General features: G+C 44.8%; 1 protein-coding gene across 1 annotated transcript; it reads left to right on the top strand.

The window, feature by feature from the left end:
• The first annotated feature begins 43,890 nt into the window (after nt 1-43,890).
• Nucleotides 43,891-111,951, top strand: CCDC92B (coiled-coil domain containing 92B). Its single transcript, XM_083172236.1, has 4 exons — nt 43,891-44,544; nt 53,334-53,481; nt 97,905-97,952; nt 110,621-111,951. The coding sequence occupies exons 2-4, from the start codon at nt 53,352-53,354 to the stop codon at nt 111,358-111,360; spliced, it is 918 nt and encodes a 305-aa protein (XP_083028362.1). The 5' UTR covers nt 43,891-44,544; nt 53,334-53,351; the 3' UTR covers nt 111,361-111,951.
• The last annotated feature ends 32,228 nt before the right edge of the window (nt 111,952-144,179 follow it).

The raw sequence follows: 144,179 nt of genomic DNA, 5'->3' as shown, positions 1-144,179 counted from the left end.
TTACGCTCGCCAAAAGGAGAGACTTCCGTGACCTCACAACAGCCCTCCGTGACAAAGGTATCCGCTACCGATGGGGTTTCCCCTTTAAACTCATCGTGGACCTTAACGGTAAGACTGTTCTAATTAGAGACATGCGTGAATGTAAGGACCTGCTCTCTCATCTGGAAGAGTCCAATCCCCCCTCAGACGGAGCTCTACCCCCTCGTTAAACTTAACTCCCCCTTATAAACCCACTCAGGACTCTACTTCTGGGACTCAGCTATTTTTTGCTTAAACAGTTGCACACCCTACATATATCTGACTTGGTTTAATATGTATTCCCATTCAGCCCAGAAATTTTTTCTCTTTCTTTTTTTCTTCTTTTTTGCTTTTCTTTTTCCCTGAGTTCCTCAGTTATGCTGTTAATTTTTACAATTATTCTTGTTCTCTTAACTTCTCTAGGAGACAGACCCGAGGCGTGGCGCGGTCTGGGGCGGTACCGCGGAGTCATTGATAGCTGGACCCAACAAAGCTTACTCACCAAACCATATAGCCTACTTAGGCCTCATCGGGCTCCGCGGACCGCCTCTACCCCTCGCCCCCCGCTCGGGACCTCCACCAGCATATATTGTTTATTCTCAACATTTAATGTTTTCTCTGTTAACTGCTGTATCTGTTTGATGTTTTTATAACGTTTATTACTCCTTGCACCCAGGGGCTGTGAGCCCCTTTCCACACGCCCTCCTAATCTCTCCCCCATATCCTATTCCACCCACCTCTCCCTGAGGTGACTCCACTCACAAGGCTCTCACCTCCTCGGACTTCCCAGTCCTAACCACTGAGTACATCCTCCCATCGTTGAGGTTTCGTACCCAACCCCAACTCCCCCCCCCCCTGATCGCTACCCACTTCATTCCTCATTTTTCCGCAGTCATCTTTCCACCCCCAGCTAACATATATATCTCCTCCCTCTGACACTCTCAGCATCCTCCCCCCCATCTCTACCACCCCCCTACAAACACTGTGCACTACAGGTTCCCTCCTACATTCTCCCTGCTCCCCCCCCTCCCACCACCTCCCCTAAACAACCATGCCACTTACAATAACCTCCATGAACGTAAAAGGCCTAAACACTCCCCAAAAACGATCCCTCCTATTCCGCAACATCAAGTCCCTGAAGGCCGATGTTATCCTAGTCCAGGAAACACACTTCAGAGACCCTGGTCACCCTACCCTACGATCCAGACACTTCTCCACTGTGTTATACTCATCCAGTGCAACCAAACATAACGGTGTAGCCATTCTATTCCACAATAAACTTCCCTTCTCACTAAACTCTGTGTTTAAAGACACAGACGGCAGATACATTATCGCGACTGGTCGGCTGGGCCCCACGGAAGTCACCTTCGCCAACGTATACGCCCCCAACACTGGTCAACAGCATTTTTTTAAAAAATTCTTTAACGTTTTACACAAAAAAAAGGTGGGCCAATTATTCCTAGGTGGGGACTTCAACTGTGTCCTAAACCCAAGCCTTGACAAAACTCGTACCCAACCCCCCCCTAGGCCGGACCCACTAGCTCGTGCCCTGACAAAACATATTACAGAGACAAACCTCGTCGACACCTGGCGCGCTGTGAACCCCTCTGCCAGGGACTTCACTTTCTTCTCTCCTCCCCATCTTACACACTCACGTATTGATTTTATCTTCTGCTGCCCCTCAGCTTCTACCCAACTAATAGACTCCTCTATCATCCCCAACTCCTGGTCAGATCATTCCTTTCTCTCCTCTTCCTTTAATATCCTGGACTCCCCGACATCCAAGCCCTCCTGGCGGTTAAACGAAACCCTTCTAAAGATCCCGCTATTCCAATCCAAGATAAAAGAAGCCATGCTAGATTATTTCTCCCTCAATAATACCGATCTGGGTTGTACCCCATTAATCTGGGAAGCACACAAGTCGGTAATTCGGGGCCACATTATCAGCTATGCCTCCCGCAGAAACAAAGACCAAAAACAAAAATTCCAATCACTCTTGGATCAAGTCGCCCTCCTTGACTCCCAACACAAGCGCTCCCCGACCAATGATAACTTTAGGCGCCTAACCGAGGCAAAATCTACCCTCAACGCAATTCTATCAGAGAAAATAGACAAAACACTCCGCTGGACAAACCAGCGCTTCTATGAGAAAAGTAATAAGGCTGACGCTTTACTATCCAATCAACTGAAAAACCGTAAGGCCCGATCGGCTATCCCAGCCCTTAAAAACTCGCTGGGCAATACGTGTTACCACCCCTCCGAAATCAATGATGTATTTAAGGAATTCTACAAACAACTATACAATTCCCCTACACACCCCCCACCCTCCCCCACGTCTACAGCACCCCCTGAATACCTGGCCTCATGCCCTCTCCCCGAAATAGACCCTAACACCTCTGCTAAACTTTGCCGCCCCATCTCCTCAGAAGAAATCGCAACAGCCCTCAAGTCCCAAAAACCCTCTAAAGCCCCAGGCCCAGACGGATTCCCCTTTTCTTACTACAAAACTTTCCAACAAACCCTCACCCCTCACCTCACCACTACCTTTAACCGCATTCTAAACGGAGAATTCTTCCACCCGGACACCACTAGAGCCGTGATCACCGTCATACCGAAACCAGGTAAAGATCCCCAGTTGGCCTCGAATTACCGCCCTATCTCCTTACTAAACACGGACCTGAAACTCTTCGCCAAAATACTCGCTAATAGACTCAACCCCCTCCTCCCATCCCTCATACACCCTGACCAAGTGGGTTTCGTCCCAACACGGCAAGCACTGGACAACACCAGAAGAACCATAAACCTAATACACCATGTCAACATTTTAAAACTTCCATCCATACTACTGGCCCTAGATGCAGAAAAGGCCTTTGACCGGGTCTCCTGGTCTTTTCTAACCCACACACTCCAACGGTTCGGGTTTCAGGGACAATTCTTACAAGCCATCCAAGCTCTATACCATAACCCCTCCACATCAGTTTCTGCGGGAGGCATAACCTCCGACTCTTTCAGCGTCTCTAACGGGACAAGACAAGGATGCCCACTCTCCCCACTCATCTTTGCTTTAATCATAGAACCCCTAGCCAGCAGAATTAGATCCAATCCCGACATCTCGGGAATTACAATTGGGAACTCCTCTTACAAAATCTCCCTCTTCGCCGATGACGTCCTCCTAACCCTAACCAACCCCTCTATATCTCTCCCCAACCTCTTCCGAGAACTCTCCCTTTACGGCCACTTCTCAGGGTATAAAATTAACCATGATAAATCTGAGGCTCTCCCCCTCCACATCCCTAAACCCGCTCTCGATCTTCTTAAAGCCAACTTCGCCTTCTCCTGGCGCAGAGACTCTATAAAATATTTGGGTATCCACCTATCAAAAACCTACGCCAGTTTATACAAGCTCAATTATCCCCCCCTCCTCAGAACCATTTCACAAGACCTCTCTCGGTGGGGAAAACTCTTCATATCATGGTCAGGTCGCATAAATGCTATTAAGATGTCCGTGCTCCCAAAGCTCCTCTACCTCTTTCAGACTCTCCCCATTGCTGTCCCCAGGAGAACCCTCGCCACCCTTCAGACATCCCTCTGTAAATTTATTTGGAACCACAAAAAACCCCGTATTCGCCGTAGCATTCTCTCCAAGCCCCCAACATCAGGTGGCCTAGGCCTCCCCCTCCTCTCCAAATACTACCACGCTTCTAAACTCAGTCAACTTGTCGCTTGGCACTCTCCCCGGGACGTAAAAAGATGGGTCGACTTAGAAACTGACCTTGCAAAATTGCTCTCCGTTTCCTCTCTCCCCTGGATCCCGCGCCACCTGAGACCCACCACAGCCCTGGCCATACCCACAATTTCCCTCACTCTCTCAGTATGGGACTCCCTATCCACCAAGCTCTCACTCACCTCATATCCCTCCCCGCAGACGCCTCTATGGCAACACTCAGCATTCCCCCCCGGCCAATCCCTCCACATGGCCTCTACATGGTCTTCAGCTGGAATAACACGCTTCAGTCACCTACACGACGGGAACACTCTGCTCTCCTTCGCCAATCTACAGGACAAACACCACCTCCCTCACTCTCTCTTCTATCAGTACCTCCAAATCCGGAGCTTCATCTCGTCCTCACTATCCAAGACAGGCCCCCTTAGAAACCTCACTCCCATGGACCTATGGATAAAGGCATCATCTCCCACCTTTACCACTCTGTCCTCACACCAGACAGCCCCTCACTAGAACCGCACGAAAAAGCCTGGGATTTAGACCTGGAAACCCCTCTGGGGGAGGACACCTGGAAAACGATCAGACTAAACATCTCTAAATGCTCCATTAGTGTAGCTATTAGAGAAACCTCATACAAAATCTACACCAGGTGGTATCTGGTCCCAACACGCCTACACACTATTTACCCTTCCGTATCCAACTCATGTTGGCGCCAATGCGGTTGTGAAGGCACTTTCTTCCACATATGGTGGACCTGCCCACGCATTATGCCCTTTTGGTCTATGGTCCAGTCCGTCATAAACTCAACCCTGCCAGCATGCCCTCCTCTTTCCCCTGCCACGATGCTTCTGTGTGTCCCGGCCGACCAGCTGCCCACCCTCGCAAACAAATTGATTCTTCACATCACCTGTGCAGCCAAGCTACAAATTGCTAAGGCCTGGAAAAACCCTACTCCCCCAACGTACCAAGAACTACTAAACCGAATCTGGTACGTCGCCAAAATGGAATACATAACCAGCCTCCAAAATAACACAGTGGAGAAGTTCCACAAAGTTTGGGACCCATGGTACACTACCAGGGGCATCCCTCTCCCGGGCCTTACTTAAAACCACTCACTCTCGCCCTGCCCTCCCCTCAAACACTACCTCCCTCCGGGTCTCCCCGACCTTAAAGTGCCTTAACCTACATCAGCCTGCTCTTGCCCTCAGCTTTTCTATCACTTTCCCCACTCACTCCACCCCCTACTCCCCTCCTGTATATTTCCCCCCCCCCACCCTACCACCAATCGTACATGAAGCCTACTCTATGCCTAACTCCCCCCCCCACTCCTCTCATCCCCCCCTCCCTTCCAGTCCCTCCCCCCCCTTTCATCAACGCACCTTCCCCCCTACTTAGTTCTCAGTTGTATTTCTATTTGCAATAATCTATCTCAATGGACCCATTCGCAAATTGACCTGTTACGCCGCCTCTTACTAAGCATCCGGTCCTACGCTAAATCAGCTCCCAACGCTGACTGTTCTTGTAACTGCATCTGTTATTGTTTACATTACTTCAATAAAAATTATTTGAATATAAAAAAAAAAAAAAAAAAAAGAGCAGCACACCTTACTTAGCAACACCCCATTAATTATACAGCACTCACCCCTGGACTACAGAGCAATTAACAGCCCTTGCAGTAAAAAAAAAAAAAACACCTTAATTTTATTTTCATTAAAAAAAAAAGGGCAGCTCCCCTGGTCTGATATGGGACACATGGGGCACCCCTGGAATTATACGGCACACATGCGGGCACCCCAGGACTGATACAGGACACATGGGGGCACCCATGGAATTATATGGCACACATGCGGGCACCCCTGGACTGATACAGCACACATGTGGGCACCCCTGGACAAATACAGCACACATGTGGGCACCCCTGGATGGATACAGCACACATGCGGGCACCCCTGGACTGATACGGGACACTGGGCAGAGCAGCTGGACTGATATGGCACACTTAACACCCCTTGCAGATTAAAAAAAAAAAACACCTTTTTTTATTTTAATTAAAAAATGGGGGCAGCTCCCCTGGACTGATACGGGACACTGGGCAGCACAGCTGGACTAATTCGGGGCAGCCCTGTAGTAAAAAAAAAAAAAAAAATCAGAGATCCCTTTAGATGTCCCCCACAGTGGTCCCATATAACACAGCCCCCTTTAGTAGTAGCCTTAGTAATGCCCCCTTAGTAGCTGTTACCTGAATATGTTTCCCCCTCAGTAGTTCCCCCTCAGTAGTTCCCCCTTAGTAGATGTACAACAGTTCCTGCACATGTAGTTCCCCCTTAGTAAATGTATATTTTGTTAAGCAGCCCCCATAAATGTATAGCTTCTATTAGTTCCCCCCTTAAAATGTCCTCCACAATGTTATTATTGTCCCCTTTCCCTGTGCGCACAGACAGCACGGACACATCCGTGCTGTCTGACTTCTACATGCCGAATGAAGATGGCGCCGGAGCCGGATCTTATATAGAGATCCGAATCCGGCGCAGGGTGAGGACGTTTCACCCTCGTTTTGGACCCGGGAAGATGGCGGCGACCACGAACTCCCTGGATCCGGCCTCGGATCAGGTAAGTCCGTGGGGGTTCGGATCTCTAGGATCTGAACCCGCTCATCTCTAGTAAATACTGGTTTAGATGTAGCCCACAGATGTACTGTAAGAGCTTTATTTTTACACTGCAATTTAGATTTCAGGTAGAACACACATTGGGCTGAATGAAGGGGCCCTGATACATAACTTCCAGGGTGGTAGAGTATGTTTAATACGCAGAGGAGGGGTGTATAGTGGAGTGGGCTTATTATTCATAATTTTCTGGTGGGAGGACAGCTTGCTTGATATCTCCAGTTCCCATAAATAGATTTCTTAGATTTTAATGGAATTAAAAACTAGAGAATCCCACCTACCAAATGGTATTGGGGACTAGGGGATCAGAGTTCAGGAGGCAGAGCAATCTGCCAATGAGTATACAAAACCACATACCAGTAATGTGTAGCTGCAGTAGTAACTAGCTGCTAGAAGGCTAATATCTCTGGTTCTGGGAACAGTAGAGACAAGCTGCTAGTGTCCATATAAGGGGGAGAGTCCCAGCTTTTGGAATATACCCTCAGAAAAACTCCAAGTCAGACAGATCCTGAAATATCTGACTGGGAAGAGCAATTAACAGGCTTGGATGGGGACCCCTGCTTTGAAGTCAGATATCTCTGGTTTCCAGGGGCCGATTTTTAAAATTCTTGTACCCATGGAAAGAGGGGACCCTCAGCTTTCAGCCTACAGTCCTTAGACTCCTGGGGAGTTTCTGGGTACTCAGAACCCCCCCTGCGTGCGCTACTGAGAATGACTATACAATGACAAATGTAGATGAGCCCCAAAGCATTAATACCCCTTTCACACCGCACTTGTAAAACGGTATATTGCCATTTTTTTTTTCACATTTGAACACAATTAAGGCTGCAGTGGGAAAGTGCCAGAGTTGATTTACCGGTTAAAGATAACCGGTATTTCAAAACATTTAAAAAGCAGAGTCCTACACATTTCAGAGCCGTTTTTATGCAATGAGAATGGCTCTGAAACGGTATTTAGCAAAAAACAACAGATTACAGACCTGTGATAGGCTGTTCCCTGCATTCTGCCGTGTTGAGGGGATTAAAACGGGTTGACTGACGTGAATGGTATTTAAATGGTATTTAAAACGGTAATCTACTGCATTGTCAAGGCTCAGACCCGTTTTAAATACCGGTTTAAAATACCTTTTTTTTAAACGTTTAGGCAGTGTGAAAGTGGTATAAGATCTACTGTAATTGTTGATGAAAAGACACTTATATATGACAGTGTTGTTCATGTATTGTGTACACATTTTTTGACCAAAACGACAGGTCCGGAGCTTATAAAAATGTTGATATGGATGTGATTTTTTTTCTGACTGCAGTTTCAAAACCATGCACCAGAATCCACTTCTTTCAACTCAGTAATACATTTTGGATGGGTACCTAGAGTTTAAAGCAGAAAAACAGGAACTTTTAGAATTATCATTTTTTGACCAAAACGACAGGTCCGGAGCTTATAAAAATGTTGATATAGATGTAATTTTTTTTCTGACTGCGGTTTCAAAACCATGCACCAGAATCCACTTCTTTCAACTCAGTAATACATTTTGGATGTGTACCTAGCGTTTAAAGCAGAAAAACAGGAACTTTTAGAATTTTCATTTTTTGACCAAAACGACAGGTCCGGAGCTTATAAAAATGTTGATATGGATGTAATTTTTTTTCTGACTGCGGTTTCAAATTCATGCACCAGAATCCACTTCTTTTAACTCAGTAATACATTTGGATGTGTACCTAGAGCTTAAAGCAGAAAAACAGGAACTTTTAGAATTTTCATTTTTTGATCAAAACTACAGGTCCGGAGCTTATAAAAATGTTGATATGGATGTGATTTTTTTTCTGACTGCGGTTTCAAAACCATGCACCAGAATCCACTTCTTTCAACTCAGTAATACATTTTGGATGTGTACCTAGAGTTTAAAGCTGAAAAACAGGAACTTTTAGAATTTTCATTTTTTGACCAAAACGACAGGTCCGGGGCATATAAAAATGTTGCTATGGATGTGATTTTTTTTTCTGACTGCGGTTTCAAAACCATGCACCAGAATCCACTTCTTTCAACTCAGTAATACATTTTGGATGTGTACCTAGAGTTTAAAGCAGAAAAACAGGAACTTTTAGAATTTTCATTTTTTGACCAAAACAAGACAAGTGGTTCCATATCAGTGACCATGAGAAACTTGATTTAAAATGCATATAGCCATACGGATCATTGTGCTTTATAACTAGAGATGTGCACCGGACACTTTTCAGTTTTTGTGTTTTAGTTTTGGATCTGGATCTCCTTTTTTGTTTTGTATCAGATTGTTTTTTTCAAATTCACCCTTTCGGGTTTTGGATCTGTATTTAATAAAAATATAAAAACAGCTAAAATCTCAGAATGGTACTTATGTAGTATCTGGGCTGCCGATTTTTTGATTGTATGCCTTAAGTTAAGGCATACAATCAGATGCGATGCGATGCGATATCGCATCGCATCGCATCGCATCGCATCCGATATCGGATGCGATGACCCGATTTTTCCATAGGAATCAATGTTAAAATGATTCCTATGGAAAAATGGGTCCTTTTCATACCCCTACTATCCAAGTGGGCATGGAGTTGGATATAAACCTGTGGCGAGCGTAGCGAGCCACCGAGCCCGAAGCGTGGCGAGCGAAGCGAGCCCCGCGAGGGGACGGTATTCGTCCCCTCGCGGGGCTCGCTTCGCTCGCCACGCTTCGGGCTCGGTGGCTCGCTACGCTCGCCACAGGTTTATATCCAACTCCATGCCCACTTGGATAGTAGGGGTATGAAAAGGACCCATTTTTCCCATTGAATTCCATGTTAAAATGGACTCAGTCCATTTTAACATTGATTCCTATGGAAAAATCGGGTCATCGCATCGCATCGCATCGCATCGAATCGCATGGTCGCATGCGATGCGATGCGATCTCCCGATCCGACCCGATTTTGAAATCGGCAGCCCAGATACTACATAAGTACCCTCAGAATTTTTGTTTTGCCCCTACAGTATTATTAACCTCAATAACATAAATGTTGTTAGGCCAGAAGGTTGCACCCAGGTAGCTGGATGACTAAGCTAAGTGACAGAAATGTGCAGCACAAACACTGGACTGATACTGCACACTCATACCCCTTTCACACTCGTAATTTTATCCCGGGTTTTTGCACATGAACGCATCAACCCGGGATTTAGACAACAGTAGATGGGGGGATATGTCAATATTCCAGCGCTTCTGAGGTTTAGGACTTACACTATATTGTAAAGGAAGTCCTCAGAATGAAATTTCTCTTATTGAAGGGAAAAAAATTCAATTTTTCGGACCGCCCAATAGGAAATTCAATAAAAGCAGAGACCTTGATATCCACACACTTCCTGACCCAGATTTTCAAGTAGTCTAGGAAGAGATAAAAGATTGCGCAACACCCTTTTTCAAAGGGGGGAACAATTTATTGGTACACTCACATTTTCCAGAATAAAACAAGCATATAGTCACCAGCCGGTGACAAATGATGGGGAGGTTACACCCAGATCTGTTCTTCCACCAATGGAAAAAAGGTTCCGGATTCCTTTTGTCGAAGTGGAGAAACAGCGGATGGTATCAGGATTCAACAGACCTCCAGTTTAGCATATAAGGGTAATTCATCCAGCCACGGGAACACCAGCTTAATGCATTTCAGACCTTTGGGTCCTTCATCAGAAGCATGGTGTTTCCCGTGGCTGGCGTGGTTTAAATAGCAGAAAACGGCGCCAAAAGGAGCAATTACGCTCCGTTACGCCTATACTGGAAGCGGAAGTAGCCGGCATTGATTAGCAATGGAACGCACGCTGTTTGCGTTCCATTCTATCTCTATGTGACGGATGTCCGGAACGTCACTTCCGGCATCCGTCTGCGCGGCGTCAGGACTGGACACGCATTTCCTGCGTTCCACCTGATCTCTGTGTGCGCTCCATTTGCCGGAGTAACACTTCCTGTTCGGGTATAAATATATTGCACAGCGCCCATTACTACAGAAATATAAAACAGAGAAAAACTGTGTACAGAATTCTTCTTTTCTTGACGGATTCCTGGTATACTTTTGCCAATATCAACGTCCATTCATTTTGACAGAGTTTTTCAAAGAGTGAATGTTCCGTGTTTTAACGTCCATATATGAAAAAAACACAGAGCAAGAGACAAACTGTCAGAAGGGTACTTATGTGCAAACATCATGATATAAAAATAATTAAAAGTTATAAGAAGAGTGTATAATGAATAAAATTACATTTAAAAGCAGATATTAAAAAAGGGCAATTATAAAAACCATTTGAGTTCAAAATCACTGTTAAGACCATTGGGCACCAGAGTATTGAGATTAAAAATCCATTTCATCTCGGACTGGGCTAGGCGAGTTTCAATATTCTTATTTCGCCAAGTGGGAACAATTACTTCGAGGCCACCGAAAGATTTGATGCAACATTCTTTTGACTTATGCACTTTTTTGAAATGTGCTGGAACCGTATGGGTCTCCAAGCCTTTTCTTATATTATATACGTGCTCAGCTAAACGTGTTTTTAAATTTCTGGTGGTTTTGCCCACATAAAATAAGCCACAGTCACATTGCAAGAAATAGATTACATTCTTTGAATTGCATGTAATAAAATCATTAACTCTAAAACTGGTACCATTAAAAATGAACTCTTTGGTTTTGCTTATACCCTTAGTGGTTCTACACATCAGGCACATTCCACAACGGTGGAAACCTTTTGTGCGATCACTTGTACGTGGTGCCACATCAAGGCAACTTTTCACGAGTTTATCCTTAAGTGATGGTGCCTTTCTGTAAATAAAACCAGGGTAAGGGGGTAAGGAGGGACCAATGACGGGGTCACTTTTTAGCAGATACCAATTCTTTTTAAAAACAGCCTCCACTTTTTTAAAATCAGAATTAAAATCGGAGATAAAAGACCACTCGGTAGTTTTCTTAGGTTTTATGGCTTTTTCTCCTAGGAGGGTTTCTCTGTTTACAGTATCAGCTTTTTGTTTAGCAGCAATAAGTTCCTTTTCGTCATATCCTTTTGCTCGGAAGCGGTTTGACATGGCAGATACTTGACTCTCATATAGGTCATTTTCAGTACAGTTACGTTTGACCCTCAGGAACTGGCCATAGGGGATACCCTCCAGCCAGTTCCTGTGGTGCTGACTGTTCCTCTCTATGTAACTGTTTGAGTCAGTCGCCTTAATGTGATTGGATGTGCAAATAGCGTTATTCTTAATATAAATATTAAGATCTAAAAACACAATTTTTTCCGTACTCCATACAAAGGTTAAATTCAAGTTAAAATCATTTTGATTCAAACTATTAAAAAAAGTTAAAAGGGTTGATTCATCCCCCTTCCATACCATAAAAACATCATCTATGTACCGTTGCCAGGAGACCAGACTTGCCCCCAGCTCTGGGACCGACCAGATGACAAGCTCCTCCCAGTACGCCATATATAAATTAGCGTAGCTGGGGGCAAATCCGGTCCCCATAGCGGTACCGACCATCTGAAGATAAAAGCTACCGTTAAAATAGAAAAAATTAAGTTAAGTTGACACGTCACCACTCACTAAAAAATAACCGGATTCCCAGTTAATATTATTAATTTTTTGTAATACATCCTTTGTATCTTTTAAATAAGCCTTGGTTTCTTTAACAATAGGTTGTAAGTAATGGTCTACTATTGCTGAAAGATTTGAAGTCAAGCTATTTGTTCCTGACAGTATTGGCCTGCCAGGCGGATTAGTTAGGCTTTTGTGGACCTTCGGTAGGATATACATTGTCGGTACCGAAGGTTCCTTTATTGACACAAAATCATGTTCAGCTTTTGTAAGGACTCCATCAGTTAAGTCTTTATTTATAAAATCATCAAACAGTTTCTTAATTCTTATAGATGGGTCTGACTTTAGTTTTTTATATGTCTCACCACTGTCTAGCTGTTGATTTATTTCTTTGATGTAATCATCTTTGTTTAAAATAACTACCCCACCCCCCTTATCAGCGGGTTTTATTATGATTTCTTTATAATTTTTTAGGGATTGTACTGCCTGAATTTCTTTTGCAGTTAAATTCTGATTCTTTCTTTTGTTACTTTTTTTCTTCTTAGAAATGTTATTCAATTCTTCCGTGACAATCTTATTAAAGCTGTCAATAAAACATCCTTTCGTATGTGAGGGATAAAATGTGGATTTACCCCTGAAGCCTGACCCGGATGGGACTTCGGTCTCAGGTTCGGGTTCCACACTTTTTTCTTTCTCTTTTTCTGCAAAAAACTTTTTTATCGTAATTTTGCGTGTGAATTTTTGAAGATCCACATACAATTTAAATGGGTCTGTTTCATTGGTGGGTGCGAATTTTAAACCTTTTTTCAGAACTTGTTCCTCTACAGGGGTTAAAGTTCTTTTACTAAGGTTAAATATTTTACCTGATTCATTTTCTTCTATAGGTTTCTTATTTTCATTGTTTTTGGATTTTTTCTTTTTGTTTTTATTCTGACCACCTCTTTTGCCTCTTTTAGTTTTTAATTTCGGAATCTCCCTCTCATTTTTCCTCCTCTCTCTAAAAAAGGGGTGTGTACAGGTTCATCCGTATTAAAAAGATCGAACCTATTTCTTGTGTGGTACCGATTGTATGGAGTTCTTTCCTCTACCCTGAGTGGATTTTCTCTATGGGTATCCCTATTAAATTTATAAGGGTTAGCTGCCCTTTTTCTTTTAGGAGGTATTACATATGGGCTTTCCACATGATAATTAGATTTTTGTGAATATTGATTTTTACCTAAATCTATTCTTTCTCTATACGGTTTCTTTTTGGGTTGTTTTCTCCATCTGGGGGTTTCATTTCCATGTTGAATTTTTGGAGGTATACTAATGGTGATTAGTTCTTTTTCAGGTTCTTTTAATAAATTTTCTTTGATTTTTATGTCTCTATGATATTTTTTAATCTTTTTATCTTTTAATTCTTTAGTCTCCTTCGTTATTTTTCTAAGGATTTTTTCTTCACTGTTTTTGTAGTCCTCTAAATTTACAAACGGTTTCACCATTATCTGTAAACTATTTATTTCTTCATTTATTTTCTTTAGAAACAGATGTCTTTCTTTTAATATCAGGTCTACTAGATTAAGTGAACAATGTTCTAAAATTCGCTCCCATTCCTTGCGGAATTCAATATTTTCAGAAGCAAAAGAAGGGGCTTTCTCTATCCTTAAGCCTTTAGGGATTAGGGACTCTTTTTGATATTTTTCGAGGGTGGTAACTTCCCACCACACCCGATTTTCTTTCAGGATTAGAGTTTCCAATTTTAACAAAACAGATGTCAAATCTTCATCACTGCAATTAATCTCATTATTGTCAGTGTCAAATAAATCCTTAAGGAGCTCCCTCCTTGATTCTCTATATGTAAACATTTTGCAGCAAAACAATACACAATGGTGAACAACAAATGGATACAGAATACAATATGGTATTATTTTGCGCTGATGACCAGATGCGGCAGGTTATGACATATAGGAAGGTCCACCAACCTTCCAAAACATAAGACAACAGTAGATGGGGGGATATGTCAATATTCCAGCGCTTCTGGGGTTTAGGACTTACACTATATTGTAAAGGAAGTCCTCAGAATGAAATTTCTCTTATTGAAGGGAAAAAATTCAATTTTTCGGACCGCCCAATAGGAAATTCAATAAAAGCAGAGACCTTGATATCCACACACTTCCTGACCCAGATTTTCAAGTAGTCTAGGAAGAGATAAAAGATTGCGCAACACCCTTTTTCAAAGGGGGGAACAATTTATTGGTACACTCACATTTTCCAGAATAAAACAAGCATATAGTCACCAGCCGGTGACAAATGATGGGGAGGTTACACCCAGATCTGTTCTTCCACCAATGGAAAAAAGGTTCCGGATTCCTTTTGTCGAAGTGGAGAAACAGCGGATGGTATCAGGATTCAACAGACCTCCAGTTTAGCATATAAGGGTAATTCATCCAGCCACGGGAACACCAGCTTAATGCATTTCAGACCTTTGGGTCCTTCATCAGAAGCATGGTGTTTCCCGTGGCTGGCGTGGTTTAAATAGCAGAAAACGGCGCCAAAAGGAGCAATTACGCTCCGTTACGCCTATACCGGAAGCGGAAGTAGCCGGCATTGATTAGCAATGGAACGCACGCTGTTTGCGTTCCATTCTATCTCTATGTGACGGATGTCCGGAACGTCACTTCCGGCATCCGTCTGCGCGGCGTCAGGACTGGACACGCATTTCCTGCGTTCCACCTGATCTCTGTGTGCGCTCCATTTGCCGGAGTAACACTTCCTGTTCGGGTATAAATATATTGCACAGCGCCCATTACTACAGAAATATAAAACAGAGAAAAACTGTGTACAGAATTCTTCTTTTCTTGACGGATTCCTGGTATACTTTTGCCAATATCAACGTCCATTCATTTTGACAGAGTTTTTCAAAGAGTGAATGTTCCGTGTTTTAACGTCCATATATGAAAAAAACAAAAAATGAATGATGAATCAACCCTTTTAACTTTTTTTAATAGTTTGAATCAAAATGATTTTAACTTGAATTTAACCTTTGTATGGAGTACGGAAAAAATTGTGTTTTTAGATCTTAATATTTATATTAAGAATAACGCTATTTGCACATCCAATCACATTAAGGCGACTGACTCAAACAGTTACATAGAGAGGAACAGTCAGCACCACAGGAACTGGCTGGAGGGTATCCCCTATGGCCAGTTCCTGAGGGTCAAACGTAACTGTACTGAAAATGACCTATATGAGAGTCAAGTATCTGCCATGTCAAACCGCTTCCGAGCAAAAGGATATGACGAAAAGGAACTTATTGCTGCTAAACAAAAAGCTGATACTGTAAACAGAGAAACCCTCCTAGGAGAAAAAGCCATAAAACCTAAGAAAACTACCGAGTGGTCTTTTATCTCCGATTTTAATTCTGATTTTAAAAAAGTGGAGGCTGTTTTTAAAAAGAATTGGTATCTGCTAAAAAGTGACCCCGTCATTGGTCCCTCCTTACCCCCTTACCCTGGTTTTATTTACAGAAAGGCACCATCACTTAAGGATAAACTCGTGAAAAGTTGCCTTGATGTGGCACCACGTACAAGTGATCGCACAAAAGGTTTCCACCGTTGTGGAATGTGCCTGATGTGTAAAACCACTAAGGGTATAAGCAAAACCAAAGAGTTCATTTTTAATGGTACCAGTTTTAGAGTTAATGATTTTATTACATGCAATTCAAAGAATGTAATCTATTTCTTGCAATGTGACTGTGGCTTATTTTATGTGGACAAAACCACCAGAAATTTAAAAACACGTTTAGCTGAGCACGTATATAATATAAGAAAAGGCTTGGAGACCCATACGGTTCCAGCACATTTCAAAAAAGTGCATAAGTCAAAAGAATGTTGCATCAAATCTTTCGGTGGCCTCGAAGTAATTGTTCCCACTTGGCGAAATAAGAATATTGAAACTCGCCTAGCCCAGTCCGAGATGAAATGGATTTTTAAACTCAATACTCTGGTGCCCAAGTGTCTTAACAGTGATTTTGAACTCAAATGGTTTTTATAATTGCCCTTTTTTAATATCTGCTTTTAAATGTAATTTTATTCATTATACACTCTTCTTATAACTTTTAATTATTTTTATATCATGATGTTTGCACATAAGTACCCTTCTGACAGTTTGTCTCTTGCTCTGTGTTTTTTTCATATATGGACGTTAAAACACGGAACATTCACTCTTTGAAAAACTCTGTCAAAATGAATGGACGTTGATATTGGCAAAAGTATACCAGGAATCCGTCAAGAAAAGAAGAATTCTGTACACAGTTTTTCTCTGTTTTATATTTCTGTAGTAATGGGCGCTGTGCAATATATTTATACCCGAACAGGAAGTGTTACTCCGGCAAATGGAGCGCACACAGAGATCAGGTGGAACGCAGGAAATGCGTGTCCAGTCCTGACGCCGCGCAGACGGATGCCGGAAGTGACGTTCCGGACATCCGTCACATAGAGATAGAATGGAACGCAAACAGCGTGCGTTCCATTGCTAATCAATGCCGGCTACTTCCGCTTCCGGTATAGGCGTAACGGAGCGTAATTGCTCCTTTTGGCGCCGTTTTCTGCTATTTAAACCACGCCAGCCACGGGAAACACCATGCTTCTGATGAAGGACCCAAAGGTCTGAAATGCATTAAGCTGGTGTTCCCGTGGCTGGATGAATTACCCTTATATGCTAAACTGGAGGTCTGTTGAATCCTGATACCATCCGCTGTTTCTCCACTTCGACAAAAGGAATCCGGAACCTTTTTTCCATTGGTGGAAGAACAGATCTGGGTGTAACCTCCCCATCATTTGTCACCGGCTGGTGACTATATGCTTGTTTTATTCTGGAAAATGTGAGTGTACCAATAAATTGTTCCCCCCTTTGAAAAAGGGTGTTGCGCAATCTTTTATCTCTTCCTAGACTACTTGAAAATCTGGGTCAGGAAGTGTGTGGATATCAAGGTCTCTGCTTTTATTGAATTTCCTATTGGGCGGTCCGAAAAATTGAATTTTTTCCCTTCAATAAGAGAAATTTCATTCTGAGGACTTCCTTTACAATATAGTGTAAGTCCTAAACCTCAGAAGCGCTGGAATATTGACATATCCCCCCATCTACTGTTGTCTTATGTTTTGGAAGGTTGGTGGACCTTCCTATATGTCATAACCTGCCGCATCTGGTCATCAGCGCAAAATAATACCATATTGTATTCTGTAACCCGGGATTTAGCTCAATGTGAAAGAATCCCCGGATGAGCATTCTGGGATTTCTACCCAGGTCCTGAGCTGGGTAGATTCCGGAATCGACACGGGATGCGGTCAGTGTGAATGGTGATTGAGATATATATATATATATATATATATATATATATATATATATTAACAATATATAATAATTATACATGCAGTATATATACAGTATATATATGGGGTGTTCATGGTGGAAGGACCTGCTCTCTATACTACTTGGCTTTGACAAAGGTCTGTGTAAGACCGAAACGTTAGCCCTGTCATGTAAGCATAAATAAATTGTCTTCTCTTCAAATTTCATTCAGCGATTGGTGAGTGCCCTCTTCTTTTGTTCTATATATAGAGAGAGAGAGAAGTACATATAACAGAATACATGTATAATATGCTTTTCACTTTTCCAAACCCACTTTTTAATTAATTATTTAGAAAGCTAAAACAATTAAAAGAAGATCCTTACATTACTGTACATCTATAAGATGGTATGGGTTACGTTGGCTCCTCTATTGCTGACATTATAAATTCCCGGGTGAATCAGTAAGATGTCTGACCAGATGCTCTCTATATCCCAGTAGAACAGCGATTGATTCATATTTAGTTACATCATCACGATGACCATAGTGTGTGACGATGGGTCACAACCCTTTTGCCATTGCTAGGTCTGCCGATGCCTTTCATTTGATACATGTTTCCTTGACACATCAATATTAAAATAATGTAGTAACCGTAGACCATAACTGTGAACTAATTTGAATACATTACATAAATATGAATATATTAAAAAATCCATCACATTGTAATAACTGGACATGACACGATGGATTGGAATCACTGGTGTGTGGCAATGACATAATGACAAAACCTGGTAACAAAGTAATATCAGCAACAATACTGTCTTATCTTACTGTCCTTGAAATTAATGTTACAGTTGGATGCTGTCATAAACATTTGTATTCACCTTTTGTTGGGCACATAATGGGGAAAATTTAGTAAGGTCCTAACATACGACCGATGCCGGATACAATATCATATTTATATTTTTGGGAAAATACGAATTGTAAATAGGGAATTCTCCCGATGGTGTAGCCAGCCATATGCCGCCATATTTCAGCCACTAAATACTAATATGGGTTGGCAGCCTGCACGGATCAGTCAGATCATATTTTTTAAATCAAGCACAAGCACCAGGCTCAAGGACAAGATGAGTAAGGGTCCCCCATATTTGAAAACCAGCACCGGCCCAACCAGCAAGCAGGGTAATGCCACAGCTGGGGGGGGGGCACTTATCATATAAGGTCCCACGGCCAAAGCATTATACCCTCTGACTGATCAGCCTGGGCAGGGACCCCGGGGGAGTGGGAACCCCCCAAAAAGGGGTCGTCCCCACTCCAGGATTAACCATGCCTGGGCTGAAGCTTGGGGCTGTCCCCGGTGCCCCAGTGCGATGGGCATTGGGCCGGTAGCCATTGTTTAAAAATAAAATTTATGAATGATTGGGTTCTGCTGTGGAACTATGAGTCCTACGAAGCTTAGGCCACATACTGGGATTTCAAGAACCACAATCCCAGCATGTGGCCCATAATGGGCACACTGGGACTCTTAGTTCAACCGCAGAACCAATGGACAAATACACACACACACACACACACTAAAAGTATAACTTTATTACACACACACCCCATACATAGTGATACTTACCTACAGTATCTTGACCTGTAGGTATCGGTCCCCTTCTCCAGTAGTGATTCCATAAGGGGTACCTGTAAAAGGAAATTATACTTACAATCTTGGCATGGATCGGTGCGCTTCATTCCCTGTAGCATTCACGTGAAGGAGGGAGGAAGTGTGGATTTCTTGATTTTGTATATCGGCCACTGAGCCCCATAAGTGCTAAAGGATAAAGGAAAGGTTAACACTGAATGTAGTAGAAATAAAAGCTATCGTTTTACAACCAAACCTATTAGTTTTAAAACAATCCCACATACAGTGCACAAAGTCTGCTTTTGTTACACCACATTTAGGACAATGTCCTGTCTCTTCTGGTACCATATACATACAATGATAAGGAGTGATATAGGCCCTGTGTAGTGTGTAACATCCGCAGATAAACCTCCTGCAGATACTGTAAGCAGAATTTAAAGCCTTCAGCGAAGTGGAGTATATTTATATATTTGGTACTTGTGTAATATCTGGGCGCCTGTTTTTTTCATCGCATAGCATCGGATCGCATCGCATGCAATATAGTGGCATACAATTCATGCGATGCAATTTTTCATTGCAAAGACCCAATTTTTAATTGTATAGTCACCCATGGGTGATTTCATACCCCCATTATCCAACTACGCATGGAGTTGATTTTATATAGAGTGGCGAGCGCAGCGAGCCACCGAGCACCGAAGCGTGGCGAGCGCAGCGAGCCCCGCGAGGGGATGCAGAATACATGTGAAGTAATCCGCGTACGCTCGCCACGCTTCGGGCTCGGGGGCTCGCTGCGCTCGCCACACTATATAAAGTCAACTCCATGTGTAGTTGGATATTGGGGGTATGAAATCACCCATGGGTGACTATACAATTAAAAATCTGGTCTTTACAATGAAAAATCGCATTGCATCGCATCGCATCGCATCGCATCGCATGCCTTAAGTAATGGCATGCAATGGTAAAATCGGGCGCCCAGATAATACACAAGTACCATATATTTATTTATTTATTAACAGTTTCTTATATAGTGCATACATATTACGCAGCGCTGTACAGAGAATATTTGAACATTCACATCAGTCCCAGCCCCAGGGGAGCTTACAATCTACCACATGTACACGCACATTCTAGGGTTAATTTTTGTTAGGAGCCAATTAACCTACCAGTATATTTTTGGATTGTGAGTGCAAACCGGAGTACCCGTAGTAAACCCACGCAAGTACGGGGAGAATATACAAACTCTGCACAGGGCCATGGTGGGAATCGAACCCATGACCTCAGCGCTGTGAGGCAGTAATGCTAACCATTACACCATCCGTACTGCACAAGTAATATTCAAGCTGAAAATAGTTGGTATATCTTTTGTCCATTTTTCTATAAATAAGTGCCAGATTGTGTATGATCAACACAGCATTGTTTTGTAAGTAGCATATATAAATATTTCTATACGTTTAAGTTAAAAGAAAGATTAAGAGTCTATAGATGACACCTGTGATAATATGATAGGTTTAGTATACCCTGGACCTGAAGCTTTTATAGAGGTCAGGTAATGTCTTACTTGAAAATATATAAACCTATGTGTTTGAGGTAATGAGAAACATTGAGAGATCTAAAAAAGTAGAAATAGAGTCAAACCCCGTGTTAGAGGAATCTAGGCCGTTGTCTTTCCACAAGTTGAATAAGGGATTAGTGATTGAAGGGGAAAAATAAGGAATTTCCCAAAGGGGGATGAATTGGGAAATATAGGGATTTCTGTTACAGCTTTATTAATGTATATCCAGTTTTTATATGTATCTTTAAATAAAATGTGTGATTTAATCTCCATCGGGATATTGGTATTCTTAGCCTGAATCAAGGCTCCTTGGGGCATAAGGATAGCATACAATGTCTGTATAAATAGATCTGTTTAGGATCCAATCAGTCACCTAAAAAATATGGCCGAGGAGTAAGTTTTCAGATCAGGAGATCAAAAACCTCCTTCTTAGGGGTTCTGAGTTTAATGCTGGCGATTCTGGGATGTTTGTTTTGCCAAATAAATTTAGAAAATAAAGATTCCAGTCGAACAATATCCAATTTTTGTAACGCTATTGGGAGCATTTGCATAAAATACAAAATTTGGGGGAAGATAATGGATTGAATAATTGCAAGTCTTCCTAGCAGGAAAATTGGGAGATCCTTCCAAGATCCTTCCAAGACTCTAATTTGGTTGATATGTGTGTGACCATCGGGGAAAAATTAAGTGAGTACAACTGAGATAAGTTAGCACTGATTTGAATACCGAGGTATTTAAAGTGGGAATTAGTAAAGGTAAATGGAATATTAAGGTGTTTCAAAGAGGTTGGGTCTACATTCCCTAATAATAAAATTTCCGATTTTGTGAAGTTTATTTTATATCAGGAGACCTCTCTGAATGAGCCAATAAGGGTGTGGGAGGGGTAGTGGGATGGGTTTGAGATAAATATTTAAGTGTCATCTGCGAATAATGCTATTTTTAGTTCCTCTGTTCTAATTTTTATTCCTGGTATGAGAGGAGAAGCCCATTTTGCCACTGCTAGAGGCTCTATAGCAATTGCGAATAGCAAAGGCAATAGAGGGCATCCTTGATGGGTGCCCCTACCAAGCTGAAATAAAAGTGAAAGAAGACCATTACAGGCTATAAATTATTTGGGGGAATAGAATAGGGTACATATCATTTTAGTAAATTGGGCAGGAATCCAAATTTCTCCAAGGTTCTAAAAAGGTAAGGCCATAGTACTAAATCAAAAGCTTTGTCTGTGTCCTATGTAAGCACCATATGTGGTGTACACTGAGATGCAGAGTGGGCACTAGAGGGCTGAATTGCTGCCAAGGCACGTATGACATTCACTACAGAGTGTCTCCCCGATATAAAACTTGTTTGGTCTTTATAAATTATTATAGGTAATATAGGTTTCAATATTTTTGTGAATACTTTATAATCAATATTCAGCAGAGAGATCGGCCTGTATGAGCCTGCCAAACTAAATTTTCGACTTGCCTTAGGTAGCACTTTTATAATGGTGTCCGAAAATTGGCCAGAATAAGACCATGGTCATAATGTGGTTAAAAAGCCACTAGTGTTTTTCCAAGCTGTGGTTTCATATTTTTATAAAACTCATTGGAAAAACCATCAGGGCCTGGTGCTTTAGCCTATTTTAGTTGTCCATTGGCCCAGGATATTTCTTCAGTAGTAATTGGTTCTATTAAGGTTTGTTTTACGGGTTCCGGTATGTGGGTTAGAGAAAGAGATTACCAAAAGGAATTGGATGGAGGAGAGGTAGAGGATGGACCCCTCATTGGCTAATTCGGAGGAGCCGGTGGTGGCGAGTATAAATTTTCGTAATAGTTTTTCATAACTTCAGCTATTTGGGTATCAGATTCCTTCATAGTGCCATCTGTTTTAATAAATGGTGAATCACCAAATGTTTTCTAGAGCCCTGTAATAGATTTGTAAGTAGTCGTCCTATTTTGTTCCCAAATTTATAGAATTTAGAACATACATTAAAAAGATATTTCTCTACATAAATTTGGAGATACTCATCAAAATGCAGTTTTGCAGTCCGATAAACAGCCCTCTCTTCCACCGTAGAATGAAGTTTAAATAATTGGAAAGCATCTGACAGTTGAGATTGCAATTCAATATACTGTAATTAGAATTTTGTTGTTTTTTAAGGCTCAAGACATACGTGATGACTTCGTCTCTAATCACAGCTTTGGCTGCTTGCCAGAACATGGCAGGTTTAGAAGATTCGGCACTCGCATTATCAAAGCAACATTGCTTTCAAGTTAGTAAGAGCTTATCGTGTAGGCCTTGAGATTAGGATAGTTGGGAAGGAAATCTCCAAGTGGGTTTTGTAGGTTTAGAGTTACGAAGGTCTAATTCTATGGAATTGGTGGCGTTTTGAGGGCCCAGGAATTTCTCCATGCCCGTGACTGACTGATGGGGGGAGCTGGTTCTGCAGGCGCCTGACAGCATTATTGGTGGGCGAGCCGGGACAGGGGATGTAGCAGTGAGGAGAGGCTGCTTCCTCCTACATGCCAGAACCGGAAGTCATTTTTCTATATCAATTTACGGTTGTTTAAGTTGCCTTTGTTCTACTACAAAAAGACTTTATAAAATCATTGTCTTTCAATTAGGTGGAGCTATAAACAGTACATAGGCATTATTAAACTATAAATTAGGGCTGTGCACCAGCCACTTTTCGTGTTTTGGGTTTTGGGTCTGGATCTCCGTCCGTGTTTTGGATCTGGATGTGTTTTGTAACACCACCCTTCCATGTTTTGGGTTTTGTGTTTTGGATCTGTATTTTTTTGAAAGAAAATATAAAAATGCTAAAATCACAGAATTCTGTGTTTTCTTTGCTCCTCGGTAACACTAATTTCCACTAATTTCTGAACACCTTACAATATTGTTTTTAGGCCAATAGGTTGCACCGAGGTAGATTGATGCACAGCGACACAAACAGTGGACTGATTCAGCACACTTAGCAGCACCTCTGGACTGATATGTCACACTTAGCAGCACCCCTGATCCGACATACTTAGTCGCAGGCCAACAATGTATACATTACCGCCGCCACTGCCCACCAATGTATATTTTGTTATGGTAGTAACGTATACATTAATGGTGCAGGTGAATGGATTTCTCCCTATGTGCACGGCTGCAAATGAAATCATAGCACATGGGAGGGATTTTCAGCCGGGCAGGGCGGCATGGTGTGTTGTTTAGCTAAATGCTGGATTCCAAATATATGCAGCCCAGCAATCAGTTCTGAATCAGGCCCCAAGAACAAAAATGCACTGAATAAAATGGCCCCTGCTCCACCCTTGGAATTCGAACCCCGCCCATTATGTAAATAGCCTTTTATATGAAAGATTTTCATCACAGTCTTTTACCTCCTGAAAATCTCTTGCTCTTTGGGGAAATAACACCAAAAGAAGCTGCGAATCGGGCGCAAAGAAATAATAGTACGTAATACACAGTTGTCTACCAATCAAGACCTAATAAATATTTGTAATATTGTAAATATATAAAAATCAATTGTGCCACTGCATCCACAAGCAGCTCCCAAATAGTTGGTTGGACTATTGGATAGAAACAAATATTCAAAAAGGGAGCGCTTGTGAATATACAATATATATCAATTTATTATCAATGATATAAATAAAAAACAGAAAAAGTAAAAATATCTAATAAAATACAGCATAACACATGGATGCTGTCCTGCCAGAAGTTTTCCCAGGCGGCTCAGGTATCCATTGCGGCTCTGCTCAGCTCCGGCGCCTCACAGGTGCTGACAGACGGGAGTACTGGACATTGAGTGATTCCTCCGGGTGACTAGCCACATACCGGCTGCAGCGTCTGAGTGCTAACGGCACAGCCGAGGTCACCTGGCTACTCTTCCAGAGGAAAACGGAGATGTTCGCGTGAGTAACACTCTAGTCAGAGGACATATGTCTGCTGAATACTGTGATATCTATCGGTGAGCACAAGTAAAAACCTGGATGCCTGTTTGTAAGCATGAGCGATGATAAAGCCGCATTGAGCACTTCTCTTCGTTTCCCAGTACATCGGGACACGAGTGTGCTGAAAGCCCCCCTAAAAACACTAACTTTAAAACTGTCTGCGTGGAGAAAGTACTAACTTTATTATATACGGTTCTATTGCTCCCAATTCGGTGAAAGGACATTTGTAATTAATACTCTAATTAAGATCTTAGGTGGTCTGATCAGTCAACCAAACTGTGAGCGGCGAGCATAATCTGGTCAAGAAGTATTGTTTTTATGCTGTATTTTATTAGATATTTTTACTTTTTCTGTTTTTTATTTGTCATTGACAATAATTTGATAAATATTGTATATTCACAACAGCTCCCTCTTTGAATATTTATTTATTTGGGGAAATAGCTCAGTGTGTACGCACTACTTTGGTGAAAGATATATCTATCAGAGATTTTGGCAAAGTCTTTTGAAATGAAAATCTCCTAGTGTGTATGGGATCAGGTAAGTTCGGGTGTGTTCGGTTCTCTAGGAACCGAACTTGTTCATCGCTAGTTTAAATCTACAATTTTATCACTCTATTTTATCACTTTATTTTCAACATGGACTGGGTGGAAACTGTATTTGCCAAGGAGAGGAGGGCATCTTACTTTTTGGATACATGGGAAAGCCTTATTGCAACCTTGCCAACCTCAACACAATCCCAGATTTGTAAGAGTAGGAGATTGGCCCAATGGTACGTAACTCGCACACTGCATGGAGATCCTCCCATAGTTTTATCCGGCAGGTAAGCGTAAAACAACCCCGCTCCCCCTTCTTAGTTTCTCCTTCAGTGTCTTTTTCTCTTTCTGAACCTGATTGTATCTTATTTATGCTATTACAAAGATATTGTGTATGTATCTGAAATCTAGGTCAATATTCCTATCATAGGCGTGCGCAGCCCGTTTTCTTAGGGGGTGCACCATTGGAGGGGCGTGGCCATCACTACCTACTGGGCGTGTCCATCATCGCCTATTATTACACATAATGCAACACACTAATGCCACGCACAATAATGCCCATCACAAATGCCATACACCGTAATGCCCATTACACATAATGTCAGGGCTTCAAAAAATATTAGTAGGTACTTCTTTACTTTCACGGCGCCAGCATGGCGTGCTACTTCCGGCTTCTACGCTCGCCACAAACTATGTAAAATAAAGGAACTTAACGCCATGCCAACATGGATAGTTCATACCTCCACTATCCATGTTGGCATGGAGTTGATTTTAAATAGCGTGGCGAGCGTAGGGAGCCACCGAGCCCGCAGCGTGGGCGAGCGAAGCGAGCCCCGCAAGGGGACTCAGACGCACGGCGCCATGCTGGCGCCGTGAAAGTAAAGAAGTACCTATTAGTAAAACAGGGACAATAGGGACTGTGCGCATCGAAGGCGCGCGCCAAAAATTTACACCGTAATGCATATTACACATCACATAGCCACCACATTCCATAATGCCCATTACACGTTACGCCTCACACCGTGATGCCCATTACACGTTACGCCTCACACCGTGATGCCCATTACACGTTACACCTCACACCGTGATGCCCATTACAGGTTACCCCTCACACCGTGATGCCAATTACACGTTACGCCTCACACCGTGATGCCCATTACAGGTTACGCCTCACACCGTGATGCCCATTACAGGTTACGCCTCACACCGTGATGCCCATTACAGGTTGCCCCTTACATCGTGATGTGCACACACACACATGCATACAAAGAGCCCCCCAACACATATGCACAGCCCCCCTTTGCGCACCCATATACACACACAGCCTGCACACATACAGATGTAGTATACACATACACAGTCCCCACACACATAGTATACATATATATATATATATAGCCCCCCCCCCTACAGTATGCACACAAAATATATACCATATATACATACATATACATACACACAGCCCCTCAATACACACACACAGTATACATAGGCACAGATATACACAGCCCATACATATATATACACACATAGTATACATACAGGCACAGCATGCACACACACAATGTACTGTAGTATACACAGTGCCCCCTCCCACACACATAGTATACATATACACAGCACCCCTATACACACACACACACAGTATACTTACAAAAAGCTGATAAACACACACCTTTATGACATAAAAGCAGCCAGCATTATTACACCAATAAAAACACAACATTTTATACCATCCCCCCTCTCCCTCTAAATCAAAGTCATAGCCTGCTCATATAACATAACAACCCCCCCCCCCCCCCTATTCTAGCTCACCTGCAGCACATTTCATATACAGTACCAGGAAGTCCAGGCTCAGCCTCACTCTTCACCCGGCCAGCACTATTCAGTAAGGCCTGAGAGGAGCTGTCTGTGCACTTCAGCTCCCCCTACAGGCAGCCGGCTCCAGGAAAAAAAAAATGCTTTTCTGTGCTGTCGGACCTTACTGCAATCGTGCGTGCGGGGGTGCCTGTCATTAGGAGGAGCCTGTGCACCCCCGGCACCCCTTGTGCGCACGCCTATGATTCCTATGTATGTTAGTCGGCATATTGTAAGTGATCTCCATGAAAATGTGCAGGTCTACATCTATTAGATCCCGTTTTCCACCATATGTAGCTTTTGAATTGCCTAAATTAACGTCTGTATTTTATACATTTGCATTCAGTGTTAATCCTTTAATCAAAAATTTATAAAGAACCTATTAGTTTAAATCTAATATACATAATCCATAACTCCCAACATGATTAATTCCAGGAGAGACAAAATCCTTTCTACCCTCTTTACATAGCTACATAGTAGTTAAGGCTGAATAAAGACTTGTGTCCATCCAGTTCCACCTTTGTTATTAAATCGCCTGATCTATTTCCTACGTCCCTTATATAAACTGAAATCTGATTTAATTATATACAGATTATGATTGTTATTTGTACCCCTGGATGTTTTTGCCCAATAGATGATTGTCCAACCTTATTTTGAATGAATTTATCATCTCAGCCGACACCACCGCTCCGGGAAGAGAGTTCCACAATTTTACTGCCCTGACCGTAAAAAAGTTTTTTCTTTTAAGGGTACAAAATCTTTTCTCCTCTAGTCTAAACTCATGCCCACATGTCCTAGAGTCCTTCCTTAAAGCAAAGAGGGTGCCTATCAGTTCATTATATTGGACCTGATATATTTATACATGTTAAGCATGTCTCCCCTTAAATGTCTCTTTTCTAGCGTAAACAATCTCAATTTGTCCAATCTATCTTCTTAATTTAATTTCTCCAACCCTTTTATTAGCTTTCTTGGCCTTCTTTGGACTTTTTCCAGTTCTACGCTATCTTTTTTTGTAGTGCGGGGCCTAGAACTGTACTCCATATTCAAGGTCTGATCTGACCAATGCTTTATAAAGAGGCATAATTACTTTTGCATCCTTAGTCTCCATGCCTCTTCTTATACAGTCTAGTATCCTATTTGCCTTTTTAGTTGCTACGTGACACTAAGCACTACACCCCAGTTTGTTGCCTATTTGAACTCCTAGATCAAGGGTTCCCAACCTTTTTTCTCTCCCGTATTCCTTGATTAGGCTTTTTATTGAAGAGTACCCCCTCTCAATTTGAAATATAGACAGTACTTACAAGTGGAGAGGAAGTGAGGTATGCCTATCCTTATGCATATACTTATATTAAGGAGTAACGGACAGGAATTGTGCCCTTCCGTGTCTGGCCTCTGGTTGTGTATTGTCTCCAGGGTTCCCTCTAACACCAGTAGGATTAATGCCGCTGCTTCCTCCACCTGTGTCAGCACAGGGCAGATAATTGGTGATGTCTGAGGGCAGCGTGGGAAGCTTCCCGTGGATTGCTGGTCAGGTAAAAGCACAATGAGACGCTGATGATGCTGAAGACAGAACCGTAAGTGACAAAACATGGTTCTTCTCCATGGCAATGGGTCTTCTTCTGCCATCTAAATACTTTTTTTCATCTTCCGCCATTACCAATATTATTTTCAAGTACCCCCAACTGGTATGCAGAGTACCCCAGGGGTACTAGTACGCCAGGTTGGGAACCACTGTCCTAGATCCTTTACCATTTCTGATTTACCTAATGCCTACCTAATTAGTTTATAACTAGCACACTGGTTTTGTCTCCCAAGATGGATAGCCTTGCACTTACCCACATTGAACCTCATTTTCCAGTTTTTTGCCCACTCATCTAGTTTAGTTAGATCGCTCTGAAGCATAGATACATACATGTCTGTTTTAATTAACCTGCTCAGTTTTGTGTCATCAGCGAAGATTGAGACATTACTGAGTATGCCCACCCCAATATCATTAATGAATATGTTAAATAAAATAGGCACTAGCACTGAACCCTGTGGCAATCCACTTAGTACTGGTATCATATTGGAAACTGCACCATTTACAACCACTTTCTGTTCTCTATTCCGCAGCCAATTTCCTACCCATCTACAAATTTTTACCCTAAGGCCCAGTTCCTCCAATTTATTTATCAACCTCTTATGTGATACAGTATCAAAAGCCTTAGCAAAATCCAGGAAGACCACATCTACAGCATTTCCAGTGTCTAGATTGTTGCTAACGTCATCATTTTTACAAACCCATGTCGGTTAATACTGATTATACTGTGCAGTTCTAAAACAGTGAGACTCGCGGCTGAATGCAGCAGGCTCCCTGCATTAGCCGCGAGCCTCGCTGTTTGGGGGAATCCTCGCCGTCCCAGTGAGGATTTCCCTGGAACATAGAATAGGGTGAGTGGACAGCGCAGGGGTTAAACAGTGAGGATCGCTTGTTTTCTGTGATCCCCGCCGTTTAACCCCCTTGTCAGCCGCATTGAATACACCCCTAAGATGCAATAGAGAAATGAAAGTTAGAATCTGGTTGATATGGACAAGATCTCCACTTTCAATTTTTAGAAGCTTTAGAAAATCTATCCCCAGATGTCCATTGATTATCTGCTCCATTTGGGATATAGCAAATTATACTGCATCTAAATGTCAAAATATTGCTCAACAAACCTCTCGCTGGCTTTCTAATAAATGTTTTAGGGAGAAGTAAAACTCTAATTACAATATAGAAATTGTTGTATTTGTATAATATGACTCACAGTTTTGTTTTATCATGCCATTATAATGTCTGGCAAATTCATTTTCCTAATTGCATCATATGTTATCTCTCAGCATTGCTAATTAACCTTTTTATAAAGTGCAGAAATGTCGTATACTCTACTGTAAGGATACCAAATTTCTACTGCATGTGTTGCAATACAGCTGAGTTGTAGTAAGCACGTGCCTTGCACAATAAAATTGTTGTACCAGTGGATCGTTAAAGAAATTTTTAAAGGTCTTGGAATTTGCAACAAATGCAGTACCTGAGGCCATTATTTTTACACGTATCATTCATCCTACAATTATGGATAATATATGGTCATTTGCCGTAAAAAGGGTGCTGGCCTCTGTCTGTAACGCTAGGGGCTAATCAATTGCAGCCTTTTTTCCTCACGTGGCAAGATACCTACCAACACATTTTAAACCACATAATCCAGGATAGGTTCCTGTAGCGGTGCATTAGCACATTTGCAGCACGCACGATCAGGGTATTTAACATAGAGTTCTGCTCGAGACTCCCTCAGGCTCAAACAGAAATCTGCATTAAGTGCAGCCCGCTGGCTGAGCGCAGGCTGCCGCAGGCTCTAATTGAATAGTCGTGGTCAATTGAATCCAGCCCACAGTGTTCATTAATCTTTCATGTTGCATATATATATATATATATATATATATATATATATATATACATACAGAGTACCACAACACTCGCCATCCCTGCAAATGGGGTGCAAGCAGCACTCACCATTCCCAGGTTGGGGTGAAGTGGCCTGTGACCACATGCTCTAATAAATACAAATACAGGGACTCAACACTCTCCATAATGAACTAACTCACCTTAGTATACAATTAATCAAATAAATAATGGGGTTTTAGTTCATGAATTGATCAATGCTTTTAAGCTTGCAGCCCATCGCCAAGGGACCCCATTTCACTGCAAATCCTACACTAACAATTGTCTCTCAAGAGCCTGCTGACACATCATAGCTAAAGTGGACATGTGTTTTTCCTGGTTTAAAGCTCACCTGTCAAGTGCCTTATGGCTTTTAAAGATGAGGCAGTCACCTAACACAACACCTGACTTAGAATTAAAGGGGCAGCTGTCACAGGTTACAGATAAATTAGCTCATCTGGGGTGTAAGAGAAAGCTATGATCACAGTAACAAAGGTTAATTAAAACTTGACCCACATATATACATACAGAGTACCACAACACTCGCCATCCCTGCAAATGGGGTGCAAGCAGCACTCACCATTCCCAGGTTGGGGTGAAGTGGCCTGTGACCACATGCTCTGGAGGTGCCGGGTAGAATGTGGGTGCTGGGGATCTGCAGGGACTACTGTTAACACTGCTGGCGTCTGGTAGTTGTCATGGGATTCTCCCCTCAGTTCCTGAGGGGGTGGAATCCTCTGATAGACCCTGGCAGCATTATGGTGGGGGTCACCTACAGCAAGATACAGGGGCGCCAAACTTGTGGCTAGTGGCACAGGATATATAGCTATGCTACTGACCTGTTTTCAAACAAGCAAAGGCTGCATAGCATTACAGCAGGCGGACACAACATAGGGGGCTTCTCTGTTGTAGAATGTTCAGCACATCTTGTGCCAGAAGTATCTGTTCTGGGGTTTCACAGATGTAAGCCCTCAAAAACGCATCTACCAGCACAGACGATGGGCATTAGTGGTGAGGTCGGGCACTTCATTATTTTTATTTATTTAATTTATTTAATTTATTAAACATTGTTTTCATTAGCAAGATTTGGTGGCAAGAGTTCATACTCTCAACATCTACAACTTCTGATAGACATATCTGAAACTGCCTCAATCAGACAACATATGTATGAACACTCCATGACTGCACTTGGTCTAGGCTGTAACATCCCCGAACTTTTCCAATTTCAACTTTCCAGGCATTAGAAGACACATTGCAATAATTAGTAACCATCTTATTAAGTATAACAGTTACATCATAAACATCTACATTAGAATGTAGAAATACATACAAAGTAATTCATTTAGCACTTCATCTATATAAAAAAGAAATGTACTTTGTTGAGGTCTATTTACCCTAATACACTGTGCTCTTGTTTATTTCAGTGGCTCGATTCTTTATTCCAGTAGATTGACTATGTAAGAACTGCTTTTGCCAGCTTCACTACTAACATTTATAAGAATTCCGCGTAAATGTATTTAGTGCATGTCTCTTTAGTGCTGCTAATTGGAAAACATAAGGGGGAGAGTTTCAGCACCATGGACAGATCTGTATACTAGACCCATAGGGCCTTATTCTAGTTCACTCTTTCTGACAAAATCCTTCTTAGATGGACAAAACCATGTGCACTGCAGGTGGGGCAGATGTTACTTGTGCAAAGAGAATTAGATTTGGGTGGGGTTTTACTTCAAAGTAAGATCTATATTGCAGTGTAAAAATAAAGCAGTCAGTATTTTCCCTGCACAGAAACTAAATAACTCACCCAAATCTAATTCTCTCTGCACATTTTACATCTGCCCCCTGCAGTGCACATGGTTTTGTCCATCTAAGAAGGATTTTGTCAGAAAGAGTGAACTAGAATAAGGCCCATAGTGACATGAATGGAATTTATGGTCTGTAAAGCAGAAAATAAAAAAAGGAACTGGGCAAAACCATATACACTGCGGGGGGGGGGGGGGGGGGAGGTGCTCAGATGTACTGTAACATATACAGAGAGATTTAGATTTGGGCGGGGTGTGTTGAAGCTGAAATCTAACTTGCAGTATAAAAATAAAGCATCCTGTATTTACCCTGCACAGAAGCAATATGATTTTGCTCTCCTTGCATAGAAACATGATTTGTTCCAGACACAAAGTACTGGATTATATTCTTTACTTATAAACATCAATCAGGACCTATTATAAGAAATGAATGCACAAGTTGGTACAAGTTAATTAATGTTGCAGTGGCAGTGCTACTTTGAATTTCTCTAAGAAAAACTACAGTATGCAAACGCAGATTCCTTTTGGAACAAAATACAGAAGACGTTTTAATTAGAAGCTGGCTGGGTTCCCCTTGATAGTTTCTAGAGTGCGTTTACTTGTCTCGTCGCATTGCCAAACAGGACATAATGTAAATGCACGCTGTTCAGAATAGATTACTTACTTAAATGTTCTCATTTTTGTTCTCTGTGCGTTTAAATTGAACATCTTCAGCAGTACAGTTAAGACACCGTCTATCCAGGCAAACCCCATAAATACCTCCTTAACATATGTGTGTATAATCTCGTCTGAATTGTGGGTATCTTCTCACAGTTTATTTTCGATAGTGTGGGAGAAATCAACAGAGAAGACCAATAATTATAAAACATCCATGGAAGTGAAGCCCTGTCACGATCCGAGCTGTCAGACAGACTTTCTTACCGGCTAAGTGCCTCCGCAGGTTCAGCTTGCGGTCCAGACGTCATCTCTGCCGGCGTCCTGTCTCCCAGTGACAGTCCCCAGTGCACGGCAATCCACCTGTTCGCCGCCATTGCTCCCAGTATCCAGCATGGTGTGCACAAACACACTTTCCCGCCATAGCAGACATGGGGGCTGCCATGTTCTTTCCAGTCACATGTCTGTGCTGTCCAATCCTGTTGGTTCTGATCTCCCTGTCATACTTCCTCGGCCAATCCTGGCCACCCAGTGGGGATAAGTATGCTGGGAGCTCTCAGAACCATTGCTAGTGCTTCAGTTGTCTCCAGTGTATGGTCAGCTGTCCTTGTCTCCGTGCAAGTGTATTCTGTGCTGGTGTTGTCTTCCATGCTGCAGTGTATTCCAGGTTATTCCATCTCCTGTGAAGTCCAGGTTATTCCATCGCCTGTGATCCTGCCTCTTCAGCCCAGCGACCAAGCCTAGCTCCGGGACTCTGGTCCTTCGATGCTCCAGCATCACCACCAACCATCGATGTTCCCACATCACCTGTAGTCCGATATTCCGGATCTCCAGCTCAAGCTTCCGTCCGTCATTCCGGACCCACAGTCAAGCTTCCAAGCCTTACGTCCGTCATTCCGGACCCACAGTTTCCACATCCGATATCCGGATCCGATGTTCCACCATCGATACCATTTCTCATCATATCTGTAAAGTATTGCAATCTGCATGAACTGTGTCATTATCCCTGCATACTTTACTGCCTGTCATATTACAACCATCTGCTAAATAAACTCGGTTGTATTTTACCTCTGACTACTTATTGGCTCCGGGTGCACTGTCGCGCAGTCCATGCGCAAGGGTCCTCTCCAACCTCCCCGGTTCAGGTACCGGTCCAGGTCCCCACCAGAGGTCTCAGTCTCGTCGACTCAGCCCCCTGGTGTGACAGTAAGCACTAGCCAAATGGATCCAGCCGCAAACCAAGCATCTCCACCCAGCCCTGTACAGCAACTGGCTGTTCGCTTGGATCAGCAAGAGGCTGCGCAGAGCCAAGTGATTCATTGTCTGCAAGATCTGTCTTCCCGGCTGGATAAGCTACAGACCACTCTCAGTGGCCCTGAGCCTGTCAGAGAACTTCCAAGTCCAGTTCATCCTCCTGTAATGGCTGCTGCACCTCGCCTTCATCTGTCTGTCCCCACCAAGTATGATGGGAACCCCAAGACCTGTCGAGGTTTTCTCAATCAGTGTGAGATTCACTTTGAGCTGCAGCCCAGCAACTTCCCTACTGAAAGGGTCAAGATCGCCTACATCATCTCCCTCCTGTGTGGAGCAGCGTTATAATGGGCGTCTCCCTTATGGGAAAGATCTGATGCCATCCTGTCCAACTACAAGGACTTCGTGTCAACATTCCGGCGTATCTTCGATGAGCCTGGGCGATCAGCATCTGCCTCCACTGAACTCCTCCGTCTCAGACAGGGATCCCGCTCCGTCGGGCAATATCTGGTCCAGTTCCAGATTCTGGCGTCTGAACTCTCCTGGTGTGATGGGGCCTTATACGCAGCTTTCTGGCATGGTCTATCCGACCGTATTAAGGATGAACTCGCTACCAGAGACTTACCTTCAGGTCTAAGTGACCTTATATCTTTATGTATCAAAGTAGACCTACGCTTTCGAGAGAGGGCTGTAGAACGTCACAAGAGCGCTCCAGTTAAAGTGCCAACTCCTCCGCCTTCTTTACCCACTGCTCCTGCGGTCCATTCCAAAGAAGAACCAATGGAGATAAACCGTTTCCGTTTGTCTCCAGGAGAACGTCGACGTCGTCAGTTGGCACAGCTCTGCCTGTATTGTGCCGATTCTGCACATCAAATTTCTGCATGCCCAAAGCGTCAGGAAAACTCCTCCTCCTAGCCCATCAAGGAGAGGGTAGGCTAGGAGTAATTAAGTCCTCTCCATCAGCAACCGATTGCATCCTTCCAGTCTCCCTACAAGTTGGTCAGCATTTCAAGACTGTCTCCGCAATTCTTGATTCCGGTGCTGCTGGCAACTTTGTTACTGCAGAACTGGTCCGCAAGTGGGGGTTGCCCACTGAAAGTCTTCCCAAGACTGTCTTCCTTACTGCTGTGGATGGCAGTAGGATTCCTGATGCGACAGTCTCCCGCAGAACTTTGCCACTTACAGTAAAAGTGGGAGTCCTGCACACTGAAATTTTGTCCTTCCTGGTTTTACCCCGAGCCACTCATGCTCTGGTTCTGGGTTTACCCTGGCTCCGTCTTCACAATCCTCGTCTTGATTGGAAGACATCTGAAATCCTTTCCTGGGATCCTTCCTGCTCCGGTACCTGTCTCCAAAAGGTACTCCCAGCTCGTCACTCTTCAGCCGATGCAGCAGACCTTCCGCCTCTTCCCTACCAAGAGTACTCAGATGTATTCAGCAAGTCTGGCGCTGATGTCCTACCTCCTCACAGACCGTGGGATTGCCCTATCGACCTCATCCCAGGCAAAGAACCACCCAGAGGTAGAACCTATACTCTCTCTCTTCCAGAGACTCAAGCCATGACCGATTACATCAAGGAAAATCTGGCAAAGGGATTCATCCGTCCTTCGACTTCTCCTGCTGGCGCAGGATTCTTCTTCGTAAAGAAGAAGGATGGAGGCCTACGTCCCTGCATTGATTATCGCGGCCTCAATGACATCACAGTAAAGAACCGATATCCGTTACCCCTCATTACCGAGCTGTATGACCGTGTCAGCGGTGCAACCATCTTCACGAAACTCGACCTGAGGGGTGCATATAATCTCATCCGCATACGAGAGGGTGACGAGTGGAAGACGGCGTTTAATACCAGAGACGGCCACTATGAGTACCTCGTCATGCACTTCGGGCTCAGCAATGCCCCAGCCGTGTTCCAGCACTATGTCAATGAGATTTTTCGGGACATTCTGTATCGACATGTAGTTGTATATCTCGATGACATTTTAATCTACGCCAATAACATCACAGAACATCGTTATTGGGTCAAAGAGGTTCTGTCCCGGCTGCGAGCAAATCATCTCTACTGTAAACTGGAGAAGTGTGTCTTCGAGGTGAAGTCTATACCCTTCCTAGGGTACATTGTCTCCGGTTCTGGTCTTCAAATGGACCCAGGAAAACTGCAGGCCATTCAAGATTGGCCAATTCCCTCTTCGCTGAAAGGTATTCAACGTTCCCTGGGTTTTGCCAATTATTACAGAAAATTCATTCGTAACTTCTCTTCTATTGTGGCTCCCATCACTGCCTTAACGAAAAAGGGGTCTAATCCAGCGAAGTGGCCGGCGGAAGCCATCGAAGCCTTCCATCTGTTGAAGCAGAGGTTCACTTCAGCTCCTGTTTTAAGACAACCTGATACCACCTTGCCCTTTATTCTCGAGGTTGATGCCTCCTCCGTGGGTGTTGGGGCAGTCCTCTCGCAGAAAGTGCCCGATGGACGTCTTCATCCCTGTGGGTTCTACTCCCGTAAGTTCCTGCCTGCAGAGCGTAATTATGCCATCGGTGACCAAGAGCTTCTCGCCATCAAGTTGGCATTAGAAGAATGGAGATATCTTCTAGAGGGCGCTGTCCATGAGATCACAATTATCACAGACCACAAGAATCTTCTGTATCTCAAGTCTGCTCAATGTTTAAACCCCCGTCAAGCCAGATGGACACTTTTCTTTTCCAGGTTTCGTTTCAAGCTGTCATTCTGTCCAGGGACACAAAACCGAAAAGCTGATGCCCTTTCCCGCTCATGGGAGCAAGATAGTGAGTCTAAGTCCACACATCAACACTTCATTATTGATCCAGTGGCCTTCTCCGCAACGGGAGTTTCTAATCTCACGCCCCCTATAGGGAAAAGATTTGTAAAGCCAGCTCTAAGAAAGAAGTTGCTTTGTTGGGCGCATTCTTCAAAATTCGCTGGCCATGCAGGCATTCAGAAAACTTACGAGTTTATCACCAGGTCCTACTGGTGGCCGTCCCTCAAACAGGATGTACAGGACTTTGTATCCTCTTGTGCTAAATGTGCTCAGCACAAGACCAGTCGTCAGTCTCCTCCTGGGCAATTGATGCCACTGTCAGTGCCACATCGTCCTTGGACGCATATTTCTATGGACTTTGTAACTGATCTTCCAGAGTCTGACAAGTTCACCACCATCTGGGTGATTGTTGACCGGTTCACCAAGATGGCTCACTTCGTTCCCCTCACCGGTCTTCCGTCAGCTTCCAAGCTGTCCCAGCTCTTCATCAAAGAGATATTCAAGCTTCATGGACTGCCTCTTGAAATCATCTCCGATAGAGGAGTCCAATTCGTAGCCAAATTCTGGCGAAGCCTGTGCTCCCTGCTTCAAATCAAGCTAAAGTTTTCCACAGCCTATCACCCTCAAACAAATGGCCAAACGGAGAGGGTGAATCAGGACCTTGAAGCATTTCTCCGCACATATGTCTCTTCTTCCCAAGATGACTGGGCTCAACTCCTTCCATGGGCAGAGTTCTGCCATAATAACCAATATCATTCTTCATCAAATGTCACTCCATTTCTTGCCAACTATGGGTTTCATCCTCGAGTTCCTGACTTCACTCTGCAACCTGTGTCCTCTGTTCCAGCGGTCGACATGACCATCCGGCAATTCGTCAAATCCTGGAAGCTCATTCGTTCTTCACTCCTGAAGGCTTCAAGCAGGTACAAAAAATTTGCCGACAGAAAACGCAGAGCTGTGCCAGCCCTCCGTCCAGGAGATCGTGTCTGGTTGTCAACCAAGAATCTCCGATTGAGAGTGCCATCGATGAAGTTCGCTCCCCGATATATTGGACCTTTTCCAGTTGAGCGAGTCGTCAATCCTGTAGCTTACAAGCTCAAGTTGCCGCCCTATTTGAAAGTGCCAGCTACATTCCACATTTCGCTGCTCAAGCCGCTGGTTCTGAATCGCTTTCATTCCAAGCTCCCTAAGGCTCCTAAGGTTTGCACCCAGCGTGGAACAGAATATGAGGTCAGTAAAATCTTGGACTCTCGCATCCGATATGGTCGTCAGCAGTATCTGATCGATTGGAAGGGCTACGGCCCCGAAGAGCGATCATGGACCAATGCCATCGATGTCCATGCTCCCAGACTCATCCGGGCGTTCCACTCCAAGTTTCCCCGCAAGCCTAAAAGGTGTCCTGGGGCCACCCTTAAAGGGGGGGGGGGGGTGCTGTCACGATCCGAGCTGTCAGACAGACTTTCTTACCGGCTAAGTGCCTCCGCAGGTTCAGCTTGCGGTCCAGACGTCATCTCTGCCGGCGTCCTGTCTCCCAGTGACAGTCCCCAGTGCACGGCAATCCACCTGTTCGCCGCCATTGCTCCCAGTATCCAGCATGGTGTGCACAAACACACTTTCCCGCCATAGCAGACATGGGGGCTGCCATGTTCTTTCCAGTCACATGTCTGTGCTGTCCAATCCTGTTGGTTCTGATCTCCCTGTCATACTTCCTCGGCCAATCCTGGCCACCCAGTGGGGATAAGTATGCTGGGAGCTCTCAGAACCATTGCTAGTGCTTCAGTTGTCTCCAGTGTATGGTCAGCTGTCCTTGTCTCCGTGCAAGTGTATTCTCTGCTGGTGTTGTCTTCCATGCTGCAGTGTATTCCAGGTTATTCCATCTCCTGTGAAGTCCAGGTTATTCCATCGCCTGTGATCCTGCCTCTTCAGCCCAGCGACCAAGCCTAGCTCCGGGACTCTGGTCCTTCGATGCTCCAGCATCACCACCAACCATCGATGTTCCCACATCACCTGTAGTCCGATATTCCGGATCTCCAGCTCAAGCTTCCGTCCGTCATTCCGGACCCACAGTCAAGCTTCCAAGCCTTCCGTCCGTCATTCCGGACCCACAGTTTCCACATCCGATATCCGGATCCGATGTTCCACCATCGATACCATTTCTCATCATATCTGTAAAGTATTGCAATCTGCATGAACTGTGTCATTATCCCTGCATACTTTACTGCCTGTCATATTACAACCATCTGCTAAATAAACTCGGTTGTATTTTACCTCTGACTACTTATTGGCTCCGGGTGCACTGTCGCGCAGTCCATGCGCAAGGGTCCTCTCCAACCTCCCCGGTTCAGGTACCGGTCCAGGTCCCCACCAGAGGTCTTAGTCTCGTCGACTCAGCCCCCTGGTGTGACAAGCCCATAATAATCAAAAAGAACTTGGTTGGAGAAGATAACAACGGGCGTACCCCACTCACGTTATGTATGGTGGGGTATCTGCACGTAGCGTTTTCTTTACTCTCTATTTCGGCTTATTTCCGCTTTAGTTTCCTCCCCCACGAGATGTGTGGACATAAAAATTAAAGAATAAAAGATATGTGTAGATTTGTTTTTACTCTCCCTTGTTTGGTGTCTCTTCTTTTTTGAAGAGGATCTTTCTTTATGTATGCGCACCTTACTCACCCACTAGAAGGTGGAGGTATACATATAAAGGTTTCTTTCAAAACAGCTGTGCATTAAACCACAATATTGCAGGTGACTGTGTTAGAACATTCAAAATAAATGGGCGTACCCCACTCACTGTGTTATAGAAGATATGTAAGCCCATAGCGGGTTCTTTCTCTTGTGTCCTCTTTGTGTTCTGGGTGGTCCAGAGTGATTCTCCGTCCAGATGATTAATATGGAGGTGAAAAATTAATAAAAAACAATGTGTGAAATCGTCTCAAATTATTTATACATACATGTGTGTACATACACACATATACATGTACGTGTGTTCCTGAAAAATGTTTCAATATAGAATGCTGTACAACGAGCGTACCCAGACTGACACTTTGTGGTGTTTTTCAAGGTGCATAAAGGTATCTTTAAAGTGTGAAGACCCCGTGACCAGAAGATGCCTTCACCGTATTAGTGCAAAAGTGCAGTGTACCAGAGGGGTTAATGTTTCTGGACAAATCCGAAATAGATGTGCATACCAGACTTACGGTTGAGTAAGTCTTTGTGTTCACGTAGCGTTTTCTTTGGCCCTATAGTCCCCTGGATGTTTATTTTTCCTTTTTCCACAATGTGGCCAGTAAACATGCAGAGGGGATACAGGGAGTCAGAAAATGGCTAACCTTTTCTTTAGAAAATTCTTATCTCACAAATTACTTAAAAAGTTGTAGTGATTTTATTCCAAAGTATAATTAAAAATCCTCTTTCCCCATGACAGTGGGATCCCAAGTAAAAATCCAAAATTACAGTACATAGACCACACTGGTCTTAACAACATCCAGATAAAAACAGTAATTGAAAAAATACATACATCAAATGTAGGGTTAAAAAGGGTATTGACTGCTCCCACTCCACACTGGCTGTCGACGCGTTTCGGTGTGTCAAACACCTTTGTCAAGATGTCTTGAATATATCCCATCTTATTGTACTCATAAATAGACAACTTGGCATACTTACCGGCCATTAGATCTGCCAGTAGTCTCCCATCTTCTTCTAGCCAGGACAGTCCCATAATATTCAGCTGTCCAGCATATGTCATTGCTTCCGGGTTTCTGACTTGTCAGGCATGTCCAAACTGTGGCCCACCAGCTTTATGAAACTACACATCCCAGCATGCCTTGCCATAGTTTTAGTATTCCCAAAGCTGTGGCAAGGCATGATGGGACTTGTAGTTTAACAACAGCTGGAGGGCCATAGTTTGGACATGCCTGACCTAAGAGATGTAATACGCATACGTATGTGGTCATCAGGCTGCACAAATGCCAGTTGCCACTAGCACAGAGGCCTCTGTTAGATTCCTGTCCAGATGACTTTGCAGAACTGTAGTCAATAAGCTACAATGACTTATGATGGCTTCAGCTATCAGGCTCAAACTCTGAGGAGGGTATGCTTTCTAGAGCTTGATCCTTGTTGCCATATCGCAGTGCCATAGCAACCTAATGGGACTGCTATAACACCAGGCCTCCAATTTATATAGAGTTCCATAGAGGATGCGATGAAAACTCTGACAAATTGCTGTTCTTGGAGGATTTTACACATTCTTTCACTTTCTACATCGTACCATTGGTGAGGTAGACACCTAGCGATAAGATGCTGGTGATTGGTTTCTGGTTTCATGATGTCTGCAAAATTAATAAGAAAGTAAAGCCCTGTAGGAAAGAAAAATAAATCAAATTTAAAGTTGATTAATTCAATACGTAGCTGCAAATGAGATCATTACAAGATTAACGTCTGGCAGATTAAAAATGTAAATGTGATAAGAGAACAAACCTTGTGAAACACAGAAATGCACACGGTAGGATAAGACTTTTTATCAGTCTATTAATAGCACAATTTATCGCATTCTTTTCCTTCTATCCACCAGTTTACCTGAGGAGCTTCATGAATTCTATACAGTATCCAGTGTATAAAAAGACCAGGGTCGTTACTAGATTCTTCTACCGCTCCCCCAGACTCCAGCTCTTGCTTGCATGTTCCGCAAGAGAGAGATTGTGGACTGTATGTGAAAATACTGCTTGTCACTGCAACCAATTGGCTTCTAATTAGCATTTATAAATTGATCATGCAAATCTGATTGGTTTCTATGAGCAACTTCTCCATTTGTCCAGTTCTCCGCACATTAGAAGACTTAATACATCCCCCATCTCTTGTTGGGTCACACAAGGCAACGTGGAGAACTTTAATTTAGCTGTGTAATTATAGGCCATTTCTCTGGGATTATTACTGTATGGTTTACAATATCGTTACTGTGACAGATTTATCTACTGAATAATCCTGGATTAAGTTGAATAATTGATGTGGAATTATTTTAATTGGAAACGCAGCGGGCAAACATGGAAACAGTACACTGCAAACATGCACATACTGTATTATTCTTTGTTCTACACATGACTATGGGCCTTATTCTAGTTCACTCTTTCTGACAAAATCCTTCTTAGATGGACAAAACCATGTGCACTGCAGGGGGGAGATGTAAAATATGCAGAGAGAATTAGATTTGGGTGAGTTATTTTGTTTCTGTGCAGGGTAAATACTGGCTGCTTTTTTTTTACACTGCATTAAGCTCTCACTTTAAAGAAAAACCCCACCCAAATCTAATTCTCTCTGCACAAGTAACATCTGCCCCACCTGCAATGCACATGGTTTTGTCCATCTGAGAAGGAATTTGCCTCTAAGAGTGAACTACAATAAGGCCAGATGTGAGCATATTAATGTGAAACAACTGCACCACTTCCCATCCCTCCTCCATCTATTCAATCTGAGACATTCAAACCATTTGCAGGGTTCGGATGGATAAGTAGCAGGGTTAGCATTTTATGTATCTTCTTATGTAGCTTCTTATTAACTTCTTATTCCTGCTCCAATTATACCCCTTTCATATCACAAAGCTGGGTCAGTCCCGCTTTCACATTTAACCCGGGTCGCCCATTATACAGAGGGCGACCCAGGTTTAACACCTCTTATAACCTGGGTTGAATTGCTGGGATGGTCGAACTTGGTTATAAGCTGTGGTACTTTCTCACCGCATCTTCAACCGGGTCCATGTCACCTACTTGTCAAAAACTCGGGTCCGAGGTGTGATGTGAAAGTGCTATTATTTATTAAGAACATGGTATACAGTATGAAAACAAATAAATCAAGTTGGATCATTAATACCGCTTTCAGACCGCACTCCGAACATGGCTTATTGCCGTATTCGCGGGGCCTAAACACGGGTCACGGTGCGGTCTGAAAAGGGCACCACGGGTTGAGCAACACGGGTGTTCAACCCTGGTATTGACCAGGGTTGAACACGGCTATGACCCGTGTCAAGTGCAGTGTGAATGGGTGCCTGGGTCGAGCGACCCGTGTCCCGTTCACAGTATGGAGGAGGCAGCACTGTCCGCTCCAAGTACTGCCTCCTCCCAAGCCCCCGATGACGCGCCGCCGCCCAGCACCGCCCCATGTGACGTCACCGACACGGCAATATGCCGTGTTGGTGTCGGAACTTTCAGACCGCATTGCCGTGTTGCTCTGGGGATGGGGCCCGTGTCCTAATCCCGTGTGCGACATGGCATTTGCGGTCTGAAAGTAGTATTAGTTACACTTAGGCTTATTAAGTTATCATTGTACTGTATAAACAAAACACCGTTGGGTCGAAGGCAGCAAGGTCGACAGGTGTCTAGGTCGACATGGGACAAGGTCGACATGGGTTAGGTCGACAGGTTGCGAGGTCGACATGGGTTTTTTCACTGTTTTTTTACCTGAATGTTGACACAGTCGACATGGACACAGCTGGAAGTCAACCGCAGCCCATTGCATGGTTTCTCCCACCATGCCATAGTGGATTTCTGTGTTGGCAGCACTGGCTAGGGATGGCCATCGACCATTGATCATTTAAACTCTTCATGGTTTATGGTCGATATCGAATACTTTTGCCAGTGATGGGGAGAACCCGATGTTTGTCCTGGCACAGCAGAAACACGGTTTTTTTTTTAAGGTGCCGGGACACGGAGTATAGCCCCACCTCCCAAAAACCCTGAAGCCCCACTCCCACATTCTGATTGGCCAGTCAGTCAAAGAGAATGGATGACCATTGATAGCTAAAACTATCGAATTTGTCCATTACATAGTTTATTACTATTGATGGCTGGTTGCAAAAACACCATCGATGGCAAGCATCAATAGACTTCACCTCTACATTGCTCCAAAGCAAATTTGAACTTTGTTTATGACAAATTATACTTTTAAACTTCAGTCTCCTGGGCCGGGGGCCCCCTTTGTATTTGAGCCCCTTGTCTGGAGTACCTGCAGTCTCCCACTGATGGTTGCCCTGGCTGAGAATTGAGCCATAGCCTCCCTGCACCCAGCAGAAGCCCAACGCGAAGGAAAAGTGGGCAGCCCCGATCCTCTCCTGCAGGGACAGGCAACAACACAAGCAGCCTACTCCAGCTCTCCAGCATCCTCCTCCTCCTGTGCAGCACCGAGAGCAGCAGCAGCAGCAGCAGCAGCGTGTCCCCTGGGAGGTGCCAGTGATGATTTCATCATGCTGATGAGGCTCCATCCCTCCCCCCCCCCTATCTGTCTCAGTTACTGGGAGGTGATGAGAGCCCCCAGTCTCTGAGCTCACCAGTTCCCGTCACGTTGTTCTGTTTACGCCTCAGCTTCAGCCCAGCCACCAGCCCCAGAGAGGGCGGCCTGCAGTACATCGCACGGGATGCCCGGTCCCTCCGCACGGAGGCTGCAGAGTGAGGAAGGAAGGAATTGCTGGATCACCCCTGACTGCACCGCGGCTTCAACTTCCCGTGCACCCCTTTAATTCGCACCGTATAGCTCTCCACCAGTCACAGCCTATAGATCTCCCCCAACCCAGCCCGAACCTATAGATCTCCGCTAGCCAGAGCCTAGAGATCGCTCTCCACCAGCCCCTGTGGATCTACCCCAGCCAGAGCCTATACAGTAGATCTCCCCAGGCCAGCTCCTATAGATCTCCCCCAGCCAGCCCCATATAGATCTCCCCAGGCCAGCTCCTATAGATCTCCCCCAGCCAGCCCCTATAGATCTCCCCCAGTCCTAATGAGGTGACTGCAGCAGACCCCCTCCTCGCATTCTCCTTTGCAGGTAAGATGGCTGTGCTCCTTGCATGTAAACAATTCATCATGGGAAAGTGCTCACTGTGCTTCTGCATGCCAGCTGGGCAATCACAGGGGGTGGGCACGGTGCCCCCATGTCCTCCCCTCAGCGCCTGTTATGTATATCCCAGTGTCTGCCCTTGGATCTGTCACAGTGCTGGCACTTTCTGAAGTTCCCCTATACGTCATGGGAGGTGTCCATGGCGCTGACTCCAAGGAGACTGCTATTTGCACTGTGCAATATGGGCTGCTGTGGTGACAAGTGAATGTTGTTTGGTACTTTCATTATTAATTACAGTATATATTGAATTGTCAGTACTACTAACCTTGGGTTTGAGGTCATTAGTACAGATGCTGCTAGCACTCCAGGAACCAGAAAGCACTTTCATTACATTGTGTCTATTTGTGTCTCACTTAAAATGTCAATAACCACAGGCCTGAGTGTGCACACACACACACACATACACACACACACACACACATTCATATAAGTAAATATATATACAGTACACACACACACACATATATATATATACATATTTACAGTATACTCATATAAGTAAATATATGTACACAGTAGACACACACAAACACACACACATATGCATGTGATATTATAACATTTCAAAATACGATTGTCAACTTGGATCTAAAAACCTCAAATATATGGTAGAGTATGTTTGGATATATATATATATATATATATATATATATATATTATGTTCTCCTTTAAGAACCCCTGCCAGCAGCATCCATTGCGCACATGGGTGTAATGAATTAAACATGAAAGTGATGCATTATGCTATTCAGAAACACAGTCTGTGGTGAATCATTTTCTCTGGCACTTTCTGGTACTTAAGCAGGTCTGCTTCCCTAGTGCTGTTTGGTACATTTCATAATAGCTTGACGTACAAGAAATGGACCTTCTGTTCTAAAAGTAGACGATGCCCCTTCTGCTCTGCTTGTAGATGAGACACTGGTGTATTGTCTTATCTCTAGATATAGTACAGTATAGTTCATTCCGTGACGCACTTTGTAATCAGGCTCTGAGTAGGAAAGTAACAGGAGCAGGAGCTTAGGATGAAGTTGGAAAAAATGGAGATGTCTCCATTGGGGGCTGTGTCCTAGAACCTTACCTTTTACCTCAAGCAGTTCCTGATTTGAAGAGATGTTTGTATGCATGTATATAATATATGTGTGTGTGCGTGTAAATATACATATATATATATATATATATATATATACACAGTTCTAGACTAGAGTGTGCACATGTAATGCTGCATTAGAAGTTGACGTTGTCCTTTATTCCGCTTGAATAGACAACATTGATTTTCTCTTGAGCTGGAACCACATTTGATGTGTCCTAGACTATTGTTATTAAGTGACTTCCTGCAAGAAGCAAATCTGCTGCATATTCCGAACAAGATCTCTATTCTGTATTAGTCATTTACAATTATGTTTATTCACACAATTACATTAGTACAGTTTATTTACTAACAGTTATTTGTACTTACAGAGAATATTTTCCCATTCACATCAGTCCCTGCCCCAGTGGAGCCTAGGATCTATGGGGAAGATGTATTAAGCAGTGATAAGGGAGGAGTGAGCCAGCTGCTCTGTATAATTTAATATTATGCAAATTATAGATGTTACTTCAGTGCTGATTGGTTGCCATGGGCAACTTCTTCACTGGCTCACTTCTCCTCCCTCACACATCTGCCCGTGTATTCCCTACCACATGGAAATAAACACACATTCATACTAGGGTTGATTTTTTTTAGGAGCAAGTTCACCTACCACTATTTTTCTGATTGCTGGAGGAAACTAGAGTGCCTGGAGTGAACCCACACAAGCACATGGAGAATATACAAACTCCACTCGTATAAATTCATAGTGGGAATCAAATCCATGATCACAGTGCTGTAAGGCAGTAATACTAACCATTAGTCTATACTGCCCAGTTTTGCAGATCATTGTGTTTCCACCCAGGCTGAAATGTTGAGGTCATAATGAGTTGGTTCACTGCTTTGTATGTGATGCAGGTCCCGCATAACACTTAGTGGCCTATGTATTAATATTGGTCAGTATTTCAATGAAAATACCCTCATTATGTACTAAGTGTAATTCAGAGGGACAGTGGTAGCGATAATTGCTGTCCTTGAAAGTTTTGTCAATGGCATAATGGAGGAGTCTTTCACATTGGTTACAGACTGCTATTGGGGAATCTGAAGCTAAGCACGCAGGGATTGGGCCGGAGAATGCAGGAGAGGTTCTGAGAGTGGGAAAGAAGTTGTCACCACTACTGAAATGTTTACTTCCCTTAATAATATTATGTAACCTTTGATCTTTGTTTCTTGGGGTTTTGAGATCTGGTGACAATGGCTAGAGATGTATATGAACTTAAATAAACATCTTTGTTTTACATACAGAAAGTCCAATTCCCCGTTTAGAGATAACAAATGCTATTTAGGATTTTATTGATGGCAAGTGCTATATATACTTGTATACATCAGCTGACAGTGTTTCCCAGTAAGTGTGACACAATTGTGGATGTGTCACATGAATGTATTGGAATAGGAAAACAGTAAAAGAATAAGGGAAGCACAAGTCATAGTTGCCTACCCTCCTGCATTCTGCAGGAGACTCCCTGAAATAGCAACAATCTCCCTCTCTCCCTCATTAGTCTAGCAATCTCCCTCATTACACCTGGCCCACCTTATAATGTTACATTTTTTGAGGAAAAAAGGAATGAGAGACATATACATTTACATTGAATCATCCGCACCATTTCCCATCACTTTACCAAGTATAGTAGCTCTTACTAACTGCTCTGGGGCTCATCCACATTTGGATATAAGTAATTTTAAAAGATTCCTCTCAGATGTAGCAGTACACACCCACGCTTCTAGGTGCCACAATCTCTCCATATTTGGAACTAGACACGCCCTTTTGGTGGAGCATGACATGCCCCCTCAATGGGGTGCTGTGCAAAATTCTACTACCAACTATGATCTCCCTGAAACTAGTTTTCAAAAGTAGGCAAGTATAAGCACAAGTAGAGAGAATTAAAAACAAGATTGTAATTCAAAATTAATGAAAACACTCAGTCCTCAAGATTCCCGAGTCCCTAGCAGTCCAAGTTTTGAGATTGCCCAGTGTTGAGCACAGATAGTTGCGGTAAATAATATTGACTGATGTACTAATTATCTCACCTGTACTCGGGTAGGAATATTCTTAAAACATGGACTGTTAGGTCCTTTAAGAACCGAGTTTGGAAACCTCTGAAATAAACTGTTTTCTTTCTTTTTCAATGTAATATAATTGTGATACTGGTTTTATTCTAATATTTTAACAGTTACAGGGCCAGATTCTCTAAGCTTCAAAAGTGATAAAATGAAGAGTGATAAACAGCTAACCAATCAGCACCTGCCTGACATTTCTCAAACACAGTCTGTGACATGGCAGGTAGGAGCTGATTGGCTGGCTGTTTATCACTCTTCATTTTATCACTTTTGAAGCTTAGAGAATCTGGCCCACAGTATTCTATTGAAAAGGAATCATGACATAATGTCGACACTGAAACAATTTAGTATCTACCTACCCAATGTTTTCCGAATGATGGAATCATATGGTAATCTAATAAACTCCACCAAATCCAACTAAACCCCCCCACCCACCCACCCACAAACCACTGCATCTCCAAAAGAAGTAGCAACAAAAAAAGAAATATTTTATGTTGAAACTTTCCCTAGAATCTTTAAATTCTAGAAATTCAGAGGTAGAGGCTTCCCCAGCATTGAACTCATTTAATTTAATAGAATGGCCTCCTCTCTGTAGTTGTATATTGAAGCTAATCATTTTGTTCTTTCACACATCTCTAATGCGGGGTACACACCAGGACGACCCGCTCACGATGCACATCGTGAGCGGGTCGTCAGTGTCTCGTCCGACCCGCTCACGGTGACGAGGGGGGGCACGACCCGCTCACGATGTGCACCGTGAGCGGGTCCGATCCGATGGCGACCCGCACCCGGCTGTATGGTCGTCATTGAGATCCTACCTGCAGCAGGTAGGATCTCAATAACGACCGACCCGCGGGACCGCGCATCGGATCGGTATCGGTCCACAGCAGGTCAGAAAAGGGCCCAATAAGCACACAATCTACATCCAATTGATCGGAATTGGATCGAGATTGTGGGGATCGGGCCCTAGTCGTCCTGGTGTGTACCCAGCATAAGCTTTGGAGGATTTCTCAAGATTCCAGAACTGGGCTGGCGGGGCTCTCCCTTGGTATTATCTGCCATAATCTGGGATGTGTGCCATACCATACCGTACTTTCTGATTTCACTTACGGCAATGCCCCTGCATACTCTACCCCATGGACAAAGGCTGATCTTTTGGACAGAAGATCATGGTTATCCTTTGATGCTGTGAAACATAAATTCACAGAATTCCACCCCCAAAGTTTTTGAATTTGCAATTTTTCAGAGAGCTCATATTGTATAACACATTTTTAAAGGCTCCTCACCTTTTAAAAAATGAATGATCTCAAGCCTTATGGCGTCATTTTAGAACCCATACTTAAATTACAGACTAGAATCACAGAATTGTCACAACAGGGAAAACGGCAGAGGGACTGGAGGATATTTGTGAGATCATCCGTTTCATGATTGTGTTAAGATCTAGATCTAAAATATAATGCCTACAAGGTATACTTTTGGTGATATTCCACTCCAGACATGCATTCCAAAATATATCTTCCCCAGTTTATTTTCCCCCAGATAATAGTTCCTGCACTGTAAGGACTACTGATCATTTTTATGATGATGTGATTGTTTCAAGCATTTTCACTGCAACACATACTGATTGTTTAGCCTGTAACCTTTTACTGTATATATTAAGTCATTGCAATCTAGTTTTTGCTATATGTTCCTTTCCCAGCAGACAGCCCCCAAGCTCAGTGACTGTATTCAGAGATGAAGCTATGTCTATTTTTATCCGAAAACAACTAGTAAGAAGTAGAACAAGAGAGAGCTGAGCATAAAAGCATTTTATACTGTCATCAACAGAAATTAGGGCACTAACATATATACTGTAGGCCATCTAGGCGCAAGATTAGGGCAATATTACCCAGGAGGGAGATCTGAATTGTTATAGACGGTATTCATTTATTTACTTCTTATTATTTCTAGTTACAGATAATGGGCCTTATTCTAGTTCACTCTTTCTGACAAAATCCTTCTTAGATGGACAAAACCATGTGCACTGCAGGTGGGGCAGATGTAAAATGTGCAGATAGAGTTAGGTTTGGGTGGGGTTTTACTTCAAAGTGAGATCTATATTGCAGTGTAAAAATAAAGCAGCCAGTATTTTCCCTGCACAGAAACAAAACAACTCACCCAAATCTAATTCTCTCTACACATGTTACATCTGCCCCACCTGCAGTGCACATGGTTTTGTCCATCTAAGAAGGATTTTGTCAAAAAGAGTGAACTAGAATAAGGCCCAATGTGTGCAGAGAAGGCTGGTGGGGCGTGAGATTCTGGTTGCACAGATTCACTAATTTAAGGAATATTTGCTATCATCGAGCCCCCGTTTTCTACATTTTACAGCTAATGTAACAGGTGGCGGACATTAGTTTTTTGGGGTATGGGTCATTAGCTTGACCCATATTAGGTAAACATACATTGGGACAACCACTGGAGGTCGATGTGGCTAAGGTTGGAAGGTTGACACAAGCATTAGGTCGACAATGGCAAGGTCACCAGTCAAAAGGTTGACATGAGATTTGCAGGGTTTTTTTTGGCCTAATGTCGACATACCGTGTCCCCTCACATGGCTCGCTGCACTCGTCATGCTTTGTGCACCCAGGACACAGTATTCTATTTTCCCTACACGCCCTAGTGCAGGGCTGGGCAATTGCGGCCCTCCAGATGTTGAGGAACTACACATCCCAGGATGCTTTGCATTAGTTTTGCTATGTGGCCATGCTGAAACTGATGCAAGGCATGCTGGGATGTGTAGTTCCTCAACATCTGGAGGGCCGCAATTGCCCAGCCCTGCCCTAGTGGATGGTAGGGCATGAAATACCACCTGCCGGCACATGTCGGCTCAAAAAAAATCTTTGTGCATGTACTACTATGCAATCCCGGTACAGTGTTAGAAATCCATTGGTAACCGGCATATGTCCTTATTCCTTTTAATGTAAGCAGTGATGAATTGCTGATCAGTTTAATAGAAATACAGAAAATGAAACAGTGTCTGTGTCACGTAGTGTGACATAAATGTGTGGTGACTGAAAGTACAAAGATTGCAATGTCAGAGGCATGGTGCGTCCATAACTATACAGCAGTGATAAGCGATCAGGAGCATGCAGTGAGCTGGTTTTTCCATCAGATTACTGCAGAGAAAATGTGCAGCATTCAGCGCGGTCACACACATGCCTTACGGGAGCAGGGGTTTCCAGCACGGAAGACTCCATATTTGCTTTTGGAGGGGGGGATATAGTACAAGATGTGGCTATTAAATAACAAGACTGTACTTGTAATAAGTAAACCATACTGTGAGAGTTAACAAGGAGTGGGGGAACATTGACCTTGGAATATCTTAAAATGGTTTTGCAATTATCACCCCTCTCCCACAGATAGTTTTCTGTCACACAGCACTCAAAGAAGTTGTGTTTTTCCATGTGACGCAAAAGTAAAGCAATATGTTAACTTTTAAAAAAATGTTGTGAAATTGAATAAAACCCCCTAAAACCTTATCCAGTCATCCTTATAGTTGAAGTAACTCTGTTGCCACCTGCCACCTGACAATGTTCAGATAAGGCTCGGTAGAAGTGCTAAACCACCCGGCAGATGCCCTACAAGCATTATGATACAGGTAGCTATCCATAAGAAGCTGCACAAGTGGTAACTATTGTGAGACTGCTCTGGCTTCACTGTGACTGGTAGTGACTTGCTATTGGAAATCTAACCTGCCAGTCACCAAGGCAGTCCCAGTGGGTGGTGTTCCCTCCCTCCGGGACGCCTCTCTGTGGGCTGCTGAGTGGGAGCCCATAAAATCTGGGGATTTTGCATGCGCAGGACCTACGTTGTTACTGCGCACGCGCCAGTCCCAGTGCCTGTCATCCTTGAGCCTGTTGCTGAAGCAGCCCATAGAAGCTGGCCGCATGCGCAGTACAAAGGTTTGTATTGCGCATGCACCAGCCCTGTCCCTGTGGAGGGGACATGGAGTAGCGGCAGCAGGGGGGGATGTGCCTGCATTGTGGCCAGTGGCAGCTCCCCTCCTGCCATAAGGTATGAGCCACCACTGGTTGTCACACAGCAGAACTGGAGACCTGCCAATTCACTGTGGGTAAGCATGCTCCAAGCATAAGCTTCAACAGCTAGTCTGCTACTTTCTGTGTTTGTGCATGTGTGAGAAAGAGGTGTAGTTTCTCTCTCTGCTAGCAGATGGCAGTGTTTCGGAGACTCACGGACACTAGACATATATATATATATATATAATATATATACCATACCCTCCAACATCTGGAGGGCAGAAATCGGTACACATTTGTGAAGTGGGCGTGGCCGTTTGTAAAGTAGGTGTGGCCACCGTTAAAGTGGGCGTGGCCACATACCAGGGACACGTTTTATCAATAAAATTGCAGCCAGGTACCTCAGCAGCACCTGAATATGAGAAAGCCATGTTGATCTGCATCATGGCTGAATCGGCAGGAGCTGCTGAGTTTGTGCAGCACAGATGGCCAGAGCCTGGTTGCAGGAGACCAGCAAGTACTCTGCCTCTGCAGCCCACAGCACAGCTGAGCTCAGTCAAGCGCTGCGGATGAAGTTATTTTGTGCTCTGCCAGTGACGCTGTATAAGCAGCAGCTACTGGCAGCCACATTCCAAAGAGCTCTGCCTTGATCCTCCCGGCAGCTCTGTCCCTGCTTGTTATCTGCAGACGGATGACAGCAGACAGGAGCCTGGACAACACTGCAGGGCCAGAGTGAGTTAAGAAGGAGGTACAAGTGATATGGGGAGGCAGGAAGGAGGTGGAAGTCCTAGCCTGTGGCTTGCCAGTGGCAGACGAGCAGGGGAGGGACTCGGGAGGAAGGAGGTGGGAGGCAGGCTGTGCAGCACCTACATCTTGCAGCCAAAACCCCTGGCAACAAGCATGTAAATGTAACCCCTAGCAAAGTAACACAATACCCTCACTGATGACTGCTGAGGCGGCGTCTGAAGTTCCCAGCACCTTCACCCTATGTATGCGTGCGTGTGAGCAGGGGGTGGCAGATCCGCTGAGTCCCCCCCCCGCAGAGCACCTTGGGAGATGTAGTCTGCAGTCACTCCCCTGCTCTGCTCACGCTGCTGGAAGAGCAGCCATCGGCAAAGGAATTGAAAACTACAACTCCCAGGGACTGAGGAGCAGGATACAAAAAAATCGGTAAATTCGGTACAGTTAGATTTAGCCGGTACAGACCATTAAAAAACAGTACTGTACCAGCTAAATCGGTACAGTTGGAGGGTCTGTATATGCGTGTGTGTGTGTGTGTATAATACACACCATATTTGTTCTGCCTTTTTTTAAGAGGGGCACCATACTCCGCCTTGGTTACGGGCGACTGGCATGAACTCACACCTCTGTTTAATAAACATAACATGTTTCAAAAAAGGAATTCCAAAGGAATATTGCAAACACATTCACATCTGTTACTGCACTCATCTTTCTCATAGCACTGCATCTGTAATCTTATTGGCAGTACTCATCGTAGACTTTGTAACTCTTCACAGGAGCTGGCCCCCGGTGTAATGGAGACACAGTCTTTGGAGCGGCAAATCCAAAGCGTGGAACGCAACATTACGTTCCTAAAAAATGAACAACTGGAACTGTTGCAGGATCTTCACCTAGAGATTTTACGGCTGCAGAAACGTTGTACAGGTGAGCTTTCATTTGTTTTATTACCTCAACAGCCTGTTTCATTTCCCATTGTACACTGTGTTTTTTTATTTTGAGTATCATGTATGGAGAATAATTGATGGAATTAGAGAAAGTGTCATATAAGTACTGTATTGCAGTGTGGGTCTCTCTCCATTATTTAACAAACTGCAAATTTGTAGTTGATCAAAGCTGATTGATTGCTAAAACTGGGTATACACCTTTGCGATAACTTGGTTGATCAGGTTAAATTATCCCGTCATCCAATGTGTATTAAGCTTAACAGCCAATATTGGGCTGATCAGCTGATATTGGGTGATCAGAAATGCCGCCGATTGTATAACCAACATTTCTCTTAAAGACCATGGCATGATAAATAATGCCACTGGTTCTATTGGGCTAATTTTAAAGGCCCTCATACATTTGTCTGACTTGTCTTAAGGGCAAGTCGGACCCGATTTACCTTGAGATCCCTTGGCAGCTCCCCGGGAGTGCTCACATCAGACTTGATGTGCCATTTTGTACATGTGATGAATTGCATGCGATTTATCGCATATAAAACTGTTTCCGGGTAGCTGCGGGTTAGTGAAATGCGATACTATGCCGGTAAAGATGGCACATATGATTTATCTTATGTGCAGCACTTCCGACCTGTGACCCGATATGCACGGGACCGTGCATCGGGTCATAGTTGATGTCAAACACAGGCAATTTGGCTCAATTTCTAGGCCCGATCCGTAGGCAAAATTGTGCCAAATCGCACTAGTGTATGGGGGCCTTTAAAGTATATCAACTGCAATATTCTATCTACTTATTGAGAGTTCCACACTTACCTACAGTTGGGGGGATCCGTTATTTAATTCCGAGGAGGACAAGCAGAGACCTGAGCCACCTTGACAGGTTTAAAAATGGTCCTCCCTGCCACCACCATTAAATATTTTGATGTCCATTTTCATAGTATTGGGCAGCACAGATGGTTTAGTGGTTAGCATTACTGCCTCACAGCACTGAGGTCATGGGTTTGATTCCCGCCATGGCCCTAACTGCGCGGAGTTTGTATATTCTCCCTGTATTTGCGTGGGTTTCCTCCGGGTACTCCGGTTTCCTCCCACAATCCAAAAATATTCTGGTAGGTTAATTGGCTCCCAACAAATTAACCCTAGAATGTGTACATGTGTTAGGGAATATAGATTGTAAGCTCCACTGGGGCAGGGACTGATGTGAATGTTCAAATATTCTCTGTAAAGCGCTGCGTAATATGTGTGCATTATATAGGAAACTGCTAATAAATAAATAATACATTTCTTTTCTCCCCCTTAAAAGAACATTCTGCCATTCAATTACAATCCACCATATTTAAGATCTGCAGTGAGGGTGATGGTGGCATCTGACCCACTCGCCACCCGTTTGCCCTATTCTATGTCAGGGTTGCCTACCCTCCCGGAATGGCCAGGAGGGTCCCGAAAATCGGTTCCCCCTCCCGGTCCCCCGGAAAGGTGGGCAAACCTCCCGGTTTCTGGGGGACCCCTGATCGCGGCTAAAACTCCAACGCCGCACCATTTAAATAACCTTACCCGATATGCTTATCTCCGATGAGGGTACGGGGGCTAAAGTGTCATAATCGCGTCATTTTAGCCCCGCCCCCTCCACGGAGATGTGCAAAACAGATTATTTTCAAGCATGGGGCGGGGCTTAATGACGTCATGTTCAAGCCCCGCCCCCACGAACTCCTGCTGAATGTCTCCTCTCTGGGCTTCTCCCGGAGAGGAGATTTAAAAAGTCGGCAACCCTGTTCTATGTTCTGGGGTCCTCTGACGGCGAGGATTCCCCGGAATATATTGGTGACCCTCGCTGTTTTGACAGCTACACTCGCCGTTTCCACCTCGCTGAAAAAAAAACCAGCAAGGTGGAAACGGCGAGTCCAGGGGGGTCAGTTGAATACTGACCTGCAAACTATAAGCACTGCTCGCCGTCACAGCTCGCCATAGGGCATTGAATATAGCCCTATGGGGTAAATGTACTAAAATTTTAGTTGTCTCAGGTAGTTAAAAGAGTGGTTAAAAGAGTGGTGGTGTGGACAGTAAAGAAGTTGCAAGAAATCAGCTTCTAAAGGCCCATACACACTGGGCGACTTTGAGCTGAAAGCCGCTCAAAACAGAGTCAGAAACAAATATTAAGTTAAATAAATTGTGTTTATATCTCATCCTAAGGATCAGTTATGTCATGGTGGATAGGATTCCCTTCTGTTGTCGTCGTCACCCCCCCCCCCCCCCCCGCCCCGCTGACGGCGCCGGGCAGGGGGAAAGCCGCTCAGTGTGTATGCACTGAGCGGCTTTCCCCCCAGCATTGACAGCGGTCATCGCTGTCCATACGTGGTGGGCATAATCGCCCAGTGTGTATGGACCTTTACTCTCATTTTGTGGGAATGTACTTGATAAATGCTACCTCAGCGCTAATTGACTGCTGTGGGCAATTTCTCCACTTCCTCATTTCTCCATTCTTTTCACTTCTTGATTCATCTGGCTTTCTTGGAATAATGATCCTGAAATTGATGCAGCTATTACCCAAAGAGCTAGAAATGTTGCTTTGCCAATGGAGATTTTGACACTTTGACAGAGGTACTTGAAAATCATTTACCTATCAGTGGGAGATCTTTCATGTGCAGCGCTTACCATTATATTGCTGCAAAAGCTCTGAAAAAGGGGTTAAATATCTTGTATAGTTCATTGTATCAAGACTATACAGTATATGGAATATATTTTATAGCTCTGGGTGAGCTGAACTCTATTATAACAATCAGTGTTTAAGACAATTTTAATGGCCATGAAAAAGACGATCAAAGGGCCTAAGGGCCGCTCATGCACATCATGCTGAAAATATCGAACCGTACTCCCAGCAGTTGCATCGTGATTGTCAGGAAGCTAGCGTTTAGAGGTGGAAACATTTCTCAGACGTGCCAAGGCGTTTTGGATGGTTCTCTGACGTCAATGATGACCAATTCAAGCCTGGTGCTTTAGCAGATTAGTGGAAGCCTTATACTTACTCAGATGGAAAAACTCTTCGATGTTTCGTTTTTGTGAATGGATTTGTAAATGCATCAGTGCGATATTTGGGATCTATTCGTTATTTTGCTATTTTTTCCCGGAACTAGGCCAATGTAATGGCATGCCTCTTTAATGCTCCAAATGCAAATCGGACCTGACTTCTCATGGTATTTTTAGACCAAGAAGTGTTTGACTTTTTCCAGACCAACCGGAATTCGCTGTATAGTGTAACAGTTGCAAGCGAGGATGTAACAGGATCTGTGTGAGAAAGTCTCACACAAAACAGCTCCATAAAGATTAGACATACTGTAAATAGAGCTGGGTTTTTTGGGGATAAGTTATATTCGGAAATGATGTAAATCAATAACAATTACATAATAACAGCACATTTGCAACAAATAAAAATATTTTAATTATTTCTCATTTTGAAAATAAAAAATATATTTTGATCTTTTAAAATATGTCACGTACCGTACATGTCATTTTTGCCAGTTTTCCCTGCCAAATGCATCTTATTTGCATCACTATGTGAATCAGATGCAAGCAGCTTCTGTTGATGATATGCATCTTATATTCTATATATAATGGCGACTGTATTTGCATACAAAATGTTAAAACGGTGTTTTCCAGCCAAACAATGTAACATAGGGCCTTATTCTAGTTCACTCTTTCTGACAAAATCCTTCTTAGAGGGACAAAACCATGTGCACTGCAGGGGGGGCAGATGTTACTTGTGCAGAGAGAATTAGATTTGGGTGGGGTTTTACTTCAAAGTGAGATCTATATTGCAGTGTAAAAATAAAGCAGCCAGTATTTACCCTGCACAGAAACAAAATAACTCACCCAAATCTAATTCTCTCTGCACATTTTACATCCCTCCCCCCCCCCCCCCCCCCCCGCAGTGCGCATGGTTTTGTCCATCTAAGAAGGATTTTGCCAGGAGTGAACTAGAATAAGGCCCATAATTAGGTATACAGATACAGTTGCAATCACAAACAGAATATAGGCATGCCACATATCATTGTATGCGACTGTATCTGCATACCAAAATGATGGACCTAATTCAGACCTGATTGCACAGCTGCCAAATATCAATAGACTGTACCTGCGTACAGTCCATCCTGCGATACAGTCCTGCTACTTTTTTGATTGCTGGCCGGACGCCAGGTGAAATCCAGCATTTGTGAGTGGTAAACAGACGTTTATTTGTGAATGGCTGGGAAAACGCAGGATTGCCCAGACAGTTAAGGGAAAGGCAATTGACATCAGCTCTGACCCCTATCAGCCTGTTTCTGTCGCAGCCGCCGTGTAAGTCCTGGGCTACAAGCAGACTGCACACATTGGAAAAATCATTCAATGTTTAGCGGCTTGCGAATGGATTTGTAGCTAATCGACTATCCAGTCAATTTTTGTAAGCCCTGCTAAGCAATTCACAGCCTTGGACAGGGCAGGATTTCACTGTGCCAGGACGGCGTATACGTGATTGCAGGGCTCTGGAAATTAGCAGCTGTGCGATCAGGTCTGAATTAAGACGCTATGTTATCATACAGTGCAGATTAGATATTGGGCCTGATTCACACCTGATCTCATGGCTGCTAATTTTTCAGGTATACGCCGCCCACCAAAGTGAAATATATAAAATGGGAAGTAAAACACATCCAGGAAATTACAGACCCGTAAGTCTGACAATAATAGTGGGTAATGTGCTGGAGGGTAATGTAAGTGATAGCATTCAGGAGTACTTGACCTACTCGGGAGGCAGGAACGCATGTGATATAACGCAGGCTGTCCTTTTCCATGTGATATATTGCGTGTGTTCCCACCAAGTGCTGCCGGGGGCTGTCCAATCCTACAGTATGCGCAGCACTTGCGATCTGGGGGCACCGATTCCATGCGTACGGGACCGTGCATCAAAGTGTAGCTGATTGAAAACACTTGCGATTTCCCTGATTTCATCCGAATACTCGGCCAATGCCTCAGAATCGGGTGACACCGGACAAAATCACAGTAGTGTATGGCCACCTTAAGAGGGGATATGGTTAATATATAAGAATACATAAAGGGTCAATACAGTGATCTGATTACCAGAAGGACTGTACACAGGACACGCGGTCACCCCCTAAGGTTAGAGGAGAGGAAGTTTCTCACCCAGCGCAGGAAGGGATTCTTTACAGTAAGGGCAGTTATGGTATTGAATACTCTGCCAGATATGGTTGTGATGCCAGATTTAATTGATTCATTTAAAAATGGGTTAGACAATTTTTGGTACTTGTTTCATAGCACGGCGCCAGCAATTTTAATTGTATCCATCGGGTCCGAAAAAATCGGGTCGATCGCATCGCATGCAACCAAATCGCATGCGATGCGATCGACCCGATTTTTACATTGGAACCAATGTAAAATGGTCCCTGAGACCCGATTTTACATTGGGCCCAATGTTAAATGCCCCCCAGACCCCAATTTTCATTGTATACCCACCCTGATGGGTCAAATGCCCCCCCATTGCTAACGCCACCCCACGATGAACGCCAACCCGAAGCGTGGCGAGTGCAGCGAGCCCGCAAGGGGCGGCGGTACGCATCCTCCGACCTTTTCATACCCCCACTATCCACGACGGCGTCGAGTTGATTGTATATAGTGTGGCGAGCGCAGCGAGCCACCGAGCCCAAAGCGTGGCGAGCGCAGCGAGCCCCGCGAGGGGACGTGCATTACTTCACAGGTATTACGCGTCCGCTCGCCACGCTTCGGGCTCTGTGGATTGGTGGCTCGCTGCGCTCGCCACACTATATAAAGTCGACTCCAATCGCTGTTTAATCGCCGACAGCTGGGTTCCCGACAGCCACAGGCTATTCTCCCTCATGGGGGTCCACGACCGCAAGGGGCTTTGTTGCGCTCGCCATGCTGTCTGAGTCCGGCCAGTCGGGATCCCGACTGTCAGAACCATATACCACACCCGTGCAAGCCTGCAAATTGCTTAGCATGGCTTGTGAACATATCGCAGGCCTGCAATCCACCATCAAATGATTTTTGCACTGTGTGCAGTTTGTGCGTAGCCCAGGACCTATTGGGAGGTTGCGATACAGACAGGCTGTTTGGGGCCGGGGATGAGGTCACACGGCTTCCCCTAAAATACCTGGGCACACCTGTGTTGTTTCCTGACACTCCCAATAAATGGATGGTTACCACCCACAAACGCCGGCTTCCTGTCAATCAACTGCGATATGGCCAGCCTTTAGAAAAAGTAGCAGGCTTTTATCACAGAATTGCCTCGCACATAATCAACAATCCCCCGGCCTGCGAATTCGCAGCCGTGCATTCAGATCCGAATTAGGCCCAAAGAGCGGGGCATTACTGTGTAAGGCATAATAGACCTGATTCAGACCTGATCGCTGTTGTGTCGCTGCCCAGTTAGAGTTAAATCCCACCCAATAATTGCATATCTCAAGGAGGGACAAAATGCTCTGTTCCTGGGCTTCCTTGCCAGTGGCAGTTGTAGAGGCAGGGATGTGGCACAGTCCAAAATTCAAATAGGGGAGCTGCATCAGCTGAAGTGAGTCCTGACTGGGGATGTTTGGCAGTGCTTGGGGTGGCAGTTGGTGTGGCTCCCCTATTTGTAATATGGACTGCGCTACAGCCCCACCACTACAACTGTCACTAGCAAGGAGTCCATGTACAGAGCATTGTGTCCCTCTGGAATGGGTCATGTTGAGAGGTATGTAATTGTGTGGAGCAATACTGTGCGGGCATTACTATGCCGGGCAAAATGTGTGGGCATAATGTGCGGGGCAATACTTTTTGGGGCATCATTTTTGGGTCATTGGTATGTGGGACATTGGGCCTAATTCAACATGGATTGCTAATTTGAGAAGTTGCAGATGACTGTAAGAAAATAGGCGCTGCCCAGACGAAAAAATATCCCGCCAATGCAAGTCTGCAAACTATTCACCCACAGATCTATAGGCAATTTCTGAACTCTGAAGCTTCACAGAGTGATGATGTCACAGAGCAATAATGTCACATGGCATTACTGATCTCACAGTCTGTGCTGTTTGGCTTGGTGCTCATTTCTCTCTGGCTTGGTGATCATTGCTCAAGTTCATTGTCAAGATGGGTTGCGGCCTCAGTAAATGTTGTGGTGACGATGATGATGTGTACAGCGCTACACCTGCGAGAGCTCAGAATGCCGATGTCTGCAATAACGACGGCGAGTTCTCCAATGAAGATCAGGGATACATCTTATGGAAGCTAATTTCCTCACGGCCAGCATCCTGCAGAAGGCACAAGCTCCATAGGTTTAAACCTGTACTGACCCCCATATATGAGGAGGAGGAGCCGGAGGCGTCTGATGTGGAACGCGATAACAGTGGAGGAGATAGTGTTGGCCCAGGGAGTGGCACCTGGCACCGGGCATGCAGAACGGGACTATTATGACCCTGATTCTATAGATATCACTAACAATCTATGTACAGTGTAACCAATGTACAATAAACCCCTGTAAAATTACAGAACGTGCGTGTGCGTGTGTGTGTGTGAAACAACTCTGGCGCAAGCACTGCTGGGGCACACCTACACACATCCGGCAAGTGTTGCTAATTTGCATACGCCAGCAATTGTGCTGATTTTGTTAACGTGTTTTACAGTTGCAAAATTTTATTCAGAGACTCTGGGCGGTATTCAATGTGAATACCTGCGAGGTGCAGCGAATCCTTTTTAGGATTCGCTGCACATTCGCCACGTTCCGGAGCCTCGCCGGCTCCGGTATTCAACGAGTCAGGGGCTCGCTGCCCCAGACCGGCGAATATGAGCTCCTGCGGCCAACGCCTCAGGGAGCCTGAGGACGGTGGCAGGCAGAGAGATGGAAGTCTCTCTGCCTGCCCCAGAGCGTATGTGGGGGGGAGGTGGGCTCCCCGGGTGCCAGGCAGCACAGGCTGCCCCCCGGGGATGCCAGCAGGGGACCGCGTATATTCACTACACCCGATCGTAATGATCGGGTGCAGTGAATATATGAATATGTAATGAGCGGCCAATGCTAATAACTATATAATTTATACATCAGTGTTCATTACCTTGATCAGTAGCTTTACATTATGTGCAGGGCGCTCCTCAATAACTTATTACACTTATGGTGCCCATACACTAGTAAGATTTATCTTCAGATCTGGCTGGTTGGAACAAAAACATGGTAATGGATGAGTGACAGTTTGTCAGTTTTCCAGCATTTCCAAGCAAATGGTCAACTGTCATTTGCTCTCATCCATTACCAGGTTTTTGTTCCAACCAGCCAGATCTGAAGATAAATCTGCATGTGCAGTGCCAGATTAAGGTCTAAATGGGCCTGGAGCTGAAAATTATCAAGGGCTTATTACGTGCAATTATAGGGGTTGTGGCCAGCACCTAATGTGGGGGGTGTGACCAGTGTTATGGTTGGGTGGTCTGCTCATGGGTGTGTCTCTATTTGTGTAAATACTTTCAACTAATTATATATATATATATATATATATACAACACAATAGTGCCTTCAGCGCCCTTAGTTAGTAATGTCCATACCATACAATATAATACACAGTGATAATAAAATAGTAAAAAAATAATTAGATACAATTCATAGGTGGTTCTTTTGAAGAAATTTTTCTTTTATTTTTCAATAAAGCGTGATCAATACAGGGTATTGATCACGCTTTATTGAAAAATAAAAGAAAAATTTCTTCAAAAGAACCACCTATGAATTGTATCTAATTATTTTTTTACTATTTTATTATCACTGTGTATTATATTGTATGGTATGGACATTACTAACTAAGGGCGCTGAAGGCACTATTGTGTTGTGTATTGTAGGTATTTTCAGTCCCAGCTAGTAGGGGTCTGAGTGTCAACAGCGACCGATTTTATAAATCAAAATTACAAAAATAAATAGCGCAATTTCAGAGATTTTGGGTTGTGATATATATATATATATATATATATATATAAACACAGATAGGCGAACCGGCACTCAAGATTCCAATTGGCAACTGCCCCGGGTGCCAACAATAGGAGTAGACAAATAGAAGATAGAGACGTGTCACTCCAGGGGACTTTGAACAAACATTTTTATATATCAATAAGGCATGTTACATGAATATAAGTCGATGTTTCATTACCATTAGGTATCTTTTTCCAGGCAACATGTAACAGCAAAAACAGCCAAATATATGCCCGCACGGCGGCGGGACCACATATAAATACTTACAAGCAGTCTCCATGTGATCCGGCCGGCAGCCGAGTGAAGCGTGCATTCCCCCTCCCATCTGAGACGGGGCGCACGCTGCTGACGTCACTCCCCGCCTGCTGCATAGCAACGCAGCCGGCTGGAGTGCGTCCTCGGCAACCAGCCCGGACCCCACAAGCCGGGACCATGAATGACCTAATAAGATGCAAAATATAATGCAAAATACATCAAACTAAACAGATGAGTGCCATAAAGATGTGGCACGGGGCACATACTGAGATATACAGTGTGAGGGGAAATATATATGTGTGCGGCATCATCCACAAAGAACTGCTAAATGCAGAGAGGCAGAACAACAATGTATAGTTGAGAAACAACAGGGAATCACGACACATAAACATAAGATGTCATAAGAATAAGTTCCAGTTGAGGCGGTCATTTAATCCATTAGGTTTTACAGTTTGGAGTTTGTAAATCCATTTCGACTCTAATTTTAAGAGCAGACCATCACGATCGCCACCGCGAGATAACACTGGTACATGGTCGATTAAGATGAATTTGATGTCAGATACAAGATGTCCTGCCTCCACACAAGGGCCCTTATTCTGATCGGTGCGGCCGGAGCCGATTATGCGGCCAGGACCGTGCGTGCGAAACCCCGCCTTCCATACGGCTCGCCAACTCCGTCCGTATGCGGTAAGAAGCTGGCCGAACGGACCGCACGTGTATTTTACACGGAATACGCCTCCTCCATCTAAGGGAACCTCCCCCATCATTCGATGGTCGCAGACCATCGAATGCAGGACCGAGTGCTCCACCAGCTCCCGCAACCTCAGACCACACGGACATTTTTCCGTGCATAAGCAGGGATCTGGGCGGGCAGCTGACATCCGGCGATGTCATATGTCCGCCCCCTACACGTGCGTCACGACTGCATTACCATACGTACGCCCAGCGTTTTCATGGGCACTCCCATGAAACGCGGGGCGTATGCATATGGTAATGAGCCCAAATAGCCCTTCACGCCCCTCTCCACCCCCTGTTCGGAGTGTTCACATATCATGCGGGATTCGGCCGTACGCCCCGCTCGCACATGCGCAGAGACGCCTCTGCACATGCGCAGACACAAAACATCGGCGGCCCGAACGCACGCGGATATATCCGCACCGATCAGAATAAGGGCCAATGTCTGGCCACTGGTTGGTCAGATTTCCTTGTTGTGATAGCACTGTTGATGGCAGAACAGTGTAGCGCCATCCGTTCTCTGATAGTCCTGATGGTCTTGCCGACATAAAACAGTCGACACGGGCAGAAGAGTAAATAAACCACATGAGTGGTAAGGCAGGTTAGGACATGGCGAATAGGAAATGTGTGGTCAGAATGTGGGTGTTGGAAAGATTTACAGACGACCATGTTGCGACATGTGGTGCACTTGAGGCATCTGTGGCAGCCAGGCTGCTTCTGCAAGAAGTGAGGTTTGGCAGCAGTGTCGAATCCAGTGATATCGGCATGCATCACTTGATCTTTAATATTTCGGCCGCGCGTGTAACAAGCCATGGGACGAATGGTTTGAAAACATGGCAGAGACTTATCGAACTTGAAAATTGGCCACAAAGCTGTGGTGGCTCTTTGGACCACCGGGTGGCAGCAGTGGCGTCCTTCTTAAGGAAGAACAACATCTGTAGAGAAAGATCTCTACACATGTTACATCTGCCTCACCTGTAGTGCACATGGTTTTGCCCATTTTCCAAACAAATCAGTCCTACAAAATGGGCCTATTTGAAACATAGAATTTGAAACATAGAATTTGACGGCAGATAAGAACCACTTGGCCCATCTAGTCTGCCCCTTTTTTTAAACATGTTACCTCAAACCATATTTGATCCTTATTTTTTTGTAAGGATATCAATATGCTTATCCCAAGCATGTTTAAATTGTACTACTGTATTTGCGTCTACCACCTCTGATGGTAGGCTATTCCACTTATCTACTACTCTTTCTGTGAAAAAATTCTTCCTCACATTTCCCCTGAATCTTCCTCGCTCTAGTTTCAGTGCACGTCCTCGTGTTCTGTTGCTCCTCTTTCTGTGAAGAATGTCTCCCACCTGTACCTTGTTAAAACCCTTGATATATTTATTTATATATTCAATATAAAACACTTCTACTTGCATATAAAGCTATTAACCATACTGCACCAGCATATATCTCTGCACTTATCACAAAATATCTTCCATCTCGACCACTCCGCTCTGCACAAGATTTGCGTCTCTCATCTGAGCGGATCACTAGCTCCCATTCACTATTACAGGACTTTCATCGGGCTGCTCCCATCCTATGGAATGCCCTTTCACGCACAATAAGACTCTCCGCTAGCCTCCAAACTTTCAAGCGTTCCCTGAAAACTCACCTCTTCAGGCAAGCCTATCATATTTAAGTTCTACACGCATAACCCTCTGAGGCACTTATGTATTATATAGCTTCCCTTCTGGACTTGTAACTTGTTGGGACTGCTATGCTATTACTGATGCCTGTCCTTGTGTTTCCCTCCTATATACCTAATAGATTGTAAGCTTGCAGCAGGGCCCTCTAACCTCCAAGTCTGTCTGTTACCCAGTTTGTTTTATCACTGTCTACTATTGTAAAGCGCAACGGAATCTGCTGCGCTATATAAGAAACTGCAAATAAATAAATAAATAATATTTGAAAGTTTCTATCATGTCCCCCCTTTCCCTTCTCTGCTCTAAAGTATACATATTAAGATCTTTTAGTCTTTCCTGGTACGTTTTGTGATGTAGGCCATGCACCATTTTAGTTGCTCTTCTTTGTACAGTCTCTAATGTATTTATATCCTTCTGGAGATATGGCCTCCAGAACTGAACACAATACTCTAGGTGAGGTCGTACCAATGACCTATACAGTGGCATTATTACTTCTTTCTTTCTACTGCTGATACCTCTCCCTATGCAACCAAGCATCTGACTTGCCTTCTTCATTGCTTTGTTACATTGCCTACCTGCTTTTAAGTCCCCTGAAATAGTGACACCTAGATCCCTCTCTTCCTCAGTAGTTTCCATTATAGTGCCATTTATACTATATTGAGTCTTTGGATTTCTGAGACCCAAGTGCATGATTTTGCATTTTTTTTGCATTAAACTGTAGTTGCCATTCTCTTGACCATTTCTCTAATCTACCTAGATCCTCAATCATTTGTTTTACCCCTCCTGGTGTGTCTACCCGGTTGCATACCTTTGTGTCATCTGCAAAAATGCACATTTTACCCTCAATTCCATTTGCAATATCACCAAAAAAGATATTAAAAAGCACCGGTCCAAGTACAGATCCCTGCGGTACTCCACTTGTAACTTTTCCCTCCTTTGACTGTACTCCGTTTACTACAACTCTCTGTTTTCTGTCCTGCAACCACGCTCTAATCCATTCAACTATCTTAGAATCCAATCCCAAGCTTTCAAGTTTATTTAACAGTCTGCGATGCGGGACAGTGTCAAAAGCTTTACCAAAGTCTAGATAAGCTACATCTACAGCCCCACCTTGATCTATTACTTTAGTCACCCAGTCAAAAAAGTCAATAAGATTTGTTTGACATGATCTTCCCCCAGTAAACCCATGCTGTTTTGGATCCTGTAAATTGCTGGTTTTGGATGAGAATTTTTTGGATGGGAATCCCAGGATTGAGCATTTTTCAATCCCGAATCCCGGGATTGAAAAAATGTCCCGGGATTGGCTTCCCTACTTACAAGGCATGGTTTTGCCTTGTAAGTGATTGCCCCTTTAAAAAAAAAGTTCTGAATTTGGACAGCATTCAACACAACTGCTGAACCTGGGTTTCATTAAATCTTGCCCAATTTCCACAAAAGTAGGTGAAAATTGTAATTCTCATCCACTATTGTAGAAGATTAGATTTGACGCCATTCATCGTGAAGGTAACAAAGAAGATATCTCAGATAAATACCACTTACTTTTCACTCTGACCTGGTGTCCCCATATACTAGTATGGGAATCTAAGAAGAAGACCCCCATGCCGCTAAGAATTGGGGTAAGTACGGAGGCAGGACAGAGTTTCTGAGACAAAGAGTGGGCGGGGGCTGGAGGGGGTGTTGTAAAGCGGGACTGAGCAGCAAAGACTGATAGGAGAGGACAGATCAGGGATGGTGCAGCAAAGAGGGAGCAAACCTCAGTGGTAGGGGGGTACAGACTGAGGTAACATGGGTTAAGGGTGTATATACTAAAGGTGATTTTGATTGATTGATAAAAATCAATGTTTTACTTCCAAATGTGCGTTTCAGTCCCTGGAACTTAATATTGATTGAGAATAATCTGCATCGATTCTCATAAATTTTAAATCGCTTTTTTCTAAGGTACATTGTTAAATAATTTATTAATTAGCTTTGTTAGATATCTATTGTATGTGTCTTAAAGTTAACTTTTTACAATACATCTTAAGGTCCAAACACATTAACGGCCAATTTCTCTTAAGGGCCCCTTACACTTGTGAGATTTTGTGAGATTTGACCCAATTCAGGTGGATTGAGTCAGTTTATCTGACAAAATCTGATGCGCCTGTCTGACCAAATCTTATGTGCCTGATGTGTAGGACACAATCCACAATCCTGTGCCACTGGGTATAACCAAGAGATTGATCCTCCTGCACATAGGATAAATCTCAAGTCAATCAGGTCCAATTTGTTGAACAATAAGTTGAACAAGTGTAAGGGGGCCTTTATTCCCTGACCCCCCCGGCACTTCCAATCCACCGATGAGTGGTCAGCAGTGATTAGCGATCCTTCGGTTTCAAAACATGAAACAAAGTGTGGGAACTATCTCAGTCACTCTTGCACATATTTAGTGCCCATTACATATCATGTCCCCAGTAGTGCCAGTTACATATCATGTCCCCAGTAGTGCTTATAGCAAAAAAAAAAAAAGTACATTCTGGAAACTATGGTTTTTAGAATAATTTGGATAACAAATATTTGGATAAGGGAAACTCAGCCTGTATTTACCAATTTGCCAATCCTGATTGCTTTAGGTTGAGATCATAGAATCAGGTTATTTAATTTCCCAGCTTTCCAGATGGATCACCGTCAGACAGTGGCGGATTCAGGGGGGGGGGCACCCGGGCACGTGCCCCCCTGTCATTAATTTTGTAGCTGAGGACCAGGGCTTTCCAACGAGCCCAGCCCCGTGTCTCTAGCCTCCCGGGAACCGGAGATATCGCCTGGCAAAGCTGTAACGTTTTTTTCCCCATAGGATAATATGGGACCCGTCAATTCCGACCCCCCCACCCGGTTCCGGCGGCTGCCAGTTCACCCCCTGGCATCGCAGAAGCTTGTGGTTGATCTCATTCAATTCCAAATCGCTGGGCCTTCAATATGATACCAGGCTGGTCCATATCGGTCAATCGGTTTCAGAGATATTGCATGTAAACCAATTTTTTTTATTTTTGAAATGTAATTTCATGGCTGTTCATGTTCTTTGAGGGCAGATTACTCTGGAACCAAACGTTCCAGATTCACTGGACCAAAATCATTCAAAGCCCACTCAAAAGTTCTTCAATATGATATTTGTCTCATGTAAATGGGTCAGTTGGTTCCGAAGATATAGCCGGTTAAATTAGATAACTGATTAAAGGGGGGAAGGGGTGGTTTTCTCTCCCCCTCACACCAGAAAATGCAGGGACTAGGCTGGTGTAAAAGGGGCCAACCTGGGAATGCATTTTCTGGTGTGAAAGGGGTATTTTTTCAAATAGCCGGGACCTGCAGTGCTCTGAATACAGCCAGGCTCTGCCACTGTCAGTGGCTATCACTTCTGCCTGGCGGCAGCTGTCCCCGTTTACCGCGAGCAGGGCCGTTTTTAGAGGCGGACAAGCCGTGCAGCAGCCCGGGGCGCCGCACGGCTTGTCCGCCTCTGTTTAACAGCCGGGGCGCCCTGCAGCTCCCGCAACGCCGCGGCCGCCGCAGCCTCCTCCCCGGCGTCCAGCCGTCCACACACAATGACAACAAGCAGAGGGAGGGGAGGGGAACGCATCGTGCGTCTCTCCTTCCCCCTCGCTCACAGTCACTGGGCTGTCAGCCTATCAGATCTCGCGGGCTGGCAGCCAATAAGGAGCCAGCCCGTGGGGTATGAATGGCTGATGGGCGACGGCTCAGAACAAGTACACGCTGACGCTACACAGTGAAGGGGAAGGAAAGAAGTGCGATGCGCTCCGCTCCCCTCCCCAAGGAAGCAGCAGCAGAGGCAGAGGCGATGGCACAGGGGGAGACACAGACACAGTGAGTTTGGCACTGTGGGGGCATATATCTATGGCACTGTGGGGGCATATTTGAGACTGTGGGGGCATATTTGGCAGTGTGGGGGCATATATCTGTGGCACTGTGGGGGCATATGTTTGGCACTGTGGGGGCATAAGTGTGGCACTGTGGGGGCATATGTGGCGCTGAGGGGGCATATGTGGCACTGTGGGGAGATATGTGGCGCTGTGGGGGCATATGTGGCGCTGTGGGGGCATATCTGGCACAGTGGGGGCATATATCTGTGGCACTGTGGGGGCATATGTGTGGCACTGTGGGGGTATATATTTTTGGCGCTGTGGGGGCATATCTGGCACTGTGGGGGCATATTTGGCACTGAGGGCATATGTGTGGCACTGTGGGGGCATAGCTGTCACTGTGGGGGCATATATGTGTGGCGCTGTGGGGGCATAAATGGCACTGTGGGGGCATATTTGGCACTGAGGGCATATGTGTGGCACTGTGGGGGCATAGCTGTCACTGTGGGGGCATATATGTGTGGCGCTGTGGGGGTATATCTGGCACTGTGGGGGCATATTTGGCACTGAGGGCATATGTGTGGCACTGTGGGGGCATAGCTGTCACTGTGGGGGCATATATGTGTGGCGCTGTGGGGGCATATCTGGCACTGTGGGGGCATATTTGGCACTGAGGGCATATGTGTGGCACTGTGGGGGCATAGCTGTCACTGTGGGGGCATATATGTGTGGCGCTGTGGGGGCATATCTGGCACTGTGGGGGCATATTTGGCACTGAGGGCATATGTGTGGCACTGTGGGGGCATAGCTGTCACTGTGGGGGCATATATGTGTGGCGCTGTGGGGGCATATCTGGCACTGTGGGGGCATATTTGGCACTGAGGGCATATGTGTGGCACTGTGGGGGCATAGCTGTCACTGTGGGGGCATATATGTGTGGCGCTGTGGGGGCATATCTGGCACTGTGGGGGCATATTTGGCACTGAGGGCATATGTGTGGCACTGTGGGGGCATAGCTGTCACTGTGGGGGCATATATGTGTGGCGCTGTGGGGGCATATCTGGCACTGTGGGGGCATATTTGGCACTGAGGGCATATGTGTGGCACTGTGGGGGCATAGCTGTCACTGTGGGGGCATATATGTGTGGCGCTGTGGGGGCATATCTGGCACTGTGGGGGCATATTTGGCACTGAGGGCATATGTGTGGCACTGTGGGGGCATAGCTGTCACTGTGGGGGCATATATGTGTGGCGCTGTGGGGGCATATCTGGCACTGTGGGGGCATATTTGGCACTGAGGGCATATGTGTGGCACTGTGGGGGCATAGCTGTCACTGTGGGGGCATATATGTGTGGCGCTGTGGGGGCATATCTGGCACTGTGGGGGCATATTTGGCACTGAGGGCATATGTGTGGCACTGTGGGGGCATAGCTGTCACTGTGGGGGCATATATGTGTGGCGCTGTGGGGGCATATCTGGCACTGTGGGGGCATATTTGGCACTGAGGGCATATGTGTGGCACTGTGGGGGCATAGCTGTCACTGTGGGGGCATATATGTGTGGCGCTGTGGGGGCATATCTGGCACTGTGGGGGCATATTAGTAAACGGCATCAGTTGTGTGTCAGCGGCGCGTGTGGCATAATTTGTAATAGCCATTACGGTGTGGGGTCTAATGGGCATCACGGTGTGCGACATAATGTGTAATTGTCATCACGGTGTGTGCGACATAATGTGTAATTGTCATCACGGTGTGTGGCGTAATGTGTAATTGTCATCACGGATAAATAGTGTATAATGATTTAAGTAGCCTGTCATTGTTTGGCCTTGATCTGTGAGGTGTACTAAGTCCCTGTGTGGCCTTTAGCCGGCCAACTTAAGTGCGGGAGGACAATGACAATTCCTGCGGTAACCAATGTCTGGTCATGCAGGATGCAAATGTGTGATGTAAGGTAATTGTTTTCCTGCTAGACCACGCCTTTATATTAAGCCACACCCTTTTTAAATTAAGCCACACCCCCTATTTCGGCGCGCGCCTCCGGCGCGCGCAATTTCTTCAGTACCATGTAATTTATTTGGTTGGGGGGGGAGGGGGCGCATTTTTTTTCTTCGCCCTGGGAGCTAAATTGTCTAGAAACGGCCCTGACCGCGAGCATGTATTCCCCCTTGGCAATGAGCATGTAATCCCACATGGCAACAAGCATGGAACCTCCGGCAATAAGCATGGAACCCTTGGCAATGAGCATGTAGATAAGCAACACTTATGTAGCATAATTTTTAATAGGCATTATGGTGTTTGGCATAATACATAATGGACATAATAGCGTGTAATTTAACGTGTAATGGACATTATGGTGTAAATGTTTAATGCGTGCCTTTGGCGCACAATGTCCCTGTTTATAAAGCGTATTGTGAATTTTGGCTTAATCTGTGTGGCATTATGTGAATTCTGGCTCAATCCGTGTGGCATTATGTGAATTTTGGCTCATTCCATTTGGCATCATGTGTAAGGGGCAAGTATAATGGGGTCTAGTATTTTGTTGCATAATGTGTAGAAGTTGTATATGGTGTTGTACACTACACTCAAGGACATGCCCCCTGTTAAGTGGCCACACCCCTTTTCTGGAGCGCGCCTTCGGCGCGCGCACAATTACATCCTTCACATTTGTCGCAATGGTGGGCCTGCGTACTTTAACTGCCAGGGACGATTTTTAGTCCCATTCCCACCCTCTCTCTGCCACTCTCTTAGCATGTACACTGGCACCACTAACACTGCCCCTCCCCCACCTAAATTCTCTTTTATCATGGTGCCCCCCCTGTCATTTTATCCTGGATCCGCCCCTGCCGTCAGATGTTCAGAAAGGTAAAGCATTTACTTACTATTACATGGATGCTACTGGAGATAGATGTTATTCTTGACTTGAATAAAACAGCGCTGATATTTACACTGCTTTGAATATGACTTGTATAGTTGTGGTGAGGCGGTACGGTGCCTTATATATGAATAAGGCAACACTCAGCTGGAGTTCTTTGATGTTTTCTTTGCTTCTAGAGAGATGTGTTACTCTACTGTATACAAAAAGAACAAAGCCTGGTATACTGTGAAACTTATTATTTCCAGTCCCGGAAAGTCCAGAAAAGGGATAAGCCAAAGCTCTAGGACCATAGCAATATGAACGGTTATCGTGATCTAGATGACAAATGGCACATTATTGCGCACAGATCATGCACAAATGTGAATAAATGCATATTTGCAAGCATCCGTCCTATATGTGCATCTCTGTGAAATACATTTTACTCATTATGAATTGACTGCACACAGCTATAAAGAGAAAAATATGTTTCAATTGGGAACAAGTACAGCACCATTATAGTGAAAGGGTTAAACCTTAGCACAGTGGCACTGCAGTGGTCCCTTATCTTTTGTGGTCAAGTGGAGGCAGTAAAGCTTCGGAACTAGTCAGCCAGTATGTACAGTCACTGTGGGAGGGGACTTGTAATGGTGTCGGGCAGGAGGAGTGCAGCCTTGGGGTCCTAACTGGTAGAGTGTCATACTAGAACTCTGGGAGACCCAGCTGCCCCACCCAGAACACTGATGCCCCAGGTTCTAAGGTGCCAAACTACAGAAGGGATCTGAGGCATCTTCACTCTTGCAAGTGGACCTGGGGAGGAACACCGTCTTCCACTGAATACAATGCTAAATGTGTGAAAAACTCCCGGCTAGTTGGCTGCATGAATAAGCCTGGATTGGTTAAAAGGACAAGATTACTATCTGTATGCAGGAGTGGATTGGGAATTAAATCCAGCCAGGGAAATATCTTGAAGCAGCCCGGGTCAGGGGGGGGTGGTGGTGGTGGTAATACCACTTACCCCGCTTCGTCGAGTGCGCCCACCGCCACGCTGCGGCCACTCAACATTCATGGGTGGGTGTTCTGGTGCGCGGTGACATCACCCACGATCAAAGATCTGGCCACCTCTGGAGTCTACAGTACAACAACCGTGGGAGGAGCTTTGTGTGGCCGTGCATGTGCAGCAGCTCTCCAGTGGCCATCTTTAAACCGGTCAAAGCCGTGGCCATATTTCGTTTGGGCAGGAGTAGGACGTTGCGGCCACTAACCATTGTCCGCCAGGGGGGAAAGCGGCAGCCCAGCCAGGGGGAAAGTGGCCAGGTCTGGACCGGGACACTGGAAATGGCCCGGTTTCCCGCCGGGCCAATCCACCCCTGTCTGTATGTAGTAATTGTATTTATCTTGGATAAATGATGACCCCCAGCTTCGGGAGGTATGGGATATTAAGCAACTCTTATTTTTCCAAATTTTCCTGGAGCTAAAAGCCCCAACCCACACAATGCAATTTGCCCAAATGGATCAATCAAAATCACGAAATAGTTATGCCGGGTGCAATGTGTGTATACTACCTGTATATTTCCAGCACAGTCTTGATTTATCTGCATGAACCATGCCTGACTCCTATCCCTCAGTTAAATGGCATTAGAGATTACAACTACTGTATATGTTTTTGAAGCTTGCTTTATGTAGGTGATGAAGAGGTTGCTGCCTACGGTTCAACAATACAAATGTGTGTTCTTGCTACAATTACTGCATTGCAGACTCCTAATAGAAATACAGCACCTAGAGGCCTTATGGTTCACTGCAAATAGTGAAACATTTCACTTGACTAATGTAAGACTTCAGCTGGCTAAGCCAGGCCTTAAATAATTCAATTTGCTGTTCCTTAGATGTACTGTAAAGTAGTCAGACTGAAGCAGGGACGTACTGTAGCAGGGAGTTATATTAACATAATCAGGCTTACATTATAATGCGAACAAATATATTGCTTCAAACAAAGCAAATCTACAATTTTATCACTGGGAAAATACGTTAAGGTTGGTATTTGGCTTTTTATTTTATCTTCACTCCTGGGAATTGCCCATCTTTCCGGGAGGGGGACCCAGTTTTCGGGAGCCTCCTGGCCATTCCGGGAGGGTAGCCAAGCCTGCTCCTGTGCGGTTTCACTTTGTAGATCACATGCAGAGCACATAGAAGAAAGCATGCATTTGGGAATACCCCCCAACTTTTGTAATATGCGAGTCGGGGGAGTTACCTAGCGAACATGAGCGTGGCCTAAAAAAAAATCACGTCACTCCCGCGAGGTCACGTCCATATTTTTGCCACTTTGAGCTGCTTTGCCATGCCCCGAGCCCCTCTGTCTCCGGCAATAGAGACTGTGTACATGCGCTCAGTGTCTATATACCACTGCTCTATTCAGCGGAGCCGCACTGGGCAGGGGGGTCTTCCAACCGCCCCACCACCAGGGGACACTGCCGGCCCCTGGCAGGACACAGGACCATGCCCAAAGAAAGGGACAGTCCAACAAAAATCAGGACAGTTGTGAGGTATGATTTAGGTCTCTGATATCAGTGTCACTGCAACACCTGCACTCGTGTACAGCAATTGTTGTAGTTTAAGTGTACGCATTTTCGCTCTGTGTGACTAGCTTAATAAAGATCACATTATAAAGGAATTCATACAGTTTGAAAATGTGTGTCCGACTCCTTAGTAAACTATTAATACCGTACCAACTGACTTTCTGGCTGTCCCATGTAGGATAGGACAGCTAGGTCAGTAAAACAGGAGGCATTGCATTGTCATGGTTGGGCGGTAAAGGGATGTTGACAAACAATTGCATCATAGGGCAGTATTCAATGAGAAAAATTCTCCGTGTTTTATGGAGAGTTTGTGCTTTTCTCGCCTTGGATGGAGACTTTTGCTCTCCAAAAGCGAGCAACCCTATTCAATGTGAAATATTCGCCGTCTTTTTAAGTAATTTTCGCCGTCTCTCTCCGTGTAGAAATTCTCCATCTTTTGATGGAGAGCTGGAATGTGAACTTTATGGGCAGTATTCAATGAAAAAGTTCTCCGTGCATGGAGAGCGTTTTATTTAGCTCTCCATGCACTCTCCGTGTTCCGGAGGGCTCGCTGCCACTCCTGCTCCCTCTATTCAATGTGGTTAAGACTCGCCGCCACTCGCGGCGAGTCTTAACCCCTGCAGGGAGCAGGGAGCTTTCAGGGAGCCGGAAGCAGCCAGAGAGATTAAAGTCTCCCTGGCTGCTCCAGAGGACTGTGGAGGGGAGGGGGGCTCTCCAGGACTCAGGCTGCACCCCCCTATAGCCAGCGGGGGACCCAGTATTCACTGCACCGTTCGTGCATAGTTACGTTCGGCTGCAGTGAATATATGAATATCTAATGAGCGGCTCGAGCGCTCGGGCCCCCTGCTGGCTGCACTGTGTAAAAAAAAAAAAAATATATATATATTTTTTAAAATTAAATATATATTCATGTGCTATAAGCACATGAATAAAAATAACATGCCCCTTCACAGGAAAAAAAACCTGATTTTTTTACACCAAAATTAAAAAAAAAACCCTTTACGTTCAAAAGTTCACATTCCAGCTCTCCATCAAAAGATGGAGAATTGCTACACGGAGAGAGACGGAGAAAATCACTTAAAAAGACGGAGAATATTTCACATTGAATAGGGTTGCTCGCTTTTGGAGAGCAAAATGCTCCATCCAAGGCGAACAAAGCACAAATTCTCCACAAAACACGGAGAACTTTTCTCATTGAATACTGCCCTTAATCTAAAAGGTTTTTTTTTTTAATTTTGGTGTAAAAAAATCAGGTTTTTTTTTCTGTGAAGGGGCATGCTATTTTTATTCATGTGCTTATAGCACATGAATATATATTTAATAAAAAAAAAAAAAAATTTAAAATTTTTTTTTTTTTTTTTTTTACACAGTGCAGCCAGCAGGGGGCCGGAGCGCTCGAGCCGCTCATTAGATATTCATATATTCACTGCACCCGATGCACGTTCGGGTACAGTGAATACTGGGTCCCCCGCTGGCTATAGGGGGGGGCAGCCTGTGCTGCCTGGGTCCCGGGGGGGGCCCCCTACCCTCCACATATGTTCTGGGGCATCCAGGGAGACTTTAATCTCCCTGGATGCCACCGTCCCACGGCTCCCTGTCAGCTCCCTGCCGCGGACGCTCGTCCGCTGCAGGGGTTAAGACTCGCCACGAGTGGCGGCGAGTCTTACATACGTTGAATAGTGGGAGCAGGAGGCTCCGGAACACGGCGAGTGCATGGCGAGAGAAAAAATCTCTCGCCATGCACGGAGAAAATTTGTCATTGAATACTCCCCCCCCCCACACACACACCCTCACCCCCACCCCCATCCACTATTCAGTGCTCCGGATGATCCAGTACAGTAGGCAAATATGGTTAAAACATGAACGTACTCTTTATGTCTCTGGCATTCTGACTATACTGCTATTGCTTTATTTTTCGTCTAGGCTAACCATTCTGATCCAGTTCCAGTCATTTAAACTTTATCCTCATATATGAGTTTTTTATTATCATTTTCTACAATTTTTTTTTTTTCATATTTCTCAGTTTTAGAGTACATTTTAAATGTAATTAATAAATAAAAATGTATTTTTATTAGTTTTGGTGCACCACACTATGGGCCTTATTCTGGTTGGTGCGGCCGGGCCGTACGCGTACGTTCCGGGGTTTTTCATGATCTGCGCATGCGTACATTCGCTAATGCGCAGGCGCGAACACTCCACAACGCTTACGGACGGGTCTCTCCGTGCGAAAAAACCTGTACGCGAGTGTACGGGTATTGGGGGCGGCATAGGGGCGTGTTGAGGGGAGCGGCCGAAATAATGAGGGAAAATGGGCGTAAATATGGGCGTACACGGGGGTGTGCACCAAAAATGAGCGGTGCTACTACCGCACGATCGCCTAAAGCACCGTTCATTTCGGACACAAAACAGGCGGCCGCCAACCGCCAGCTCAGACCACCCCTACAGATACCGCATGCCTGCGTGCGCCTGGGTTTGCTAATTTACGCTGATTACTACTCAAACACATACACCTGAATGTAATAAGCAATGCTTCAGTCTATTAATTCCAAACCATGATTTCACTACCTGCAAGCCACACACAGCACTCAAACACATTGGAAGCTTATCTTTCTATACTTCTCTACATTTAAAGGTTTGTTTAATTTAAGGTACGAATCTTTTTAAGACCTGCTTATATATGCTAAGGTAGGTATTTGTTAAAGAGTTAGACACATTCACTACGTGCTTTCATAGACTTTACACAGTAGCACACTCAATCTACACAAGTCGACATGTGTCAACATGTTCACTCTAATACAAACATAGGTTTTGTATTTATGATACAATAACATAAACCACATCTAACACCTACAAAGGATGTTTCAGCAATGTTTTAAGCCCATGCCCACTATTTTGCACATTAATTAATTCAATCAATTAATTAATTTTCATAATTATAGTTGAAAGGCAAGATTTGCAGGTCCATATATGTGAAGGGTATGCCAGCGTACACGGACGTACGCTCACTCTCACGAGCGGTGACATAAGCTGAGTTTTCTATTGAAAACAATAGGGACCCGTCCGTGCAAGCTGGCGTACGCTCAGATAGCCGCAAGAAGTCGGTGGGAAGACGGACGAGAGACGTCCGTAAACGGTGCCGTACGCTCAATTGTACGCCAGTTGTCGGAGTGTAAGGGCTGGTCCGTCCGTGTACGTTGGCGTACGCTCAATTGTACGCCACTCCCCTTCGACGTTGTTTCTGGCCGTACGTATGCGGCTGATTTGTGGGTGGACTTAACCCCAACGGCCGCGTACGGATAGCGTACGTTAATAGCGAACGTACGCACGTTTGGCTGCTACGATCAGAATAACCTCCTAAGACAACTTTTTTCCACTCTTGTAACGTATTAAACAAGGTTCACAATTACTGTACTTTCTTATTCTTGCTTTACTCTCACCTCAGACTAAGGCCCAACGTCATTCCGCTGCTATGATTTACTTCAAGATCTGACATTTTTAGGAAGCCTTTAGTAACTCCCTGATTGATCCCAAAATGGAGCCACATCATACTTTCTGTGTTGTTGGATAGGGAATGGATAGAAACTTTCAAATATATCAAGGGTTTTAACAAGGTACAGGTGGGAGACATTCTTCACAGGAAGAGGAGCAACAGAACACAAGGACATGCACTGACACTAGAGGGAGGAAGATTCAGGGGAAATTTGAGGAAGAATTACTTCACAGAAAGAGTAGTAGATAAGTGGAATAGCCTACCATCAGAGGTGGTAGAGTCAAATACAGTAGAACAATTTACACATGCATGGGATAGGCATATTGATATCCTTACAAACAAATAAGGATCAAATATGGTTTGAGGTAACATGTTTAAAAAAGGGGCAGACTAGATGGGCCAAGTGGTTCTTATCTGCAGCCAAATTCTATGTTTCTATGTTAATCACATCTGAATCGGGCCTATAATATTGAATTCACTAAACATCACGCAGATTGATATGAAACATGGGAGGTTATTCTGGTTGGTGTGTAACTTTCCGTATACTTTCGGATGCCGTTTTTTAGCCGTCTGCGCAAGCGCGAGGAACACTATGCGCATGTGCCACGCATGGTCTACGTACTTGTACTCACTAATACCGCACAGAAATGTGCACCGCAATCACTCGTGAAATATGGGCGTATTATGGGCGTCATTCGGAATGACACAGGGGCGTAGTTTCAAAGTGGGCTAAACTGGGCGGAAACATGGGCGGACACGGGGGAGTGCACTTATTTTGGTGGGCGTGCATTCGGACAGCACACCGAATGCACGCGAACAAAAAGGCTAGAAATATGCGGTGTCCATAAGCAAGTATTGCTTTGCGGGCACCACTCGTTCATGCGCTAGGCAATCGGAGCGCCTAATCACTGAAACCATTGTCAGGTGAACACAATACAATCCACTCCTTTACTCATTCCTTGTTAATTACACGCTTGTCACTGCTTCAATTGGAACCATTGCAGCTTAAATGGAACATTACTAAACACACACATATATGCAGCACATTTCACACCCTTTTACACTACAAATAATGAACACAAGTTAATAGTAATATATATGGTCACCGAGTATTAGATCGACGGTGTTTTGGACGAAGCCGTTAGTCAGACTGTACGGTTTTATCGAAAGTGTATAGATAGACAGTAGCATATGGTCCATCATAGTTAGATCGAAATATGCAAGGTCTTACGGCAGAAAGGTAGACCGCTATTAGGTCGACCTGTATCTAGGTCGACCGCATTTTTATCGACAAGTACGAGGTCGTTAATCGCTAGGTCATCCGCTATTAGGTTGACCGTTAAATATGTCGACCGTTTCCATGTCGAAAATTACAAGGTCCATCAACAATAGTTGGCCCGCTATAAGGTCAACAAGTGCAAAGTCAACTGTTTAGAATTTGAGCACATTTAGGACGCCTTACACAAGGGTCACCGTTAATAGGTTGACACATAAACCACGTTGTACAGCAGTATTCTGACGTGGCACCACAAGTGCCACAATGACCTGGCACTGCTCAGCGCTACACCCCTGGGATCCCTCCATCACCCTAGCTGCACCCATTAAATACGGCACACCTATTACCGCCTAAATGCAGACTCCCCAAGTCTCCCCATAAACTCACACAGCCTCCCGTCTACATTTAGAAGCTCATTCCACGCTAGTTGATAGCGCTTTGCCGGGCTCTGTCATTACTGTGGCACTACAAGTGCCAGAATGACCTGGCACTGTGCAGCACTGCAAACACCCATTACACTGTCACCCATGAAGCTCTCCACCCCTGGGATCCCTCCATCTCCCTAGCTGCACTCAATAAAGACGTCACCCCTAAGCACCCCTATACCTGACTAATTCCAGACTCCCCAAACTCACACAGCCTCCTGTCTACATTTAGAAGCTCATTCCACGCTACTTGATAGCGCTTTGTTGGGCTCTGTCATTACTGTGGCACTACAAGTGCCAGAATGACCTGGCACTGTGCAGCACTGCAAACACCCATTACACTGTCACCCATGAAGCTCTCCACCCCTGGGATCCCTCCATCTCCCTAGCTGCACCCAATAAAGACGTCACCCCTAAGCACCCCTATACCTGACTAATTCCAGACTCCCCAAACTCACACAGCCTCCCGTCTACATTTAGAAGCTCATTCCACGCTACTTGATAGCGCTTTGCCGGGCTCTGTCATTACTGTGGCACTACAAGTGCCAGAATGACCTGGCACTGTGCAGCACTGCAAACACCCATTACACTGTCACCCATGAAGCTCTCCACCCCTGGGATCCCTCCATCTCCCTAGCTGCACCCAATAAAGACGTCACCCCTAAGCACCCCTATACCTGACTAATTCCAGACTCCCCAAACTCACACAGCCTCCCGTCTACATTTAGAAGCTCATTCCACGCTACTTGATAGCGCTTTGCCGGGCTCTGTCATTACTGTGGCACTACAAGTGCCAGAATGACCTGGCACTGTGCAGCACTGCAAACACCCATTACACTGTCACCCATGAAGCTCTCCACCCCTGGGATCCCTCCATCTCCCTAGCTGCACCCAATAAAGACGTCACCCCTAAGCACCCCTATACCTGACTAATTCCAGACTCCCCAAACTCACACAGCCTCCCGTCTACATTTAGAAGCTCATTCCACGCTACTTGATAGCGCTTTGCCGGGCTCTGTCATTACTGTGGCACTACAAGTGCCAGAATGACCTGGCACTGTGCAGCACTGCAAACACCCATTACACTGTCACCCATGAAGCTCTCCACCCCTGGGATCCCTCCATCTCCCTAGCTGCACCCAATAAAGACGTCACCCCTAAGCACCCCTATACCTGACTAATTCCAGACTCCCCAAACTCACACAGCCTCCCGTCTACATTTAGAAGCTCATTCCACGCTAGTTGATAGCGCTTTGCCGGGCTCTGTCATTACTGTGGCACTACAAGTGCCAGAATGACCTGGCACTGTGAAGCACTGCAAACACCCATTACACTGTCACCCATGAAGCTCTCCACCCCTGGGATCCCTCCATCTCCCTAGCTGCACCCAATAAAGACGTCACCCCTAAGCACCCCTATACCTGACTAATTCCAGACTCCCCAAACTTACACAGCCTCCCGTCTACATTTAGAAGCTCATTCCACGCAGCGTATATACGGCTGCTAATACGAATTATTTGTAGGCAGTCTGCACGGATCAGTCAGATCCGTGCAGGCTGCAAGGTGTAAAAAAAAAAAAAAAAATAATAAAAAAAAAAAAAACGGCGTGGGGTCCCCCCCACAGCCGAAACCAGCACCAGGCTGACAGAGCCTGGAGCCGGTAATTAAAAATCAGGGAACCCGACAAATAGGGGTTCCCTGATTTTTAACAACCAGCCCCAGGCTCCTGCTCTGGGGCTGGTTACCAAAATACGGGGGACAAAATGACTAGGGGTCCCCCCGTATTTTAAGAACCAGCCCCAGGCAAAACCAGCCAGCAGGGTAATGCCACAGCCGGGGGGAGACTTTTTATGCAAGTCCCCCCGGCCAAAGCATTAACCCTACCGACCAGTCAGCCTGGCCAGGGGCCCTGGGGGAGTGGGGACCCCCCCAATAAAGGGGTCCCCCCCCCTCCAGGACTTACCTGACCAGGCTGAAGCCTGGTGCTGTCCTCGATGCCCCTGGGCGGTGGGCATCGAGCTGATAGTGGTGTAAAAAATAGAACAAACTATTGTTTTTTACTGTGGCACTACAAGTGCCAGCAAGCCTCCCCAGCAAGCTGGGACTTGGAGAACCACAAGTCCCAGCCTGCTGGGCATTAAAGGGCCCGCTGGGTCTTGTAGTGGCACAGTAAAAAAAATAGTTAAATAAAACACACTGACACCCATTTTAAATAAAAGTTTAATACACACATTACACACATACTGATACTTACCTATCTTGATCCCGTTGGTAGGTCGCTGGCTCCGGTGTCGGCGGCTCCGTGTCGGCGGCTCCGGTGTCGGCGTCCTGTCCGAGGATAATCCATGTTGGACCTGTGGAAGGAAATCCTACTCACCCAGGTCCTTCATGGATGGTCTTCTTTCTTCATCTGTCGACATCCAGGTCTTCTGGCAGCTGCTGACGACTTCCAGCAGCTGCCGGCATCTCCCGCGACGCTCCCCGGCTTTCAGAGGCGGAGAGATCCTTCCTCTTCGGCGTCTGGGCTCAGAATGAATTCTGGCCAATCAGGAGCCGCCTAGCCGCCTAGCGGCCAATCAGGAAGCTTATCTTTCTATACTTCTCTACATTTAAAGGTTTGTTTAATTTAAGGTAAGAATCTTTTTAAGACCTGCTTATATATGCTAAGGTAGGTATTTGTTAAACAGTTAGACACATTCACTACGTGCTTTCATAGACTTTACACAGTAGCACACTCAATCTACACAAGTCGACATGTGTCAACGTGTTCACTCTAATACAAACATAGGTTTTGTATTTATGATACAATAACATAAACCACATCTAACACCTACAAAGGATGTTTCAGCAATGTTTTAAGCCCATGCCCACTATTTTGCACATTAATTAATTCAATCAATTAATTAATTTTCATAATTATAGTTGAAAGGCAAGATTTGCAGGTCCATATATGTGAAGGGTATGTCAGCGTACACGGACGTACGCTCACTCTCACGAGCGGTGACATAAGCTGAGTTTTCTATTGAAAACAATAGGGACCCGTCCGTGCAAGCTGGCGTACGCTCAGATAGCCGCAAGAAGTCGGTGGGAAGACGGACGAGAGACGTCCGTAAACGGTGGCGTACGCGCAATTGTACGCCAGTTGTAGGAGTGTAAGGGCTGGCCCGTCCGTGTACGTTGGCGTACGCTCAATTGTACGCCACTCCCCGTTGTTTCTGGCCGTAAGTATGCGGCTGAGTTGTGGGTGGACTTAACCCCAACGGCCGCGTGCGGATAGCGTACGTTAATAGCGAACGTACGCACGTTTGGCCGCTACGATCAGAATAACCTCCCAAGATAGGTAAGTATCAGTATGTGTGTAATGTGTGTATTAAACTTTTATTTCAAATGGGTGTCAGTGTGTTTTATTTAACTATTTTTTTTACTGTGGCACTACAAGACCCAGCGGGCCCTTTAATGCCCAGCAGGCTGGGACTTGTGGTTCTCCAAGTCCCAGCTTGCTGGGGAGGCTTGCTGGCACTTGTAGTGCCACAGTAAAAAACAATAGTTTGTTCTATTTTTTACACCACTATCAGCTCGATGCCCACCGCCCAGGGGCATTGAGGACAGCACCAGGCTTCAGCCTGGTCAGGTAAGTCCTGGAGGGGGGGGACCCCTTTATTGGGGGGGTCCCCACTCCCCCAGGGCCCCTGGCCAGGCTGACTGGTCGGTAGGGTTAATGCTTTGGCTGGGGGGACTTGCATAAAAAGTCTCCCCCCGGCTGTGGCATTACCCTGCTGGCTGGTTTTGCCTGGGGCTGGTTCTTAAAATACGGGGGACCCCTAGTCATTTTGTCCCCCGTATTTTGGGAACCAGCCCCAGAGCAGGAGCCTGGGGCTGGTTGTTAAAAATCAGGGAACCCCTATTTGTCGGGTTCCCTGATTTTTAATTACCGGCTCCAGGCTCTGTCAGCCTGGTGTTGGTTTCGGCTGTGGGGGGGACCCCACGCCGGTTTTTTTTTTTAAATTATTTATTTATTTATTTTTTTTTTACACCTTGCAGCCTGCACGGATCTGACTGATCCGTGCAGACTGCCTACAAATAATTTGTATTAGCAGCCGTATATACGCTGCGTGGAATGAGCTTCTAAATGTAGACGGGAGGCTGTGTGAGTTTGGGGAGTCTGGAATTAGTCAGGTACAGGGGTGCTTAGGGGTGACGTCTTTATTGGGTGCAGCTAGGGAGATGGAGGGATCCCAGGGGTGGAGAGCTTCATGGGTGACAGTGTAATGGGTGTTTGCAGTGCTGCACAGTGCCAGGTCATTCTGGCACTTGTAGTGCCACAGTAATGACAGAGCCCGGCAAAGCGCTATCAAGTAGCGTGGAATGAGCTTCTAAATGTAGACGGGAGGCTGTGTGAGTTTGGGGAGTCTGGAATTAGTCAGGTATAGGGGTGCTTAGGGGTGACGTCTTTATTGGGTGCAGCTAGGGAGATGGAGGGATCCCAGGGGTGGAGAGCTTCATGGGTGACAGTGTAATGGGTGTTTGCAGTGCTGCACAGTGCCAGGTCATTCTGGCACTTGTAGTGCCACAGTAATGACAGAGCCCGGCAAAGCGCTATCAAGTAGCGTGGAATGAGCTTCTAAATGTAGAGGGGAGGCTGTGTGAGTTTGGGGAGTCTGGAATTAGTCAGGTATAGGGGTGCTTAGGGGTGACGTCTTTATTGGGTGCAGCTAGGGAGATGGAGGGATCCCAGGGGTGGAGAGCTTCATGGGTGACAGTGTAATGGGTGTTTGCAGTGCTGCACAGTGCCAGGTCATTCTGGCACTTGTAGTGCCACAGTAATGACAGAGCCCGGCAAAGCGCTATCAAGTAGCGTGGAATGAGCTTCTAAATGTAGACGGGAGGCTGTGTGAGTTTGGGGAGTCTGGAATTAGTCAGGTATAGGGGTGCTTAGGGGTGACGTCTTTATTGGGTGCAGCTAGGGAGATGGAGGGATCCCAGGGGTGGAGAGCTTCATGGGTGACAGTGTAATGGGTGTTTGCAGTGCTGCACAGTGCCAGGTCATTCTGGCACTTGTAGTGCCACAGTAATGACAGAGCCCGGCAAAGCGCTATCAACTAGCGTGGAATGAGCTTCCTAATGTAGACGGGAGGCTGTGTGAGTTTATGGGGAGACTTGGGGAGTCTGCATTTAGGCGGCAATAGGTGTGCTGTATTTAATGGGTGCAGCTAGGGTGATGGAGGGATCCCAGGGGTGTAGAGCTTCATGGGTGACGGTGTAATGGGGGTGTGCAGCGCTGAGCAGTGCCAGGTCATTGTGGCACTTGTGGTGCCACGTCAGAATACTGCTGTACAACGTGGTTTATGTGTCAACCTATTAACGGTGACCCTTGTGTAAAGGCGTCCTAAATGTGCTCAAATTCTAAACAGTTGACTTTGCACTTGTTGACCTTATAGCGGGCCAACTATTGTTGATAGACCTTGTAATTTTCGACATGGAAACGGTCGACATATTTAACGGTCAACCTAATAGCGGACGACCTAGCGATTAACGACCTCGTACTTGTCGATAAAAATGCGGTCGACCTAGATACAGGTCGACCTAATAGCGGTCTACCTTTCTGCCGTTCGACCTTGCATATTTCGATCTAACTATTGATGGAGCATATGCTACTGTCTGTCTATACACTTTCGATAAAACCGTACAGTCTGACTAACGGCTTCGACCAATACACCGTCGATCTAATACTCGGCGACCATATAATACCATTCCGTTCACATGCTGTAAGGGTTAATGTGTGTAAAGGAATATAGTAGTAATGTGTTTCAGTATATATTAGGATTTAATTGATTCAAATAGACTACAATCCCTTTTTAATGAGGTTGCCTAATTGCATAAGTGGGTCATGTGTTCGCTGTGTGTGCTCCGAAAAATACTGTTGTATTGAGCGTAAATACTCCGCATCGGTGCCTACGGCCAGGTTCCCGTACGTTCTAACGCGGTAAGACCGTGCTTACGCTGTAAGACCGTGCCGAATCTGTACGTGTCCACCGCACACGCACGATTTTTATGTCGTCCGTACACACGCCCTCTTCTTAAAGAGTGAGTCCGTCCGAATGCGGGGGCTCAATGGGCGTTTCTACGGTCGATGTCCGCATAGCGTTGTGTGCGGCCCTCTCCGTAAAAATTCGGTAATGTACGCACCGATCAGAATAAGGGCCATGATTACATTATAATGAGTCCTTGTTGAGATGCATTGTTCCTCCAGGATCCTTATGAGGCATAAACATATTATTGACTCAGATTATGTTGTTCTGGTGGCCATACATTTATGCAGAGGACTCTCCAAGAGATATATGTGACATCCCAGGGGTCAGAAGGGTATGGATCATTAGGTCTACAAGAGAATAGTTGAAAAGCATTGGGTCTACACCATTAGGTCGACATGCAGCAAGGTCAACATGGGTGTAGGACGACGGGTCATTAGGTCGACACAAGCATTAGGTCAACATGGACAAGGTCGACAGTCAAAATGTCGACATGGTTTTTTTTTTTTCTTAATGAGAAATTTTGAAGAAAAATATTAAATTACGCAAATTCTGTTTATGCGTCTTATTTAGAATTAGTTATGTGGTGAGGGTCTGATTTGCTTCTGTTTGTTTATGTTATGACTGGATGCCACAAGCCATGGTCTTGCCTATCACATTGACCATAAATAATTTGAATTGATCTTGCACCATCAACCCTGGGCACCCCTGCATGGGAACAACTGATGTATACACATGTACTAAGTAGGGCAGCTGACTGGGGCAGTATGTGTGTGTCCTACCTGTTTGCACTCCATTCAGGATGGCATATGGTACAGTAAAGTGAAAATATCTTGCAGGTACTAGCACATTTCAGTACCAACACAAGTATTCAAGTGTTGCCCCCAAACAGGTGCCGCCCCTACACATGTGCCTAATGTGAAATCCACCACTGGTTGCGGCCCTCCAGATGTTTTGAAACTACAAATCCCAGCATGCCTTGCCACAGTTTTGCTATAAGGGAGTGTTAAAACTGTGGCAAGGCATGCAGGGATTTGTAGTTTCACAACATCTGGAGGGCCGCAGTTTGAGGACCCATGGGTTAGGGGAAGAGTAATGGGGCCTATACACGGGATGACTGTGCTGAGCGATGCTACAGCGCTCAGATCACTCAGCAAGATCGCTCTGCGCACAGCATTGCACAGCAGCAATGTGTGCTGAGCGATCTATCAGGGCCTCTGTTTTCCAGTGAGAACAATGGTCCTGACTGGCAGTCTGATTTGGCTTATTCTGCATGCAGGATCTTAATCGCTCGGCGATAACGATGTAGAGTCATTTTCTAAGCAATCTAGTCAGATCACTTATAAAATGGGCTGATATCACCCCCTAACCCATGTGTGTTTAGGCCCAATTAGGTTGGTTTAGTACAGCGCCTCTGTCGGGATTGTAGGCATTTGGGATGCTGGTGCCATTACTCTGACAACTCCTCACCAAACATGGATTTTGGAAAGTCTGCCTTACAGAAATATACTTGCACTTGGATTGACCATAAGTAAGGTAATTTTTAGCCAATGATTTTTGCCTAATATTATTTTGGGTAATTGGTGACAGTGAAATGACAATTCTAATTTCAGATTAGTTTTTTTAATAGAATTTATTTATTTTGTAATATTAACATTTCAACATTCTGCCTAGTAAAAGATTTGATTTAAATTTACATCCTGAAATGTGACAGATTGGTTATGACATTTTGGGGCTGCTTGGTACATGAACTCCAGTTACATTGCTGTCTGTAAAAATGTTTTCTTTTTGCAGCTACAGCGCTTAATATCTGGCACGGTCTCCAGGTTGTTGACTTGTCAATGCAAAAGTGATTAGTAAGACATTATGGATACAGAGATTTCTCATGATAGCACCATCAGATTATTAAAGGAAGTGAAAATAAAAGACAAATCAAAATTGTACCCTGGCAACACTACCCATCTGCCTATGGCAACACTTTGTGTTGTCTGCCTATGGCAACACTTTTTGTTGTCTGCCAACACTACCCAGCTACCTCTCACCCGCCTCGCACCTCTCCAATCCATTCTTAACGCTGCTGCTAGGCTCATCTTCCTCTCCCGCCGCTCTACCTCCGCCTCCCCCCTCTGTCTATCTCTTCACTGGCTCCCCATTCCCTTCCGAGTTCTCTTTAAACTCCTCACCACCACCTACAAGGCTCTCTCCTCCTCCACCGCTCCTTACCTCTCTTCACTGATCTCTATCCACATTCCCTCCCGTCCTCTTCGCTCCATCGCTGACCGCCGACTGACCTCTCACCTAATCACCTCCTCCCACTACCGTGTCCAAGACTTCTCTCGCGCTGCCCCCTGCACTAGAACAACCTCCCACCACCCATCAGGCTTTCTGATTCCCTTACCTCCTTCAAGCGCTCCCTCAAAACCCACTTTTTTCGACTAGCCTATCCCTCCTCCCAACCTCTTTTGATACTCCTATCCTGCCTCCATTCCCATCCGTTCCTACTTTCCTATTGTTTTTCATTCGTCCACCCACCTCCTTTTAGTATGTTAACTCTTATGAGTAGGGTCCTCCTGCCTCACGTACTCACCCTACCTCTTTACCTCACCAGCGCTCCTGTCCTGTTCTTCCCTTCCTCTACCTTATCTTCAGTCTCCTCGACAATTTTGACACCTACTTCTGAACTGATGCTGATTTTATTTCTACCAGCTATACCCCTATTTATACTGTATTTTTCAACACACCCTGTACGTTACCTTGTAATTAGTTTTTTGTTTGCTATGTACGGCGCTGTGGACACTTTGTGGCGCCTTATAAATAAACGTACTACTACTACTACTACTATGGGAAAAGTCATCAATCTGCAGCATAATCACTGTACTATAAGGATGATTCAGGATGGCTTGTATCGATCTAAATTCGTCCCCAGCCCTGATGATCGGAGCATTTCTGCGCATGTGCAAAACCGGGCAGCGTGCGGCTTCATAGCCAGATGCACTAAGCTTCAAATGTGATAAAATGGAGAGTGATAAACAGACAGCCAATCAGCTCCTACCCGTCATGTCACAGGTGTGTTTGAGAAGAAATGTCAGGCAGGAGCTGATTGGCTGGTGGTTTATCACTCTTCATTTTATCACTTTTGAAGCTTATTGCATCTGGCCCTTGGTGAGTTACACACTCGCTGGGCTGTTTGCTGCGGGGAGGGAGGGGGCAGGGCTGACATCAGCCTAGAGCAGGGGAACACCCAGCTTTTTATGCTCGTCCCCGTGCGCTGGCCGTTCCACTAGGAATGTGGGCAAGCCGATGTTTGAGGACACCGAGAGGACACCGAGAGAAATAAACATCAGTTTAGACTAACTTTTACTTTGAATGTTTTCTCTCCCCTTCGGCTGCATGCGAGAGGATGTATTCACGTACACACCCCCTCGCATGGTACCGAGGGATTCGGCAGCGGGGGAGGGGGGAGGGCGGACGTTCGTCCAGAATTTCGCTGCTTACTGAGTCCACCAGAATTAGGCCCTATATACCACCAGAAGGTGTTATAATGTGGCAGTACTTTACCTATCTTTTCTGCAACATTATTTAGTAATACAACCATTTTTCAGTGTGATTCTCAGCTTAATAGATTTTAAGCATTAAAGCCTCCTCATAATAAATTAAATTAATATATAAAATAAATTGCGGCGCTGTCTTGTTTATGGAGATCCACATTGTGAAACCCTGTGCATCATCTCTTCCTGTCATGCCTGCTGGCATCCTGGAAACAAGGTCGTTTTCCTACCTTTACATTGTCTACTTTTCAACAGAGAAATGAATATAGCTACTGTAGTCAGTACTGCTCAGTGTACACTATGGACAGGACCCTGAGTTGGACACTTCATGACAGGCTTGTGTGGTAAAAAAGAACATTGACATTCAGAATGCCGACAAGTCAACATCAGAACATTAGAAGTCAACTTGGTCTGAATATTGATAGTGAATTTAGACATTCGTCCTGTCAACCATGCAGTTTTTCATATGACTTTTAGCTAACCCCTAACTGCAGCCTACAGTATGCCTATAACTGGCAGAAATCAGGTGTCATTGTTATCTCATGACCACATTGTGACACTGTCAATATTGACATATTCAATGTCCATCTCTTATCCATGTCAACATTCTGAAAGTCAACATTAAAACCATGTTGACATGTATACCGGTAACACTAGAACAGGAAAACAGACAGTAGGGGAAATTTACTAACAAAAATTCATGAAAAAAAATTGTATTTTCATACGTAAATACGATTTTTTGGGGGGGCGTATAAGTATTTTTGGCATTTACTATGCCAAAAATATGAATTTTCGTATTCATATTGATGGGACATTCGTATTTGTATTTGGTCCATGTCGGCGTTCGGCTCCATGTCGACGTCCAGGTCCATGTCGGCGGCATCTGTGTCAGCGTCCGGTCCGAAGAAATCCATGTGGGACCTGTGGAAGGAAATCCAACTCACCCAGGCCCTCCTGCGAAGATCTGTCCTCTTGATCCGACGTAGTCCTGGTCTTCTGTCACATGCCGGCGATTCCGGCAGCTCCCCGCATCGGACTGATGAGAGGCGCAGAGATCTTTCATCTTCCACGCCTCTCCACTGAATGATTCTATTGGCCGCCTAGCGGCCAATCAGGAGCCGAGAACGCCCCAACTCCCAATTTCCAGACTACCCAAACACCTAAGTGCCCAAACACGCCCGAGCACCCCAAATACCCAGGTGCTTAAACGCACCCAAATGTCTGAACATGCCCAAGCACCCCACCTTTCAAATAGCCAAACACCTGAGCAGCCGAACTGGCCCGCGTCCCAAATACCCGAACACCCGAATGCACCCAGATGCGCCCAAAAAATTGGCCGATCGGTTGAAAATCTGCTGATCACACAAAAAATCTTTAAGCACCACAAACACACTACCCGACTGTTGCTGATATAGTTAACCATATTGGACACGGACGCAGGCGGCCGATATTGTCCGATCACACTAAACGGTATCAGTCGCCGTTAACGTTCAGTCATGCTGGCAGGACCTCTAAACATGAAGGTCGCTTGGCTATATTGTCAAATCAATCTTTGTTAACAATGCGCACTCTAGAAATTGTATTGCAAAAATCAGAGTGATTAGTTGAAAAGTGGAGCACTCGCTTTTCTATGGTAGCAACCTGTGTGCGCAGCCTAGCTGCGAAGGCAGATACAGGGTCGCCATGTTTTGGGTTGAAGCGGCTGTGTGTGACGTCATGCAGCCTCCACAACCGACCACAAAAACAATCTGGACACACCTTCGTTTGTCAAGACTGCATTCACCCAACAATGCGCCACCACCTCCATCAGCACTACGCGCAGCTGATTAGCGATTTCTACATTCTAGCGTCCCCTACTGAATAAGGACCAATAGTCGATTTGCAATCTCATCTGAATCAGGCCAAGTTTTAATACTCAAGATTTATGGCTGACCATGGGGCCAGCTGGCCATTGGTCAACATCATGCTGTCATGGTGATGGGCCTGCCTGGGGCTGTAGTCCCGTGTGCCCCATTGTTAATCTTGCCAAGGAGATGGATAAAGGCTGTACAGGATAATGTACTTTTGTGCTATATTACATTCTCATGAGCTACATAGAGTCACTGCACATTCGCAGGGTTCCAGAGGGCTGCAGCATTCGCTGCCAGCCCTCCTTGTCAACCTATTCAATGCCTCAGGGGCTCGCTGCCCCTGCAGGCAAATTTTAACCGCTGCAGGGAGCCAGGGGATGGCGGCAGGCAGGGAGATGGAAGCTTCCCTGCCTGCCCCAGAATTTGTGGAGGAGAAGGAGGGCTCCCGGGGACACAAGTAGCAGAAGCTGCCCCCCCAGGAGAGCTGGCAGGGGACACGGGTATGGAGCCACTTCACTGGTCCCGCTCGTGCATATGTAATGAGCCGGACCAGTGTGAAGTGAACATTTAATGAGCGGCTCCGACTCCCGGCCCCCTGCTGGTAAATGTATAATTTTTTTTTTTAAATTTACAAATTAAATATATATTCATGTGCTGCAAGCACATGAATAAAAATAGCATGCCCCTTCACAGAAAAAAAAATCTGATTTTTTTGACCCCCCCCAAAAAAAACCTTTATTTTAAAAGATACATTTCCAGTTCACCTTAAAAACATGTCAAATGCAAAACGGTGAATCATGGCGAAAATCATGCTGAAAGCAGTTCTCCATCCTAGCATTGAATAAACTCTTGGCGTATCCCAGTGAAACCCCCATTGAAATACACCAGCAAATTGCAGCGAGCATGAAACGGTGTGTGCTTAGCCCAGGACCTACTCAGCCGGTAAGATAGAAAAATGAGGATTGAGGCTGGAGCTGACGATACACATCCTCCCTCCCTTCAAACACCTGGGCACGCCCGCATTTTTCCTGACACTCTCAGAAAATGCCGGGTGACGCCCATAAATGTCAGCTTCCTGTCAATCAGCTTGCGTACGGGCAGCGATGAAAAAAGTAGCAGGAAATTATCGCAGGATGGCATTGCGCATGCGAGCTACGATCCGTAAACTAAGTGAATTAAAATAAAAACCTTCAGGGAAGCAATGTTAGCAGGTACATAAGTGTTTTAGATGCTTTATACTTGGGATACGGTCACTAGGTCGACAAGCATTAGGTCGACACCACTAGGTCGACATCCAGGAAGGTCGACATGCAGGAAAGTCGACTTTCATCACTGTCGAAAGTCGACAGTCGATGCTTTATACTTGGGATACGGTCACTAGGTCGACATCCAGGAAGGTCGACATGCAGGAAAGTCGACAGGGACAATAGGTCGACACAAGCATTAGGTCGACATGGGGAAGGTCGACAGTCAAAAGGTTGGGATGGGGTTTTTCTCTTTTTTTGAGCAGACATGTGCGAAAGGGCGTATTTCATTTGCTCCTCAGAACCTGGCCAGCCCCTGCCTACATTGGCTGCCCCTCCCCCTGTCCGCTCCCTGGCTCTGACTCAGCGGCAGGATCCAACTTTCAGACAGGCAGCACCCTGCATTCCCCTTGGCAGGATGTCCCCTCGGCAGGATGTCCCCTCGGCACGCAGCTGACAGCGGCCCCTGTGCTCAGTGCACACAGCAGTCACGTCCAAAGGGTTGGGATCTGCCTCTCCCGGACATGCAGGAATGAGAGCACGGGGCCCTGGGTGTCGACTTCAGCTTGACGTTGGACCTGATACTAGTGCCAGTCTGACCGCAAAGGGTTAAGATTTCATTCACAGTCTTGATATGTACTTTTAAATCCCTCTTTAAATTTACTCTTACAATTTATCCAGTGGTCCCTACTATAGCCAACACCCCGGCCTATCACTTGGGCAGCTAATCAACCTTCAAGAGCATTTTTCTTCTTCCCTGGAAACACTTATATCAGCAAATTACAGGAGCTGCTGATTACACACCTGGCTTCTGCTCCAAAACCTGGTCTGGATCCTCCACATTACTCTCATGTGGAGAGCTGCTCTCTCTGCCACACCATATTATATCATAGTGTCTGATATATTGCAAAACACATATTTGTATGTGGCTGGTGCTAGGCATGTTGCATGCCTTTATGTAGATTTGCATATAAATGCCCTTTGTTCCTTCACCTAAGATCCATTTTTACAACTCAAGCATATCTCAGATGTTCGTAACACTTAAGAATAAGAATCAATTGTTCTTTATAACGGAACTGTAAAAGTCATAACCTAAATCAATGGGATTTTTCGTTTTCCACGTTGCAATAGGCATAGTGCTGCAGAACGAGGTCATCAGATCTTGAGATTCTACATAAGGAGTTCAGTGCGGATCCCCTGCTGTTCGTTTAACTCTCAAAAGCCTTCGCAGTCTTTCACTATGAATTAGAAGGAAAAGCATATGATTAAACGTTAATCACATTATGGTCTGTTCATGCCTTCAGCGTAGTCTCAGTCAGTTACAACATACCCAGCTGAATCATAAAATGCAGTTTTAAGTCTTTTTTCATGATACCAATTGCCTAAGATGCCAAAATAAATTGTGCTTCCCCTGTCCAGCTGAACGTGACTAATGTCACACCCGCACAATATGTTAGATTGGCAGCTTTCTGGCTTTACTGAGGGAATTTTGTCAACTCTAAATATATCTTCCTTGAAATGTTATTCTCCAAGGGCATTCTGATGGAGAATGGGAAATGGCTATTACATCTCTTATTGATTGCCTATATTTTTAAGTGACTTCACCCACTTACTCATTTGCATGCGAGATCCTGCATACATTAACTGAATTGCTTGGAGGCACAGTTCAAATGATACAACAAGCTTTGTTTAATGCGCTAGAAAACTGGCCCCTAATCCGATTCCATGTCAAATAAATTGCTTTTCAATTCCGAAACGTCCTGCATCTCATTTATCTAACTTTCCGTGTGCTTGGGCATTTTGCAGAGAAAGATAGACACTGGATAATGCGGCGATTTGGGTAATGTAGCAATTTACCAGACAATCTGCGGCAATAGTATCTCTACTTTTCAGGTGAAATGGAAAGAATTGTGGGCAAGTGTACCTTACTCCACCTGTCTCAGTCCAGGAATATCTGTAGTCAATGACTAGTCAGATAAATACATAATAGTATACATTTCCTAAATGATTGTAGGGTCTATGAATAGATCCATGAATTTACTTTCTTTCTGTCCTCCTACTATTACAATCTTATCAAGTCCAGGCTCCTAGTATTTCAGAATAGTAATTCTGATGTTAAATGGAGTTTGCATTTTCTTCAATACAGCATCGGACTCTTTTTGCATTCAATTGTGTTTTCAGAGGTCTGCAATATTTTAGTACTTAGGAAGTTTAACCGAGGGATAGAGCAGTTAATATCAGAGATATTCTGTCTGTCTCTCGAACACCCAGTTTACCAAGCCCTGAAAAGCCTTTGAGATTTGGGGCGAGATTTATTGTGTTGACCGTTTTTCCGAAAATGCGATTTAAACTCAAATCGCCTTATATCGCCATTTTTTAAAATCGCATTTTTTTCCAGAAATCGCATTTTTAATGAGGTGTGTATTCCGGCATGAAAAGTGCGAGAAAGTGCGATGTAGGGCGATTTTCGGGATGAAAAGTGCGATTTTTTTAGTCATGAAAAGGTGCAATTTTGTTAAAATGAGCGATTTTGTGATAAAAAAAAAAAAAGACCAGATGGTCCTGATGAAGCGAGTAGCGACATGCGCGTTGACCATGTCCACCTAGTGACTGCACCCCATTGTCCTCCTTTATGATTTGTCATTGAACATTGTTTTGTCACAACAGTGTGCGCAGCCCTCCGGTACTGTCCAGTGGGCGGTGAAGGCACATGGTTCATTGTTAAACTATGCCTCCCCTACCCCCATTCCACCTATGTCCAGATACAAATGGTGAATACTTACCTAGTTCTGCAGATTAGGGACAGTTACACCTGCCGTCAGACCGAAGGCGTTACCCCGCTGGTGCCAGGATATCTGTCAGCATCAAGGGTGCGCTGTAATCCGGATCTGTCGGGGGTGACAGGGCTAGTATTTTAGTATTGTTTATGGTATTGCAAGTGTGCACTTATATAGAGAGACCGCAAGCATTTAACCCCGATGATGCTAATTTATTCTATGTGCATCATGAATATGCTATAAAATTGGGATCTCTGATTTATTTATAACTCAGTCTGTTGGAAGGTCAACTGGGTGGCATCTATGAATTGATAAGGTGATATATTCACCACACCAGCTGATTACCCTCCAGACAGTTATATCATCACCTAACACTACCTATCACCCATACAGAGTGACCATAAGCATTTAACCCCTCTGATGCTAATTCATTCTATGTGCACCATGAATATGCTACAAATTTGGATCTCTTGATTTATTTATAACTCAGTCAGTTGGAAGGTCAGCTGGGTGGCACCTGTGAATTGAAAAGGTGATATATTCACCACAACAGCTGATTACCCTCCAGACAGTTATACTGCCATTTAGCACACATGTAATACTGCCTCTAAAAACTCAGCAGACCTAGACCTATCAGATCACTATATCTCCCCACTATAACCATATTTTAAACAACTAGTGTTGGAGTACCCTAGCAGTTAGAGGATTAGTACTCATCATTGTAACTTAAAGGCTACTCAGATATAACACTATCACATGGGTAGAATTCACTGATCTGTTCAGGTCTGCAGACTACTCCCTATATAGTAAGACGCACTGCTGTGACAAACAAAAACCACAGGATACTGTGACATTGGGGTCTCACTACGTGAGGAATCTTTTCCCCAATTTTAAAACTTTTGTGTTAATTGTCTATTTTGTATGTCTTTGGTTTTATATGTCGCTTTTTAAGTGAATAATTGAATAAAAGTTACATTTTATATAAAATACCTCCTTGCGGTGCACCACAATAATGACAAGCCTAGTCTTTCCTTCTCCCCTTGATGTATTCAAATTTCTTGTCAAAAGGTAGCACACCCCGCCAATATCACTGATTTAAGTGTAATAAATACTGGGGGCCTCTTCTGATATTTACATTATCAGTACCTAGTGCGACGAGCCCAACTTTGTCTTTTTGTGACTATCCTAATAACAGATACTCCTACCCTAGATAGTCACGAACTTGAGTGGGAAAAGGATTTGGGCCGGCATCTTGAGGAGGAGGAATGGGAATCAATTCGAATAGCTATCTCAAAATGTTCAATTAGCGTATCAATAAAATAAAATTCCTTCAAGGTATATTTCAGGTGGTATCTGGTCCCAACTCGCCTTCACTGCATTTATCCTAATTCATCAGACCTATGCTGGAGAAATTGTGGACAGAGGGGGACATTCTACCACATCTGGTGGTCCTGCCCAATTATAGCCCATTTCTGGAAGATGGTTCTCGCCCTCCTCTCTCAGCTTGTTGTGTGTCTCCCCCCCCCCCCATCGAACCCATTAACTTACTCTTATGTGCCCCAATTGACCATTTCCCAAATGAATCGAATAAGTTGATTCTACACACGGCCTGCGCGGCTAAGCATCAAATAGCTAGCAATTAGAAAAACCCAAATGCTCCTAGCCGACAAGAACTAGTTAATAGAATGTGGTTCATAGCTAAAATGGAATATATCACAAGTCTACAAAACAACACTGTTCGTAAATTCCACTCTGTCTGGCTCCCATGGTATACATATCACAACACCCCCCTCCCGGGCCAATCTTAACACTCCCTTTCACATGCACATAAACTATCTCCCCAGATCTAACTTACTTCTTACCATTCTCGACTCTTTCTATAACTTCTTTCTCCCCGTCGTTGGGTCCCCCCTCCCTTCCCTTCCCCCCATATATCCCTTTAAATCGCACAGCTTACTCCCGTACCTATTCCCAGAAACCAAGTGATAGTGACGATCCATCAATATAAGCCCACATCGAGCTAAGTTGTATAACTCTCCGGCCACTACCCTATTTAAGGAGTTGTTGGTTAACGCCACCCAATAACACCAAAGATCTCACTTCACTTTTGAATCATTAAGATAGTCATGTTTCATTATTTCTGATCTAATCTGTTCATTGCAGTGACTCGTTATATTAAGTACTGCAAATGCTGACACAATTATATGTTTGTCTTGCTGACTATGTTATGTAACTACATTCATTCAATAAAATTTACGACATAAAAAAATAATTCATGTTGACATTCTAATTGTCGACATTAAGAACATGTCGATCTTCTGCATGTCAACATTCTGACCAGATACCAGCAGATGTCCTGTATCCTATATATTCTAGGTGGGCCCTAGTTCTAATAAATAAGGTGACATGTATAGGGAAATGGCAACAGACCAAAATGTTGTTGTTTTTGTTCAGTTCAAACAGTCTGGTTTCAGTTTTTTTAATCAATTTTAATTATTATTATTTTTTTATTTAAAAAAATATCTACATTGAATGTTGAACGATGTTAATGTTCTTATGTTAAAGTGGCTCACCATTGAATCTGCTACTAGCGCTAGGGCTGTTGAGTCTGACTAGACGTTGGACTTGAAAGGGTTTATGATGTAAGAGGTCTTTTGATACTGAATCAGTTTGTATTATAGTAAAGCGGAGCATTTTGGTAATTTTTTTGTAACTTTTATGGAATTACTGAAAGATCAATGATTCCGATGTCCTTTCCATTATCACATGGCTAACTGATTGGGCTAATATATTATTTTTGTATTTCCCTCTTTAATCCTTAGCACTAACACAAGATTTGGAAACAAAGCAAGCAGAGAATTTTCAGCAAGGTATGGTAATATTAAATTTTCCTAATTAGTAATTTAGTTTATGAACAGTCTACTTTATTATCCAATATTATTTATGTTGGCTGGAAACACTGATATAAGTGCCAAAATTAGGGGCGTGGCCTTGTGGTTAGGGGCGTCTATGATTAGTCCACTCACATGAGCCCATGCCCCAAATTCATTGTTGTAGGGCCATGGCCAGCATTCTGATATCTGCTGGCTATGCCCCTCTGTTTCTCTCTCCCACGGCATAGATGCAAGTGCACAGTGTCAATTGCCCATGATATGCTAAGCAGAGCAGAAATGGGCAAGGAGACCCCCAACTGCCTCCTCCAGATGTGGGTGGAATGTGGGACAGTCACACAAAATTGTGACTGTCCCGTGAAAATCAGGACAGTTGGGACTAGGTATGCTGATATCTGCAAAATGCTCATTCTCCAATGTAAACAGCAATATGGGACAGTATTACAGAACATGGAGATCAGTTTGTGCATGAGTTCCAGAAAGCTCAAGGGAAATCATGAGCGACATTGTATCATTTCCAATTAGTCTAGTGCAGGGCTGGGCAACACCGCCCCTCCAGATGTTGATGAACTACACATCCCAGCATGCCTTGCATCAGTTTCAGCAGGGCCACATAGCAAAACTAATGCAAAGCATTCTGGGATGTGTAGTTCATTAACATCTGGGGGGGGGGGGGGCGGTGTTGCCCAGCCCTGGTCTAGTGTGTATGTGGCATAAAAATTTGAGCTTTATAGATTTTCCAGAGAAATGCTGTCGAAATATAAAACAAAAAAAATACAGATTGTCTCCTCTAGAGGACGCTTGAGACTATGACTCAACTCTGTAGCTTTAAAAGAATATAAAAATCAATATAAAATAACCACTGCAATGTAAATACTGAGATCTTTAAAACAATATAAATATTAGTTTACTATTGTGATGATGATGATGATTATGATGATGATAATAATAAAACAATATTATTGAATTCACTTTTTTGAATGGTATTATTATTATTATTACTACTACTACCATAAACTATATTGTTTTAAGAATATCAGCAATTGTAGCTCAATAATGTTTTTTTTATATTGTAACCCAATATATATTATAGTTTGACTCTACTTGCAAAATAGAGGAAAGATAATTATCAATAGCAAGATACTATTTCACTAGGATGTAAAGCAACTGCAGGTAGAACAACTAATCCGGCATCCTTGGTTCCAGCACTGTGCCGGATGATACATTTTGCCGGATTATCGGTGGTACATCCCAACAGCTTTCCCTACCACCTCCGCTACACAGCCTGACTGCCTCCCACAGCCTGGTTTTAGGTTTGTGTGGGGCGGTTGGTACTGCGCTCTCAGCTGCCTATGTTATTTTCAAAAAAGGGGGGATCACCTAGTTTCCCCAAAAGGTTACAGATATGTGGAAAATTATTTTTGAAATGTGAATATGGGCGCTAGATAAAGTGATGAGTGTGATAAAAGATACAATACAGAGGCTGGTACTTCCCTGTAATACTCAAATTCTCCGGATGAGTGTTTTTCAAAGGCGTATATTTCTTGTTTAGAGATATGAAATGACAAGAAAGAAACAACAAGGCAATGCCCCTCGTGTAAACCTGTTTGAACTGATTTTGATGAAATTCAAAATAATTGGATCAATGATATAATGTGGTCCAATATTATTCTGTCGGGGGGCCGCCCCTTCTAAACACACTTACACCAATCAGCAAGTGTATTCGCCAAAATCAAGATCTTTTACATCCAGGTCATACTGTATAATTGGATGATATATGACGGGGGTTTTAACCCCTAAACCATATACTCACGTATCAATGGTTTTGACTGCACATAGAACGATTTCTTTCAATGACACCGATCCGGGCTGGAATGATGATGAAAGAATTTCTGGATCCTTTTATGTAAAAGCAGGTATCCTTTATTGGTACAATACAACATTAAAATCTTGGAATGGGGCTACTATGCTGTGAGTGGCCGGTCAGGGCTGGACAGATTAGGAATGCTGGTTAAATGTGAACAAGGTTACCGGGGCCCCTTCTCCAAGTCCACGTTCTGTCCAGGGTCCTTTCCGCTCCTCCAGTAGTATGGTCCCCACTACAAAGTGAAAAAAGGTGCAAGGGAAGTCCACCGACGCGTTTCGAACCTTAAGTGGTTCTTTTTCAATCCAATCCATCCTGCTGTCTACCCAGGGGCTAGCTGGTAACTTTCAGCATGGGGGCAAACACAAGCAAGTGGCCCCAATTTTTTTATCCGCACACATTTCCTGTAGATATGTGACAAACGATAAGCAGCAAATGTGTGTTTATCATTTTGTGATGAATCTGAATGATTTTTCATTGCCATACAATAATATGATGACGGCAAAATGGTAAGTTGTTTGCAGATGCCGCAGAGAAAGGTGATTTTCCGCTGTTATTTGATTTCATACAGACCGAGGATTGTTGTAAGTGTCAAATAGCGCTGGTTATAGCACATCTGACACTTATGACCTCCTCAACATTCCACTATTATGGCATCAGACTCCTCCACATGCCACTATTACGCCATCAGACTCCTCTGCATCTAACTATCATTCAATCAGACTCCTCCACACACCACTGTAATGCCATTTGATTCCTCCAATTGCTGTTATCAACAGACTGCACATAATGTCACGATTAGGCCATCATTCCTCCGCATTCCACTATGATGCTTTCAGACTCCTCCACATGCCACTATTATGTCATCAAACTCCTCTAAGGGGTATTATTATGCCATTAGACCCCTCCACGTGCCACTATTATGCCATCAAACTCCTCCAAGTGGTACAATTATGCAATTAGAATCCTCTGCATGCCACTATTATGCCTTTAGACTGCTCTTCGTGCAGATGCTCACACACTTATGCTGACACACACAGCTGCTAACGCTGACACACAGACAGATGCTGACTCACAGACCAACACTGACACATTGACATTGACATACAGATACTGACACACAGAAGCGGACAGATGAAGACTGACAGATGCTGACACAGTTGCTGATACACATTGATACACTAAGACACGGACACTGACACATTACGCCAACACACAGTAGCGACAGGCGTCTGGTGGGAAAGTTGGGGGGGGGGCTATGTGGGAAGTTAGAAGACACAGGGGGTAGGCCACAGCTTCCAGGTGGGATGGGGGGGGAGGGGCTATAGGCATACAAAGGGTAAGAAGAAGTTGCATGGGTTAAGCCACAGCGGCTGGGTGGGTGAGTGTCTGTAAATGGAAAAAAAAAAACAATATCTTGCTGTGCATCTGTAGGAGTAAAGCTGCATGATCCTTATCACATGCAAACCTCCATGTTCCAAGGCAGCAGCAGCATTGATAAGCTCTATTGGCATCAGCTCCTCGTTTGGGGACAGAGCTTATCTATGCATGTTGATTGGAGTGGACAGTCGAAATGAAGGGGAGGAGCTGGTAAGAACTGTGGGATGGCGTCTGCCTGCTTCCAACAGCCAGCCACTCAGCCAGCCAGACCAGTGCTCAGCACATGCTGAGCAGTACGCGCCACGACCCCCTTCACAGCCACTAAGCCGCATCCTTTCATGATCGCTAAGCCACACCCCTTCACTACTGCTAATTCCTGCCTCTTCATGGTCACTAAGCCCCATCTCCTCATAAAGCCTAAATAAATGCTGGACAGAACAATCAGCACCGTGCAGCAGCTGCAGCCTGACCTGACAGCCGGGAGGCAGGCGGAGTATTCATCCCGGCTGTCAGGAATAATAAGCAGTCAGTGCAGCAGTGGCCCTAGTGATGCATTACTGCAATAGGCTGGGGGGCACATGGCACCCTGCCCTCAGGCCTAGCCTGCCTCTGAGTCTACCTGAGCCCTCCTGCAGCCTAACTCCCCTGCAGCACCTAAATGTCCTGCAACCGGACTACCCTTCTCGCAGCAACTAAATGTACCCCTGCTGGACTACTCCCCGGACTAACTGAGCCCTCCCCAGCCTAATTTAGCCCTCTTATAGCCTCCCACAGCCAGAACCTTCCTTCAGCCTAACTTCCCCTGCAGCCTAAAGGCCCCCATACACTAGGGCGACTTGTCCTTAGGACAAGTCGCCCCCGACTTCCCCCTGAGCTTCCCCGGCTGCTCCCCGGGGGAGCTTGATTAGACTGGCACTTGATGTGCCATTTTTTACATGTGATATTTTTTTTCTATAAAATTATAATTTAGTTATCTACAACAATTGCACAACAGAGTACTAACAAAATACTCAGAAATAATAATTCTAGTTTAATAAGCTGTCAAATGAATTTATGTTTGTAATAATAGTTTTAGAGTCAAGGTGCTTTTAAATATAAACGTGTTGAGAACATATATATTCCTGCTATCTTTGTCATGCCTCCAAAGCATCCTGCGTTCCTTGGGAGAATCCTGATTTAAGGTGGATGCGATGTCACAGACACACCCGCATTAGGCCTATTACAACACCAGCAGAAAATAAAATATTTTTTTCCTGGGTGGGGTAGGGGTGAGGCTGGAATATAAAATACTTTGCATTATCTCTACTGCTATGGTGTCGTAGACTGTACACAAGTTTTAATTAACCCTTTGAGTGCCAGGTTCATTTGTCAGAATTAGTGTGAAAATGGACAAACGAACATTTTTATTCCTCGTAATGACCTGTAATGTTTACCTTATATAGGAAATATCATCTTTTTTAATGCAGTATTTTTTTTTATTTGAATTTATATAACAAATGTGAGCGACGCTGGCATTTTAGCGGATATTATGAACGTCTTTCACAGAGATGTTGGCACTCAAAGGGTTAAACTTGTTTGTTTCCCTTTTGTAGTAGAAGCAGAACTGGAGGCTTAATTAGGTCTACCAGGTTCCTCATATGTTTCTGGACTCCACATAGTTAAAGTACCGCAGAAGTGGTGTCCCAGAGCAACAAAAAGAATAAACAATTGGGCAAACACTCTTAAATTTTACAATCTATTACGTTCTAACGAGTTAGCTAGATCTCAATAATAAAAAATGATCCACTTATAATGTAGCTCTCATCAAGTATATCTGTAATACTTCATAACTACAAACCAATATATTGAATTGTACTGTGAGGTACAAATGTAGAGAGCGCACAAGACACAGTTGCACTGTAATCAGGGCTATTTTTGTGCAGGCTCTAGCAGGAACTGTGGCCCTTATTCTAGTTCACTCTTTCTGACAAAATATTTCTTAGATGGACAAAACCATGTGCACTGCAGGTGAAAAACCCCACCCAAATCTAATTATCTCTGCACAAGTAACACCTGCCTCACCTGCAGTGCACATGCTTTTGTCCATCTAAGAAATATTTTGTCAGAAAGAGTGAACTAGAATAAGGGCCACAGTTCCTGCTGGAGCCTGCACAAAAATACCCCTGACTGTAATAGATCGTACTTGATAACAATCAAAACATCAAGAGGAGTATTCAATGCTGCCTCTACGAAAATAAGCCATTCTCACCATATTCTATGTTTGGGCACAATCCTCGCCGTGAGTGGCCAGCGAGGATCCTCTTAAATGATGAGGTTCACCGCAAATGCAGCGAGTCCACCACATTTTTTGGCGAGCCTCCTCGTTTTAATGGCCACACTTGTCGTTTCTACATCGCTTCAGGGGAGCGAGTTGGATATACTGACGGCGTGTTATCGGCACTTCCTGCCGTCGATAACTAACCATCAGGGCATTGAATACTGCTCTAAACATTAAAAACTGGCAATATTAGTAGATGCACTATGTTATCGCAACCTGGCAATATTAGTAGATGCACTATGGTATAGCAAACAGCCCAATAATGTATTCCGCTAATGAATCCTACATATGATTGAAGAGGATGCTATGCTCAACCTAATTACAAATTGATTTTTCTCACCACATGTAATTTGTAGCCAAGTTCTCGATAGGTGGTCCAAATAACTGGGGCACTTTGGTCAATTAATGCAGCTCGAACCAAAAGGCAATATCAGAGTCACGGTCACTTGTGATCTGCAATGGATTTAGCATTCTCACCGTTAGCGACAGCAGTGTACTGGCAGGCACGTTGACACTGTTTGTACTGTGAAGATGCAGATGTCTTAACCAGCAGCTGGGCATAGAGGCTTAAAAGGGCAGGTGCCGATGGAGTGAGCCAGCTTTGACAGTCAAAGTCCAAGCTAGAAAAGTGGCTGGCAGGAGGGAGGGCATCTGGAATTCAGCAGGTGTGGATCATTAGCGGCGGACAAGGAAGCACAATCTTTACACATTTCTCTGTTCAAATAGTGTGGCAGTTTCCTCAGAAGATATAGGAGTCCAAATAGGTCAGTTTTTGAACCTTCATTACAAAAATTTAATAGTTGCAATCAATTAGGTTGCAATCACTTGTAACATAAAGGTTGCATTGATAATATGCGGAGTGAACACATGATTGCACAATAAATAATGATGAAAGGTAACCATAATTTCACAAAGATTAATATTCTTGTTTTCAATTCCAAAAATAAACCCTAGTTCAAAAGACTTTTGGTTCCAAGTGTCCTAAAACTTGGAGAGAAAAGACCATAGTGCAAATAACGTATTGGTAAACAATATATTTGATTGTTATCAGACACACTCACATGGGAGTAAATTTCAATAGCGTTTCAAAGTGGGTCTATTATTCTCTGGATCTCTGTACCGAGTTTTTCCAAAAGATCCTGGGGAGGCTTAAAAAATATACATCTATAACAATATTGTAGATGAAAGATAACATTTAAATTTATTGGATAAACTCACATTTTCATAGTAAAAAATCGCATGTAACCCTCAATGGGGTAATCAATCCTTCCTGCAGGTAGCCGATAATCCTCCCAGTAGCTGAACCAGCAGCAGATGGTTCAGCTACTGGGAGGATTATCGGCTACCTCCAGAAGGTATATCAGTATATCACCAGTTTAAGTTGGTGTCCATTCGCTTTGGACACAGACAGTATCTGTTGAGCAATGCCGAGGCTGTGAGCTCCAGCATCATTTGGAGCAGCATTCATTTGCTATTTATTCTTTTCTGAATACATAATGGCCAGGGATATCAAGAATGCCTGTCTTTATGTTCCCAGATGGGAACCTTGCCAAGGTTACCTAAGCTTTGTGATCTGTCATGTTCATTTCCACTTACGGGACCTGCAATTTGGATTGTCTGTGGCTCCCAGTCTTTACCAGTGTGCTATCGGTGGTGACTGCGCTTCTGGGTCTGCAAGGGATCAGTATAGTGCCTTTCTCATACACTTCTGCTAGATTATGCATTGTAACCCATCAGGTGTTGATTAGACATGGCTGGATAGTAAACTTTGCAAAGTCTCCTAATGACCTGACGCACCCAGTTCTGGGACTTTTTCTGGATGCAGGATGGGGAGATTCTCCCTTCCAGTGCACAAGGTTGAAGATATTCCATGACTGCTCCGATAGGTTCTCACGCCAACTAGTGGTCAATGAATCTGTGCATCCATTATTGGGGAGATTAGTTGCAGCTTTTCGATCACTACAACTGGGCTAGTTTCTCACCAGACCATTTCAACTGGATCTTCTATCCTAACGGTCGGGCTCTCCTCTCTACCTTCATCGGGTAGTACATTTTTCCTCTCGGACCAAGGTGTACCTCCTCTGGCCCTAATTTGATCACATCTGCTTCAAGATGGTTTTGTGCAGTGGAATTGAATTCTCCTGGCCACAGTTGCTAGTATGTTAGTAGGGCAGGCCGAGGGACCAACCAGTCCAGGTCCAATCTGATAATGCGACCGTGATCATGTATATAAACATAGAGCACACATAGCCAACAAGCCATGTAAAGTGGTCTCCCAGTTTATTCAATAGTCTGAGCGACAGAGTGTACTTCTATCACAGGATCACCTATTCTCAAATTGGACACATGGGACGTCGACTTTCTAAGTCGCCAGGTTATTCATTGCGATGTATGGGCTCTACATCCAGAGGTTGTTCCAGTGTTATTGAGAGGGTAGATAAGATCTCAGGTAGATCTTTTGGCATCAAGGCACTATCATCATCTATCGAAGCCCAGAACCAGGTATCCAGCAGCAGTTAGGATGGATGCTTTTGCAACTCCCAGGTGGTCCAGGATGGTATATCTCTTTTTTCCCCTTCCACTCCTCAGTTGTGTTCTCCACCGGCTTAAATGAGAATCAGTTATGGTAATTCTAGTGGATCTACATTGGTCGTAGAGAAGGTGGTTCTCTGGCCTGCAGTGGCTTCTGGCAGAAGTCCCATGTCTTCTGCCCCTAGGCAAAGACTTTCTTTAGCTGGGTCCATTTGTTCATCAAACTTTACAGCTTCCGTTAAATCTGCTGCCCTACAAAGTGGAGAACTTCCGCATTCTAGCATCCGCACAATGTGGTGGGTTGGAGGAAGTTATGCTGTGTTGGATTCACAGTTCCTTTCACAGCTTCCAACTTCCTCACCTTTTGCTTATCTTGTAGGTGGGTTTAGATGCAGGTCTCAGACTGTGTACCCTTAATGTCCTCATTTCGTCTCTCTCCATTTTGTATAGCAGCAATTGGCCCAGTTGCTGGAAGAGCAATTCATTTAGTTATTTTTATTTTTTTACAGTAAGTTGTTGGAGTCCATTCTCCTCCTACTGCTCTGAGGAGCTTTCCCTTTATTTATTTTTGCAATTGACAACTATTGTATCATTGCAGAAGGTTGCCTTGAAATACTTTCCTTGGAAAACTGTGATCCTTCTGGTTTAGGCTACACCACGATGGGTCTCGAATCCAGGAGCCCTGTCAAGTAATTCCCCATACTGTATTTACTTATTAACAAGGATGGGCTGAACTACTTAATCAGGAATCGTTTCTTCCTAAAGTGGTTTTAGTGTTTCACATGAATCAACCACTCATGGTTCTTTTCTTAAAAGATGATATTGGTAAGTCTTCTAAACGGCCGGTTGTCTGTGCCTTGCGTACTGATGTAAAGGGCCTGTCTCTTTGTCCTTTATGATGCTATATTGCTATATGGGGTGGCTGCCTATTTTCAAATAGTCGTTGGCAAGGAGGATTCGGCTGGCCATCCAGTACGACTATGTCAGTGTCCATAGACAGCTGTCATCTTCCCTATCTGCCCATTTCACTAGATCAGTGGCTGCATCATGGGCAGTGCTTCCACCATGTGACTTTGCTATGCAGCACCGTTGTTCTTGGTTCGCATGTCTGTGTTCTTTAAGTTTTACTTGCTAGCTTCATTGGTCACTCCTGTGGTCGTTTGGTTTTGCAGGTTCCTCAGAGCTGTCCCTGCCGTGGGGCTAAACTTTGGAACCTCCCCATTGTAAATTACTTCAGTGGACCGTGCTGGATGAAAGTAGGATTTTGGTACCTACTGGTAAATCTGTTTCTCTGAATCTACAATGGCCACTGGACACCCTCCCTGCTTTGACAGTTTTTGTTCCTGCATAGTATCTTGTTCCCATCTCATCTTGGCCTACATTTTCCTAACTGGGGCTGATGGGTAGTAGAGGGGGAGGAGCCTTACACTTATACATTGTAAAGTACTCCAGTAGCCCTGCGGATTCAGATAAATGGATTTTCCGATAGGTACCAAAATCCTATTTTATCTTTCAATCATTAGGGGCCACCTGCCAAAATACTATTTTTACAAATATCATTACATACAGAGTGGCTGGATGGACAAACAGATAGTTATGGGTATCTGAGAAATAGATATATGAGTCTATGTTTTCTTTTTGTAACATGTAATATGTGTAGATAGTTAGATGGTTAAACACATAAAATAAACATGTGTACTAAAAGTTAATATAGCCCCAGGCTATTGTCCCGTACACAATAGCCAACTACATGCTATATCGACAGTGCCGCTGGGCAAAACAAATACTGCATACACACTGACTGATAGTGGTGAACAATAACCTTTCGTGACATCACCGGTTCCCCCTGTGCATGCAGTCGCTGATGATATAGTCAGATTTAGCATCATGCACAGATGACGGGGGGGGGGAGATCCCCATCTTCAAATGTGAATGCAGTTCAATCTAACTATATCGCCAGCGACTGCATATGGGTGTGGAACATAAGGTTGATGATGTCTAGTCGACATCAATAGTTCGACCACTTTTGGTCAACAGGCAATACTGTAGGTCGACACTTGAAAAAAGTCGACATGCAATAGGTGGACAAGGATAAAAGGTTGACACAAGCAAAATGCTGACATGAACATATAGACCATAACCATGTCGACCAATAACCATTTCAACCTTTTGCTTTATCTTTGACCAATTTCGATCAGTGTGTGTGATCATACACTACATCCCTTAGAAGGGCCCTATACTAATACCGCTCCTTTGTAATCACTGTTGGTGCATTTCAGCCCATGTCAGTTTCCTATTCCTTTCCTAGAAAGAGCCGTCTATCCATCTAAAAAATACAAATGTTAATGTGACATGGGAAAACATTTTTGATTTATACCCTCAACAAGGCTATAGAATAAATGTATTACATGGTGAATAAGAGCAGCACTAATTAAATCATGTTTAAGCAGGTTTACAAAACCTGCTCATAGAATGTACATTTTGTAGACATGACTCAAATAAAAGAGAATGATTAAAAGTCTGATGTGCTGGGTGGAGGTATCTGTTGGGCTGCCCAAGCCACTCAGCATCAGAGGACCAGAGGAAATAAGACAATATAAGTAGCATGGTTCCATACTGTATAAGCAATTACCTGTGTCGTTCTTTCATACCCGGTGCTTACTATTTCACTATGATTTATTTTTCATCTTTATGCATCTAAGGTTTATTCATTTGCAATTAACTTTAAACCATGGATAAATTTCAGGCGTAATGTCTTCCAAATAGCCACTAGGGCCCTTATTCTGGTTCACTCGCAAATGCAAATTCCTTCTGAAATGGACAAAACCATGTGCACTGCAGGGGTGGGCAGATGTGACATGTGCAGAGAGAATTAGATTTGGGTGGGGTTTTACTTCAGAGTGAGATCTATATTGCAGTGTAAAAATAAAGCAGTCAGTATTTTCTCTGCACTGAAACAAAATAACTCACCCAAATTGAAATCTCTCTGCACATGTTACATCTGGCCCACCTGCAGTGCACATGGTTTTGAAGATTTGGAATTTGCCCTTGCGAGTGAACCAGAATAAGGGCCTAGATACAGATGGGATGTAGTGGTGTTTGATATTGCTTTTCAATTTGTGCAGCTGGACATCAAGAGCTTCTGCTTGTGCACAGAAGCTTCCTCCTTAGAATTTGAGGTTATGAAACCTCCAAGCAGACCTATAAATCTTACCTGTTTAGCTGGTAGAAAATACTCCTCAGATGTCTGCAGGGGTTGCAGTGACAACACTGATTTTAATATGTACATTTCAAGTTCACAAATGCACAATTGTATCTTTGTGGTTTCACATTACTGTGTTCTCCTATAACATTCTCAACACTGCACTAAGGAGGCCATTCTAGCTGGCTTGCTAAGCAGCGTTAGTTTGCTGCTTAACGATCCTTGTAGCGCTGGCATGCGCAGGCACAGGCATAGGAATGCACGCCCCGCGCCGCCCAGATAATATACGAGCAGCACTGCGAATGGATGATTTGTAGATACATCCATTTGCAGGCTAGCGCGGGCCCGAAAATCATTCGATGGTCGCCAACCATTAAATGACGTGTGCTTGCAAATGACAGACTTATGGCATCCGGCTCCGAGAACTGGGCGTGCAGCTGACGTCCGATTACGTCAGCCGGCCGTCACCATAGCCAGCGTGTTTTCGTGGGTATGCCCAGGAAACACAGGGTGCATGCCCCCTGCCCACCTCCCCCCCACACCCCCCACCCTGCGAGCACCACAGAGGCTATGTATGTCTCCGAAGTCGCCCGCACTGCAGGACTACATATGCAAATATACGCCTGCGCAGTGCTAAAACATCGGTCCCCAGTGCGAACACCCCAGGGACAGGACATCATCCACCCTCACAAAACACACTCACAGGAAAAAGCAGTAGGCTCTCAGAACAGGATCACAGAGAACTGCTCTAGTCTCACAGAAAAATACAACAGAAAAGTAGCTGTAATTATAGGATCTAGACAAAGCTTTGCATCTACGTATCTTGGGCATAAGAGCAGTTGTAAACCAACCCAAAGAAAAGGTAAAAAGGTACTTTTTAGGTGTGCACATATAATGATGCAGTTAGATTTAGGCAATAAAGAGGGACTTAGGGTTAGCCTGGCTGTGGGGCGGGAAGACTAGGTTCAGACAGTGAGGGATGAGGGTTAAGGTTAGGCACTAGTGGGGAGAGACTGTTGGGGTTAGGAGAAGGTAAGTATATATGTACCATACCCCTGACAGGATTCCCTCTCTATGAGGATGCCAGCATTGGTATTTTGACCTCTGGCATCCCCACCATCAGTCATTCATCTGTATGACCTTATACTATGTATGTGCATAACATACAGGCAATAAACCAGAATACAAAACTGGAAGCATTTTTGCATTACACTTTCCAGGAAAATATGCACCAAAATGTTCTAAAAGAGATTGCTTATCTAGCCCAAATATCTGAAAATGGAACGTTAACTGTAAAGAATGTACTGTTCTAATGTGTTTACATGTGTCTAACGTGTTTATGTTTTGTTCAGATCAGATCGAGCTAGAAATGGAGGAAAAGTGCAGAATCCTGGAATCCAGGTACAGTGAAAAGGAACAGCTAAATCACGAGCTAAAGAAGGAGCTCTATCTCCGGGAAAATCGAGTTGCAGCTTTGAGGTCTAAGCTGAGGGACAAGGAGAGAAGGTTCCTGGATGAGCTTAAGAGAAGAAGTCACCGTGTGACTATAATGAACACCGAGCTGCAGAAGCAGACTGAAGCTGCAGCTTATTTATCTTTTCAGTTGCATACCTTCAAGCAGAAGCAGCAAAGTCCTCAACACAGCTGTCGGGTGACCTCCAGGCCCCTCGACTTCACCATAGTAAAGCCACCTCATCATGAAGGTAAGGTGAGAAGGAAAGTCCACAAGAGCCACAGTGTGTGGAGGCCTGATGGCCCTGTAGACAAAGATATTTCAAGAGACTATTTTCAGAGGGAACAAATGACCAGCTACGATGAACTTGAAGCTATGCCAGACCCAGCACTATTTTTATACCCCAAGAAGTACGTGCACCTTCACAAGCAGAGAACAGAACCAAAATCACACAGCCTGGACAGAAGCGGGCCAGACCAGGCTGGTGGTGCCATGGCACCCTGCTCTAAGTGGGCCGAGGACCTCTCATCAGATGAAGATACGCCGTCTTCTATTCCTGTTGTGAAAGCAAAGCTCCCAAAAAGTGAAAGGGGAAAAAGACGGGCTGTGGCCAGACAAGACTCACGGGATTCCGAATAATCCAGAACATACATTATGACGTTCTGTTGAGAAGATATGTAGCATACGTCAGTAAACCACGTGCTGATTGAAGTAAAAAAATGATTGGTCCTTTAAATGTCCATGCACATAACGGATGCAATGGATGCTCTCTTATAGAATCGTCTTCCTATATTTCGCTAGATTTCTCTCTTAATGCCCAATGGAGTATTGCAGCTTACCTTCTCTGGATGTCCTCCCAATTGTTTTTTTTAAACATTGATGTCAGTTCTGAAGGGATGAGTACATTACCTGACAAAAAAAACAGGAGAAGAATACATCAATCTTAGAGATCCCCTTATATGCTCCTACAAGCAGAATAAAGTCTGTGCGCATTATTCTCAGCAGGCATACGTAAGCTGCCCTTAACGGTATTTGCATATTTTATTATTGCTGCTCAGCCTTCCTAACTATCAACATTTTAGAAATGAAAAGTGTTTCGCTGACCCCCATGGTCATAATTATAAGGATACTATTAATGTGGAACTCATATGTTCTGAATGTTTTGGGGGATTTTTTATTTTCTGGTTAACAGATCTAAAGTAAAGATTTATACATTTAATGGAAAGGGGGGGGGGGGGGAATAGTAACTTGCACTCAAGGAATTCTGGAATCAGGTGAATAAACTGTACTGTACTTCAGTCGGATTTTTCTACAATGAGGAAAAAAGATGTTTTATTTATTTATTTTTGCATCTGCCGTTTATTAAAATGACACTCCGGTTTGCACAAATGAACAAAGAATGAGCTGGTTTCTCAATATCTGATTTACATCAATTGTTCACTTTTTGTTAGTACATACCAAAGTACATATACATCACAATAAGCTGAAGTAATATTCTCTATAATGCTTTATGCTGTATAGTCAGTATTATGCATAGAAACTGTTTTGACAATTACTGTATATGATAATGTGCGTAGCAACTAAACAGGAAGGCACTTATTTGTCAGTGTTCTGTAGTTATGGCTGTAGCTAATCTTTATGAAATGATAACTTTCTTAGCTCCGTTCCTTGCAGTGAATTATCATTTAAATGGTATCCTGTCCTCGCCTTTCTTTCACTCATGAAATTCTCAGAGATGAAGTCCGATGTGTACAGATAAGCCAAAGACTCCCACTGATAACAAAATATAAAATGTTTTTCTCATTCTTTGATTTATCCCTAGGCAATGTTGATACTAAGCTGTTACATTCAGTACTGCTTTGTGAATATATCAGTTCAATCCTGTAACAACTAGTCAACCCCCTACTCTCTCCCTGTACATATATACTGGTAGTTTCTACCTAGGGGAGAACACCTTTATTTATTCTAAGCACACCCACATTTGACTCATTAACACCCCAAATCACCAGACCTCTCCTCCATGTTGCTAAGCCTTGCTAACTTAAAACATTGAGAGTTGGCAGAGGTTTATTTAGGCTATTTTCCTATTTAGTGATTTATCCCATTCAGGTATTTGGGAAGAGATTGACGAAAATTTCACTGACCCACAAGGGAATGTGCTCATGGGATATCTTCCAGTCAAGTCATCTGAGGGGTGTCCCAGGTCTCTCGGCTACCCTGCTCACATAAATTACAAGAAAAACCTCTGCCTCTCTGCCCCTCATTAGCTGCAAGAGTATCTGTGATTACTACTATAGTCATTGCATTAACTGCATGGTGGCTTGCAGTGTGGGTGGTGGTATCAGGGAGGAACAGGAAGTAGCCTTTCTTTACTGTATCCGTCTACTGAGTGCACTAATATAGTGACTGAAGGAAAAAAGGGTGCCGGATGACTGCCCGACAGTCAGGATCCCAACAGACAGGGGCTATTCTCCCTTGTGGGGGTCCACGACCTCCATAGAGGGAGAATAGAACCTGTGGCGAGCAAAGCAAACCATCGAGTCTGCTTGTTGGAGCACCGGCATTCAGGATTCCAATGTTGGGATTCTGACCGCCGGGATCCCGATTATCGGACTGCCATACGACACCCAGGGAAAAAAGGGAGCAGTAATTATTAAACCTTCTAAAGAGTACAAGATAAGTTGTTGCCCATAGAAACAGATTCTAGCTTAGATTTATCTGGGACATTCCGTACAATGACTGTTTATATGAACATGATGCATTGTCTTCTTTAGAAGGTTGGATACACTCTCTCAAAATGTATCTGTTGGTGCCATGTAGTTATCTCTTTTGCAATCAATGAGTGGAATGACTGGTGGGTAGAGGAAGTAGAGCAAGCTGAAGGCTTAAAAGGGAGCACCTTGTGTCTGACACCCCTTATGCCAGGTACACATTAGGCCAGGCCTGGCCAACCTGTGGCTCTCCGGATGTTGTGAAACTACAAATCCCAGCATGCCTTGCCACAGTTTTAACACTACCTTATAGCAAAACTGTGGCAAGGCATGATGGGATTTGTAGTTTCACAACATCTGGAGAGCCACAGGTTGGCCAGGCCTGCATTAGGCGATATATTTGGCAATATTGTTGTACACCGGATTGTGCAGTGTGTACACGCCACACAGTATATTGGTACAACAGCTGTGCCATCAGCTGTAATACACAGCTTGCTGATGTGTACTCCACCTTAGGCTGGGCACACAATAGAGCGATGGCCAATTTAGCTGATGGTCGCAACAATTTCACTTCATCCAATTGGCCGCACACACTACACTATGTAATGAACAACTGAATGATATAACATTCTGTTCTTCATTACACTATACTGCTCTAGAAACAATATCATCTAATTGGCTGTGCATTGGGAGGTACACAAGTGTGCAAGTACACAGTACACAATCTTCATGATTTGACCTTCTGAAAAAGCAAATTGTTAAGATATTGGTGTAGTGTATACACAGCCTTCTAGTTGTGCTGAGGTGGGATTCTCAATTAGCCTTATATCAGGAATGATCCAGATTCAGCAGTCCTACTGTACCTTGTAGGCCCTATAGATCTGAACAGTCCAGTCCCCATGACCTGCCAATTTCTGCAACAGATGAAACCGTCTCATGGAATTCATTTAACTCGATAAATAGATCTTGTCACGTATGTGAGTTTCAATATCTGTCCAATCAGATGACCCCATACAGACGCATCCTCTTGAATGTTAAATTTGTTGTCATAATATATCCTTTATGGCAAACATCTGTAGAGACACTACAGATAGGGTTGCACAGTATAAGGTTCTGACCTGTGGTTTTGTATGATTATAGAATTCTCCTCTTGACTTAGGTTACACATTAATACTGTCTTTTGTATATTAAGAATTTAACTTAGATATGGTTATTTCTGTGTCGAATCTTTATAACATTACCACAACAAGTATAGAAGCAGATTTTTTTTTTATGGTATAAATAACCGTGACATAAAATCAGTAAGAAAACAAACCAAAACATTTAGGAGCCAGTCAAATCTGTTCTTCTTCTTTTGGAAATTGGATGAATGGAAGCATCAGTTTTATTGGTTGTGGTTTAAATTGGCTTTTATGATTGGCCTGGTTTTCATTAGGGGTTTGGTAGTGGTCACTGTCCTATATCAATATTTACCCATAATGGGAGTACTTTTTAGCGTCTGAGTTGCTTCTGCTGTTGCCAGTCTGGGTAGATCAACTGTTAACGTTGATGTTCCACATAACCACGTTAGTCTGCTAATGCGTATGCAATTGTGATTTAGATTGCTGGGTGTATGTACCTGGGTGAAAGCTCCGTTGCCTAGAGAATCGCAATTGCATTTGCCTACAAACATGAAGTAGGCTCTGTTTTCATGTATACTTACTAATGTGTCTTTAATTCATTTCATCTAGTAATTATTTCAGCGCTGTATAGTTAATCCCCTCCCCCCCCCCCCCCCCCCCCTACCCAATTCTATGATGGGTTTTCATGCTTTCTTTAAAACTGATCAGGTTGCCCACAGCAACCAACCAGTTTCTGTTATTAGGGTGTACAGGCCTGTCAAACCAGTCGCCAAGAAAGCTGGGGCAGGGATCTTAGCAGTGTTTAATATCTGTACACTGCACCATCAGTGTCAAATCAATGCATAAAATATATCCCCTTAAAGCAGAAGTTATTATTTTATTTATTTTATGAGAAATGTGCTCAGTTTTGATGATTGTGTAGCTTTTTCTATTGCAATATGGTTGTTTGGCAAGCTTATGCACTTTGTAATAGTAGGGTGAATGTAGAAGTGAGCAATACAGAGTCCGATACGAGGAGAACACTATGCAGATCCCCATCTGATGACTGTTCTATCATTTATACCCGTATGATGTTATCCAGTATGTCCCCACTACACTCCCAGCAGTAATCCCACCTCTGTCACTACGATATACAAATAATAAGTGCATGACGACTTACATAAGCAGCAATACAGCAGAAAAAGGAAGATAAGTGAACTGTGATTGGCTGTTGGAATTCATTGAGGAACAGCAAACACAGCTGCTAAGGAAGGACAGCTTTATCCAGAATGACCTGATGCAGCACAGGGTGATTGGCATGTATATATCTGGGAAAAGGGGGAACTGTGACACACCTGCAATTTCTTGACACATCAATTATACTTTTTGTTATTATTACTAAGTTTCATGTTTGTAGCATTTAAACTGTACATTGTTTTATGATGACTCATATCCAAAAGTGTAATGTGCATGGGCAAATCTGTCAGCATGATACACTGCATTGCTTTCTTATATATCTGTCTCTCAGCAGTTGGGTGGTAATAGGTGTAACACAACACACGGCACAGGGAAGAATTTCATAGAAATTATAGAAATGTGAAATCTAATAAGAACACTTTTATACCTACTGTAACATAGCGTTCTAAATTCTGGATTTAATAGTGGTATGGTAAAGGATTCTTCCACTTTTGGACACTTTATTACCCAATAGTAATAAAAAAAAAAAAATTAGCTCTGCTTCGAAGATATTAAGCATGGGCCTTAAAACTGCGGCCCTCCAGATGTTGTGAAACTACAATTCCCAGCATGCCTTGCCACAGTTTTAACACTCCCTTTTAGGAAAACTGTGGCAAGGCATGCTGGGATTTGTAGTTTCACCACATCTGGAGGGTCACAGTTTGAGGACCCATGATATAAAGCGTTTATAGAGGCAATAAAGTCTAGTGACTGTTACAAGATGGCCATGACTGTACAAGTCGATAAATGAAAGCCTCCTGAAGGTAGAAATCACACCTGGGGCTACATAGACAGAGGTACTTGTAGTAATTTGTGTGGGGGGGGGGGGAGGGGGGGTTTACAACACTATTATGATGATTCCAAAAGTCCCCCCAGTCACTTGACTGAGACTGATGAGTGGATTCAGAGCTGGACGCTATAGCACAGCTGCTGCAGCTTTGTATGCAGCAGCTGTGCGGAATTATGTTAAAGCCTCAGGAGGTATCTTTAGTAAAAAGACGCCCACTGCTGCGTTTCAGGAAGCAGCATTGGATCAACTACATGGACATTAGATGCCTGCTAACCCTCAGGTTACTTAGGGTGTCTGGCCAAATCACATTGCCGGAACAGTGTATCTGCAGGTGACTCTCCCCTTTGTTCTGGGACGCTCTCTACCCCCAAACACCAGCTGCATGACAATCCTGCTGCAGCTCGTGTTTGGGGCACAACGAGTTACATTGCACCCCCCAATCTGTACATGTGGCTCCTGCTCGTGCACCGTTCCAAAAACTTCGACCAACTGTGAATTAATCGAAATAGCCTCCACCTCTGAACCAGACTATAAAAAAATAAGATGCTTATAAAAGCAGAGAACATCTGCTTCTCATGGATGTGGCGGGAGGATAAAACACCTATGGCACATGGGATGATCAATCAGCCTCTTTATAAACCTCTGTACAAATGTTTTGTAGAACACTGGAGAGATTACATATAAAGGTAACAGCCAGAATGAATAGAGATACACTATCCTGCATGTATCGGTTCCTCCCAGGACGGCTATAAGGTTATGTTATGTTAAGGTTATGTTAAAACCAGAAACCTAGAACATGTTGGTGAACATGGTTTAAATTTCCTCGAGTGGATCAAACACCAACTGTAGACATTGTTTTCCTGTGACTGTAAACTTGCTATAACTGTGCAATTTAATGAAGCAATAACAATAGAGAGCTAAAAGCCATGTAATAAATAATATATAATGCTACAGTCTATAGTAGATTAGTCTTTTACCTTAAAAGCAGTCAATTATTCTGTCCTGGCAAGTTGTATTATTAGTTGTAAGAAAATGTGCATTTGTCTACACATAGGCCTTGAGATTTTGAGACAGGTCACATGTATGGGGAGGAAATAAGCAAAGTCAGATACAAATGCAGTTGTATAGGTAATCTGCATTGCAGTTGTATAGGTAATCTGCATTGGCATGCATCTCCAGCCCATAAATGAACCATGGGTTATGGAAGTCTTGCAGCTTGCTATGTCAGTATGGGTGATAGTGGATTCAATCTCTTCATCATCATTATCATCATCCCACACTGGAGCCAACTAGATTCTCCAAGCATTTCTGCTGGATGTCAGTATGCAGCCAATACATGGAAATCAATTGGTCATTCAGATTTGGCCACAACGATGTCTGAAAAATTCAGCTTGGAGGACTCTGAGACTATGGGCCTTATTCTGATCAGTGCGGATATTCCCGCATGCGGACGGACCGCCGATGTTGATCGTCTGCGCATGTGCAGAGGTCACTCTGCGCATGTGCAGGCGATTTCGCCGCACTGATTCTTTATACGCCGCACAGGGGGCGTAGAGGGGCGTGAGGGGCTACTTAGCCTCATTACCCTATGCATACGCCCCGCGTTTCATGGGCGTTCCCATGCAAACGCGGGGCGTATGCATGGTAATGAGGCCGTGACGCGTGGGTACGGGGCGGGCATCTGACATCGCCGGATGTCAGCTGCCCGCCCCCATACATGATTTCACACGGACAAGTGTCCGTGTGGTCTTGTGGTGCGGGACCTGGTGGAGCGTGCGGCCCTGCATTCGATGTTCGGCGACCATCGAATGCAGGGGCTACTCCCAAGACGGAGGAGGCGTATCCCCGTCCAATTTCATGCGGATCGCCACATATCCGCGTACGGACGGCAGGTGGCGATCCGTATGGAAGGCGGGAATTCGCCTGCACGGTTGCGGCCGCATATTCTGATCGGGCCGCACCGATCAGAATAAGGCCCTATGAGACCACTTGCATAGCCCCTTTAACAGTGAACAGAGAGGAGAGATTAACAGGCAAAGTATTATGCAATGTGCTGACATCTTGACTTCTGCCTGAAGACGGGTATATGACAAAACACAATTATATTTCAAGACACATCATTGTTAAAGAACTACAAAACAATCCCATACTGTATCTGGTGCTTGTAATGGTCACTTTACTATTATTGCTATATTTATATGGTTCCACACGGGATCCACAATGCCCAATAACAGAGCACGTTAACAAATATGCAAAATCCATTTAGCTGCGATCAACCGTTTTTGCGTAACAAAAAGAACAAATGGTGCTTTTTTGTGACCCTCTATATCGCAGCTATTCAATTGTTCAAATACGATCGTTCGCCATAGGGTTCATCACAAATTTATTTTCACCTACTCTGAGCAGGTGGGCGAAATCCCTATTTGTGGGTAACACTGTAGGGACTTGGTTCACAACTTTAAGTAAGCAATTAGGCACTTTGAAGTTTATGATTATTTTATCCAATAACTAGTCAGTTTTGGGGACAAATGTAATGGCATCTGAGCTGTGCGAGTTGCCGGCTAAACTTGGATATTTTTTGAAAGGGACAGTCATTTACCAGGCAAAACCGTGTCTTGTAAATTATTACTCCTTTAAAAAATAGTCCATGTTCGGCTGGCAACCCGTTACCCGCATGTCTACTGAACTCCAGCACCATTAAATCTGCCCCTTGGGGTGAAAAAGTGCAAAGTTATGGAAATGAGGGTACAAGATATGGGACCGGTAAATTGGAGGGCTGCAGGAGTAGGACAAATGTTTTTAGGCTTGCATGTTAGAGTAATTGTTTTTTTAGTAAGGTTTTTGAAAGTGCCTTTAATTGACCCAGATATATACTTATACCCATTTTCATGTACCCCAAATTTTATGACAGCATTTATTGTACACAAAAATCTTGCTTCTCATCTTTTTTTTTTTCGTGCTTTTAGAAAATGAATATTGAAGCCATTTAACCCAAGTAATTCCCCAAATCTTTTTAACACGTCTCTCATATTCTTGTTACTTTGGCAATTTGGGATTCAGTCTTATTTCCCTATTTTCACCTGCACTGTTAACTGGGTAACACATCGTGCCTGTCACCCATTTTTGTGATTTTCTAATAGGATAGGTCGAAAAAGGGTGATAGGGGCAATAACACCCCCCTTACCGTCCAAGACAATAAAGAACAAGTACCAGTTAGAAAACTTAGCTACATTAGAGCACAACACTGAAATAAGTTTGAGGGTGGCGGATAACTGAGGGATTTGATGCAGTCGAAGGAAGTAAGCAGTAGAACATGACATCCAAATAGTTCTGATGTTGGTGACAATACATATTCGTCTAACCCAAAGGTGGTGACTCTCATGTAGAAACTCATGGGATTTTGAATAGGGCCAGGAGACAGGGATTTGAGGTGGACCAGATGGATTTTGGTGAAATTGCAGGTTAGGTTTATTTGGTCATAATATTGCATTTTTAAAGATTTTTAGGATGGAATGAACTTCTTATATGCCAGCAGAAAGTCATGTTCTCTGCAGCTATCCATATTCATGTTTCCTTGGGAAGGCTAATGGGCCAAGTACTGGTAGGATCATACTAAGTAGAGTATGTAGAAAGACATTTTAGGAGACTGACCCTCCCCCCCCCCCTCCCATAAGCAGCAGCCTAAAGCAAGCAACTCCTGATAAAAGCGCTCTTTTTAACCATTCCTTAAAATCTTTCCTGTTAAGTAGAGTATGTGCCTGAGAAACACCCATGGGCTTCATTATCCTGCTGCTGTATCTTTCTGCACATTTTAATATTAAGTTGAATATGTAATATGAGATCAGTGTGACACGCCAACAGCAAATGTAAGGCCAAGCCAGGACACAAAGAAGATGCGCAGAGTTTATTACTTAATAGTTGATTACCACCAACAGCGGTCGAACGACAGACAGCGGCATATCACTAAACAGAATCTCTACAGGAGCTGAGAAAGTGTACTTACCCTGTGCCCCTTGCCCTCCCTACCTGCAGCATAATCAGTGTAAGAAGGGTTGATGTGCAAGCTACAACCAGGCATCCAAAACATTGAAAAGAACGGGCTTCCTAACCATATCCAGCAACAACATGGAAATGGGGGAACAAAGGGGGAACAACATGGAAATTGGTCTTTTACACAGGGATGTCATGGTTCACATGGCACAAATAGGAATATTTCACTTAATAAGAGCAATATAAAATCCTACAATTTATAGATTAGGCTTCTACATGTATACTATACATTTGCTTTTTTACTACTGACACTTGTATCTGTTTGTGATGCACAAATTTGTTTTAAAACTATATGTATAAAGACAGTGGGTCAATCTATGTATTATGTATGTATGCAGAATGTGAGTTAGTAAGTTTGTCCTGTAACCAGCCAACTTCTTCAGCTAGGATTTCTGTGATGCAATAAAATATACCCAGTGCCAGATTTACCAAGGTATGACCCCCATGGCAAACAGGAATTATGGAACAGTGATGCATTGGCTGAAGGATAATGGAGTCAAGAGACTGTAAGTGGTGCATGTCTGTTCTCACTGTCCTATTGGCCGGTGCCTGGTTTGTCTTGTTGTAAATGTGGCCCTGAATGTACTGTACCACTGATGTTTGTGTAATGAGGAAAATGTATTGAGTGCCTTAGTGCTTATTCAGAGTGCCAGTGTTGTATATAGCTGGCAAACAGCTCCACCCTATTGTATATTGAGTCCCAATAACTGCTGGTTATGTTTATATAAGGATATGTGCTGCTAGCAAATGTTATATGTATTACAGGAGTTCCCCATTCACATGACTTCACTTCCTGTTTCTCATCCAGTGATAAGAATTAATTTACATGAACTGTTGTGAAGGGAATCCTCCCGTTTATGTATCATACAGTGCACATGTCAATTACAGATATATATATATATATATATATATATATATATATATATATTACACACATAGTAAAATCATTTTCTTATTTAGAGAAAAAATGTATTTTGCTCTTTAGCTACTTTCCAGCTGAATAAAACATGCGTCTTGGCATCTTCCCTTTGAGTCTTTATACTTGTTATTGGTTCGTTAAGAAGTTATTTCAAAGTCATTTGATTTGATGGGTTGAGGATGGAAATTTCTCCGGCTGTGCTGCAGGTGCGGGCTCTACCGAAAAATTTCCGTGCATGCCATTGTAAAGAAAGGGTGCGCCAATGGTGCCTCCAGCGGTGAACCACTGGTGCTGGCTGAGGGCATAGGCAGTAAAAGCAAATGCTAGGGGAATCTGAAAAGCTTATGCAGGCTGTACTTGGTAGCATTATTGAAGCCGCTGTAGCTTTACTGCAATGGTGGTGCAATAAAGTATTTTTTTGATCATTGCGGTGCAGCATGTGACCTCAGCCAGAAGACAGCGGCAGTCACCAGAAGATATAAAAGAAGAAAGTCTATGGGTATTCATTTATGTTGTTTGAGATATTATATATACAGTATTAGTGGGCACTTTTTTAACAACTTTCTGGAGCTAGGATCGGAGAGATATGAGAGTCAGACGATAATCGCTAATCAAACATTGGATTTATGTCCAACACTGAATCTGGCCCTTTGCTATTGCCATAGCTAGGTTCCCACACACGGTCAGATGTGTGCTAGGTGCAATTTGAGATATACAATGTGTGCTATGCTATTTGGACTTTAGTGCTATGCAATTTGAACTACATAAGATTTGGACTAGACTACAATATGTCATTTAAATATGTAAAGCACATAGCACATGCGATTCCCTACACAGGGCGTGATTTGACATGATGCGATGGTGGTAAAAAAATTCCTGCCATCCCATACTATTTTACCTTGCGATATGGACTACATGGGAGCGCGCATTGCATTGCAAGGTAAAATAAGCACAGTGCGAATTGAACTGAATGAAAATTTCAAATCACATGCAAGAATCGCACAGTATGTGGGCATCTTTGCAAGTGTTTTATCTAGAGTAGAAGTAAAAATAAATTTATTAGTATACTTTAAAAACTTTTAGCCAGACATGAATTATGTAAAATGTTAATCAATATGTTGGGAACACTTATCTGTACTTGAACAAAAAAGACTTACTTTTCACATGATGAAGACACCTGCATGCCTGTATCATACTTGCCGACGTTTCTGTTCTTCTCTCCGGGAGAAGCCCGGAGAGGAGACCCGATAGTAGTTTGTCAGGGGGGCGGGTTGAGATGGACGTCAGCAAACCCCGCCCCCATGTCAGTCAAAGAAAGCAATTTGTTGGTCCGCGGATTGGGGGGAGGGGCTAAAAGGACGTGAAATTACGTGATTCGCGTAATTTTAGCCCTGCCGCGAACCCGCAGAAAATGTATTTAGTGCAGCATGGAAGGGGGGTGCGGGGGCTGCGTGGCCAATGTGGGAGGATTGCCCACCTTCCTGGGGGGGCAGGAGGGGGACCCAATTTTCGGAAGCTTCCCAGGCGATTCCGGGAGGGTAGTACAGGAACACGTAACAGCATAGTACACGTAACAGCTCATTTAAATACAGAATCTGCATACCTCCCAACTTTTGACCTGAAGAAATAGGGGGTGGGGCGTATGCAAATGAGGGCGCGGCTTATGCTAATTAGCCGCGACCTCATTTTCATACGAGAATAGACGCTGTGCGCATGCGCACAGCGTCTATTCTACTAGATTGGGGGGTCTCCCAACTGCCACCCCCCGCAGCGGGACAATGCCTGCCGCGGGTGGGACAGCGGGACAGGACCCGAAAATCGGGACTGTCCCTCTAAAATCGTGACAGTTGGGAGGTATGGAATCTGCAATTAAAACTAAACATGTGAATGCATCTTCATTACCATAAGTTTAAAGCATGTAGCACAATTCATCATTATGAGGTGACATAATAACTTTTTCTGTAAAAAACAAACAAAGAAATATTTAAAAAGAAAAACCGCAGTGGGACAAACAGCAATAACTGCAACAGTTGCTGTCAGATCTAGGTTGTTTGTTACAGGATTTGATGGTGACATTATACACAGGAATTCCATAGCCTAGGTTCTCCCCCCTGTCATAATGTAAACACTATATAATACACCCTACAAAATTGGGACCTGCTGTGCCTTCCAGAAGGGTGGACATGACCCTGGGTAGATGGGCATGGCCTATCGCCACGACCCCTTTTGCATCATATTCAGGGGCTTGCCCAGCTCTCCAGTAACAAATGGGTAGCCCTCTTCCTGCATTGAAGAGATCTCTTCAGTAATCAACTGCTGGTCAGTGGTGATCTCTGGCTCCCCCCAACTGCCTCCCCCCCCCCCCCGACCGCAGGACATTGCCAGCTGTGGGAGGGACAGTATGACAGTCTCTAAATAACAGGACTGTCTGTCTGTAATCTGAACAATTGGAGGTATGCTATTTGACCATCATATAATGCATAGAACATCACAGTGACCAGCATACAATAAACAGAACATTACAGTGACCACCACACAATAGAGAACATCACACTTACCACCATATAATGCAGAAAACATCGCAATGATGGTACTCAGGAGGCTGCTGAGTCTGAGTACAAGAAGGAGAATAGAGGCAACTGCAGGGCCTCCCAGCCAGCGAGACTACACTCTGTGGGTGTTACTAAGGTAAGAGTGATTTTATATATATATATATATGTGTGGGGTTTGTTAGGAATAGACTGCAGGGGTAAAGGTGCGACAAGAGTTAGGCTGCAGGGTATGAGGGGAAGGATTAGGCTGTGGGGGTAGGATAGGGGGCCAGATTCTCTAAGCTTCAAAAGTGATAAAATGGAGAGTGATAAACAGCCAGCCAATTTGGGGGGCCCGGGACTGATTTGTGTATATATATATATATATATATATATATATATATATACTCACTCTCCACAGTTGTAGACTCATCTTACCCTTCCTGAGCTGCTGGTGAAGACAGGCTGTGTCACTCTGTACAGCACAGTGACTAGAAAACTGTGCTGAATCATACTCCACTGAGCACAACACTTGGCCTTGACATGGAGCCTCCGTCGCCTCAGATCCCGCCTCTTTATCCCCCTCTTTAATAACTGAGCTGCAGGCTGCAGATGCACTGGCTTTCGTCGCTCGGCATCCCTCCCAGTCTTGCACTGCGGCACTGGAAGCTGTGAGTGGTAGTAACTGCTCTCAGTCTCAGCAGTGTTAGGGTGCGCATTGCTGCAGAGCGGATCAGTATTAGATCCGATCTGTGGCAGGGGGAGGGGGGGCACAATGTACGGTTTCCGACGCTGTGGGGGCATGGCTAGCAGCTCTGTAAGCTGCTGGCCAGCCCCAGCCCCTCTACTTTCTGGAATAGATACTGTGCGCATGTGCACATCGTCTATTCACCGGGTGACGGGGGGACTCCCAACTGCGCCCCCTGCAGCGGGACACTGCCAGCCGCTGGAGGGACGCAGAAACTTCCCAATTTTTGGGGACGTTCCAGCGACCCCACTGCCAGTGAGTCAGATTAGAATGGCAATAGGTGTTGCTCCCCTATTGGAATTTGGAACTGGGCTGTACCCCCCTCCCCCCTGGTGCCCCCACTGGTATGGTCAAGGGTTAGGGACCACAGATCAGTAAACCCCCCCCCCCCCCCCCCCCGACACACACACACACTATTTGTTTAGATGCGCATGCACAGACTTATCCCGGAATTGGATGCTCCAAACCCGAAATCCAATCTATTTTTGGCCCATATCCCAGGATCTGACTGATCCCAGGATTGGCCACACTACTTCTGAGCAAAGAGGTGGATTATCTGACATGGGGCTCAAGAACAGATCACATGGGAATCCTAAGAGAGCTATTGTACACCATCAGTACAGTACTGGATAGAATATTAATATGGGTCAATCAATCCATAGAGAAAAACAGTATTATGGCAGTAATCCAGTATAATAATAGTCTTATGATCTTTTTAACTCAATAAGCAACCCGGGCAGCATTTCAATAACATAACATAGTGATGACCATACGCTTGAACTCATGTTCATGTTGTTTTGGATTCCAAACATGTCTCCTCCCTAAAAATGTTTACGTATAAAGCAGTAAGTGAACATTCCAAAAAAGGTGACTTTGGATTTTATCGTGGAGCAGGTGAATATGGATAACTTTGGGTATACATCACAGGATAGATGTTTCTAATCAGGGATAGTTTTTGACTACAGTGTGTCACCCGGTGTAGCAATTTATGGTGTCACCCCCCATAGACTGCCTCCCATACCAGTCCATACAAAAATCCTGTGCAGAGGCCAGTGCTAGGATGTTCAGTGTCCCCTGCAAATGACAAATTTGCACCCTCACTCCACATTCAATAAAGAGAGTGTGTGCTGAAGGCACGACCTGTAAAAAGGGGTGTGGTCTAACAAGGTAGGGGCATGGTCACCAACTGCATTTCAAATTATGCTAGCACCATCTTATTTATATTACCCTGCACGTAGTGCCCATGACTCAAATTGTACCACATAGTAGTGTACCTTATTTGTGTTACGACACAATACCCACCGTAGTGTCCCTTATACACATTACTTCCACAATAGAAGTACACCTTATACACATAGGGCCTTATTCAGATTTCATCGGTACTGCGCGCATTCGCACGCAGTACCGATGTTGTGCGTCTGCGCATGCGCAGGCGTGTTTCTGCGCATGTGCAGGCGCATGGTGCGTGCACCCACGGCGACCTTTCGGGTCGCCGGGTGCACGCACCCATGGCAGCGAGGGGGGGGGGGGGCGGAGATGGGCGGGGAGCACCGGGCTGCCCCATTACCATATGGGAACGCCCAGCGTTCCATGAGCGTTTCCATGAGAACGCTGGGCGTTCTCATGGTAATGAGGCAGTGACGCGGGTGTGTGGGCCGGGTAGCTGACATCACCAGATGTCAGCTGCCCGCCAATATCACGCCAGCGTGCACGCTAAACTAAGTAACTCAAAAGTCACTTATATAAGCGTGCACGCTAAACATCATTCGATGTTCACCAACCATCGAATGATGTGGGCGGACACCCCAGCAAAGCGAATGGATGTTTATGCAAGACATCCATTCGCTGCTGTGCGGGCGAAGCGGGGGGGGGGGTGCGTGCGTTCGCCGGGCGGGGTTTGGTGGACTCGCAAGGCTGCGAATTCACAGCCTTGCGAATCAACCGGAATAACCCCCATAATGTCCACTGCAGTAGTCTCCCTTACAAAATAACACCCATGGTAGTAGTGCCCCTTACACATAATGCTAATAGTAGTTGTGCCACACAAAACTGTGAAAGCTCCAGGGTGCCAATACAAGAATGACATTCTGATCTGTGGGATGGGTTAGGGTCATGCCGTTAGATATAGACACTAATTAGGAGAATTAGGGTTAGGCCTCAATGATGGGAAAATTTGGGTTAGGCTGCAGGGAGGAGGGTTAAGATTTTCTGCTGAATTCCCAGCCGAATTCAGCAGTACGAATTATAGTAAATGAGCCGACCACCATAGTGATGCACAGATATTCAGTTGGATGAATGAGTTTTCTCTTTCAATGGTCCTGGTGACACAGCTCAACACTGGGATGTAGGAGGGTCCGAAGGAGCCAGGCACCTATCCTAAAGCTTTTAGAGGGTAGGCTCCTCCCCTACTGCATCCCGGACTCTTCAGTTCGTGTTAGGTGCCCACTGGAGTGGGTGCTATTCTAAAGGGCTGCAGGAGCAGCCGAAGAATTAGAGTAGTTAGGGAATTTTTATTATTTTATTAACTTTCACCCTAGCTAGGTAGGCACAGTGTGAGGATTCTCATTAGTGAATCCTCACACTGCTAGCGCAGCAGGAGCTGACAGAAGCGCGTCCTGTCAGCTCACTGTGCACAGAGGAGACGCTGTCTGGCCTCCCTGTGCAGCGCTTACAGCTTCTTTTAAGAAGCTGCCTGGGCTCCGGAGCGCTCTGAAACCGGCTTCACGCAGGTGGGGATCATGGGGGACAGGCGCTCCGTGATGGCGGCGGCCATTTTCTGCGGAGCTTACACACTGAGCTCCTGTTATGAGAGGACAGCAGTGTGTTACAGGCATGTTCCAAGTGGTCCCCAGTCGAGGGGGAGATACTGGAACTAGGAGATCCTACTAAGGGAGCGGCTGACTGGGGGTGGTTGGCGCCAAAAAGTCACGGACCCCGCAGCAGCAGGGACTTGGTCTCTTCCCTCACTCTGTTTTGGCGCCTTTCAAAACGCTTGCAGCGGAGCTGAGCTGGCTTACAGATCCTGACAGAGTGTTTGGATTTGCTGGGCATCGTTTCCCCGCATCTGAAACCGACAGACAGATAAGTGGCTGGGTGCATTGACTCTGTATAAGCGCTGTTGTACATTGTATGCACTGTGGGGTTACTTTACATCATGTCTGAGCAACAAGCTGTGGTTTTGGGGGAGGGAGCCCTTAATACTATGAGCGCTTGTAATGTGTGCACACAAAAATTTGTACCTGAGCAGATGGCCAAGGGGGGTTTGTGTATTGCTTGCGCTGCTGTGAGACCCATGGGGAGTGAACCCCAGAGGGCAGAGCAAATTGAACCCGCGTGGGCTAGTGCCCTGGGCAGGTCTGTTAACGCTTTAGTGCAATTGCTGGACAGACAGAGTGATGCCTTGGTAGAATCCCAGAGACCTATGCCATCATCTCAGCAGTCCTCTGGCTCCTTGCCTCTTACCCAGGCAGATCCTGCCTTCATACAGGTGATGCAGGATACTGCAAAGGGGATCAACAGGTTTAGTGATTTACTAGACAAAATTGATGTTGATGCTGTAGGGACCCCTAAAAGGTCTTACTCTGTGCCTTTATTGGTAGATGAAGAGGAGGGAGCATATGCAGACATTCCCTGGGAGCAGGGTGATGATTCTGAAGATTCCTCAGCCGCAGGGGTGGAGGATTTGATTATAGCTGTTAAACAGGCTTTAAAACTTTCAGTGGAGGATACAACTCCTGCTAAAGGTGTATTTAAACGGCAGCGTAAGGAAGCTGTTACTTTTCCTTCAGATGAAGGTTTACAAGAATTGTTGGAAGGAGCTTGGAAAACTCCTGATAAAAGGCTGCAGATGCCAAAGAGATTCTTAAGTTTGTACCCCATGCCGGAGTCTCATGCGGAGCTCTGGGAAAAAGTGCCAGTAGTTGATGCTTCTGTGGCACGTCTGTCAAAAGCTACTGTATTACCAGTGCAAGGGGGCGCAGCTTTTAAGGACCCGGTGGACAAAAAGCTGGAGGGTAACCTCAAAGCTATATTTGAAGGGGTGGGATTCACCATACGTCCCCTTATTGCGTCAGCCTGGGTCTCTAAGGCCATGATTGAGTGGGCCAATGATTTATGCACCATTTTACATGCTGATCCTGGTGTGTTGTTGCTAGCGGAGAAGCTTAAGGCAGCTGCAGAATATGTGTTGGAAGCCGAAGAGGAAGCTCTTAAAATGGCGACCAGAGTTTCCACAGTGTCTATCAGTGCCAGGAGAGTACTCTGGCTTAAGGCCTGGGAGGCAGATAATGAGTCTAAGAAGGCCTTAGAAACATTAGCTTTCAAAGGAAAGTTATTATTTGGATCTGAATTAGAAGAGATTATTAAGCAGGCCACGGGTGGCAAGAGTACCTTCCTGCCTGCCCCCGCAGCCAAGCAGACGTCAAGATTTTCTGCGTTTAGGCCGTCCTTTCGGCCCTCCCCTAGAGGTGGTGCGTCCTTTCGAGGACAGTCATTTAGGGGAAAATTTTAGTCCTCCAGGGGTAAGGCCCCAAAGTCAAAATTTGGTTCTTTCCACAAGAAACCTGTCACCAAAGGAGAGGACAAACCCTCTGCATGACTGTCAGGGGATTTGCCCCGCAGTGGTAAAGGTGGGGGGTCGTCTATCACTGTTCAAGGATGCCTGGGCGTTACTAGACCAGGATTCCTGGGTGTTAGACATTATGGGGGAAATTTACTAAAGAATTTTTTTTAAAAATAGGTGTATTTGTATCCAGAAATACACTTATTTTTGACATTTACTATCCCGAAAATACGGCAATTCGTATTGATTGCACATCAATACGACTACGAATTGCCGTATTTTCGGGATCGTAAATGTCAAAAATAAGTGTATTTCTGGATACAAATACACCTATTTTTTTTACAAATTTCCTTTAGTAAATTTCCCCCAATAGCCCAGGGATACAGAATTCCCTTCAAAGGTCTTCCTTCAAGAAGATTCATTCCCACAGTTTTACCAAAGGAAGCTCGGCTCCGTACAGCTCTCTTAAGAGCAGCTCACTCTCTGTTAGAGAAGGGGGTGGTAATCCCGGTTCCCAGGGCAGAATGGAAGAAAGGCTTTTATTCCACTCTGTTTCTGGTACCCAAACTAGACGGGTCTTTCCATTTGTGGGTAGACCATTTCAAAATGGAGTCTCTACGGTCAGTGCTGCTAAGCCTGGACCAGGGAGAATTTTTGGCGTCCATGGATGTCCAGGACGCGTATCTTCATGTCCCCATACACCCAGAACATCAGGCCCTGTTGAGGTTTGCGATAGGAGACCTGCACTTGCAAATCCAGGCGTTGCCCTTTGGTCTGGCCACAGCACCAAGGGTTTTCACCAAAATAATGTCTGTAATGGCGGCTGCGCTCCGACTGAGGGGAATCACAGTGATACCTTATTTGGACGACCTGCTGTTCAAAGCAGAGTCAGCAGACAGGTTGCAGAGTCATTTGGCAGAAGCCATCAGTTTTTTGCAGGCTCACGGCTGGCTTTTAAACTTGCAAAAGTCTCAGTTGGTGCCGTCACAGAGACTCCAATTCTTGGGGGTCATTCTGGATACCCATCTACATCGGGTATTTTTACCGGAGGCAAAGGCCAGGGATCTGGTTGCTTTAGTCCAGGAGATTCTCAGCTCTCGGAGCACATCAGTGTGGAGGTGCCTCAAGCTGCTGGGGAAGATGGTGGCGTCTTTCGAGACGCTGCAATTTGCCAGGTTCCACTCTCGGGGGTTCCAGTGGAACATTTTGACGGCTTGGTCAGGAAACACACAGACCATGAAGTCAGTACAGATTGTGCCTTCTTGGGAAACTCGAGCCTCCCTGAAATGGTGGACAGATGTGGATTCCCTTCAGTGGGGTCGGTCACTGCAGTCCTGGAGCTGGCTGGTAGTCACTACCGACGCCAGTCTCAGGGGCTGGGGAGCAGTAGTCTTGGACCTGCGTCTGCAGGGCTTGTGGACTCCAGAGGAATCTGCCTTACCGATCAACATCTTGGAACTGAGAGCTGTGTGGAAAGTAATTTCTCTGGTGGGAGACAGGTTACAGATGCTCCCTTTAAGGATTCAGACCGACAATGCCACAGCTGTGGTGTATCTGAATCACCAGGGAGGCACACGCAGCAAACTGGCCATGTGGGAGGTGTCCAGAATCCTCTTGTGGGCGGAACAGAATGTTCCAGCTTTATCAGCTCTATTCATACAAGGAGTGGAGAATATAGAGGCCGACTTCCTGAGCAGGGAGGAGCTAAAGGAAGGGGAATGGAGCCTGAATCCTCAGATATTTCATCTAATTACCTTGAAGTGGGGAACCCCGGACGTGGACCTGATGGTATCCAGGTTCAACCATCAGGTGCCCAGGTTTTATGCCAGGACAAGGGACCCACTGGCAGAAGCAGTGGATGCCATGACTATCCCCTGGGAGGGGAATCTTCTCTATGTTTTTCCGCCAGTCCCAATGCTGGTGAGAGTGTTGAAGAGAATTCAGGCCCAAGAAATCCCAGTGATTTTAGTGGCCCCGGATTGGTCAAGGAGGTCCTGGTACTCGAGGCTTCAGAAATTGTCTGTGGACTCGTGGCGTCTACCTCTGAGGTCAGATCTTCTAAGGCAAGGGCCGTTCAATCATCTGGATTCAGCTTGATTAATTTTGACGGCCTGGCTGTTGAAACCGCCATTTTAAGAAATAAGGGATTCTCAGAGGCAGTGGTTAACACCATGATAAAAGCCAGAAAGTCAGTGTCTTCAACAAATTATTATAGGGTCTGGAAGACCTATATTCGTTGGTGTGAGAGACAGAAGTCTCATACATCACGCTTTAAATTGACAAAAATGTTGGAATTCTTGCAGGATGGTTTTTCCTCTGGGTTAAGCCTTCAGTCTCTAAAGGTGCAGATCTCGGCCTTGTCCATTTACTTCCAGAAAAGGATTGCATTATTGCCGGAAGTATAGACCTTCCTACAGGGTTGAAACCTCCCTACAAACAACCAGTAGCACCATGGGACTTATCGCTGGTTTTGGAGTGCCTTCAGAAGGCACCATTTGAACCATTAAGGTCGGCTGACCTTAAATTCCTTACATGGAAACTGGTATTTTTGTTGGCAGTGGCGTCAGCAAAAAGAGTATCGGAGTTGGGAGCTTTGTCCTGCAAGTCTCCCTTCCTGATATTTCATGATTATAGGGCTGTTCTTCGGACAGTACCCCAATTTTTACCGAAAGTAGTCTCTGCATTTCATATAAATCAGGAGATAGTTCTGCCTGTGTTTCAACCCCCAGAGGGTTCAAGGAATAGGGACAAATTGAGGAGTTTGGATGTTGTGCGTACTTTACGCATTTATGTGGACAGAGTTAAGAGTGTCAGAAAGACTGATACCTTGTTAGTGTTGTATGACATACACAAAATTGGATGGCCTGCTTCTAAGCAGACCATTGCTAGGTGGTTGCGCTCTGTTATAGCGTTTGCATATACTAAAGTTGGTAGGCCTGTACCGGCCAGAATTAATGCGCATACCACCAGCTCAGTCGCCACCTCTTGGGCGGTTCGACATGGGGCAACAGCTGAGCAGGTTTGCAGGGCTGCCACTTGGTCATCTGTTCATACATTTGCCAAATTCTATAGGTTCCATGAGTTTGCGTCGGAGGACGCATCATTCGGGCGTGCGGTAATGAGAACTGCAGACCTGAGCATACCCACACAAAGGACCGGCTCTGGAACGTCCCAGTGTTGAGCTGTGTCACCAGGACCATTGAAAGAGAAAAAGGGATTTTTGTAAGAACTTACCGTTCGAATCCCTTTCTCTGATATGGTCCTGGTGACACAGCGATCCCTCCCTTACGCTCAGTAAGTATGCCAGGTTCATGATGTTCATGTTATTTGGTTAAACGTTATTGTTGAAAAATGTGCATATAATATGTGCAGGCGTTTGTACTGAGTTAATGTATTCCAGTGGCTTTGAAAGATTGAACTGAAGAGTCCGGGATGCAGTAGGGGAGGAGCCTACCCTCTAAAAGCTTTAGGATAGGTGCCTGGCTTCTTCGGACCCTCCTACATCCCAGTGTTGAGCTGTGTCACCAGGACTTATTTTGGTAATTTCTTACAAAAATCCCTTTTTATGGTGGTCGGCTGATTTTCTATCATTCGTACTGCTGAGTTCAGCCGGGAATTCAGCAGAAAAATATGAATAAAATAACAACATGTTTTTCATCCGTATTTTTCTGAAGGCCGAATGGATCAGTGAGGACCGTGCAGACTTCTCTGGGTAAACAGATTCAATAAATAAATAAAACAAAAAAGGCGCAGGGTCCCCCTTCCCAAGGGCACCTTGCTCTGGGCTCTTTCAGCTGGTTCCCGGTTTCCTGAATATGGGGGGAAAATTATCTGGGGTCTCCCTGTATTTCAGAAACCAGCACCGGGTTCTTGGTTCCAAGAATATGGGGACAAAAAATGTAGGTGTCCCCTGTATTTTGGAACCAGCATCAGGCTCCAACAGCAAGCAGGTAATATGCAAGGTCCCCCGGCCGTCACATCACCCACTGGCTCATTATCCCTGGACAGGGTCCCTTGGGAGGTGGGACCCCTGCCCCAATAAATCAGGGCTGACCTCCAGGGGAGTTCCCTACCTGATTGGATGTAGCTGTCTCCATAGAGATGTGGCTTCACGGGTGCAAGGGTGGAGCTATGCTCTGTGTCCCTGCACCTTCGGAAGAATATAAAAAACTATATGGTTCTACTCTGTCTATGGCAAAACTATTATACATCAGCCATAAACCATTGATAATTATGATTCATTAATGGTCGGTGGCCATCCCTTTGTGTGCGGCGGGTATGCATCTTGATAGCTGAGGAGGGTAAGGTTCAGCACTTTTGCAGTGTTGCGGGGTTTGAGCACTAGAACACTCAGGTTCCATTGTGCATTTCGGCAGTGCTACTTCCACCGCCTATGAAGGGTGAGTATTACAAAAATGGGTGCAGCATGTGCGTTGTGGGCCCCCTGGGACTCAAGGGCCCGCACACTGCACCCATTATAAATCTGCCACTGATTCTAAGTTTAATGAATACACAGGCATTTACTGTACTGCACTTTGACCAGGTGTTCAGCAGTGGTGATCAACTGGCTGCTGCCAAGTGGATAGGAAGAATGAAGTCCAGAGCTGCAGAGGATAATCAGGAACACTGGGCCTGTTCACATTCATATAATCTAACTTTTTATCACACAACAAAAACATAACATAATAAATTGCAAGAACAGAGTATATTAACAGAAACGTGAACTGTCTCAATCATTTTTTATTTCTTATTTTCAATATTAAAGAGAATAAGGATCAATCTGCATGGTTTATTTCTTTAACTATACAAATGTTGGTGGATAATACAAAAAAAGCATTAGTGGTTTAATCTTTCAACACATACGAAACACACCGGTTCCTTAAGCTCTGAACCTATTACATAAGTCCCTTAAAAGGGACATTGGAATAAATCGTGATCCAGAGCACAGGAAATGGATACAGTTACGTCTATTAAAACCTTAATTCATATTGTTTAACCCTTTGAGTGCCAAGTGTATTTTTAAAAATAGGCAAACATTTGTATTCATCATAAATGACCTGTACTGTTTACCTTATATAGGAAATATAATCTTTTTTTACACATTCAAGGGGTTAACGAGTGAGGAGTTCTCTTTCACATACTTATTTTATCTTACTTCTAGTTTACCTTTTCAATCAGAAATTCAGGAGTCTCCTGGACATTCTGAATGAGTAGGCAAATATGATTTATAACCTAGTTCTGCTGTACTGGGAACAATAAGTTAAATATATCAGTAATAGCTTTCAAGGAATGTCTTTCATTTTGACTAGTAAAAGATGTATAGAATTCAGTTCATCAAGCAACACTGAGAAATCTATAACTTCAGTTCGAAATACCTCTGCTGGCTTGTTCTAATTAGTTCTAGAACATCTCTAAGGAAACAGGATGTCAATAAAACTATATTTTTGAGAGCTTGTAATGTTGTAATTTTTTTGTGGTAGAATTAAACCACCATTTCAACAGCATGAGCTTTCATGTAAAATGTATAAGGCTTCAATAGACTGGCCTAACTCACTGTGGCCATACCTCCCAACTGTCCCGCATACCATGGGAACATCATGCTGAGGGGTACCTGCTGCTCCATCTGGCAGGAGCAGGCAGGGGTGTCCGTGCTGCGGGGGTACCTGCGGTGCCAGTGGCGTAACTATATATCTTGCGCCCCCCCGCCAAACTTTTTCGGCGCCCCCCCCCCCCATACCCATACCTGACAGCCGCATCTGCGGTCACTGTCCCGTCCAGACTCCCTCAGTCACCGCTGCGCTGCTCCAGTCTTCGCTGCGCTGCTGCCCGGCCGCATCTGCGGTCACTGTCCCGTCACTCGCTCCCGGCGCCGGCTCCTGCTGATAATGAAAAGTGACTCTTAGAAAATGGCTGCCAAAACTGTCTGCAATACGGGGGCAGCCATTTTCTAAGTGTCACTTTTCATTATCAGCAGGAGCCGGCGCCGGGAGCGAGTGACGGGACAGTGACCGCAGATGCGGCCGGGCAGCAGCGCAGCGGGTAACTATAGCACCGCAGCCCCCCCGGTGCCCATAGTTACTCTGCGCCTCCCCGCGACGGCGGGGGCTGCGGAGGCTTAGTTACGCCACTGTGCGGTGCTGTGTATTAAGCTGTCAGCGGCGGCGGGGTCCCTGCTGTGATTAGCAAATAACTAGCGCTATCCAGCGGCCAGGCGGCGAGGGAAGCGCTTCTGATTTTGAAAACACTTGCCGCATGCTGATTGGCTGAATCTCAGCCAATCAGCGTGCGGCAAGTATTTTCAAACCCAGCAGCTCTTCCCGCGCCACCGCCCGGCCGCCGGATAATGCTAGTTATTTGCTAATCACTGCAGGGACCCTGCTGCCACTGCCAGCTTAATACACAGCACCGCAGGTACCCCCGTGGCACGGACACCCCTGCCCGCTCCTGCCAGCACCTCCGCTCACCTCCATGCGGGGGGGGGGGCGAGGGGCGAACTGCCGCCCCCCAGTGGCCTGATTAAGATACAAATACAGGATACCTGCCAGGTTCTGCTTGCATCCCAATAGAATAAGCATGTCTAAACAGTGTATAGTGGAATATGGATAGCGCACTCTGTGTAGATGCACAGTGTTTAGTTAGTTTTGGGGAAAAGGAGGGGGGGAGGGGTACAGGAGGGAAAATGGGGAAAGGGGATTGGGGAGGGTGGGACGGCTGACAAATTAACCTGGATGTCTAAATGAGGATTGGAAACAATGCGTGTGATAAAACTCAATGTTTTATTGGATAAACAGGTACAATTGACCTACAGTATGACTAGGTGCTCCTCTAGAGCGGTGACCACTCCGGGGTGGAGTGGGATGTATCACACCAATTGTTTGGGGGGTGATGATTGCCTCCTTTCACGTGGGGGATCTCTGTGAAAGGGGTAGGGGGAAAGGATTTGTTGCGCAAGGGGCTTTGTTGCGCTTGCGCTTGTCTGAGTCTGGCCAGTTGGGATCCCGACGTCGGGCTAATGATTGTCAGAATCCCGACTGTCAGGACCATAAACCACACCCTCAGTAACACATCTTCAGATGCAGTACCAATAGTAGCCTATGGGGTACTCATTTGCAATTTTTTGAGAGGGAGCCTCATCAGCATAGGCTGTTGAGGACCCAAAACAGGAAGCGGTGCAATACTATAACACTGCTATAAAACTGCTTACAACTTTCTGCCAAGACAGCATTTATTGGAGCACATCTAATGGCAAGGGGATTTTTGTAGATTTGTGTGGTAATAATATTTTTCACATTGCAAATTTTAGCAAAAAATATTTATCACACCCACATTAAAAATGCAGATTATGATAAATATGACCAAAAGTTAGTTGGCTAATGAAAAACGACCCTTATTCTGGTTCACTTGCAAAGGCATGTTCCTTCTCAAATGGACAAAACCATGTGCACTACAGGTGGTGTAGATGTAACATGTGCAGAGAGAATTAGATTTGGGTGAGGTTTTACTTCAAAGTGAGATCTATATTGCAGTGTAAAAATAAAGAAGCCAGTATTTACCCTGCACAGAAACAAAATAACTCACCCAAATCTAATTCCTGTAGTGCACATGGTTTTGACAATTTGAGAAGGAATTTGCCTTTGCGAGTGAACCAGAATAAGGGCCAATGTGTTCTTACAAAACCGAGCAGTGGAGGGAAAATGTATCAAACAAATAAGAAAGATGAAGTGGAGGAGTTGCCAAAAGCAACCGATAAGCTTCTAGAAAGCATTTGTCTAGTACATGTTATAAAAAATGACAGAGGTTGACTGGTTACAACTACTCCGTTTTCTTTACTCTCTCAAAGGTTTCATACATCTCCCGCATAAAGTGATAAAATGGAGAGCGATAAACTATCAACCAATCAGCTTCTGTCATCTTTTTCAAACCCAGCCTGTGACATGGCAGATACAAGCTGATTGGCTGGTACTTTATTACTCTTCCTTTTATCACTTTCAAGCTTAGTACATCTGGCCCATAGTAAGAGTTCACCTAAACCCAAGAACGAAAAAATGTACCTGTCAGTATGACTTTTGTTGGAGATCAAGGAATGATACAATGACCTTGCTAGACTGAAGAACAAAGGATGAATCCAACATAAAGCAGAACACAAATACTTTTTCTGAACAAGTAATTCAATGAGGGTCGATCACCATACATGAAAGCACACAGTAAAGGAGGCAGAGGGCCTAATTCAGATAGGACAAATCCATAGTGGGGCTGATGTACTGGTACTGATATTATCAATATGTCATCACTAATTTTCTGATGGGTGAGAAAGCATACTCCAAACGAATCCCCCGGGGGTTTGGGGAATATAGTTTTCGTAAATTATTTCAATACTGTAGGGTATAGTGTTGGTCTATTTGCCCAGCTGGAGGCTAGTATTTACCCGTAAATGATGAGAGTGCATCCGATAGTCCGTATGATTAGCAAGAAAGTACGGGGGATAGATGCGGGGGATGGCTGGTGAGACAACAGGGAATTGGCTGCAGAAGGGCTGGCTGGTGAGATATAAGGGGGCTGTATACTGAAGAACTAGCTGGTGAGCCAGAAGGAGGGCTGGATATGGTGGCTGGCTGGTGAGACAGGGGCTGCCTGGAGCAACAGGAGAGTGTAGGCTAGTGAGACAGAAGCTGGCTGGAGAGACAGAAGGGTGCTGGCTGAAAAGACAAAAGGGTGCTGCCTGGGGAGGCAGGGGCTGGCTGGAGAGACAGAGGGTGCTGTTTGGGGAGATAACAGATGACCAGAGGTAGGAGGGAAAGTGTCGAGTTGACGGGCTGGATGGAAAGACAGAAGGGTGCTGCCTTGGGAGACAGGGGCTGGCTGGAGAGACAGAAGGGTGCAGTCTGGGGTGACGGGATGGCTGGAGAGACAGAAGGGTGCTGGCTGGGGTGACACTTGGCGTTGTTGTCACAGAAGGGTGCAGGCTAGCTGGTGGCACTACCATGTATCTCGCCTCGGGGCTCGAGCAGTAGCAGATTTACTCTTATGTTACCAAAATGGTAGTTTTGGACCAGGGGGTCATAGGGCCCACCAACAGTGATGAATCTGTAAAGTATCCACTGTTACTGGTGCCAGTGTCTGGCACTTCACTACACAACAGTGTTCAAAAACAAAATATACTACAGCTTCTGTCTGACAGCCTTTGCAACAGGGCTTTCCTGTGCAGTGTGCACCCTGCTCCCCCCATCAGGCTTCAGCAGCTTGTCAGCTCCACCCACACAGTAAGTAAGTAATGTGTATCTTGCTGTGCAAGTATGGGCATTATATATGTGTAAGCAGCATTACTGTTGTTGGCATTATGTGTATAAGGAGCACTACTACTACCATTGAGGGTATTTTGTGTATAATGGGCACTTTTGCTGTAAGCATTATGGTATAAGGGGCACTTCTTCTTTGGGCATTACAGTTGGAGATGCTCTCATCAGAGCGGCTCCCATCGCGCCAACTGCCACACTGCTATGCTGCCAGCCGACGAACGTGGTGCGTCTCACACACTCACGTGCCCCATTTTCCGCTACGGACGCGCGAGTGGGCCTCTCGCGTGGCCACGTCTGACGGCCTGCCCTCCACCAGAGCTCACCAGCTACTGAAATCTGTCTCGCTCGCGGCAAGGGAGAGTCTGGCTCCATCTGTATGTGTGTAAGGGGCACTAATACAGTGGCATTATGTGTGTAAAGTACAGTTCTACTGTGGGCATTATGGCCCTTATTCTGGTTGACTCACTTGGACGCGAATTCGCACGGGGGACCGATGTTTCGCATATGCATTTCTGCACATGTGTATATGCTGGCTTTGAGTAAACTCGGCAAAAAATCGCTTTGCCGGGTGCATGCTGCCTGCCTTTCGAGCGGGAGGTGGAGAGGGGTGTGGAGTAGTGGGCAGTGCCATTAGCATATGTGAACGCCCAGCGTTTCATGGTCATTCCCATGAAAACACTGGGCATATACATGCTAATGCTTCGTGACGCACTTGAGGGGGGCGGACAGCTGACATAATTGGATGTCAGCTGCCCGCCCAATTCCCTGGAACTCTACATGCATATGTACGAGTGGTTTGGACCACCCTTACATATGCGTGCGCTTTCAACATCATTCGATGGTCGGTGACTATCGAAAGATGGGGGAGGTTCCCACTGGCATGTGGAATGGATGTTTATGTAAAACATCCATTCTCATGCCGGGCGAACGAACCCTGCGTGTGCAAAAAGGGGGGGGGGGGGGCAAACCACCATTCACAGGGTGGGTTTTGGTTGACTCGTAAGCGTGCAAATTCACGCCCGAGCGAGTCAACCAGAATAAGGGCCAATGTGTATAAGGGGCACTACATCTGGGGATTATCTGTTAAAATTGGCACTTGTCTGGGGTGGAAGTGTCTGTACAAACTGTTTGGGGTAGGGGGGATATGGATTCGGCATCCACTGACTGACTAGCAATGGGGCCCGTGTGCAATGTGCATGGTGCACATGGGCCCCAGAGTCCCAAGGGGGCCCACACCTCACCCATTTTTAATACATACCTTCGAGAGTCCCGCGATGAAGGCATGCCGGAAGTGCTGAAAAAGTGGCTGTTGCGCCATTTTTTCGGAATTCTGAGCATGCGCAATAGAGTCTGAGCGCTGCAGCACGGGGGCGAATGTAGGAGGCTGCATATGGGCCTCCTCCTCTCTTAAAGCACCCATGCTGACTAGGGGGCATTGTTTGAGGAACTGGAGGGGGGAATCAGTGCCTTGATTAGGGCTTCATGAGTTCTAAAGCCATATCTAGTATCTACTATGAACGTACACCCCTAATTTATATAGATAAACATGTTATTCTAAAGATAGACATAGAAATAATGGAGGGTTTGACTAACCAAAAAAAACAGGAGATGGGAGGTATGAAAACACTCTCCACAAGTTTAGCAACGTTTACCTAAAATAACTTGTTCAAAGTGCACTAGCAGTAAACAAAATGATGCCCTTTGGATCTTTATCAGTTATTTTACTGCAAGCTGGAAAAGTTTGGTTTAACTATTTTCAAGAACGTTGTATGCTCCATGGTAAGTCAGCCTTTGATAAAGGTGCATAGCATAAAAAGAAAAACATTGCCTTTGCCTTCAAACAATAGGGGCTATTCAGACCTGATCACACAAGCAATTATCAAACGCCTGCGTATGCGTACGGATAGTAGCGCACACATTCTACAATAAAGTCCTGTGTCTTTTTAAAATCGCTGGCCTTTCACAAGCTCATTGACAGGAAGCCGGCGTTTGGGGGACGGTAATCAGCCATTATCTGGGAGTGTAGGGGAAAACCCTGGTATGCCCAGGCATCTGCAGGGAGGGTGTGTGAAGTCCTCATGTATCTATTAGGCCAGCTAGTCCAGGGCTATGCACAGACTGCACACAATTGGAAAATCATTCAACGGTGGTTGAGTTGTAAATCGATTTGCAGCTAATTGGAGGCCTGCAATATTTTCACAGACCATTGGTAGGCTTGAACAGGGCGGGATTTTAACTGGGCAGCGGCTATCTAATCGCAGGGCGTTGTTTAATCGCTCTGCAGCAATCAGGTCTGAAAAACTTCCAATGTAACAAAACAACAGAGATCTATAATATTATATGCTGTGGGACATGCAAAGGTATTGCTAAATGTTCAAATTTCAGGCGCACTTTGACCTCTGTGTAACAGTAAACAGAGCGAATCTACTAAAGACTGATTTTTATTTACTGGTTTTAAACCATATTTGCCTACCCTCCTGCTTTTTGCAGGATACTCCCTGAAATAGCAGCAATCTCCCTCTCTCTCTCATTAGTCTAGCAATCTCCCTCATTTCCCCTAGCCCACATTACACTGTTACATATTTTGGGGAAAAAGGAATGAGAGATAGATACAGTTACATTGAATCATCAGCACCATTTCCCAGCACTTTACCATGTACAGTAGCTCTTACTAACTGCTTTGGGGCTCATCTATATTTGGATAAAAGTCATTTTACAAGATTCCTCTGATACGTAGCAGTACACACCCACGCTTCTAGGTGCCACGTTCACAATCTCTCCATATATGGAACTAGACATGCCCTGTGGGTGGAGTATGGGGCACTGTGCAAAATTCTATTACCAACTATAATCTCCCTGAAACTAGTTTTCAAAAGTAGGCAAGTATGTTTTAAACCCATCAAAATTCCAGTAGATGGTCTCTGCCACCAGTGATTTTCTTTTATAATCAAGCAAATTGTAGTGATTTCAATTCGATTGGAAAAAATGTAATATTCTAAATATTAGAACTTATTTATTTCAATGAATTACCTATTAGCAAGTACCGAGATCTTGGGCATGACCAGTGAGCCGACCAGGAGGCGTTACACAGCGCACCAGCACAAGGCTGATGTGTGCTGTGAGGCTCTGGTGAGGACACTGGAGTGTGAAGCTTTCATTCCACCACTCCAGCAAGTGAGATGTTAAAAATGTTAATACATGTCATCTGAGTTCCTCCCTGCTTCATGTCTTTACTGAGCATGACCCCCCCCACCCCACTAGGGCAGGGTTGCCGACCCTCCCGGAATTTCCGGGAGTCTCCCGAAAATCGGGTACCCCCTCCTGGCCCACCGGAAGGGTGGGCAACCCTCCCGGATTCAAGGGGGGGACCCCCGCTGACCCCCGGATTGCGGCATTAAAATGCCGCAATCCTCGGGTCTCAGAGGAGGGGGCGGAGCTAAAACGGCACAATCGCGTCATTATAGCCCCGCCCCCTCCACGGAGATCATTGAATTCGCTGCTTTACCAGCATGGGGGCAGGGCTTAGTGATGTCACTTGTAAGCCCCGCCCCCTGAGCAGCTGCTGAAACTCTCCTCTCCGGGCTTCTCCCGGAGAGGAGAATCTTAAAGTCGGCAACCCTGCACTAGGGTGACCAACTCATCCCTTTAATCCTGGACACATATTAATTACACAGGTTCTGTGGCTGGCTTTCACCTGGTTTTAAACTGCCACACCTCCATACTCCATTTCACCTGGTTTTAAACTGCCACAGAACCTGTGTAATTAATATGTGTCCCGGATTAAAGGGATGAGTTGGTCAAAACACACACAAACAAACACACACACACACACACACACACACTTTTTCATGTGTAGATCCATTGCCAATAACAAGCTTGTAAAGTGTTACCAATTTGTGGAGTATCCACAGATTGGCCAACTAGGATGGTTTGCCAGTGGGCCGGTCCCACAGCCCTCTTGGCATGCCGGATTCATAGTCCCATGGGCTAGTTGTTGTGCACAGAAACAGGAAGCTGCTCTGGCTAGCAGCCACAGTCACCCGTTCGGCACCAGCAGTATATACAATCTGCGGTGCCATATTAAAAGTTAACTAACAGTGCTGCTGCTCCCTCCCAGTATCCCAGAATGCAGCAAGCGGAGCAGGGAATTCTGGGAGCAGCTATGTGAGAGGACAGAGGGGCTTATTTTGGTTCACTCCTTCTGGCAAATTTCTTCTTGAATGGACAAAACCATGTGCACTGCAGGGGGGAAGATGTAAAATGTGCAGAGAGTTAGATTTGGGTGAGTTATTTTGTTTCTGTGCAGGGAAAATACTGACTGCTTTATCTCTGCACAAGTAGCATCTACCCCACCTGCAGTGCACATGGTTTTGTCCATTGAGAAGGAATTTGCCAGAAGGAGTGAACCAGATTAACCTCCAGAGTATTAAGCAGCCTCAACCACCCATGTGGAGATCTGTCTGCTGCTGTGTAATGGCCCCAGAGCTACCTGATAAACCTCCGGGCCCAATTCAGAACCGTTCAGTTGGGTCCGAAGTCGGCGACCATGGAATGACTTCTGTCCTCTTCGGTCACATGCGAGGGGATGTGTTCGCATGGGAGGTGGGGTGCGGACGTTCGGCCAGGAGGCGTTTCAGGGCTCGCTAAGCAGCAAACGACCGCTGCTTAACGAGCCTTGCTGAATCTAGTGAGTTAGCAAACTGCGGAGGAGCTTTAATGCGATACATGGGGGCCGGACGGGATCCCGACAGGCATTTACCCGACGTCGGGATCACGACTGTCAAATCACCGACAGCCGGGTACCCAATGGCCATTGGCTATTTTCCCTCGTGGAGGTCCACGACCCCCATAGAGGGAGAATAGAATAGGTGGCTTGCGTAGTGTAGCGAGCCACCGTGCCCACAGCGTGGCGAGTGCAGCGAGCCCGCAAGGGGCTTAGTTGCGCTCACCATGCTGTCTGGGTCCGGCCAGTCGGGATTCCGGCGTTGGGCTAATGACTGTTGGGATCACGACTGTCGGACCCCTGTACCACACCCCATATACTATCTCTGGGCAAATCCGAATGGAATCTATTCACAGAAGAGAACCGGTGCATCATATGTGTGTGTGTAGCCAGATCTTCATGCTATGACTCATGCGTACTCACACCTTGCACCCAGCATAGGGCAGCTGTGAGTACCAAAACTAACGGGGATGACTACAAATTTGCAAATAGAAACAGTGCATCTGTCTGAAGATCTATGTATGTGGCATTAGCATTCCATTAGCAAACTATCCACATTCTAAATGCAGACATATACAAAACCAAAACAAGTGCATTAACTGCACTGAATGCAGCTGTTACTTTTAATATGATTACTTTGGCTCACTTTGGTGCGAGAGAATATGGAAACAGGAAAGTATCAACCAATAAGCTTCTGTTAATTTTAGAGACTGTGTTGACAAAATGACAGAAGCTGTCTGGTTAATAATAATTTTATTTATATAGGGCTCTTTCTCCAATAGGACTCAAGGCG

The sequence above is a fragment of the Crinia signifera genome, chromosome 2 (assembly GCF_055691185.1).
Source record: "Crinia signifera chromosome 2, ASM5569118v1, whole genome shotgun sequence".
Taxonomy (NCBI): Eukaryota; Metazoa; Chordata; class Amphibia; order Anura; family Myobatrachidae; genus Crinia; species Crinia signifera.
Note: the sequence above shows the minus strand (reverse complement) of the source record. Positions and strands in the feature narration are given on the sequence as shown.

Excerpts from the sequence above, each read along its gene's own strand:
- CCDC92B (XM_083172236.1), top strand. The coding sequence starts at position 53,352 with ATGGAGACACAGTCTTTGGAGCGGCAAATCCAAAGCGTGGAACGCAAC. Across the intron at positions 53,482-97,904 it reads GCTGCAGAAACGTTGTACAG|CACTAACACAAGATTTGGAA; the intron begins GTGAGCTTTCAT and ends TTTAATCCTTAG. Across the intron at positions 97,953-110,620 it reads AGCAGAGAATTTTCAGCAAG|ATCAGATCGAGCTAGAAATG; the intron begins GTATGGTAATAT and ends TGTTTTGTTCAG.